Source organism: Hyperolius riggenbachi, chromosome 11 (genome assembly GCF_040937935.1).
Source record: "Hyperolius riggenbachi isolate aHypRig1 chromosome 11, aHypRig1.pri, whole genome shotgun sequence".
NCBI lineage: Eukaryota > Metazoa > Chordata > Amphibia > Anura > Hyperoliidae > Hyperolius > Hyperolius riggenbachi.
In genome coordinates this window covers 136,131,711-136,253,606 of record NC_090656.1, presented here as the reverse complement: position 1 = coordinate 136,253,606, position 121,896 = coordinate 136,131,711, and the positions used below count along the sequence as shown (strand labels likewise).

At 45.2% G+C, this 121,896-nt stretch overlaps 2 protein-coding genes across 3 annotated transcripts; both read left to right on the top strand.

The window, feature by feature from the left end:
- The first annotated feature begins 4,356 nt into the window (after nt 1-4,356).
- On the top strand, nt 4,357-77,783 carry MAJIN (membrane anchored junction protein). 2 transcript variants are annotated; one of them, XR_011024922.1, is made up of 10 exons: nt 4,357-4,455; nt 21,397-21,528; nt 40,027-40,072; nt 40,179-40,254; nt 42,134-42,247; nt 57,499-57,533; nt 68,932-68,977; nt 73,072-73,243; nt 77,057-77,392; nt 77,716-77,783. XR_011024922.1 is itself a non-coding variant. In XM_068261525.1 (9 exons), exons 1-9 carry the CDS (start codon nt 4,394-4,396, stop codon nt 77,100-77,102), a joined length of 729 nt encoding a protein of 242 aa, XP_068117626.1. In that variant the 5' UTR covers nt 4,357-4,393; the 3' UTR covers nt 77,103-77,467. The 2 variants fall into 2 exon arrangements, 1 of the variants encoding a protein (XP_068117626.1); XM_068261525.1 differs by lacking the exon at nt 77,716-77,783 and having other exon boundaries at nt 77,057-77,467.
- A 26,680-nt stretch (nt 77,784-104,463) lies between these two features.
- GPHA2 (glycoprotein hormone subunit alpha 2) lies at nt 104,464-119,018 on the top strand. Its single transcript, XM_068260251.1, has 4 exons — nt 104,464-104,508; nt 106,099-106,200; nt 108,561-108,745; nt 118,753-119,018. Exons 2-4 carry the CDS (start codon nt 106,104-106,106, stop codon nt 118,852-118,854), a joined length of 384 nt encoding a protein of 127 aa, XP_068116352.1. The 5' UTR covers nt 104,464-104,508; nt 106,099-106,103; the 3' UTR covers nt 118,855-119,018.
- The last annotated feature ends 2,878 nt before the right edge of the window (nt 119,019-121,896 follow it).

Here is a 121,896-nt window from a genome sequence, read left to right as displayed (position 1 = left end):
ATGATAAGTAGTAGCAGACTTGCATATGATTTGCATCTGAATTGAATGCGAAGTGTGCAGAAAGTCTATTTAGGTACTGCACACTGAGCTGGTGGTCATTTCGGATGCAGCCTTAGTGGTATGCGCTAGCGTTCTCCTCGCTGTTCAACAAAATCTAAGTTACACTTTTTTTTGCTTAGCTGCTCCCAAGGTTTTAAATTTAGGTTAGGTCACTTGCCCGGAGGTTTGCCTCACCGTGGCGCAAGTGTCTAGTACATTATACTTTGCATGCAAACCATATTGGAAGCTAAAGTTCCTCCTAGTTTAATAAATGTTAGCACTTGTTTTGGATGCAGGGAATGCATTTTTCAGTCTAGCAGAGGCGGTGTATGCCTGTGCGATTAACCACTCAATTGCAGCATGTGTTTAGGGATGCGCAGCCTCCCCCCCCCCCCCCCCCCACACACACACACTTTTTCTTAAATCTATTTCTCTGTTTTATCATTTTTAATTATTCTGTGTATACGTGGCCATGTCCCAGCAGCTGCATTTATTGCTGTATTATATTGCTGACGCCTACATCCTAATTATATCACAATTCACTGTGCATTGAAAAATGTGTGCTTGAAATTGTGTTCATGTACACGTTACAAGTGCAAAGGAGGCTTTAGACTGCAGGAAAGATGGGTCACACTCTGGGAAAACACGAACTGTGGAAATAACTTTGAGGCTGGCTTCTACATCTATTTTTTGCGTTGCAGTGGGGATGTGTCAGGTATATGACCTTGTGTCAGGTAGTTCATATGCATAGCGCCGCCCCTCACTCAGTGGCATACTGTAACTAAAGGTGTCAGCAAGCACAGATTTTCTGATATTTTCTGATTATTGGTGATCTGCAGTATCACCAATAATACAGATGCTATACCTGATTATATGGTGATCTGCAGAATCACCAATAATGCAAGTATTGCGTGACACAATACAATCGGGTGCAAGAAGGTGCTTGGTGCAATAGAGTATCCCTATGGGGCACAGAAATACAACCTCCAGCAAGCTGGAACAGCAGACAACAATAATATACAGTGTAATTCACAAGTCTGTGGAAAAGTCCACCACACAGTAATTCTTCAGAGGTGTGGTTACCTCTGAATGGGAACCCTGTGTGTGAGATCCTCCAAAGGACGGAGTGGAGGAGTCTCGGCCTCTAGCAGCAAGGGTTTGCTAGTGGCGATCGTCTCAAAAGAGGCAAGCCTCTGATAGAAACCTACAGTGGGAGACGTTTCACTAAAGGGAGAAAGGTCAGACAAAATGAGGTTCGGGAACAGATCAGGCGGCAACAGTACAGAAACGTGAGACAAGAGAATAGTCAGAAACCAAGCCAATAGTCGATAACGGTACAGGCTGGCGAAGTACAGAATCAGGAAGCAGAAGAATAGTCAAGACAGGCACAGAATCATACACAATAAATCAAGAAAGTATAATATGTGTATATATTGGCGATAAACCAATATATAACACAATATCAAATACAAGGCTGACTAGGTGTGACAAGAGCCGGGGTCCTGCCGGATTATCACTAGAGATGTGGCGAACGGTTCCCGAACCGTTCGCCGGCGAACATCTCTAAATTCATGGGCCTCTTACTACTTCCGGGTCGCAATGACCCGGAGTAGTACGCCTGCGCTGCCCGGCGGAGCGCGTCCTAGATCGCGCTCCCGTTGCCGGGCACTCTCTGCGCATGTGCGTGACGTCATGAGTGACGTCACGCTCATGCGCAGAGAGCGCCCGGCAACAGGAGCGCGATCTAGGACGCGCTCCGCCGGGCAGCGCAGGCGTACTACTCCGGGTCATTGCGACCCGGAAGTAGTAAGAGGCCCAGAGAGGTTCGCCAGGCGAACTGTTCGGCCCAACTCTAATTATCACACGAGAACTGACTAGGTCTGAGTGCTGACACAGGGTATCGCAAACACAGACGAAGTGCTACTGAAAAGCACTTCCTTAAATACTGCCTGGGAAAGGAGTCTCCACCCCAAGTAGCAACCAATCAGAGCAGGCTAAAAACGTCTTTCTAGGAGAACAAAGGCATGCCTGGCGTGCGCGCGCACCCCCTAGAGGCACAATGGCAGAGCCCTGGTGAGCAGCACGCTGGTGAGTTTGGCGCTGTGCGCTCAGAGGATCTTGCGCGGCGGATGCGGCCGAATTTCCGCATTCCGCATCGGAAAGTCCGCATGCCGGAACGGATTGCGACCATATTTCCGCAATCCGTCCGGCGTCATGGGATTTTCGTTACACATACTCCTTGCTGGGTAGGAAGTACGTCACTTAGATTTTCTAAGATTCCGGCTGTCTACAAATGCGCGCAGCGACGCACAGTGCTTCGTCGTTTAAACTACCCACGTTGTCCATAGACTACCATTTCCCCAAGCACCGTGTGTTAAACAGTGTTTGCGGTAATGGGCTGTTGCCCTTGCATCGGTTTGTATAGCTGTGGTCATGTCCCAGCAGTTGCATTTATTGCTGTATTGTATTTCTGACGCTTACATCCTGTGGTAATGTGCTGTTGCCCTTGTGTCGGTTTATATAAATGCATGCGTAAAAGGGGCCTGAAGGAGAATTATTACAGTGCGACATAACACACGATAATCCTGTCTCCTACATCCTTTTGTCCCTATGGTCCTCCTACCTCCTCAAATTAATTGTATTTGTTTAAATAACATCCCTACCCCCACATACAGTCATTGCTTGAAGTAACCATTAGGCTCTGTTCAGACTATGTGCGTTCCTAGCCATTTTTACAGAACGCGTACAGAAAGATTTTACGCACAGTAACGGCTACCAATGTTTTCTAATGGCCTCGTTCACATGTATGCGTATGAGACGCATACGTTTCTCATCTGCATTGTTGCACGCAGTTCTGTGCGTCACGCACAGAAACGGACGCAATGAAAGTCTATGGACGCGTATCAAAAACGCGTACTATTACATTTTAGCGTACGTTTCCCTCTGCGGTTCCCATAATTATTATTTTTTTTCCCGGGTCACGTGTGTATGCAAAACGCAATAGAAAATGCGTTTGAACGCAAGAAAAATGCATGCGTTTTTCAACTTGCGTTTCTTTGAATTTATACGCGTTCTACAAACGCTGAAAGTCTGAACAGGGCCTTAGCATTTGTGTGTCATCTGGGTGGCAGCTTTAGGTTTAGAGGAGCCTGGCTGAAATAAGAAGGACAAGAATTTATCTTCCTTACATCATGTTAGCTGTCACCATCACTCCCAGGTAAAGTTCCTACTCTTACATAATACAGAATTGGTAGACATAGTAATTACAGTGACAAATGTAGCACGATAAACTAAAAGTGTATCACAAATTTCAAGACCCATAACAGAAAAGAAAATGTTTTATCCCTCACAGCCCAGAAATGGGAGGATAATGCTGATTGGACAATATTGGACACTTTCACTTTAAGGAAGAGAGGCATGCTTTCATCTGAAAATAAGCATCAACATAGCCTAATAACAAAAGTGGGAAAGCGAGTGGAGTACTTCCCCATGCTGATCTTTCACACAACTTTATATTTGTATTCCAACGTGTGTATTGCATGCAACAAGGGGCCAAATGCAATAAACTGCGTAAAGTTGCTGCGCGCGGGGAGCGCACGGCACATTTACCGTTAATACCAGTTGTAGAGCACAGCTAGCGCCATAAGCATTACCCCATACATTACCATAGCAATGCACATGTTACCATGGTAAACCTGTGGCTCTAATGGGTTAACAAGCAGCGCTGCACAGGCGGTAGTATAGCTAACACTGCAGTGCTTTCTCTGTGCACTTCAACTTTTTGCAGTTTATTGCATCTGGTCCAAGATAACATACCATGGGTGCTTGATAAAGACATACTCAGCAGCAGTGTCATTGGTTGCTTCCTCTGAGGTTGTCCATCAACTGTGGCAGCCAGTGTCTGGAATCTGCATTTTGGGGGGACATATGCTAAGCCTACTAAAGCAAGGCAGGAATAGCAGCTCCCCTATTTCCACTCTGACCTGTTCTCTGTAAATCAGCCCAAGTGGCTCTCCGTTGTATCTCAGTTCACCAAATAATCTGAAGCCTGCCAAAGTCAGGAACATACAGCTCTTCCCTAACCTTCCTTCCAGAGGTATCTCTAGGATAATAAGGAATGGCTGATGCCAAGATGGTTGGATTCATACTGGGGGACTCTCCATTTTTCAGCTAACAACTTTGTTTTAATGTATGTGGTGCTGTACTGGGCTAATACAGGAAGAGCATGCTGGATTCATAGTGTGTGACTAGAGAGGGAGGGGAAGTTGCTGATTTGCTGCATCTGCCCCGCCCACTTCCCTACTCAGTCAGTGAACTCTGGAGAGAGGCCTGAGAGGAAGCACAGCTCCTCCTTATGAGTGACCTGAGTGCTGGGAGTGCAATGTGTAGTAAGGGAGCAGCAGGAATAGGGAAAAGGTAATACAATAATAATACAATAACATTTGTAAAGTGCTTTTCTCCCATAGGACTCAAAGCACATAGTTGTGTCTCAGATTAATACAGGGTTGCAGGCTGGGTTGTGTTACAGAGGAGATAGTCAAGGTGTGTGATTAGGACTTCAATGAGATTAATACCATAACTCAGCTCTAAGTATGTGAGTGTGTCTCTACACCTATCAAAGTCCCCAACTTTAACCTGTGTAATGTATACTGAGTCTTGTACATCCAACATTAATTTGGTTACTGTAGCAATTATATACAGCAGCATATTTTCTTAATAGGCACAGAAGTAAAGGAGACACAATTGGGGGCATAGTATTGAAAGGAGGATTACACAGGACAGGAACAATAGAGAGCAGTGCTATACTGAGCATTAATATTGAACATTATGGAGTCATATAATGGGAGTGGCTTAATGATGCAACACATTAACATATCATTACTAGAAAGCTGTGGTGTCATGAATGATGTAGTTTATGGCCACACCCCTTTCTCCCATAGCTAAAAGGTTTCTAGATGTGCCTAATTAGCTGCTGCTGCTGGACAGCAGAAGGGTAAGGGCCAGGGACGGATCTGGGGGGGGGGGGGTGCGCCTTAGACGGGTCTCTTGCCCCAGGCGCAGTTTGTTGAATTCTTAAAAAGGAGGAAATATTTGGATGGGGAATGGCAGTTTAGGCGCCAAAACTGGATGGGGAATGGCAGTTTAGGCGCCAAAACCTGACCTTGCCCCAGGCGCAACTTGGTCTAGATCCGTCCCTGGTAAGGGCCTGTCAATAGCCAGAGGCACTTACATGTCCTGGCACTCTTCAGCCTAGCGGTGCAGTATCCCCCTGATTTCCTGCATTGTCCAATCAGGAGGTGGGTGGAAAATGGAAGCCAGGAGCCACTGCACAGTTGAGATGAACGCTGGCTGGGCTGAAGAGTATTGGTACATGCAATACCAGCCAGGCTAGAAGGATAAAGAGCAGGGGGTATTTTACTGGGTTCTTTCTGTTCTTGCAGGGAAGTTTATTGCTGCAATGTGTGTAGGGTTTTGTCTGTTATTGGGGTCAGTCATGAGGGGGCTGTCTATTACTGGGGTCTGTCATGGAGTGCTGCCTGTTACAATGGAACTCTCATGGCTTACTACCTGTTACTAGGAATCTATTTTAGGGTGACCCATGCCACTGGGGGCTGTCATAATGTACTGTCTGTTACTACAGTCTTTCAGGGCCTGAGCCCACTGACGCAGTTGTGTCCGCTTTTCAGTTAAACATCAATGTTAGAGATGCTGAAAAGCGGACAGAAGCGGATACAACTGGATCAGTGGGCTCAGGCCCTCATGGAGGGCTGTATGTTACCGGGTGGTTTATATGGGTTGGTATCTGTTCCTGGGGACTGTCTGTTACCCGGGTCTGCCATTAGGTGCTGTCGGTTACAAGAGACCTGTCAGTGGGAGGAGGGCTGTCTTTGATGGGGTGCTGTCTTTTACAGAAGAGTTCCCCAAACCCTGTTCTTCAGACCCACCAACAGTATATGTTCTGCAGGAAACATCAAACATTTATTGAGGGGGGGGAGGGGGGAGCTTGAACTAGTGTCTCAGCAGATCTGATTATCTACCCCTGTGGATTTACACAAAACATTAGTATTGGGGGAGAACACTGTGTTGCAGGGTATCTGTCATGGAAACTGGCTGTTACAGGCTTTCTGTCATGGGAGCTGTCTGTCACAGGGTACCTGTCATGGGAACTATCTGTTACAGGGTGTCTGTCATTAGAGCAGTATGTTACAGGCTGTTATTGGAGCTGTCTGTTACAGGGTGTCTGTCATGGCAGCTGTCTGTTAAAGGATGTTGAGAGCCGGATTTGTACTCTTTACCGCCCAAGGCCACTGTCACCAGCTGCCCCCCTTCAGTATAGGTAGCCAGATGATGTCTCCCCCCTTCCCTCTAGTATAGGTAGCCAGATGACCCCTCCCCCCTTCCCTCCAGTATAGGTAGCCAGATGACCCCTCCCCCTTTCCCTCCAGTATAGGTAGCCAGATGACTCCCTTAATCCCTCCCCCCCCTGCCCTCCAGTATAGGTAGCCAGCTCGCCTTCACACCACAGCAGCCATCAGCATCACTCATTTCTCCACTCGTCTCCAGTGCAGAAGCTTCCTCTTCCTTTCCGTCTCCAATGCTGCCCAAGTCCATAGCCGCCGACCACAATGCAAACGTGCACAGAGAGCAAGGTGGCTGCTGCACAGGTGGCTAGCAGCAGAGTACCACAGTCAGGCGCTCACCTGACCTCCCTGCATTGCAGCATCTGCAAGCTTGCAAATGCTGCACCAGTTTTGGCTGCTGCTTGGTGCCCTTGAAACTGTGGTGCCCTAGGCCATGGCCTAGGTGGCCTTGGCCTAAATCCGGCCCTGAGGATGTTTGTTATTGGAGCTGTCTGTTACAGGGTGTCTGTTATGTGAGCTGTCTGTTACAGGGTACCTGTTACAGCAGAGTTCCCCAACCCTATCTTCAAGGCCCACCAACAGTACATGTTTTGCAGAAAACCACAAACATGCACAAGTGAGTTTAGTGTCTCAGGAGAGGTGATTATTACTGATTAATGGATTTCCATGAAGCATGCACTGTTGGTGGGCCTTGATGACAGGGTTGGGGAACACTGTGTTATAGGGTGTCTGTCATTGGAGCTTTCTGTTACCAATGGACGTTCATGGGGGACTTTCTGTTACAGGGGGTGTGTTATGGCATTCTAGTCTTTCTCTGGGACATTCTGCCTATTTTTTTTTTATTTGTGAGAAATGCATGTGTGTTATACTCTAATATGCAGTATATTTGTGAAAAAAAATGTGCAGTCACTATGTTTGTGTGTGCAGTCACTACACCTTAGTAAAATGGCTTTTAAGCCACTAGCAAGCAAGAAAGAACTTCAAATAATTTTTACAGTATTTTTTCACCTACCTTTTACTACTTTTTAAATTGCAGATAGCTGAAAAGTTTCTATAGTTAAAACAGAAGATAAAACATCTAGGAGAAAACTTAGGCAATAAAGTAAATTGCATATAGATATGGCCCATTGTGTGAATTCTGTTTCTCTAGACCAGTGGTCCTCAAACTAAGGCCCGCAGGCCGAATGCAGCCCCCTGAGGCTTTTTTACTGGCCCCCCACACACAAAATGTATTACTTAAAGATGCGGTCAGCTACAGTGGAGGAAATAATTATTTGACCCCTCACTGATTGTGGTAGGTTTATTTTAACAGTGGCAGATAGCACATCAAAAGGAAAATCGAAAAAATAACCTTAAATAAAAGATAGCAACTGATTTGCATTTCATTGAGTGAAATACGTTTTTGAACCCTCTAACAATAAAAGACTTAATACTTAGTGGAAAAACCCTTGTTTGCAAGAACAGAGGTCAAACGTTTCTTGTAATTGATGACCAAGTTTGCACACATTTTAGGAGGAATGTTGGTCCACTCCTCTTTGCAGATCATCTCTAAATCCCTAATGTTTCGAGGCTGTCTCTGTGCAACTCTGAGCTTGAGCTCCCTCCATAGGTTTTCTATTGGATTAAGGTCCGGAGACTGACTAGGCCACTCCATGACCTTAGTGTGCTTATTCTTGAGCCACTCCTTTGTTGCCTTTGCTGTATGTTTTGGGTCATTGTCGTGCTGGAACACCCATCCACGACCCATTTTCAGTTTCCTGGCAGAGGGAAGGAGGTTGTCGTTCAGGATTTCACGATACATGGCTCCGTCCATTTTCCCGTTAATGCGATTAAGTTGTCCTGTGCCCTTAGCAGAAAAACACCCCCAAAGCAAAATGTTTCCACCCCCATGCTTGACGGTGGGGACGGTGTTTTGGGGGTCATAGGCAGCATTTTTCTTCCTCCAAACACAGCGAGTTGAGTTAATGCCAAAGAGCTCTATTTTGGTCTCATCAGACCACAGCACCTTCTCCCAGTCACTCACAGAATCATTCAGGTGTTCATTGGCAAACTTCAGACGGGCCTGCACATGTGCCTTCTTGAGCAGGGGGACCTTGCGAGCCCTGCAGGATTTTAAGCCATTGCGGTGTAATGTGTTTCCAATGGTTTTCTTGGTGACTGTGGTCCCTGCTAATTTGAGGTCATTCACTAATTCCTCCCGTGTAGTTCTAGGATGCTTTTTCACCTTTCTCTGAACCATTGACACCCCACGAGGTGAGATCTTGCGTGGAGCCCCAGAGCGAGCTCGATTGATGGTCATTTTGTGCTCCTTCCATTTTCGAACAATCGCACCAACAGTTGTCACCTTCTCTCCCAGCTTCTTGCTAATGGTTTTGTAGCCCATTCCAGCCTTGTGCAGGTCTACAATTTTGTCTCTGAAATCCTTGGACAGCTCTTTGGTCTTTCCCATGTTGGAGAGTTTGGAGTCTGCTTGATTGATTGATTCTGTGGACAGGTGTCTTTTATACAGGTGACTAGTTAAGACAGGCAGGGCCGGGACAAGGTCCACCATCAACAGAGGCTGAGCTGCCCAAATGCGCCCCCCCCCTTCCGGTCATCTCCGTAAGCTTACTGTGGATGCGCGGCTCTCTGATGACTGAACTGCGTGTGTGAAGTAAGCTTATTGAGACAGCCTGAGCCATCTTGCCAGAAGCGCAGACGGGCCGCACATGCGCACTTTGCCACAACTTTAAGTGAAGTCACAGGATTTCAGGGGCTCCAGCCGAACGACTGATGGGGACATTGAGGACACTGAGGGACCTTGGAGACTATGGGGGGCTAGAGGTATGTCACAAAGTCCCCAGGTTTGTAAAAAGTATTTTTTTTTCAGTTGTGGGTCTCTTTAAATCTTTAGAAGATGGCTTAATAATACATTGTGTTTCAATCAACCTGGCAGTGTCTTGATTAAAGGATACCCGAACTGACATGTGACATGATGAGATAGACATGTGTATGTACAGTGCCTAGCACACAAATACCTATGCTGTGTTCCTTTTTTTTTCTTTCTCTGCCTGAAAGAGTTAAATATCAGGTATGTAAGTGGCTGACTCAGTCCTGACTCAGACAGGAAGTGACTACAGTGTTACCCTCACTGATGAGAAGTTCCAACTATAAAACACTTTCCTAGCAGAAAATGGCTTCTGAGAGCAAGAAAGAGGTAAAAAGGGGAATTTCTTATCAATGAGGGTCACACTGTGGTCACTTTCTGTCTGAGTCAGAACTGAGTCAGCCACTTACATACCTGATATTTAACTCTTTCAGGCAGAGAAAGGAAAAATAAGGAACACAGCATAGTGATTTGTGTGCTAGGCACTGTACATACCCATGTCTATCTTATCATGTCACATGTCAGTTCGGGTATCCTTTAAAGTAAAGTTGTCACATAATACAGCAGCAGCATTATAATCTAAATCTCCACATCCATTAAATATTTAATGGTACGCAGAATTAATTGTCATCAGTTAGGCCTCTTTTCCACAGACTGTTGAGCTGTGTGCTCAGCAAGTAGTTAGCAGGCAGTCGAGAGCCGTTACCAGGCAGCAGTGAGCAATTACCAGGCAGCAGTGAGCAGTTGGGAGAGTATGAGAGGCATTTCACTGCCAATCAACAATCTGTGGAAAAGAGGTCTTACTCTGACATCATATCAGTTTCTGTGTGCTGCTCCTGCTCCTATCCCTTGTGACTTGTCTGAGGGGACTGGAGGGCTCATCACATTCACAGACAGTCTCTCAGAGAGCCAAGTGCCCAAATTGCCAAACGCACTAACTATGGCCGAGGCCCGCAGGTGCCAATTGAGTCCACCACTCCTGCCTCACTCCTGGCTGTTCACTCACAAGACAGGAGAGGAGATGCTGAGAGGCACGTTCGTTCAGCCGCATAAGAAAGGGGGCAGGCATCACACAGACAGACTGACGTCATGTGAGATGCATGCTGGCTGGCTCTCTGCACAACAGAGAGAGGTGCTGGGCCACTTTGAAGCATACATGAACTTCCACTCTGCTCTCAAAGATAGACAACAGCATAAGAACTTTTAAAGAAAAACATTTGTTGCAGCTGAAACAAATCCTGCAATAAAGCTGCACGGTTTTTACTTCCTGCTGTCATTGAAGCAGACATATTGCTGACATCCTGTGATTTCAAATGAGCTAACATGCCTTATCTGCCATAGCAATCAGGTGGCACAGGGGAGAGATCAAATTAAAACTTGTGATTCAACACAGATGAGGGGGAATTAGACAGGCTAAACTCTCTGAATACATCCAGGGTGCATTTATCTCTGTTTTCCTTTCAACCTGTGCAAGAGTTCAGGTCCACTTTAAAAGTGAAACATTGATGGGATGCTTTTAGGGAGGGATATATTTTTGGGCTTCCTTTCACCCAGGAAGCCCAGCTCTGACCTAACACACTTCAGTTATCTAACAATGCAGCAGCTTCATATTTCCAGGAAGGAGAGAGAGAGAGCTCCTAGCTGGACACTCACTGCAGAGGGGGTGAGAGTATCCTGCACACACCTAGCAGCAGCATTAGGGAAACTGATCCAGCTGCAGAACAGGCAGTGTGTGCTGGACCTGAGCAGAATCTCTGCAAGTTCTGCTCTGACTTCTCTCTCTTCCTCACCCTCCTTTCCCAGCAGATCTACCTGTCCTGTGGAATCATCTGCTCCATTTAGATTTCCCGGGTCCAGGTCCTCTCGTCTCCAGTGCTCAGCCCCGCCCCTCAGTGTTACAGAGGAAAGAAGAGGAGGGGCGCTCTGCTCTGTGCAATGCACGCAGGGGAGACTGGGGGCAGCGCAGCAGCAGACAGCTGATTGATTACCCGATTAATAGCTGTCTGCAGCTAGCTTGGGACACCCGCCCCAGCTCTCCTGCCTCTCACCAAACTAAAGTGACCGCAGCATTAACACAGCGGGGGTGGTGGGTGGCAAGCCAGGCTCAGCACAGACCTGCTCCTTGCGCCCCTCCCACACTGCAGTGAGCTCCGCCCAGAGGCTCCAGCCTCTCGAGCCTCTGTGTTGGCACGGCCCTGAAGACAGGTGTCCTTAATGAGGGTGACTAATTGAGTAGAAGTGTCTAACCACTCTGTGGGAGCCAGAACTCTTAATGGTTGGTAGGGGTTCAAAAACTTATTTCACTCAATGAAATGCAAATCAGTTGCTATCTTTTATTTAAGGTTATTTTTTCGATTTTCCTTTTGAAGTGCTATCTGCCACTGTTAAAATAAACCTACCATTGAAATGATACTGTTCTGAGACTTTTCATTTCTTTGTCATTGGACAAACTTACAAAATCAGTGAGGGGTCAAATAATTATTTCCTCCACTGTACATCTTTAAATATTGGTGGTCCACATGTAGAATAGCAATGCTGGCACCACCCATCCACTATGGAAGCCAGAAAGCACTAATTCGCTGGTTTCTAATCAAATTCCACATCAGGTGACACTGCTGTCCAATTGGACTGCAGGTTGTCACCTGGGTATGCTTCACTGTCTGGCCTGCAAAGGCATTTCATGTATATTCCGGCCCCCCCAGCAGTCTGAAGTATGTTGACCCGGCCCTCCATCCAAAACGTTTGGGGACCCCTGCTCTAGACTTTTGAAACATAATAGGTATGTAAGTGTTTATGTAAACAGGAAATGTGTTCAAACTAAAGTAGTGACATCCTTTCCATCAAATAAATTTTCATTCTGGTTGATTCTTTCATTTTTGAGCCGACGTCTAAACAGACATTGAATTGAATACATTTAGGCAAAACAAAGACTCTTTAGTTTTCCGGCATTTAACTTTTAAGGACAACTATCTGTCACAGGAGCCCTAGTGGTCAGCCCGCGAAATGCCTTCCAAACGGTGCCAGCGCACGGATCGTGCGAACTCTGGTCGCAGTCAATGCGCAGGAACCGTTGGGAATTGGCCACAGACAAACCAGAAGGGAGCCTGTGAGGTACGGTAATTACAATTTACACACTAGTTCAGGGTATAACTGCCACCACCTCTGTTACCATGGGACAGAGGAGCCCGCTGACTGTCTAAGCCTAGATCGAAAAATAAAAACGGTTAAAACCTGCTGTATTCCAAACAGTATGTAAAGTGTGGGTGGAGGCAATGAAATTTCTGGGAGTGAATGAAATACTTTCCCCATATACCCCTTTATGGGACAATCCTAACCTATCTCACTTCACCCAGATCCCTGATCCTAGACTGTGGGTTACTGCAGGTATTAAAAACCTACAACACATTGTTCGCAATGGATCGCTGTTAACATTTAATGAACTCAAACAAACCTCCTCCATCACGAACAGGATGTTCTTTCGATACCTACAACTCCGCCACGCTTTCTCAGCGCAGTTCCCTGCTGGTGCACCAGAACTGACAGTCAATACCCTAGAGAACACACTTTTGACACAACAATTAGATAAACCCCTCTCAGTTATTTATTCAGTCTTATTAGCTAAAAATAACGAAAAACTTCTTAGATCCCAAGAAAAGTGGAACCTAGATATTCAGGGCATAGACGACACAGACTGGGAGGATATACTTGAAGACTTCATTAGAACTCCTATTCAGCCAGAGATAGACTGATCCAGGTAAAATTTTTGCATAGAACATATCTCACTCCGGTACGAATGCATAATATATGTATATCCAACAGTGTGTTATGTCAAAAATGCACAACCGAAGATGGTACATTCTTACACATGTTTTGGAGCTGTGCTAGAATTCAGACTTTTTGGACAGCCATTTTTGACACTATAAATGAAATTTTGGAATCACACTTTGACTGCACACCCAAACTAGCCCTTCTGGGTCTATTTGAAGAACAAACCTGTAGCAAATACATACAATTTTTAATCCGCATACTATGTTTCTATGGAAGAAAAGAAATTCTAAGAGTCTGGAAAGGTAATAACAATCCATCTATTAATCACTGGAAGCGTACAATCAATATCGCTCTTCCTCTATACCAAATGACATATAAGAATCGCAATTGTCCACAACGGTTCCATAAAATATGGGCACCATGGTATAATAACGTTATGACGGCTGGATCCAATCTCACACTTTAATCTTCATGTATCCAATGCCAATAACTAACTGGTTGCTGGCGCGGTCTGGGTGGTGATGGGGGTGAGCCCGGAGTCTTCCCTTCTCTTCCCTCCCTCCTTACTTACCCCTTCCCTCTGTTCGTTATCCCTACCTCTCCTTCCCTCTTCTACCTATTTCTCCTTCTATCTCCTCTCGCTCTCTTGGCGCGGTACTCCAACCACAAATGAACCTGCGTGCAGCTATTATGAGCTCCTGAAAGCAGTGGTCATATACAACGTATTCGTTACATTAAAGAGAATCTGTATTGTTAAAATCGCACAAAAGTAAACATACCAGTGCGTTAGGGGACATCTCCTATTCCCCTCTGTCACAATTTCGCCGCTCCCCGCCGCATTAAAAGTGGTTAAAAACAGTTTTAAAAAGTCTGTTTATAAACAAACAAAATGGCCACCAAAACAGGAAGTAGGTTGATGTACAGTATGTCCACACATAGAAAATACATCCATACACAAGCAGGCTGTATACAGCCTTCCTTTTGAATCTCAAGAGATCATTTGTGTGTTTCTTTCCCCCCTGAGGGGGGAGTGCATAGCAGAACCACAACACTGAAGAACTTGGCAGCCTTCCAGACACAGGCTGACAAGTCTGACAAGGGAAAGATACATTGATTTATTACAGAGACTGTGATAGTACAAAGTGCTGCAGTAAGCCAGAACATATTAGAATAGCTTTTGGAACTTGTAGGATGATAAAAAACAGGATGCAATTTTTGTTACGGAGTCTCTTTAAAGGTTTATTAAGGCAATCACTCTGCTGTTAATCTATACTTCAAGTTATGTATTGTTGCTTTGCCACCTAACTTCATTACCTGTATATCTCCTGTTGTGGGAGCACTGTGCCTTCTCCTGTAATGTCTCTTTTTTCTTGTTCAAAATAAAATTGATTTGTGAAAAAAACCCGCTGTATTCTGTCTAGTCAATAACAAACAATAGTAGCGTCTCTTCAGAGACCTGGGATCAGTTTCTGTGTATGCTGAATAATAGGGTAGCTAGAACAACAACTGACGATAGCGTCGGTTTATTGAGAGCAATATAAATAATGAATATATACAGACAATTATTAAAACCAACAATTATTGAGACATTAATAGCCAGTATGAAAAATAAAAGAAAGGGAGAAAAAATACTTAGTTCCTGGAAAGATGTCCTTTTGTGGGAAGAATCATAAAGTCCTTGGTAAAATCATTTGTTTCAGCTCAAAGTTCAGAGTTCAGACCAGGTGGATGCCAGCAGCCCAGCATATCCTCAAGCTGGCACAGATGAGATCAAGATGGAGTTTCAGGGTGGAGGACACTGAGTTTGGGTCCTCTGCCATTTTTATGCCCCTGATCCAGTAGGAGGGAGTGAGGGCGGGAGCCACACACCCCCCTTAGAAGATGAGATGAGCCCTCCCCTTGTCCTGGGGAGCAGACATCATATCTAACCATATATGGGCTCTATCTCACAGAACCGTACAGGTCAGGGCAGATTTATTAACATTTTCAGGTCTGTCTCGATTTACCCAGCGCCCTGATACCAGACATGAGGGGTGGGACCCCTGTGGTATCATCAGGGCACTTTCAAACTGCCTAACTGGCAGTCTTTACCTCTGAATGTTCTGAAACTTCCTCAGAACCAGCACCGGGTCTCATGCTACACTTTCCCCATGTTTGGCGAAGCTGCCATCTCAGGAACCCCAGAAATATGACAGATCTGGGAAGTTATGGATTATGCCATAAGACTCAGGTTATTCAGGATGTGGGCTAGCAGCTGGCTTCCCTTTGATCCTTACCAGGGAGCAAGGTGTCAAGACCTCCCGGGGATTTGTATCCTGCCTGGCTGAACCTAGGCCTCCTTATCACCCTTTGGTTAATTAACATCTACATGAGATCAGCTAGGTGTCACCTGGTTCCCAAAACAGAAAAGGGAATGAATGCCTCCATGTTATTCTGCCTTCCACAGGGAATATGTTTAAGCTAATTAATAACTCAAAAGACATCCTGCACCTAAATTAGGGGCAGAGGAGAAAAACTTTTAAAAAACCAGGAATGTCCGTTCCGATTCCTGTAATGGCTGCACAAATTTAGCCAGACAGCGATCAGAAATTGGACTGTGCGGCTCCTTCCAATTCGCCCGCATTTCTCACGGCTGTTCCGTGACAGCCCCCCCTGGGGAGAAGGCAGATAGACATGCATCAGCAAGATGTGTGTCGTTGCCGCTAACCTGCGATATCTAGTCTTGTTCCCCGTTGCAACGGGATAGCCCGTCGGCGTTCTGGTGTCGGCTGCCCGCTTCGTGTCGGCAAACCTGGCTGACGGGTCTCGAGCTGCCGGCACGGCGGGAAAACCCATTGGCGCCTGTGGCTCGGTTCCACTGGACAGGTCGCGGTCTGCTACCCTCAGGTTTGACACAACATGGACCGTTCTGGACAGGGCGTTTGCGCCACTGCGGTTGGATGTGGTGTCTGCCGGGACTGCTGACAACGGGCAGTGGTTTGGGTAGGTCAACAGCCAGCCCACGCAGGGGTTCCCTGCGAAGTGGCTGTGGACCTAAGGGAACCCTGCGGGAATCCCTGGACCTTCCCAGCTCCTGACAGACGGCACATGCTTTGCAGTAGTTTGCTACATCCCTGTTCATCCTGGGCCAATAAAACTGTCTCCGAATACAGGCAAGTGTCTTGCGGGCACCAGAGTGTCCTGTCAGGGAATTATCATGTGCGGATTTCAGCACATGTCCCCTGAACGCACTCGGGACCACAAGCCATTTGGTATTCGCATGTGATCTACCGGTAGGGGGCTGTACAGACTTGCTGTACAGTCTCCCACCTTCCCAGTACACGTTGAAAGCGGTCCGGCTGCGAGGGGCTCAGAGGCTTGCTGCCTGAGCACCTCCAGGCTTGGGTCCCTTTGTAGAGCTGCTGGGAATACGCTGTCAGTTTCAGCCACCTGGCTCATGTCACACGAGGCCAACGGCTGAAAGGACTCATCCCTATGGTCAGAGGAGGGGGAGGAGGCCGGAACCCCCTCCACCTGTTCTGAGCTCAGGTTCTAAACAGTACAGCTGTGCGGTACTGCTAGCCCAGGTATACCTTCAGAATGGCACAGACTGGCATTACTTGAATCATTGTTGCATGCATTAATGACAGTGACAGGCATAGACACATTTTCATTACAGACAGTTGGTACCTTAAACACAGGTACAGTTACATCTTCATCACAACAGGCAGTTTGTACATCAAACTCAGGTGCCTTTGACGCAGGCACTATTGAACCTGGTACCCTTGAACTGGGCACATTCAACCCACCTCCCCCTGGTGCTCAACCAAGTGTATAAAGTACCTGGTGGTGGGTGGAGAGTCCGTCTCCTTCCGTGAGCGACAAGGCGGTCGTGGCAGGTTCGTAGTAGGACACAAGCTTGCCCAAATCAGTCCCCAGCAACACAGGGATTGGGAGATCCTTCATAACCCCAACAACCCTTTCTTGGACTCCCACCCCCCAGTCGATCTTCACTCTCGCGTGGGCTATGTGAAAAAGGGTGCCCTCCACTCCAGTAAGGGCAAGGGATCGGCTGGAGCTGATGCTCTCCTTTGGCACAAGGTGTGAGTGAACTAACATGATGTCAGCTCCGGTGTCTCGGAATCCGGTGACAACTTTGCCGTTCACTCTAACAAGTTGCTGCTGGTCGGTTCGGTCGCGGATTTCCTTTCCGCAGGCAAACAGAACAAAATCTGATGATCCAGGCTGTGGTTCGCTGGCGGGTTGCCTCTGCTGTGGGTGAGGTACAGGGGATACAGGTGCTGCAGGTGCTGGTGGTGTCTGTCTCCGCTCCGGACAGTCGAATTTCATGTGTCCAGGCTGGCGGCAGTAGTGACAGATGACCTCTCCAGGGGCTGCAGGCCTGGGTGCAGTAGCTGCGCTGGGTGGCCTCTGTGGCTGACGGCTCACAGGGGCAGGAGAGTCTGCCGGGGTATTGGGCTAACCTCCTCTCCAGCTGGATGGGACAGTTCTGCGGGTATCAGACACCTGGGTAGTGGCAAAGGTCTCAGCGAGGTCTGCAGCGACAGTTGCTGACGCAGGCTTGCGCTCAAGCACAAACTGTCGTACATCAGCAGGGCAAATGTTCAGAAATTGTTCCAGGACTATCAAGTCCTCCAGGACATCCTAAGACCCTTTGGTGAGGCCTAGAGTCCACTGGCGGAGTGTGGTGAGCAAGCTGCTGACCACATCTCAATAAGAGTCAGAAGACCTTTTCTGCCAGGCCCTGAACTTTTTGCGATAGGCTTCTAGCGTCAGCTGGTATTTGGTAATGATAGCGTCTTTTATAGCGGCATAATCATTATCTTTCTCCGTAGGCAATTTTGCGAAAGCATCAAGCACTTTGTAGCACAGCAAAGGTGTCAGATGTCTGGCCCACTGGTCTTGGGACAGACGATACTGACGGCATGCTTTTTCAAAAGACAGCAGAAACAAGTCAATGTCAGTGTCTTTTTCAATATTAGCAAATTTAAATTTTGCACTTACGGGTGGTGCAGCTCCTTCAGCAGGGAGGCTGGGCGAAGAACTCCGGCTGGCCTGTTGCACTTTTGCCATGTTTAGCTCATGCTGTCATTGGCGCTCCCGTTCTCGCTCAGCGGCATCCCTCTCCGCGTGGTGTTCTTCAGCAGCAGCAGCAGCCTTGCGTTCTGCAGATTGGCGTTCCCACTCCTCTCGTGCCTCTGCAGATTGGCACTCCAACTGCGCTTGCATGTACTGCAGGTACTTGTCCAGGTCAGTCTCCATCAGCTTTCTTAATGCATGCTGCATTACCGGGTCAGCACCCATGGACAGTCCAGTACTGGCCAGTTCCGGGCGAGTACTTTCAGAAACTCTGGGATTGGGGACCATACTGACAGCCTCCTGTGTAACTGTTGCCGCATAGCCCGCAGGTTGCTCAACCTCTGTACGCTCAGGATCTTCAGTCTCTGGTTCCCCTCGACGTGAGTCAGATGGGCTGGTATCCACTTCAGCGGACACTCCCGGCTCCTGCAGTTGCTGGGTATCCCATCTGGACAAGTCTGCTATCAGGTCCCGTTTTTTTCTTGCGGAGGATGTCCATGCCCCTCGCTTTGCAAAGATTTTCCAGGTCTGCTAGGCACATGTTCTGGTAGTTCCCGGACATTTCCATGCCAAATAAAATAAAACTTTTGGGGAGGGGTACTGGCTACACAGTCTCGCTGTATATATAAAAAATATATTGCCTTCCAGCTACACCAACGAATTAGTTTGTTTCTTGATAGCGCTAGCGCTATCTTAGATACTTTCAGCACAACACAGGTCCCACCCGCTGCCAAACACTGTCACAGGAGCCCTAGTGGTCAGACCGCGAAATGCCTTCCAAACGGTGCCAGCGCACGGATCGTGCGAACTCTGGTCGCAGTCAATGCGCAGGAACCGTTGGGAATTGGCCGCAGACAAACCAGAAGGGAGCCTGTGAGGTACGGTAATTACAACTTACACACTAGTTAAGGGTATAACTGCCACCACCTCTGTTACCATGGGACAGAGGAGCCCGCTGACTGTCTGAGCCTAGATCTACAAATGAAAACGGTTAAAACCCGCTGTATTCTGTCTAGCCAACAACAAACAATAGTAGCGTCTCTTCAGAGACCTGGGATCAGTTTCTGTGTATGCTGAATAATAGGGTAGCTAGAACAACAACTGACGATAGCGTCGGTTTATTGAGAGCAATATAAATAATGAATATATACAGACAATTATTAAAATCAACAATTATTGAGACATTAATAGCCGGTATGAAAAATAAAAGAAAGGGAGAAAAAATACTTAGTTCCTGGAAAGATGTCCTTTTGTGGGAAGAATCATAAAGTCCTTGGTAAAATCATTTGTTTCAGCTCAAAGTTCAGAGTTCAGACCAGGTGGATGCCAGCATATCCTCAAGCTGGCACAGATGAGATCAAGATGGAGTTTCAGGGTGGAGGACACTGAGTTTGGGTCCTCTGCCATTCTTATTCCCCTGATCCAGTAGGAGGGAGTGAGGGCGGGAGCCACACACCCCCCTTAGAAGATGAGATGAGCCCTCCCCTTGTCCTGGGGACCAGAAATCATATCTAACCATATATGGGCTCTATCTCACAGAACCGTACAGGTCAGGGCAGATTTATTAACATTTTCAGGTCTGTCTCGATTTACCCAGCGCCCTGATACCAGACATGAGGGGTGGGACCCCTGTGGTATCATCAGGGCACTTTCAAACTGCCTAACTGGCAGTCTTTACCTCCGAATGTTCTGAAACTTCCTCAGAACCAGCACCGGGACTCATGCTACACTTTCCACACGTTTGGCGAAGCTGCCATCTCATGAACCCCAGAAATATGACAGATCTGGGAAGTTATGGATTATGCCATGAGCCTCAGGTTATTCAGGATGTGGGCTAGCAGCTGGCTTCCCTTTGATCCTTACTAGGGAGCAAGGTGTCAAGACCTCCCGGGGATTTGTATCCTGCCTGGCTGAACCTAGGCCTCCTTATCACCCTTTGGTTAATTAACATCTACATGAGATCAGCTAGGTGTCACCTGGTTCCCAGAACAGAAAAGGGAATGAATGCCTCCATGTTATTCTGCCTTCCACAGGGAATATGTCTAAGCTAATTAACAACTCAAAAGACATCCTGCACCTAAATTAGGGGCCGAGGAGAAAAACTTGTATTTTAAAAAAACAGGAATGTCCGTTCTGATTCCTGTAATGGCTGCACAAATTTAGCCAGACAGCAATCAGAAATTGGACTGCGCGGCTCCTTCCAATTCGCCCGCGTTTCTCACGGCTGTTCCGTGACACTATCGATAAACAAGTTTTTTTTTAATACTCTGTATTAGGGTTCACATTACCACTACTGCCAGGGGCACTGTATTTATTACCCCAGTTGTCTCTGTTTGCTTTAATATCATCCTTCACGCCTAATACAGCTCACAAATACTTCACCACACAGTGTGTACAGAAGCTGAGGAGGAAAGCTGATCAGAGGAGGTAACAGGGCTAGATGTGCTGTAATATTGCTGGAATATTACTAGCAACAAAGAAGATTTCAGTCAGGGCGACATGTAAACACCCCTCCTGACTGACTGTATGATGTTTCACTTCTGGCTCTTTGCAGCTTGTCACAGCTCTTACTGCTCCATGCTGGAAGAGGGGAAACCTTGATAAATATGTACTGCTAACACATTTCTGAACAGTCAGATAAGTGAAGAAAATAAACACACACATTTCTGCAAATTTAACCCCTTATCACCACCTGAATAAGATTCTTTCACACCAGAGCCCATTTTCTGCGGTGTAATGCAAAGTCTGAACTTTGCGTTTACCAAGATAAAATGAAAGTCCAAAGACTTTTATTTTACCTTTCACACCCGAAGCTGCGTTTCGATGTGTTGCAGTACGACGTACCCGGGAGCTTTTAATCGTCGGGAGCTGGTGTTTCCCGTCGGGTGAATTCATAACTACAGCTGCTGATTGCGTCGCACTGCAGCATCCTGATGACACGACGCAGGCTATTCAATGCATGCAGGAGAATAGCTCCTGCACGAGTTGTCTGATGTGAAAGAGCCCTCAGCTAGGTGATTACTAGACTCTGAGGAGTTGATAGTAACTCCCCCTGTGCAGGTACATGGTCTGTCGTGCAGAATCGACACATTTGTTTATCTGGTTGTGTCGGGATGATTTTACAGCGCAGAGGCAGAGCTGTGTGAGGAAAGAAACTGCTCCTAGTACTTGTGGTAATGTGTGCCCTAATGTACAGCATATAAAAAACATTTTTAATACATAAATTATTGGAAAAAAAGTCACATTTATCCCATGTTCATGCATTTTTTTTTTTTTTTATAGGAACAACTCTGAGCTCTGTGTTGGCATTAATATGCCCATAAAGCCTTTTTCCGTTCCTCTTCCTGAAACACGATTCTTGCACTCTTCAAAGTATGTATACAAATTCAAGATTCGATATGGGATCCACTTCAGGTAAGCTCCATATGACTACAAGGACTCTAATTCCTGTAGGAAGGAAGATGAGACCAGGTGGTAAATGTATCAGTGTTATTATTTGATGTCTGTCAAGTGGTTGTCAACATTTCTTAGGTCCAAGTTATAGACACATCAGAGGCGTCATTAGGAGTATCACAACTCATGGTGTACATAAGTGAGAAGGAGGAGGAGTCAATCGGCACTGCAGGTGCTTTATTCCATCATTAAAGATCAAACATGATACACATGCAAAGTGTCATAAAAAGTGACTCTTTAGCCTCCATGGAAGCGCATTTTTAGCGTGAAACGACCATCAGGCATCTTGTGCCCAGCACCCACCGCACCACCACACTTCACCTCAATGGTATGTGACTTTTTATGACACTTTGCATGTGTAACGTGTTTGATGATGGAATAAAGCACCTGCAGTGCCGATTGACTCCTTCTCATTTATGTACTAGTTGGTCTCCATCTGCATCAGAGCATGCAGATTGCCCCACGTCATAAGAAGTGTGTGAACCCTGTACGCACCACCCCAGTATCAACTGTCTAATGCTACAGTGCCAACTACTTCCCTCCTTGCTTTGCACACAACTCATGGTGTGATCCTCCCCCGACCTCTCCCCTCCTAGCAGTAGATAGCAACCTCCCCCCACATATATCAGTAATCGGTAGCCTTTGCTTTGTGCTCCCCATCTAAAAGTGTATGGGAGCCTTTATTCCCTCCTTTACTATAAGATGTGTGTGCACAGCAACTTCCCCCCAATAAATAACTTCTTTCCTCACTCCCCCTTTGCTCACCAAATACAATGTATTGCTTTAGAGAAGGACTCATATAGTTAATGCAATCTCAAGATCACCGGAAATTCCTTATAAAAAAGCTTTATTGACACATATACAAAACAGGTATGTCCAAAAATAGAAAATGTATAAAAATACAGTTCTTGAATATCAAACAGTGGGTCCTCATAGAGCCAAAAATAGGAACGATATCTAATTTGACTTGGAAAATGATTGTAGCTTTATGGGTATTTGTATTATTCAAGGCAACGACACACGTTCGTTTCGGGCTTTTATAACAATAAATATGCCCTTCATCAGGCCAAGATACCCAGCTCTATAAGAAAAGCAAACAACAATACATTAGAAATCACAAAATACACTTCCTCGGAGGACCATTAAGGATGGTCACAAGGAATTACAAAGGACCCACCACCAGATAAAGTTTATGGCGTATACACCAGGTTCAATCCAAGAACCTTATACACCTAAGAAATTGAAATAGAGTGTATACCCAAAGCAAGCATTATAGTGCCTAGATAGTATACCAGGATGAAAAAATAGTACAAGGAGAGAGAGTGATAAAGAACATTCTCCAGATGGACCCAATGGGGTACATACCATGAGGGCTAGTAAATATCAGTCCTCATATTGACCCATTGATCCTAGACAAGGAGTTATACCAAATTGTGCACAAGATTTTAGAGGGTGCAAAAGGAGAGTAACATGCAGATCATAAAGGAATGGCATAAGAAATCTATGCAAACCTGTATGGCTCAATCAGACGAGGAAAACCAAATAGGAATCAAATAATAACATACTGGGGGTGCCTGAACATACCAGGCGTACACAAAACCTAAAGAGAAAATACAAATAAATAACCTAATCCAATATAGAATGGCATCAAGACATGCAACACATACCCGACGGCTCCCATAAGCTAACAAAGTAATCTATGTCAGAAATGATGACTTCAAAAACCCTAATTAATGAATGCAGTAATATCAGAAAGGTATCAGATGTGTCCGTTATATAGGAAATTAAGCCCAAAAATATAGCCTCATGTATAGTAGCATGGAGGTCCAAGCACTATTACTGATGGACATATGTAAAATCCGCACTATGTATATAGGGCACCAAAGTCCACATAATATATACAAAGCATCTTAATACACAATGGGGCTGAGTGTCCCATTTGGCCAAAGTCATGCAAAATAGAAAAATACAATTGGATGAGAGTAAAAGCATCTCTGGGATTGAGCAACATAGTCCAGAGTCCATAAAATATATAGATTAATGGCTGGCACATGAAAGTCATAAAGTTTGCAACTCACCTTCCCAACTGCGAAAAAGACGCTGAAGCGTGGGAACCCAGATGAAAATGGCGACGGATATGTTTTAAATAGCCCAAACGGCCCTGCCTCCCACGAGAGTTGGCCAATCGAAGGCTGGCTAGGGCAAGGCCACATGGGAGCGCGTCATATCCAAGGACACACAGTCCGTGTAAAGGCATCTAATGGCATCTAATGGCGGAAGAACCCCATCGATGCATCACTTCCGCCAACCGGAAGTGATGACGAATCTCGAAGTGCCCATACGCATGCGCAACTCAACACTCTGAACTAGACAGGAAACGGGCAACCACGCTGGAGCGCAAACAAAGGTATGTATCTAGCGCAGACATATTTTATTAGGCAGTAATGGAATAGGGCAGAGTCCAATAGTGACAAATGTGAACAAGGGACTACTCAAGGGGGCTGATAATGACAAAATACCTCCTGCATGCGGCATAAATTCCGCACAGAGGGTATAGTCATATAAACCAATAAAGATGGCTCAGTAGGACGTCATAACGCCCCCTGCTGGGCATAAATGGTAGCACCCAAAAATTACAAAAAGTAGAAAAACATATATACAGAAAAAACATAAAAATACCCTTGGTATGGGGAAAATCTATAAACAAATTAGGAAGATACAATATTCAAAGTACTGGTGAAACACAAACAAAAAATGCGCCCGACCACCGGGAGCCCGATCTGGTGTGATATCCTCTTATTGGGTTTAGGGTGAGATAATTCTGGTGAAAATATACTCACAAGTCTGGGTTGCTCCAAAGAGGCAACCACTCATTAGCGCAGATGGGGAAATACCGTCCCCACTCGGCCTTTTCTTGCTAGGTCTCGGTCTTAACTCCAAATGAAAAAATATTCGGCCCGCTCTACAGGCGGGAACGAAAAACCCTACTAGGTAGGGTGCAGTATATAAATTGATAATACAGGAGGCGCCTAATTCGAAAATTTGTATAGGTTATATCAGAGCTTGTATCAAATGACACGTGCTCTTAATAATTGAAACCATTGATTCGTAATAAAATAGAATATCTTTTCACTTATTATATGCGAACAGCACTGTGACAACGCGTTTCTCGGCTTGAAGCCGCTTCCTCAGGTCAAATGAGTGCCTTAAAAATAAAACAAAACAAAAAGTGGCGCTCAGAACATTCAATTTCTATCAAATAAAAATTAAAATTCTATCGAATAAAATTAAAAACAAGCGAACAAAGAACATCCAATACATTTGCATATCTATGTGCAATTCTATCTATGTTACTACTCATATCCATATGATACACTATTGGTTATGATAGACATCATGTCAAATCTGCATGAAACACAAAAAAATACGTTTAAAAGCCAAACAAGGAGTACCCACATGAGGATATAAAAACACTAAAGAATTATATACATAAACAATACAAAAAATGGTTTGAGCAAAAAATGGTTTGAGCAACTCTACAAGTACATAAATATATGATCCCTATTATACAATGTATACATATAAATACCATGCTTAGATAGGAATCCTGTAATAAGATGGACCAGAGTGAATATACATATTGAGAATTGGTTAGTAGGGGAGCACAGTGGATAGTAGTGCCTAGGTCTCTATATGGTTGAGCTCTAGGTCCTAAAATAAGAGCGTGGTGGTATGAGGCTATAAACAGATATGCTGCTGCCTAGAGCAGTCTGACCGGTTAATGTAAAAAGGAAGGGAGGGAGGGTCTTACCGGCTCCGGAGCGAGCTGTGTGTGGGAGCGCCTATGTGCCGCTGCTCTGTCCGTGTTGTTTTTAAACAAGTATGTCGGCCATGGGAGGGCGGAGTGCGGGTGACGGAGGGTCTATGTGACGTAATCACATATGGGCGGGACCTCGCTGGAGGCCGGCGGGAGCCATTCGGGGCCGGGGATGGGAGGGGCGGCGGACGTAGATGGCTTGTGTAGAGTACGGGAAGGGCGGAAGTGGACAGGCGCTATGGCTTTGAGTCTGGCGGAAGAAGGCTGGCAGCCATCTTAACCTGGCCAGCACCCGGCTGGAGTGTCTGTGGAGAGGGAGGGGACGGGAGGGACGAGAGTCGCCATCTTGGGGAGGGAAGGGCGGAGCCGAAGATGGCAGTGGCCATCTTGGAGAGGGCAGGGAGGGGTATACGGATGACGTGTGCGGAGGGCGTCGGCCCTCTTCCAAAGGGCTCAAGGGATGGCAGCCATCTTACAGAGGGCAAGGGAAGGTGGAGCGGCGGCCATATTGGGATGGGAAGAGGCCCAGGCCATATGGAGGTGGGTGGTGGCAATAGAGACAGTGCAGATTAGAAGAGTGGAGATGGCCCAAGAAGACAAGCAGTTCAATTAGAATACCACTAAGCTATATGCATATACATGTTAAAGGGCACGAAGCAGATGCGCACACAGTTAATGTAAATGACATACAAGGAAGCACAGCAGGGTGCATATTAATAATAATAATAGAGTTCTACACATACACATGATAATATTACTAAAGTTCTACACACATATGCCCTAATCATATACATGTTGAAGAGCACGGTGCAAATGCGCAAATAGTTGATGTGAATGACAGACAAGGAAGCACAGCAAGGTACATGTTGATAACAATACCAACGTTCTACACATACATGCCCTAGAGAATGTGCCGGTCTTTCGAGGCGGGACAAGGTTTTAAATATTTATGGTTTTTTTGGTGCTTTTCAGATAGATCCCTCATCCTAACTGGGATTTCCGGTCGTCAAGCAAAGGTAGGGGTTAGAGTATCGGGGTGGGGACAGTGCCTGGGACCCTGAAGACTGTCTATCAGGTGAAGTGGAGCTATAAATTGTGCTCCAAACAAATATTGAGGCCCTCTGGTTGTAGTGTTCTTAACTTGAAGAACTTGACTTAACTTGAAGACCCAAAACATCTCTCTGGCCCTAAGTAGACTGAATGTATACATGTATACACCTGATAGACAGAGCACGCATTTGCACCGTGCTCTTCAACATGTATATGATTAGGGCATATGTGTGTAGAACTTTAGTAATATTATCATGTGTATGTGTAGAACTCTATTATTATTATTAATATGCACCCTGCTGTGCTTCCTTGCATGTCATTTACATTAACTGTGTGCACATCTGCTTCGTGCCCTTTAACATGTATATGCATATAGCTTTGTGGTATTCTAATTGAACTGCTTGTCTTCTTGGGCCATCTCCACTCTTCTAATCTGCCCTGTCTCTATTGCCACCACCCACCTCCATATGGCCTGGGCCTCTTCCCATCCCAATATGGCCTCCGCTCCACCTTCCCTTGCCCTCTGTAAGATGGCTGCCATCCCTTGAGCCCTTTGGAAGAGGGCCAACGCCCTCCGCACACGTCATCCGTATACCCCTCCCTGCCCTCTCCAAGATGGCCACTGCCATCTTCGGCTCCGCCCTTCCCTCCCCAAGATGGCGACTCTCGTCCCTCCCGTCCCCTCCCTCTCCACAGACACTCCAGCCGGGTGCTGGCCAGGTTAAGATGGCTGCCAGCCTTCTTCCGCCAGACTCGAAGCCATAGCGCCTGTCCACTTCCGCCCTTCCCGTACTCTACACAAGCCATCTACGTCCGCCGCCCCTCCCATCCCCGGCCCCGATTGGCTCCCGCCGGCCTCCAGCGAGGTCCCGCCCATATGTGATTACGTCACATAGACCCTCCGTCACCCGCACTCTGCCCTCCCATGGCCGACATGCTTGTTTAAAAACAACACGGACAGAGCAGCGGCACATAGGCGCTCCCACACACAGCTCGCTCCGGAGCCGGTAAGACCCTCCCTCCCTTTTTACACTAACCGGTCAGACTGCTCTAGGCAGCAGCATATCTGTTTACAGGGGCGTCGCTAGGGCTAAAGATCCGAGGCACGTGCTACGGATCTCCGCCCACTGTGCCACGAACCTCTGTTAGGTCATGCGGGGCACTTCAGTCCCCGTCTGTCGCTATGCAGCTCTCTGCTCCCCTTGCAGCATTGGCCAGCGCTGCGCTGCTTAGCACCAACCCAGCTGCTCCACCCCTTCTCCCTGCCACCTCCAAGATTGGCCACACTGAAGCTCCGCCTCCCAGCCGTTTTGAACGGAGCGCGGTCTTCCTGAAGTTCCTGGGCCTGATGGGGAGCAGCACTGCAGCAGCAAGTTTCCCTGAGAGGAGCTGATTCAGTGGGCGGCGGCACCTGCACTTCCCAGCCAACACACACTGAAGCCTGAGGAGGATCGTGCAAACTGAAGACTGTCAGGGGAGAAGGACACAGAGCTGAGAGCCAGCCAGGGACACGGGGCATACAGCAGCTAATCAGCACGTCGGGGGAGGTAATATACTCTGTCTCTGGCTGGCTTTCAATCTGGCTTGTTTCCTTTCTAGTGTCTCTCTCCCCTCTGCCCTCCCCCTTCCTTCTGTATGTGTGTTGTGCTGAGAGAGAGTGTGTGTGTGTGTGTGTGTAGTATGGAAACTTTGCATGTGTGCTGTGTGCCATCTGTCCCCGTGTGTGTGTGTGTGTGTGTGTGTGTGTGTGTGTTTCTCTCTCTGTCTGTCTCTGTCTCTCTCTCTCTCTCTCTGTCTCTCTCTCTGTCTGTCTCTCTCTCTCTCTGCTCTCGCTCTCTCTCTGTCTCTCTCTCTGTCTCTCTGCCCCTCTCTGTCTCTGTCTCTCTTCCCCTCTCTCTCTCTGTCTCTCTCTCTGTCTCTCTGCCCCTCTCTCTATGTCTCTCTGCCCCTCTCTCTCTGTCTCTCTGCCCCTCTCTCTCTGCCTCTCTCTCTCTGTCTCTCTGCCTCTCTCTCTGTCTCTCTGCCTCTCTCTCTGTCTCTCTGCCCCTCTCTCTCTGTCTCTCTGCCCCTCTCTCTGCCTCTGTCTCTCTCTCTCTGCCTCTGTCTCTCTCTCTCTGTCTGTCTGTCTCTCTCTGTGTGTGTGTGTGTGTGTGTGTGTGTGTGTGTATAGATAGATAGATAGATAGAGATATTTTGTGTGTGTGTGTGTACATCTCTGTCTCTCTCTGTGCCCTGTCCTCCGCACTGACATCTCCTGCAGCACTTAGTAGAGTAGTCATGCCGCTCATTGTCCTCAGAGGAGCCCCAATATATTATCCCTACCATAGCCATAATCTAATGTCCTTCCATATTATTATGTATTTATATAGCACTGACATTTTCTACAGCACTTTACAGAGCACATAGTCATGTCACTGACTGTCCTCAGGAGAGCTCACAATCTAATCCCTACCACAGTCATAGTCTAATGACCTACCATATTATTATTATGTATTTATATAGCACTGACCTCTTCTGCAGCACATTACAGAGTACATCCTCAGAGGAGCTCACACTCTAATCCTACCATAGTCAGTCTAATGTCCTACCATATTATTATTATGTATTATATAGCACTGACATTCTGCAGCGCATTACAGAGTACATAGTCATGTCACTCACTGTCCTCAGAGGAGCTCACAATCTAATCCTACCATAGTCATAGGCTAATGTCATCCCATATTATAATTATGTATTTATATAACACTGACATCTTCTGCAGCACTGTACAGAGTACATAGTCATGTCACTGACTGTCCTCAGAAGAGCTCACAATCTGATCCTACCATAGAGTAATGTACTACCATATTATTATTATGTATTTATATAACACTGACATCTCCTGCAGCACATTACAGAGTACATAGTCATGTCACTGACTGTCCTCAGAAGAGCTCACAATCTAATCCTGTCATAGTCTAATATCCTACCATATTATTATTATGTATTTATAAAGCACTGAGCCTGTACTGATAGTAAGCTCTTTGAAATGTGGGCTGATCTCTGCTACCGTCAGTATGTACAGCGTATGTACAGTATAAGCTGTTACTCTGTGCCTGTACATATAGTAAACTAGCTGCAGTGTGTGCTGATCTCTGCTACCTACAGTATACGCTGTTACTCTGTGCCTGTACTGAGTGTGGACTCACCAAAGTGTGGGCTGATCCCTGCAACCTTCAGTATGTAAAGTGTAAGCTTTTACTCTGTAAAGTGTAAGCTTTTACTCTGATCACTGCTCCCTCCAGTATGTGTAGTGTATGCTGTTACTCTGTTCCTGTACTGATAGTAAACTAGCTGCAGTGTGTGCTAATCTCTGCTACCTCTAGTATGTACAGTATAAGCTGTTACTCTGTGCCTATAGTGATAGTAAACTAGCTGCAGTGTGTGCTGATCTCTGCTACCTCCAGTATGTACAGTATAAGCTGTTACTCTGTTCCTGTACTTATAGTAAACTAGCTGCAGTGTGAGTCAGTCGCTGCTACCTCCAGTATGTACAGTATAATCTGTTACTCTGTGCCTGTATTGATAGTAAACTAGCTGCAGAGTGTGCTGATCTCTGCCAGCTCCTGTATGTACAGTATAAGCTGTTACTGTGCCTGTATTGATAGTAAACTAGCTGCAGTATGTGCTGATCTTTGCTACCTCCAGTATATACTGTATAAGCTGTTACTCTGTGCCTGTACTGATAGTAAACTAGCTGCAGTGTGTGTGCTGATCCCTGCTACTTTCAGTATGTACAGTATTAGCTGTAAAGCCTGGTACACACATACAATTTTGATTAGCTAATTTTAGCTCTGTTCATCAAATTCATTGTCTGTTGGCTTACTGCACTTACTGCATGGGAGTGGTAAAATTGTGATCGACCAATCAAAATTGTATGTGCGTATACATCTTTGATCTGATCTATGCCTATACTGATTGTAAATTATCTAAATAAAGGACATGGGGCACCAATATTTTGATGGGCAGGCCCGTTATCTGTAGCTTACACCGCTGCTAAGTTCATGTAAATTTGGCTCCACCCATGGCAACGCCCACTCACTGTATGACCACGCCCATTTTTGCCGCTACGCGCGCCGCATACCCCCCTCACAAAAAGGATGCAGTAGATAAGACCGCTCAACCTCTATTACCTAAGGCAAGGTGCTGGAAGCCAATGCGGCAAATCAGGATACAGGAAAGATGAACTCCGCACACCCGCAGGTAAAGTCCAAGGGTTTTTATTGATTCCAACTCACAAAAGCAGTAAAATGGCTGACATGTTTCGGATCATATCCTTACTCATAGCCTAAACATACTGACATCTTGGTGGGTCATATATACTCCCACAGCCCCGCCCCTAAGGGTGTACACTCCTGGGACCAAAGGGACTTAAAGGTGCAGGACTGAAAACCTGCTGGGGTGTATATATGGAAAGAACCACCATTACAATTACAATATTCCTATGTACAAAATAACACAGAGTATAATAGCTAAAATACAAAAATACAAAACTGCAAAGTACAAAAATATTATCAAAGGTTAAAACGATATCAATATATAAAAATTAATATCCCACCTAGCATTTAAACCATTAGGTTCCCTGGTGCCCATCTGTAAAATCCAATATGCCTCCCGTGTTCTCAATTTCTTATATAGGTCACCCCGTCTAGGAGAAGCAGTGACCCTCTCGATCCCCTGAAATACAAAACCACCCATGTCGCCATCATGTTTCTCCCTGTAGTGCCTCGCCACATTGCTAATATTGTCTGTCTTCCAGGAGGCCCCATTAAAATGCTCAGAGATCCTTTGTCTCAAGCAACGTGTAGTGCAGCCCACATATTGTAAGCTGCAGATTGTACATGTGACCACATAGACGACAGATTTTGTGTTACAATTAATGAATTGTCGTATAGGAAAAGTTTTTTGGTTAGCAACCGAGGAGACACCACGCGAGGAACGATGGTGGATGCAATAATTACAGGAGGAAACTCCACATCTATGCGACCCCACAAAGGACAACCATGTAGAACGCTGGGGTGCAATGGTGGACCGGAACAAACTGGGAGAGAGAGTAGATGACAGGGATGGAGCCCTTTTATAGGCAAACCTACATCCCGACTCAAGTACTTGTTGTAACTTGTCATCTGCATACAACACAGGGATATATTTCTTAACTATCCCTATAACCTGATTATATTGTTGGCTATAGGTGGTTATAAAGTTTAAAGGGACAGCATTGGAGTTCTGTGTCAATGCAGTATCCGGGGTGTTTTTTAGGAGCTTATCCCTGTCCCTGGAAACGGCAATTCTCTGGGCCCTATCCAAATCAGAGTCGGAGTAACCCCTGGACCTAAAGCGTGATCTGAGGACAGAAAATTCCTGTAAAGTAGATTCATCCGTGGAACAGTTCCTCCTAGCCCTAATATACTCCCCAACGGGAACCCCTCTAAGAGTGTGTCTCGGGTGGCAGGAGGTAGCTTGCAATAAAGAGTTCCCAGCGCAAGGCTTCCTATAGGTCCTAGTCTCAATCCTACCGAATTCCCCAGAGCCAAGAAGGGTGATATCGAGAAAATCTATTTGTGTGTCATTAGACGTGCATGTGAAAGAAAGATTGAAGTTGTTGGAATTGAGATATAACAGAAACTGTCGCAGACTTTCCTCAGTACCTTGCCATATTAGGAGAAGGTCGTCAATGAAACGACCATACCAGATAATAGAGTTCAAGAAGGGGTTCGACTCTCCAAAAATGCGGAGCTCCTCCCACCACCCCATATAGAGGTTCGCGAGAGAGGGCGAAAACTTCGCCCCCATAGAAGCTCCGCACTTCTGGAGGTAGAACCCCCCATCAAAAGAAAAATAATTATGTGAAAGGAGGAACTCCGTTACTACCAAAATATAAGCCTGGAGTGGGGCTGGAAAGGAACTAAATCTGGACAGATGGAACTCAAGGGCCACTCCTGCTAAATCATGTGGAATAGAGGAGTACAACGCCCTTACATCAAGGGTCACCCATCTATAATGTGATCTCCATTGCACATCCTCAAGACTAGCTAGGACATGCTTCGTGTCTTTAATGAGGCCGGGTAATCTCAAGACCAAAGGCTGTAAATGGGAATCAAGCCATTCGCCCTTAAGCAATATGTGGCGGAGGGGATTATACCACGGGGTCTTAGGATAAAAAAAATCCCTACCAATGTATATTGTGATAGATTTCTGATAGAATGGAATGAGATTTTATCCGACTGTTCATTAAGATTGATGAAACTTATAGTAGTGTATGAGGAGCGTAGACTTGTCGACCTCAATCTTGAAATTTCGCGTACGCGGACCGAGATCGACAAGTTCTACGATACAGATTTGTACGATGATTTGAATAATAAATTAAAAGAGAATGTGGCTAAATTGGAAGCCACTATTATGAATCTGAAAAGGTCTAAATATTTGAGAGATGTGGGAGACTACCAAGATGGCCTTGTCTATGAATGGGGTAGGTGGAATTCTTCAGGGAGTGGACGTCCAATTGGACCTCGCAACCCTAAGCCTATCCTGAAACCTTCCCCCAGAACCCCTACCAAGCGTGTTAGTTTTAGTTCCCCGGATAATTCAGATGACCAGTCAGACTTGCCTGATGTGTCGGGACATACAGGTTCCAGTCAGGACGAGCTTTCTAGGTCACACCCAAACCTATCCCCTTTGGACCAGAACTCCCTTCCCAGACAGTCCAAGAAGTCCAAACGGAGGTGGCACAGGTTTCAGCAGACCCCAGGGGGAGGACAGGGAGGAAGACGCGGAGAGGGGGGCGGAAACATAGGAAAAAGATGGTGATTCAGCCTATGAATGTTATCAACATCTCTGATGCTACTTTATCACAGGAGGAGATTTCACTTCTTTCCAGGGGCCTCAATTTTGTCCCCGCCTGTAAATTTAATCTTTTTGACACTCTTAAGGATGTCAATGGATTTATTAGATCACTTTTACTCAAAAAACATTTTCTCACACAAACCACTTCCAATGTGTTGTCTCATCGCACTCCTGTTCCATTACCCCCTATATCTTTGTTCCAAGACACATGCACTTTTGCCGCGGCACAACAGTTAGCATCGGAGAATGTTGGTCTCATTAATATTGAAGATGTAACTCTACCAGTCCCCCTGAACCGTGACTACTACCCAGTTTACTGCAGATCCTCACCAGTAGAAATTTTCCAGGACCTGGTAGAAAAAGATCTGAAACTTTTAGCAGAAACTAGTAGAATTAGACACAACCTAACCCCCCTGGAACGACAAGCATTAGAGAATCTTAAGTCAAGATCTGACATCGTTATTAGAAATGCTGATAAGGGGGGGGGGGGGGGGCGGTTGTCGTGCTCAATACTATTGATTATAAGAATGAAGCTCTGCACCAGCTCCAGGACCTAAATACTTACATACATCTTCCTGGGGACCCCACTTTGGATTACAAGCTAGAATTTGATCAGCTGATTTCTATAGGGGAATCCATGGGGTTACTAAAAAAGAATATGGCTGAGTTCCTTAGGGTTCGGAGTCCTGTCATCCCCATCTTCCATCATCTCCCCAAGGTGCACAAGCCCGTCACCCCACCGGAGCGTAGGCCCATTGTTTCTGGGATTGGGTCCCTTGGGGAGAGATTAGGGGAATGGCTTGATTCCCATTTACAGCCTTTGGTCTTGAGATTACCCGGCCTCATTAAAGACACGAAGCATGTCCTAGCTAGTCTTGAGGATGTGCAATGGAGATCACATTATAGATGGGTGACCCTTGATGTAAGGGCGTTGTACTCCTCTATTCCACATGATTTAGCAGGAGTGGCCCTTGAGTTCCATCTGTCCAGATATAGTTCCTTTCCAGCCCCACTCCAGGCTTATATTTTGGTAGTAACGGAGTTCCTCCTTTCACATAATTATTTTTCTTTTGATGGGGGGTTCTACCTCCAGAAGTGCGGAGCTTCTATGGGGGCGAAGTTTTCGCCCTCTCTCGCGAACCTCTATATGGGGTGGTGGGAGGAGCTCCGCATTTTTGGAGAGTCGAACCCCTTCTTGAACTCTATTATCTGGTATGGTCGTTTCATTGACGACCTTCTCCTAATATGGCAAGGTACTGAGGAAAGTCTGCGACAGTTTCTGTTATATCTCAATTCCAACAACTTCAATCTTTCTTTTACATGCACGTCTAATGACACACAAATAGATTTTCTCGATATCACCCTTCTTGGCTCTGGGGAATTCGGTAGGATTGAGACTAGGACCTATAGGAAGCCTTGCGCTGGGAACTCTTTATTGCAAGCCACCTCCTGCCACCCGAGACACACTCTTAGAGGGGTTCCCGTTGGGGAGTATATTAGGGCTAGGAGGAACTGTTCCACGGATGAATCTACTTTACAGGAATTTTCTGTCCTCAGATCACGCTTTAGGTCCAGGGGTTACTCCGACTCTGATTTGGATAGGGCCCAGAGAATTGCCGTTTCCAGGGACAGGGATAAGCTCCTAAAAAACACCCCGGATACTGCATTGACACAGAACTCCAATGCTGTCCCTTTAAACTTTATAACCACCTATAGCCAACAATATAATCAGGTTATAGGGATAGTTAAGAAATATATCCCTGTGTTGTATGCAGATGACAAGTTACAACAAGTACTTGAGTCGGGATGTAGGTTTGCCTATAAAAGGGCTCCATCCCTGTCATCTACTCTCTCTCCCAGTTTGTTCCGGTCCACCATTGCACCCCAGCGTTCTACATGGTTGTCCTTTGTGGGGTCGCATAGATGTGGAGTTTCCTCCTGTAATTATTGCATCCACCATCGTTCCTCGCGTGGTGTCTCCTCGGTTGCTAACCAAAAAACTTTTCCTATACGACAATTCATTAATTGTAACACAAAATCTGTCGTCTATGTGGTCACATGTACAATCTGCAGCTTACAATATGTGGGCTGCACTACACGTTGCTTGAGACAAAGGATCTCTGAGCATTTTAATGGGGCCTCCTGGAAGACAGACAATATTAGCAATGTGGCGAGGCACTACAGGGAGAAACATGATGGCGACATGGGTGGTTTTGTATTTCAGGGGATCGAGAGGGTCACTGCTTCTCCTAGACGGGGTGACCTATATAAGAAATTGAGAACACGGGAGGCATATTGGATTTTACAGATGGGCACCAGGGAACCTAATGGTTTAAATGCTAGGTGGGATATTAATTTTATATATTGATATCGTTTTAACCTTTGATAATATTTTTGTACTTTGCAGTTTTGTATTTTTGTATTTTAGCTATTATACTCTGTGTTATTTTGTACATAGGAATATTGTAATTGTAATGGTGGTTCTTTCCATATATACACCCCAGCAGGTTTTCAGTCCTGCACCTTTAAGTCCCTTTGGTCCCAGGAGTGTACACCCTTAGGGGCGGGGCTGTGGGAGTATATATGACCCACCAAGATGTCAGTATGTTTAGGCTATGAGTAAGGATATGATCCGAAACATGTCAGCCATTTTACTGCTTTTGTGAGTTGGAATCAATAAAAACCCTTGGACTTTACCTGCGGGTGTGCGGAGTTCATCTTTCCTATACCCCCCTCACCTTGTGCCCACAGGTGCCACCAATCTCCAAGGACCCTAGGAACGCCCCTGTCTGTTTATAGCCTCATACCACCACGTTCTTATTTTAGGACCTAGAGCTCAACCATATAGAGACCTGGGCACTACTATCCACTGTACTCCCCTACTAACCAATTCTCAATATGTATATTCACTCTGGTCCATCTTATTACAGGATTCCTATCTAAGCATGGTATTTATATGTATACATTGTATAATAGGGATCATATATTTATGTACTTGTAGAGTTGCTCAAACCATTTTTTGCTCAAACCATTTTTTGTATTGTTTATGTATATAATTCTTTAGTGTTTTTATATCCTCATGTGGGTACTCCTTGTTTGGCTTTTAAACGTATTTTTTTGTGTTTCATGCAGATTTGACATGATGTCTATCATAACCAATAGTGTATCATATGGATATGAGTAGTAACATAGATAGAATTGCACATAGATATGCAAATGTATTGGATGTTCTTTGTTCGCTTGTTTTTAATTTTATTCGATAGAATTTTAATTTTTATTTGATAGAAATTGAATGTTCTGAGCGCCACTTTTTGTTTTTTTTTATTTTTAAGGCACTCATTTGACCTGAGGAAGCGGCTTCAAGCCGAGAAACGCGTTGTCACAGTGCTGTTCGCATATAATAAATGAAAAGATAATTCTATTTTATTACGAGTCAATGGTTTCAATTATTAAGAGCACGTGTCATTTGATACAAGCTCTGATAAGTACATAGGAGCCATCAGGTATGTATAATATCATATGTCCAGATACGGGATACCAAAGATTCCCACTTTTCCTAGAACCGATATGAGCCACAGAGGAACAAAGATGTCGGCCATCCCAAATAGAACTTCCAAAGACATTCATAAGGGGAACTACGAAGAAGAAAAAAAGGGAGACAAAGCATTAGATACTCGAATAGACAATTCTCCTATTGTGGTCTATATTCAATATTGAGACCGGCTGGAATCAGAGTTTGTAAAAATCTGATCCAGCGGGCCTCTTTGTGTAACAAGATAAGTTCCCTATCACCACCCCTTCTCGGGGGAGGGACAATATCTAACACACAAAATCTCAGCTGATGAGCTGAGTGACCTGCCATGATAAAATGTTGGGCAACCGGGGAGTCTACCTGGGATGGATCTAATCCACGCCTCAGGGCCACATTGATTTTAGACCTATGCTCAATAATGCATTCCTTAACGGCTCTAGTGGTTTCACCTACATACATTTTGCCCCAAGGACACTTGATGCCATAGACTACATATTCAGTATCACATGTAGCATAGTGAAGAAATTTAACTGGAAACCCCCTCATGGGGTGGTCAATACTTTTCCCCTTTAAAACTAGTTGGCAACATGAACAATGTAAACAGGGAAACGTGCCTCTGCGTGCCGGAGCCAGATATCTCTGGACTACAGTTTTACAAGGGCCTATATCCGCCCTGATCAAGTGATCTCGTATCGACTGTGCCCTTTAAAAAGCAACCATAGGCACCTGCTTGAATGCAGGTATCTCTGAGCTAATGGAGCGCAGGATTATACACCTCAATTTCTTAGGTGTATAAGGTTCTTGGATTGAACCTGGTGTATACGCCATAAACTTTGTCTGGTGGTGGGTCCTTTGTAATTCCTTGCGACCATCCTTAATGGTCCTCTGAGGAAGTGTATTTTGCGATTTCTAATGTATTGTTGTTTGCTTTTCTTATAGAGCTGGGTATCTTGGCCTGATGAAGGGCATATTTATTGTTATAAAAGCCCGAAACGAACGTGTGTCGTTGCCTTGAATAATACAAATACCCATAAAGCTACAATCATTTTCCAAGTCAAATTAGATATCGTTCCTATTTTTGGCTCTATGAGGACCCACTGTTTGATATTCAAGAACTGTATTTTTATACATTTTCTATTTTTGGATATACCTGTTTTGTATATGTGTCAATAAAGCTTTTTTATAAGGAATTTCCGGTGATCTTGAGATTGCATTAACTATATGAGTCCTTCTCTAAAGCAATACATTAGTCATGGTGGGTAAGGTGGACTGCCCTTAAAAAGGACTGTGTTTTGATCCTTTACGATATAAAGGACCTTACCCAATAATATCTTTTCAACTCACCAAATACAAGGCAGAGATTAGTGCCACAAACATACTAGATTCTCATTATCTCCGTGTTACCCGAGTCCAAAAAGCCCTAGACTCCGGCCCCCTGTTCTTTATCGTCTGCTTCTACTGTATGTCGTGTGACGTGATGTGCAGTAGAAGCAGACGGTAGGTAGTGAGTGACTGCAGTGGGGGATGGTTGGATGGTTGTGACTCGAACAAAGACAGCTAGCCTCTGCCGATAGGGGAGCAGGGGAGGGGGGGCTTGGAGTGGAAGGGAGGATATAAAACTGTCCCCCTTCCCCACATTCCGCTTATGTTTTTTTGAAAATTACTGCAGATGTACTTCCATGCATCCCAGAATCTTATTTGCTTCAGCTAATGCTGCTTGTCATTGAATACAGCTGCTTAAAGTATTACCAACCAGTATTGCCTAGTGCTTCTCCAAGTCTGATGTTTTCAGCTGTATCCCATTAAGTTTATATTTGCCATTTGCCTGCCAATGTAGCCATGCTGTCAAGTTATTTCTGTAACATGTCAGAATCCTGTGTTAAAAATCCTACCTAATTTTGTATCAGTTGTAAAGATGGCAGCATTACATTTTATTTATAAACACTGTACAGGTAGTCCCCGACTTACGAATGTCCGACTTACGAACTACCTGACGATACGAACGACATTCAAAGAAAAAATGGCTTTTAAACTTCTATAACCAGGTATAAGTCGGAGGGCAATTGTGAGACAGAGGGGGACACTGGAGGTACAGAGAAGGTACAGGGGACAGAGATGGTACAGTGTTCCAACTTAAGAACAGATTCAGGTTAAGAACGAACCTACAGTCCCTAGCTCATTCATTAACCGGGGACTACCTGTACATACAATAGAATCTCTGTTATCTGGCATCCATTATCCACACAGATTGGTGTACTTGTCTCCTGAGTATAAACAAATACAGCATCTTCTGATGGAAACCCCACATGTAATAGCTCCAAAGGCCTCCAGAATAGCGGTAATACCATGCATGCTTTGGTGCTTACTAGACTGTCTGGGTCTACTGGCTGGAAAAGATGTGAGTTTAAAGCAGTATCTATGCGGACATGACTTATCTAAGATCCAGTTGTATGGTCCTGCTGTTTGCTCTGCTTTTCAAACAGTTGTGCCTGTTTTTCTCAGGCTTTATCCGGATGCACATACTTTGAATTTGTAATCTCACCAATAAACCAATGCAGCATGGTGCACGTGTGGTACAGCCACTACTCTGGAGGAATTTGGGAGACCTTTATGAAGATCACATTTCTGGATCTGGCCAGCCAATATGTGATATGGCCAATATGCAAACCTACTTTATCACACTTTGGCCAACCAAAATGCCCAGCCAGTACAACATAATGCAACACCAGAAGATAGAGCTGCAGATCCATTGGCCTGTACATTACACTCCAAGAGCCGGACGTCGGAAGCAAACAGGAATGAAGGTCTGGAGGTGCAGAACAGGAGAAGGAGGGTGTGGACGGTGCTATAAATCAGTTTAGTTGAGGGGGCAGAGTAATGCTGCTGAACTCTTTAGGGACATTTTCATTGGAATTTGGCCAGCCTGATTCAGTCATTTTGTGTTTTGGCTGGCCAATAAAGGAAGAATTCTTTGTTTACTGGCTGCATAAAGGAAGAAATCTACATGTACTGGCCACATCAGTCAGACACTTTGCAAATTCGCCGGCAGATCCCGAAGTGGCAAAGTATAAATACATATTTGGGTACATATTTACTTTCACAGCGTGTACAGAACAACCACTTCTGTATGAGAACTAATATCCATTTTTTTTTTTTTTTTTTTTTTTTTTTTTTACAGTTTAGAGCATTTAGAGAATAATGACGAGACTGCAAAAGAATTAATAGTGAGTATTTTGGTTATATGGCTATTCCACTTGCCTCACGTACTTTTCTGTGTTTCTGGTATTACAGAACTGTATTACAGTCTCTGATTAAACATTTGTTCGACAGGATTCCATTCGAGTCATAATTGCCAGCCACAATAATTTACATCCATTTTCTACCAGGCATTTCATCATTTTCCCTTGTATCCTTTTAATCATTATTTATATTTGAACTTATATTGTGCCTAAATATTGTGCAGAACTTTACACGGTGTGTGGAACTCTGTGCATCAGTGGTGGTTCCAAAGGAGTTAAAACAAACCTCAGTGAAAATAAATAGAATTGCTAAACACATATTTATTGTTCGAATCCTAAATAGGACTTTCCAGGAATCTCATTGATCTATATTGTATTTAAAGGATACAATGTATGTTTAATGCTTTGACTGTCTTGACTCAGGTATATCAGGGTAGTTTTTTTAATGTTAGTCATCTCCCATACAGACAAACCTTGAACTACAGTATTTAACTTGTTTTATGTTCCCTGCACACAGGAGTTTTATAACCTCTAATTAGTTACCATTTGCAGTGACATTACAGTTTGACTGCAGTTCCACTGTCTTTTAGAGGCCGGGGCCCATATGCAATTAACTTTTTCTCCTGAGTTTTCTTCTAGGAGATAATTTTTCATCTTGTATTTAAAATAACTTTTCAGCATTTCGGAATTGAAAAAGTACCAAAAATTAGTTGAAAAACTACTATCAAAATTATAGAAAAACTGAGATAAGGGAGCTCAGAACTAATGACATATGTTAACGTTTCTTGACATATACACCAAGACATATGAACCATATGTCTTGGTGTACAGTATATGTCAATAAAGGTTAACATATGTTCCTAGTAGTTTGGGTCACCCTGAGCTGCTTGGTTACTCCATTAGCTCTGTGCTCCCTTATCTCAGTTGTTCTATATTGATATGTATTTAAGGTGAGACAAGCATAATTATTAGAGGTTGATATCCCATATACATTTAATCTGTTTCAGCATACTATCAAAATTATTTTGAGTATTTTCTTCCTTGCCAGTGATTAAAAAGGCATTTTATTTATGAGTTATGAAAATATAACCTAGGAGAAAACTTAGGTAATAAGAATGAATTGCATATGGGCCATGGATTTTACCCCTTCCCTATAGTAAGAATAAAAGAAATACAGCCTAGTTCTGAGTCAGATCGGAACTGTAAAGACACAGGTATCTACATCACATTGCATGTCATACCAGAGACCGTTTAGGTTGTTTATACACTATATTATCTGAATGTTGAATCTCTGTACAGTCTTATCAATATGTATTTTATATGAGGACCAACAACCTGGATGGAATTTGGATAGACCCTTATATAACACAAATCTGGTAATTTTGGATAACGATTTTACAGTTAGATTGTACAGTATATAGGCAGCCAGCCATATCATCTCTGTAACAAACTCATACTGTGTGTGTTTATGCTCATCCAGAATATTGTACACCCAGAAGCTAATATGGGCAGATTGCATTTCATCTACCAGTGCATTACTGTTTTTAGGATGAAAGTTAACCACATGGTGAGAGAGACTACCGTATTTATTTATTTAAAGTATTTATATAGCGCTGACTTATTACGCAGCACTGTTCAGAGTATATTGTCTCGTAAGTAACTGTCCCTCAGAAGGGCTCACAATCTAGTCCCTACCATAGTCATATGTCTATGTATGTATCATGTAGTGTATGTATTGTAGTCTAGGGCCAATTTAGGGGTAAGCCAATTAACTTATCTGTATGCTTTTGGGATGTGGGAGGAAACCGGAGTGCCCAGAGAAAACGCACGTAGTCACGGGGACAACATACAAACTCCTTGCAGATGTTGACCTGGCTGGGATTCGAACGGGGACCCAGCGTTGCAAGACAAGAGCCACCGTGCTGCATTTTCTCTGGTGGAAAGTAAACTTAGTACTCCAGCTCCACAAAGCAGGAATGGTGATGCGTAAATATTAGTGTATAGTGTTCTGCAAAAGTTGTCTTACTAAGACTTGACTGTTTTTAGATAAGAGCAAATGGGACAGTGCTTCCTGCCTGAGATTCAGACATAGGCAGAGTTCTCTTCTTCCATTTCCTTTTGTGTTCACAATGTATGTAGAGCCATATTCTTTATTCAAAGGTAAGTGCTGTATTTATTAAGAAGGTTTAGAAGAAGTAGGTATACTTTTCTGTCCGTGCAATATTCTTTTCAGTGTATTTATTTATTCATCTTCAAGTTGACTTTTAATTCATCAAATAGAGTAGTAAAGATGCACAATTAGGGCTGTTTTACACTAGCAGCCTTTTGCGTTCCAATTCCAATCACACGTGGATTGTAAAACGCAAGGACACAAAGTATAAAATGTAAAGAGCCAGGTTAGTTTTCCATTACTGCAATGCAATTTTCTGATCGCAAACACTCTGTCTGAGTATCGTGCTTCTGTCCCTAGCATATATTGAAAAGCGCAACAAAATCGCACTGCGTTTAGGTTTTCAGATTTGTGGTGGAAAACAGCCTGTTACGGAATAAACAAGTACTGTACAGAAGACAACAGGTTTCAGAACACTGACACTGAAACAGGAATTAAAGTGTGCAAAAGGTGTTTATTATAAACCAAAAAATGCAAATAAGATGCAACCATATGCAAACAATGTATACAGTGAATCTCCCACAAACCAAACAAACAGTGTAGGAGATTTATACAAATATCTACAAAGCAAATATATACAATAGCGCTGTATCACAGGGAGCAGACAAAGACTAGAGTGGGGCCGAACCTCCGATTTTTCGGTTCGCGAACCGGGTTCGCGAACTTCCGTGGAAGGTTCGGTTCGCGTAAAAGTTCGCGAACCGCAATAGACTTCAATGGGGATGCGAACTTTGAAAAAAAAAAAATATGCTGGCCACAAAAGAGATGGAAAAGATGTTTCAAGGGGTCTAACACCTGGACCCCCAGGTGGAGGAGTGGGATACATGCCAAAAGTCCCCGGGAAAAATCTGGATTTGACGCAAAGCAGCGTTTTAAGGGCAGAAATCGCATTGAATGCTAAATGACAGGCCTAAAGTGCTTTAAAACATCTTGCATGTGTATACATCAATCAGGTAGTGTAATTAAGGTACTGCTTCACACTGACACACCAAACTCACCGTGTAACGCATCGCAAACAGCTGTTTGTGTAGTGACGGCCGTGCTGGACTGGTGCGCACCATGGCGAGAGTGCAGGTTTTGGTGGCTTTACAGCCCATATGGTCGCCTGGCTGATGTAGGTGAATGACAGAACAGTGACTGTCCAGCTGATCAAATTTGGTCTGACCACAATGAGGCAACGACCTTATTATCGTGGGTGTGCCCCCCGAGACACTCATCTAGGCGCCGGTCATTGCTTCATTGTGATACGCAAGCCCCTTCACCACGGCAAAGTAATGATCACGAAGGGGAATGGGCGCATGTACATGCCTTTTCTTTTGTTGTTGCAGCTGCCCGCAGTGCAGCCAGAAAAATTAGGCAGTCATGTACACGCACCAGAAAAAATATTACAGCGGCCGCTGCTAGCAGCGGCCTAAAAAATTCAGCAATCCGCCTGGAGTCCCGGACCCTGTTGGTGGTGGCGGAGAAGGTAGTCAAGCGGCCTGCAGGCAGACATGCTGTGTGGAGGGACTGGGAGCGACTTAGTCTTCTTGGGGCAGGCCGGGCAGCCAGTCACACGGCGTGCAGGCAGAGATGCTGTGTGTGCGGGGACTGACTTAGTCTTGGGGCGGGCAGCAGCCCTCCGGGATCCATGCCTCATTCATTTTGATAAAGGTGAGGTACTTAACAGTTTTGTGACTTAGGCGACTTCTCTTCTCAGTGACAATGCCTCCAGCTGCGCTGAAGGTCCTTTCTGACAGGACGCATGCGGCAGGGCAGGAGAGAAGTTGGATGGCAAATTGGGACAGATCTGGCCACAGGTCAAGCCTGCGCACCCAGTAGTTCAAGGGTTCCTCATCGCTGTTCACAGCAGTGTCTACATCCACACTTAAGGCCAGGTAGTCGGCTACCTGCCGTTCCAGGCGTTGGTGGAGGGTGGATCCGGAAGGGCTACGGCGAGGCGTTGGACTAAAGAACGTCCGCATGTCCGACATCACCATGAGATCGCTGGAGCGTCCTGTCTTTGACTGCGTGGACACGGGAGGAGGATTAGTGGCAGTGGTACCTTGCTGGCGTTGTGCTGTCACATCACCCTTAAAGGCATTGTAAAGCATAGTTGACAGCTTGTTCTGCATGTGCTGCATCCTTTCCACCTTCAGGTGAGTTGGTAACAGGTCCGCCACTTTGTGCCTGTACCGAGGGTCTAGTAGTGTGGCCACCCAGTACAGCTCATTCCCCTTGAGGTTTTTTATACGGGGGTCCCTCAACAGGCAGGACAGCATAAAAGACGACATCTGCACAAAGTCGGATCCAGATGTACCATGCATCTCCTCTTGCTCTTCCTCAGTGACGTCACATAAGTCAACCTCCTCCCCCCAGCCACGAACAATACCACGGGAAGGTTGAGCAGCACAAGCCCCCTGCGACGCCTGCTGCGGTTGTTCTCCTGCCGCCGTCCCCTCCTCCTCCTCCCCCAAAGAAACACCTTGCTCATCATCCTCTGAGTCTGACTCGTCTTCTGCACACGACTTCTCTTCTTCCTCCTCCTCCCCCTCTGTGCTGCCGCAGGTGTTGAGGAAACAGCTGGGTCTGATGAAAATTGGTCCCATGCCTGTTCCTTCCGTAACTGTTCCTGGTCACGCTCATTCGCAGCTTCATCCGCCACTCTACGCACAGCACACTCCAAGAAGTAAGCGTAGGGAATCAAGTCGCTGATGGTGCCTTCACTGCGGCTCACCAGGTTGGTCACCTCCTCAAACGGCCGCATGAGCCTGCATGCATTTCTCATCAGTGTCCAGTTGTCGGGCCAGAACATCCCCATCTTCCCAGACTGTTTCATTCTACTGTAGTTGTAGAGGTACTGGGTGACGGCTTTCTTCTGTTCTAGCAGGCGGGAGAACATGAGCAGGGTCGAATTCCAGCGAGTCGGGCTATCGCAAATCAGGCGTCTCACTGGCAAGTTTTTTTTCCGCTGAATTTCCGCAAAGCGTGCCATGGCTGTGTAAGACCGCCTCAAATGCCCACAGAACTTCCTGGCCTGCTTCAGGACATCCGCTAAGCCAGGGTACTTTGACACAAATCTTTGAACAACTAGATTCATGACATGTGCCATGCAGGGTATGTATGTCAGCTTCCCCATATGTTGTCGCACACCACGTTGCCTATCTCCAGGTGGTGCGGGGTCAGCCACTCATCCACCTGTTTCTTAAGAGCAGCCAGGAGAGCTGCTCCAGTGTGACTCTCCGCTTTGAGGCAAGACATGTCTAAGATGGCGTGACACCGTCGTACCTGACATGCAGCATAGGCCCTTCGGAGCTGGGGCTGTGTAGCTGGAGAGGAGAACTGCCACTCAGCCAAGGAGGAGGAGGACAGCGAAGAGCATGTAGCAGGAGGAGAGGAGGTGGCAGGAGGCCTGCCTGCAAGCCGTGGAGGTGTCACAAGTTGACCCAATGGGCTGTGTACGTAATGTAGCGGCCCTGCCCGTGCTTGGCAGACCAGGCATCCGTGGTCAGGTGTACCCTTGATCCAACGCTCTTCGCAAGAGATGACACCACTTGCCTCTCAACTTCACGGTGCAGTTGGGGTATGGCCTTTCTAGAAAAATAAGTGCGGCCTGGCATCTTCCACTGCGGTGTCCCGATGGCCACAAATTTACGGAAGGCCTCAGAGTCCACCAGCCGGTATGGTAACAGCTGGCGAGCTAACAGTTCCACCACGCCAGCTGTCAGACGCCGGGCAAGGGGGTGACTGGCCGAAATTGGCTTCTTCCGCTCAAACATTTCCTTCACATACACCTGACTGCTGCTGTGGGCAGAGGAGCAGGAAGCGCTCAAGGGCAGAGGCGGAGTGGAGGAGGGTGCAAGGGAGAAAGCGGCAGAAGCAGATGATGCACCTGAAGGAGGAAGAGGAGAAGGAGGGTGACTTTTCTTTTGTGTGCTGCTTTTGCTCAGGTGGCCATCCCATTGCTGTTTGTGCCTTTTCTCCAGGTGCCTTCGTAAGGCACTTGTCCCTACGTGAGTGTTGGCCTTTCCACGGCTCAATTTTTGTTGGCAGAGCGAACAGATGGCTTTGCTCCGATCTGAGGCACACACATTAAAAAATTTCCACACCGCTAAGCCACCCTGGGATGTGGGCACTATGGGGGCCTCAGCAGCTGATGCTGAAGGGCAAGTTGGCTGGCTGTACATTGGTGGCGATACATGGTGCCGGACACTGCCACCAGCTGTTTCTGACGAAGAGCTGCCCCAGCTTCTTTCAGCAACTTCTCTCCTCCTACTACTCTCTGACTCCCCCTCTGAACTGTCCCCCTCTTCATCTCCTCTATTGGGAACATACAGAGGATCCGTATCATCGTCATCATCGTAATCATCCTGCCCAGCTTCGCTTGCCTCAGAAAAATCCAAACATGCACCATCAGTAGGTCCTTCATCCTCCTTACACGTTACATCCATAGTGTTGCTGCGTAACTCAGACATATGAGCTGGTGAAAATTCATCTGGCTGTAACAACAATGGCTGTGCATCAGTGATTTCACCACTAAATAATTCTTGCGAAGTGTCAAATGCAGCGGAAGTGGTGCTAGTAGTAGCGCTGGTGGCTGAGCAAGATGAGGTGTTCTGTGTCGCTAAATACTCAACCACGTCCTGACAATCTTGGGAGGTGATGGGACGTGCCTTCTTCCAAGCACTGTACTGTGGGCCAGGTCCACACGAAATTACATTTACACGACCTCGCACAGACCTGCCGGGTGGCCTTCCTCTGGCTCTGGCACTACCTCTTCCTCTACCTGTTTTGTCCATATCGGGTATGCACGGAGTGGTATATCACACTGCGTGCACTCACGTAGGTAGGTGGGTTCACTTAACTGCACAGGTATGCGCACTGATGCGGTGGGTTCACTGAACAGAACAGGTATGCAGTGGCGGGTTCACTGAACAGAACAGGTATGCAGTGGCGGGTTCACTGAACAGGTATGCAGTGGCGGGTTCACTGAACACAACAGGTATGCAGTGGCGGGTTGACTGAACAGGTATACAGTGGCGGGTTCACTGAACAGAACAGGTATGCAGTGGCGGGTTCACTGAACAGAACAGGTATGCAGTGGCGGGTTCACTGAACAGAACAGGTATGCAGTGGCGGGTTCACTGAACACAACAGGTATGCAGTGGTGGGTTCACTGAACACAACAGGTATGCAGTGGCGGGTTAACTGAACAGGTATACAGTGGCGGGTTCACTGAACAGAACAGGTATGCAGTGGCGGGTTCACTGAACAGAACAGGTATGCAGTGGCGGGTTCACTGAACAGAACAGGTATGCAGTGGTGGGTTCACTGAACACAACAGGTATGCAGTGGCGGGTTAACTGAACAGGTATACAGTGGCGGGTTCACTGAACAGAACAGGTATGCAGTGGCGGGTTCACTGAACACAACAGGTATGCAGTGGCGGGTTCATGGAACAGAACAGGTATGCAGTGGTGGGTTCACTGAACACAACAGGTATGCAGTGGCGGGTTAACTGAACAGGTATACAGTGGCGGGTTCACTGAACAGAACAGGTATACAGTGGCAGGTTCACTGAACAGAACAGGTATGCAGTGGCGGGTTCACTGAACAGAACAGGTATACAGTGGCAGGTTCACTGAACAGAACAGGTATACAGTGGCGGGTTCACTGAACACAACAGGTATGCAGTGGCGGGTTAACTGAACAGGTATACAGTGGCAGGTTCACTGAACAGAACAGGTATACAGTGGCGGGTTCACTGAACACAACAGGTATGCAGTGGCGGGTTAACTGAACAGGTATACAGTGGCGGGTTCACTGAACAGAACAGGTATACAGTGGCAGGTTCACTGAACAGAACAGGTATGCAGTGGCGGGTTCACTGAACAGGTATGCAGTGGCGGGTTCACTGAACACAACAGGTATGCAGTGGCGGGTTCACAGTACAGGTATGCAGTGGCGGGTTCACTGAACAGTACAGGTATGCAGTGGAGGGTTCACTGAACAGAACAGGTATACAGTGGCGGGTTCACTGAACACAACAGGTATGCAGTGGCGGGTTAACTGAACAGGTATACAGTGGCGGGTTCACTGAACAGAACAGGTATGCAGTGGCGGGTTCACTGAACACAACAGGTATGCAGTGGCGGGTTCACTGAACACAACAGGTATGCAGTGGCGGGTTCACTGAACACAACAGGTATGCAGTGGTGGGTTCACTGAACACAACAGGTATGCAGTGGCGGGTTAACTGAACAGGTATACAGTGGCGGGTTCACTGAACAGAACAGGTATACAGTGGCGGGTTCACTGAACAGAACAGGTATGCAGTGGCGGGTTCACTGAACAGAACAGGTATGCAGTGGTGGGTTCACTGAACACAACAGGTATGCAGTGGCGGGTTAACTGAACAGGTATACAGTGGCGGGTTCACTGAACAGAACAGGTATACAGTGGCAGGTTCACTGAACAGTACAGGTATGCAGTGGCGGGTTCACTGAACAGAACAGGTATACAGTGGCAGGTTCACTGAACACAACAGGTATGCAGTGGCGGGTTAACTGAACAGGTATACAGTGGCGGGTTCACTGAACAGAACAAGTTTGCAGTGGCGGGTTCACTGAACACAACAGGTATGCAGTGGCGGGTTCATGGAACAGAACAGGTATGCAGTGGTGGGTTCACTGAACACAACAGGTATGCAGTGGCGGGTTCATGGAACAGAACAGGTATGCAGTGGTGGGTTCACTGAACACAACAGGTATGCAGTGGCGGGTTAACTGAACAGAACAGGTATACAGTGGCAGGTTCACTGAACACAACAGGTATGCAGTGGCGGGTTAACTGAACAGGTATACAGTGGCGGGTTCACTGAACAGAACAGGTTTGCAGTGGCGGGTTCACTGAACACAACAGGTATGCAGTGGCGGGTTAACTGAACAGGTATACAGTGGCGGGTTCACTGAACAGAACAGGTATACAGTGGCAGGTTCACTGAACAGAACAGGTATGCAGTGGCGGGTTCACTGAACAGGTATGCAGTGGCGGGTTCACTGAACACAACAGGTATGCAGTGGCGGGTTCACAGTACAGGTATGCAGTGGCGGGTTCACTGAACAGTACAGGTATGCAGTGGAGGGTTCACTGAACAGAACAGGTATACAGTGGCGGGTTCACTGAACACAACAGGTATGCAGTGGCGGGTTAACTGAACAGGTATACAGTGGCGGGTTCACTGAACAGAACAGGTATGCAGTGGCGGGTTCACTGAACACAACAGGTATGCAGTGGCGGGTTCACTGAACACAACAGGTATGCAGTGGCGGGTTCACTGAACACAACAGGTATGCAGTGGTGGGTTCACTGAACACAACAGGTATGCAGTGGCGGGTTAACTGAACAGGTATACAGTGGCGGGTTCACTGAACAGAACAGGTATACAGTGGCGGGTTCACTGAACAGAACAGGTATGCAGTGGCGGGTTCACTGAACAGAACAGGTATGCAGTGGTGGGTTCACTGAACACAACAGGTATGCAGTGGCGGGTTAACTGAACAGGTATACAGTGGCGGGTTCACTGAACAGAACAGGTATACAGTGGCAGGTTCACTGAACAGTACAGGTATGCAGTGGCGGGTTCACTGAACAGAACAGGTATACAGTGGCAGGTTCACTGAACACAACAGGTATGCAGTGGCGGGTTAACTGAACAGGTATACAGTGGCGGGTTCACTGAACAGAACAAGTTTGCAGTGGCGGGTTCACTGAACACAACAGGTATGCAGTGGCGGGTTCATGGAACAGAACAGGTATGCAGTGGTGGGTTCACTGAACACAACAGGTATGCAGTGGCGGGTTCATGGAACAGAACAGGTATGCAGTGGTGGGTTCACTGAACACAACAGGTATGCAGTGGCGGGTTAACTGAACAGGTATACAGTGGCGGGTTCACTGAACAGAACAGGTATGCAGTGGCGGGTTCACTGAACAGAACAGGTATGCAGTGGCGGGTTCACTGAACACAACAGGTATGCAGTGGCGGGTTCACTGAACACAACAGGTATGCAGTGGTGGGTTCACTGAACACAACAGGTATGCAGTGGCGGGTTAACTGAACAGGTATACAGTGGCGGGTTCACTGAACAGAACAGGTATACAGTGGCGGGTTCACTGAACAGAACAGGTATGCAGTGGCGGGTTCACTGAACAGAACAGGTATGCAGTGGTGGGTTCACTGAACACAACAGGTATGCAGTGGCGGGTTAACTGAACAGGTATACAGTGGCGGGTTCACTGAACAGAACAGGTATACAGTGGCAGGTTCACTGAACAGTACAGGTATGCAGTGGCGGGTTCACTGAACAGAACAGGTATACAGTGGCAGGTTCACTGAACACAACAGGTATGCAGTGGCGGGTTAACTGAACAGGTATACAGTGGCGGGTTCACTGAACAGAACAGGTTTGCAGTGGCGGGTTCACTGAACACAACAGGTATGCAGTGGCGGGTTCATGGAACAGAACAGGTATGCAGTGGTGGGTTCACTGAACACAACAGGTATGCAGTGGCGGGTTAACTGAACAGGTATACAGTGGCGGGTTCACTGAACAGAACAGGTATACAGTGGCAGGTTCACTGAACAGAACAGGTATGCAGTGGCGGGTTCACTGAACAGAACAGGTATACAGTGGCACGTTCACTGAACAGGTATACAGTGGCAGGTTCACTGAACAGGTATACAGTGGCGGGTTCACTGAACAGAACAGGTATGCAGTGGCAGGTTCACTGAACAGGTATACAGTGGCGGGTTCACTGAACAGTACAGGTATACAGTGGCAGGTTCACTGAACACAACAGGTATGCAGTGGCGGGTTAACTGAACAGGTATACAGTGGCGGGTTCACTGAACAGAACAGGTATACAGTGGCAGGTTCACTGAACAGAACAGGTATGCAGTGGTGGGTTCACTGAACAGAACAGGTATACAGTGGCAGGTTCACTGAACAGAACAGGTATACAGTCGCGGGTTCACTGAACACAACAGGTATGCAGTGGCGGGTTAACTGAACAGGTATACAGTGGCGGGTTCACTGAACAGAACAGGTATACAGTGGCACGTTCACTGAACAGAACAGGTATACAGTGGCAGGTTTACTGAACAGGTATACAGTGGCGGGTTCACTGAACAGAACAGGTATGCAGTGGCAGGTTCACTGAACAGGTATACAGTGGCGGGTTCACTGAACAGAACAGGTATACAGTGGCGGGTTCACTGAACAGAACAGGTATGCAGTGGCGGGTTCACTGAACAGTACAGGTATGCAGTGGCGGGTTCACTGAACAGAACAGGTATGCAGTGGTGGGTTCACTGAACACAACAGGTATGCAGTGGCGGGTTAACTGAACAGGTATACAGTGGCGGGTTCACTGAACAGAACAGGTATACAGTGGCAGGTTCACTGAACAGTACAGGTATGCAGTGGCGGGTTCACTGAACAGAACAGGTATACAGTGGCAGGTTCACTGAACACAACAGGTATGCAGTGGCGGGTTAACTGAACAGGTATACAGTGGCGGGTTCACTGAACAGAACAGGTTTGCAGTGGCGGGTTCACTGAACACAACAGGTATGCAGTGGCGGGTTCATGGAACAGAACAGGTATGCAGTGGTGGGTTCACTGAACACAACAGGTATGCAGTGGCGGGTTCATGGAACAGAACAGGTATGCAGTGGTGGGTTCACTGAACACAACAGGTATGCAGTGGCGGGTTAACTGAACAGGTATACAGTGGCGGGTTCACTGAACAGAACAGGTATGCAGTGGCGGGTTCACTGAACACAACAGGTATGCAGTGGCGGGTTCACTGAACACAACAGGTATGCAGTGGTGGGTTCACTGAACACAACAGGTATGCAGTGGCGGGTTAACTGAACAGGTATACAGTGGCGGGTTCACTGAACAGAACAGGTATACAGTGGCGGGTTCACTGAACAGAACAGGTATGCAGTGGCGGGTTCACTGAACAGAACAGGTATGCAGTGGTGGGTTCACTGAACACAACAGGTATGCAGTGGCGGGTTAACTGAACAGGTATACAGTGGCGGGTTCACTGAACAGAACAGGTATACAGTGGCAGGTTCACTGAACAGTACAGGTATGCAGTGGCGGGTTCACTGAACAGAACAGGTATACAGTGGCAGGTTCACTGAACACAACAGGTATGCAGTGGCGGGTTAACTGAACAGGTATACAGTGGCGGGTTCACTGAACAGAACAGGTTTGCAGTGGCGGGTTCACTGAACACAACAGGTATGCAGTGGCGGGTTCATGGAACAGAACAGGTATGCAGTGGTGGGTTCACTGAACACAACAGGTATGCAGTGGCGGGTTAACTGAACAGGTATACAGTGGCGGGTTCACTGAACAGAACAGGTATACAGTGGCAGGTTCACTGAACAGAACAGGTATGCAGTGGCGGGTTCACTGAACAGAACAGGTATACAGTGGCACGTTCACTGAACAGAACAGGTATACAGTGGCAGGTTCACTGAACAGGTATACAGTGGCGGGTTCACTGAACAGAACAGGTATGCAGTGGCAGGTTCACTGAACAGGTATACAGTGGCGGGTTCACTGAACAGTACAGGTATACAGTGGCAGGTTCACTGAACACAACAGGTATGCAGTGGCGGGTTAACTGAACAGGTATACAGTGGCGGGTTCACTGAACAGAACAGGTATACAGTGGCAGGTTCACTGAACAGAACAGGTATGCAGTGGTGGGTTCACTGAACAGAACAGGTATACAGTGGCAGGTTCACTGAACAGAACAGGTATACAGTCGCGGGTTCACTGAACACAACAGGTATGCAGTGGCGGGTTAACTGAACAGGTATACAGTGGCGGGTTCACTGAACAGAACAGGTATACAGTGGCACGTTCACTGAACAGAACAGGTATACAGTGGCAGGTTTACTGAACAGGTATACAGTGGCGGGTTCACTGAACAGAACAGGTATGCAGTGGCAGGTTCACTGAACAGGTATACAGTGGCGGGTTCACTGAACAGAACAGGTATACAGTGGCGGGTTCACTGAACAGAACAGGTATGCAGTGGCGGGTTCACTGAACAGTACAGGTATGCAGTGGTGGGTTCACTGAACAGGTATGCAGTGGTGGGTTCACTGAACAGGTATGCAGTGGTGGGTTCACTGAACAGGTATGCAGTGGCAGGTTCACTGAACAGGTATGCAGTGGTGGGTTCACTGAACAGGTATGCAGTGGTGGGTTCACTGAACAGGTATGCAGTGGTGGGTCCACAGAACAGGTATGCAGTGGTGGGTCCACAGAACAGGTATGCAGTGGTGGGTCTACAGAACAGGTATGCAGTGGTGGGTTCACAGAACAGGTATGCAGTGGTGGGTTCACTGAACAGGTATGCAGTGGTGGGTTCACAGAACAGGTATGCAGCCAGGAACAAGCTAAGCCTAACTAATCTTTCCCTATGAGAGACAGTCTGCAGCAGCTCGCCCTACTCTCACTAACGCAGGCACACGAGTGAGCTTAATGGCTGCCGCTGCCTGCCTTTTATTAGGGGGGTAGTGGCTCCAGGGGCTAGTGTAGCCTAATTGGCTACACTGGGCCTGCTGACTGTGATGTAGAGGGTCAAAGTTGACCCTCATGGTGCACTATGGGGCGAACCGAACTTCCGCAAAACTTCGCCTGCGGGACGCGAATGCGAACCACTGAAGTTCGCATGGAACCGTTCGCAGGCGAACCTTTCGGCCCAACTCTAACAAAGACAGGTCAAGACGGAATATCAGTCAGCAGCGGTAAATCAAATACAAGCAAGGCACAGAGGGATGAACAGAAGCAGAGTCAGGACAAGCAAAGGTTCAACAACAGGTAATTAGATCAAAGAACAAGGTACAGGGTACAAGGAATCAGGTATCAGGTAATCAGAGGTGTCCAGAGACTCAGACCTACAATGAACGGTTCTGGCAATTGTTTTGAGGAAGAGGCAGTCTTATATAGTTAATGTAACAGGAAGCAGCTGTTAAGGGATCAGAGTTCTATTAGAGGCCTCTGCAGGCTAGACAAAGAACTGCAAGTGCTTGAATGCAGTGATAAGCCACCTGCTGGTGGATAGTGGAAGTCCAAGGCAGTCCAACTCAATACCACCACCAGCAGGCAGAAGATAACATAACAAGATACTTAACACAGCCCTTACATCCATATTATTATGAAATAAAAGTGTTGCTTTTTAAATTATGAAAAAACCCTCACTTTTCCATACCCTCCATACATACAACAGGCAGTCAGGTGGTTTTCTAAAATTCTTCCTTCATATAAAATCACGTGCTACTTAAATAAGTTAATGGGCTAGGGGTTACCTGTAATGTATATGTTAAATGACACTTAGCCAGATATCAAATGATATAACTAATGATTTAACATAAGTATAGGGGGGTCTTTTCTTAAGCAGTTACCAAGATAATTCACCCTAATAATCTGTTCCCCACATCTCTTAACCCCTACTTACACCCTATTTTTACTTTTTTTCAGTATTATTATGGAAAGGTATTATTATTATTATTTATTGTATTTATAAAGCGCCAACATATATTACGCAGCGCTGCACAATAGACAAAAGGGTTAACATACGAGGTAGGACATAAAAGTAGCTCACAACAAATCAAGATCATGAAAATGTCTTTGATAACAGTAGTTCAGTGTCATTGGTCAAATAGAGACAGTTCTAGTCCACAAGAGGGGTGACAGACAGTGAGATTGCATAATCAGGCTGGAAACACTAGGGAGGAGGGCCCTGCCAGAGGCTTACAATCTAAAATCTAAAATTACAAAAAAAAGATCAGGAAATCAGGTATTGCTGGGGATGTTGATGTTAGAATTTGGAATATTGAATTTGGAAACTCGAATTATCCCAAACACACCTCAGCACCTGAGTAAGTGGACGAGTGGACAGAGTCATGGGGAGTTCACCTACTTGTGCTTCATGATGCACGTGACGCCAAAGCTTCCAAACCAAAAGTGGAAGCATCGGAGTCATGAGAAGCGCACTGTGAAATGCAAGCAATTGAACTACCCGTGACCCTGTCCACTTCCTCGGTTGCAGATATGCTGTGTTCGGTTAACTCGGGTTTCCAAATTCAATATTCTGAATTCAAACATCAACACTAATTACTAGCATTTATTAGATATACATGTCACTGTCCCAATTTTCCTTTAATCTTTTCTGTTTTAGCCTCTTAGTCACCAGTATTGCTGTGTACAATGCTGGTTCAACTAATGTGGAACAAAAGGTATATCAGATTCATGTGACTTGTCTGCACAAAGTGGTTGGAAGGTCTCTGTCCCTTTATTTATGTTTCCTGCTTCCATGCCATGCACTCTCATGAGCAGATGACAGGACAAAGAATAGGCTATTTGCAGGCTATAGATGACAGTAATGTCTCCTCCTTTCAAAGGAGGAATGTCTTCAGGGTGAAGAGGGAAGGTGATGCTCCCCCTATTGGTTGAAAGCCTTGATTCAACTTGTTTCTGCTATGGGCTTTCCAGCCTGTGAAATTTTCCCTGCTATCCTTGCTATTATTTAGACCTGACACCTATGCAGCAACTTCCATGAAATATCTGGGGGATGAAATAACGCTGTCTCTTGGAAAATGAACCCAGAGACAAAGGGAGCCCAAATGGTGCCCAAGGTCTCCTACTGAATTGGCGCTGGTTTACTGAACAGGAAGAGCTGAGATTTGAACCAAGGTCTCCTGTGTCAGAAGCAGAGCCCTTAGCCAATACACTATCCAACCAAATTAGGCAGGTGGAGATTATAAACCCGTCTCCACTTAGGTGATCACAGGATGTTCTTGGATTGGTCGCTCGCTTATAAACAATATAGACACAAGCTAAACAAGTTGGGTCTGGAGGCCACACCCTCTCAACAACAAAAACAATACAAATGGGTAATAGAGGCACCCAAGTTGCTATAAAACTAGGTTAAAACCAATAAAACATAAAATGAAGAGGTGGCTTGCCTCAAAAGATGACACTAATTGTGGTATACAAAACAAAAGTATGCCATCTCTTTATTTTTGTATTTTATTGGTTTAAACCTAGCTTTATATCAACTTGGGCACCTTTTTTCCCTATTCATAACTCCATGAAATTGTCCAAAGTATACCTAGGAGAGTCTAGGATGGGGAGGAAAAGGATAGCATAAACCATTATTAGATCACCTCTGCTTTGAACCATTATGAAATACTGCATAAATATTGCGTCATCTTCACACTAAATTTGTTGCTTCCAGTGAGGCTTCCGATCAGCTGTTGCCACTAGTAGTAGGTGTGGATTCTGCTAGAACGCAGGATCTATGTCACATAGACATAGTAGTCACTACTGGTATTCCTCGGATCATCCCTCAATGGTCTGCTATCCCTAGTGGGCAATGGTCTACTTTGCAAGTAGTCGACTGGTTGCAGCTCCTTAGATTGCCCCAGTAGTAACAGGGAGCACAGGTGATGCTGCACTGTAGTGTGGAGAGGGCAGGTAGACTTCCGAGATTGACTAAGGTCAGGGCAGTCATTAGGGACAGAAAAAAGTAAAGTCCCAATCTCAGGTCGGGACAGGCAGCAGGCAGAACATAGGTCATAAGCTGAGATCTGAGAAGTCAAGATCAGGGCAGACACCTGGCAGAACATAGCCAAGTCATAAACTGAAGGCAGGACAGGCAGAAGACAAATTGGGAAAAGTTTGACAGACCTGGGTCAAAATGGAGAGACTAGGCAGCAGCTGACTAGGAAACAAATGAACTAAGCTAATAGGCTGATAATCACTACAGGTCTCTGGGACACTGAGGCTTTTAGGGTACCACATGGCATTACAGCAGTTTCCTGTGCCTGCTCCAGAATTTGCATATTTGCACATACCCCTTTAAGAGCCTGACTTAGGACCACAATTCAAATGGGGGCACACACATTAAACTGGTCACACAGCACTGGACCAGAGGGAAATGAGCAATCAGGATGACATTTCCATAGTAAACTCGTATCTACGGACATGTCTTGTAAAAGGGGTATTTATAGAGACTGTCCCAGCAACACTCTTCACTTGTTAGCCCTCCAATATTTAACACTCAGTAACTTATACTGAATGATTAGAATGTCCCATATTGTATTACTATTGAGTATACATAAAGGGGATGTATAGTTATGTTTATATATTTTCCTGTGTTTCCACAGAGCATAGTTCTACGAGAGAGGAACAAAAGAGTGAGGTATGTCCAACAGAAATGCATTCATTCATCTTCTACTCTGCCATACTTATTTACTTACTCTGCCATACTTATTTATCTGCGTTGCCGAAATGTGCATGGAAACGCATGTAATGTGAATGAGTCCTAATAGCTGGATATGAAGAGACGCTGCTGCAGAGTTATCTGCTGGATACTATCTTTGTGAGTTCTGTGCTGAGGTTGTCCAGGAATCCCCACAGCCATTTCCTATCAACCTACCTCTCCTCCTGCTGCAGAGTGTATCTTGTCTTTTCATAGCCCTTATAAGGCTTCTGAGCTTTTTACTGTCTTCTCATCCTCTCTGCCGTTCTTGATATTGCTATTTTAAAGACTTATAAAGTTTATTTTGTCATCGACATTAAACAGCACATTTTGTTTATATTTTTTTTACACCAAATTGCACAGGGTTAATTTTTCAAATAAAGAAATAGTGTTAAAGGGATACTGTAGGGGGGTCTGGGGAAAATGAGTTGAACTTACCTGGGACTTCTAACAGTCCCCCGCAGACATCCTGTGCCCGCGCAGCCACTCACCGATGCTCTGGCCCCGCCTCCGGTTTACTTCTGGAATTTCAGACTTTAAAGTCTGAAAACCACTGCGCCTGCGTTGCAATGTCCTCAATCCCGCTGATGTCACCAGGACCATACTGTGCAGACACAGACCATACTGAGCCTGTGCAGTATGCTCCTGGTGACATCAGCGGGATTGAGGACATGGCAACGCAGGAGCAGTGGTTTTCAGACTTTAAAGTCTGAAATTCCAGAAGTGAACCGGAGGCGGAGCCGGAACATCGGTGAGTGGCTGCGCGGGCACAGGATGTCTGTGGGGGACCATTAGAAGCCCCGAGTAAGTTCAACTCATTTTCCCCCGACCCCTACAGTGTCCCTTTAAACCCCACATACGCATGCAAGATAGCACTTGACTTTTTTCTTCATAGTTGTTGGAGTCTATGATTCCTCTATAAAGCCTTGTACACATGGCAGATATTACTGGTGGTCATTCAGGGTGGGTGGTTTTGGCTGAGATTGTAGCCTGTATAGAGGTGTCCCACAAGGTTGCCTAAAGATCCGGCATGCTGATCCAGCATGAGCGAGGGCATCATTCCAATCCTCACCCTGCTTGCTAGAAACCACTCCGTCACATGCCCCGCTACTGTCCCTCCTAATCCTCTTTCCATGGAAACACTACATTCCACTGCTCAGGTATACCTGCACGACATGTCTGTACAGCGCACCTAGCCTGCAGTGTCACCCTCAGGAGTCCATTAGAGGTAATGCTTATTGAAGGGGGGCCTTGAAGGAAAGATAAAGGAGTAAAAAAAAGTTCCACTTACCCGGGGCTTCCTCTAGCCCCTGGCAGCTGATATGTCCCTCACTGCAGCCCCGGGTAAGTAGAACTTCATTTTTTTCCTCAGATCTTCCCTTTAAGGGCTCGTTCACATGGACGCTTGGTGGCGTTGGGGCGGCCAGGAAGCCGCGACGTCCTGTGACATCTCATTCGGGGACGGCGGTACGGCAATCATCGGCTTCCTGACGCAATCAGCCTTTTTCATCCCCACAAGGGGACATGTAGCCGCCGCGGCTAGCCGACCTTGGACGTTGCATGTGGCTTCTAGGGTCGGCCAAAACAATATGTTAAATCGGGATTGGAACGCCGCGTTTGCGTAATTGACAGTAATCGCCGGTAACCGTGCGATGCTTAACGCTCTCATTCACTTGAATGGGAGCGTTTATCCGACGAGTCCTGAACGCTTAGCGGTAAACGCCACCAAGCGTCCGTGTGAATACACCCTTACATAGTTTCGGCACTGTTAATGTAAAAAGATGTATAGTTACTTGACATAACCTTCCTTTCCTCCAATCTACAATACAGTACCTGAAAAACAAGCGCAAATAATCTACTACATCTACTAAATGTCACATAACAGCAATCAGGTCTACTAAGGAAAATTTGCCTTAGCTGGATAAAGGTACCATTATTGAATGTCTAGGGAATGTGATTGTGGAACCCCTAAAGTAAATCACATGCTGCAAATGTTGCCTTTAATTACGTCTCGTGCACTTGACATCATAACGCAACACAATGCAATGCACCACTGTGAAACTAGCCTAAATGTAAATGGGAATCAAAAAAAATAAAAAATCAACCAGATACTTAACTAGGGAGAGCGAAGGTTCTGGCTCCTATAGAGCCTTCCCATTCTCCTCTCATGGTCCCAGCATTCCAGCGTTGGCTCCTACTTTAGCAGTATTCAACCAATTGATCAAATACTGCTTTCTGCTGCTGAAAGAAGGCTTCGGAAGTCTTCAGGAGCCTGAGTGGTCCCAAAGACTGGCAGCTCCATACTGCACCTGCACTAGCACGCTCTCTCGCACGCTCACACATGCGCAGTATGGAGCCGCCCTTCTTCACGAGCATTCAGGCTCCCAAAGACTTCCGAAGCCTCCAGCGGCGGGGCATTGAAACAGGGAAGCTGGCGCTTAAACGAGGGGACCGTGTGAGAGGAAGGAAGCCCTTCCCTCTCCTTAGGTAAGTATCTGGTTGTTTGTTCCCCCCCCCCCCCCCCCCTCCGCTGATTCCCAACGTGAATTGACATAAAGTTCAGATCCAGAGCCTCCTTTCTCCATAGGTATCTAACTTTTTTTTTGCAGGTCACTTCACTTTTACTTCAAAATCCATATACAGTTATTAACGACCAATTGACAGCAAAACTGTAATGATCGCTGCTGCAGCAGGTGTTGCTGGAAGTAGTAGTGCTGCAGCTCAGGCAGTTCTGATGTCTTTCCATGCAAGCTGCATAGCTTTGTCTGTCTTTCCCTGCTGTCAGCTTGTGACTGATTATCATTCACCTGTGTGGGAATCTGCATGTCTGCTCCCATTGGATGACCTCAGTATAAAGATCTGCTTCCTGCAGGGTTTCCTTGGGTTTTCATAGCTTCAGTTTAAGCCTGTCTTGCTGTCGCTTCAGCCCTCGATCGTGTTTCTTGTTCTAAAGATACTTTGCTGGTCTTTGCATCATATATTGGTTCATTGCCAATATATATGCATACCAGCACGTTTATTATTTTCCTTGTATTTGTGTTACATTGATACATCAGTGTCGCTGATGTATACGTACACGAACTGTTTATATCCTGTGTGCAGTTAGTCAGCTTTCCAGCACGTTTTGGTAGGTTGCGCGTACCGTGACCACCCGTGCTGAGGTAGTTACCCTGCTCCTGGTTCTGTTTGTGGATTGCGTTCATCTCTGCGAAGAGATAACGAATCCTTCTGAATCCTGTTCTGTTACCGTTTGTGGATTGCGTTCATCTCTGCGAGGAGATAACGAATCCTTCTGAATCCTGTCCTGTTACCGTTTGTGGATTGCGTTCATCTCTGCGAAGAGATAACAAATCCTTCTGAATCCTGTTCTGTTACTGTTTGTGGATTGCGTTCATCTCTGCGAAGAGATAACGAATCCTTCTGAATCCTGTTCTGTTACCGTTTGTGGATTGCGTTCATCTCTGCGAAGAGATAGCGAATCCTTCTGAGTCATGTTCCCTGTATTACTCCAGTCCTAGTCAGCGTTCCTGCTTATGTCATATATCGGTTCATTGCCGATATATACATATGTTAGTCAGACGTTACAAATAGTTTCATTGATAGCTGTAATTGTAATACGCTAGGAAAACATACTTATTGTATATTTGTCTGTGTTACGTTCATCTATCTTGATCCTGCTATTTCCTGACTATCCTGTCCTGTCTTTGTGAGGCACGCCATCGCTGCAATCGCATTGGCTGCCTCATTCCAGTCTGTCTTGTTTTGGACGCTTGCTGTCGCTAAGTAGCCGCTAGCTAGCAAGCGTTCATTCTGTCTACCTGTCCTGATCTCCTCAGTTCTGGTTTATGCGCTCAGCGCTACTTTGCGCTGAGACGTTATAACGAAAGCATTGTTTGTGGCTGTCAGATCTGCACCGGCTCTGTGCGCCACAATCTCCTATTGGAGTCAGTCCTCCCCTCCACTATACTAGGGATAGCCTGTTTCCTTGTGCTGGTGTGTGTACCTCCTCCACGCCAGCTCATGCGTTGCATGCTGACTGTGGAGAATACACCACCAAGCCTTACATTATGAAAACCCCATTACCAATCCCCATTGTGGGGGGGATTCCCAGAAAGTATGACACTGTTAATTATGGTTCCTGTTCCTTTAAGAAATTTGAAGAACTTAGCTCTGAAACAGAAAATGAGTTTTTCTCTGAATGTGCCAGGTTCCTGGCCAATCCTGATCTCCAAGCGACTCCTGTTTCAACCTGGGCACTCCAACTAAGTTATATTTTGTTTAAAGGGGAATTATTCCAGTGGGCATTTGATGTTCTCAATCATTCCGATTTGAAAGAGAGACCGCTGGAATTTCTAGCGTTTGTGATCCATAACTGGTTGCGCATAGATCCATTGCCTTTTCCTCTTAATGAACTCCTGGCAGCAGGCCAATCAGCTACTCCTTCAATTGCTTGCAAAAATGTTCAGCAAGCAGAAAGTGTTACTGATAATTTTCCTGCAGCCTTGAATAAATCACCAAAAACAGCAGGGTCTAAGGCAAAACGCAAACGTTCTAAGAAACGTGTCCGATCTGCAGAGTCGTTATCCTTAGCGACTGAGACCTATAATGAGATTCTGCCATTAACAGATAATGAAATGCAATTGTCTTTCAGGGGAGTTAAATGGACTTATGAAACTACTAATGAACTTTCCTCCCTGACTAGGGAAAATAAAGATTTTTGTTTAAAAGAATTATCTGAGTATGATTATGAGGAGATATTACAGAGTATTGAACAAATCAACTTATTTGTGAAGCAAGGAAAGTTTGCATACACTACAGTTCAGCACTAGCTACAGGTATTGGAGATTCTTAGGAATAAGGAATCTGCCAATCACCTGCTAATTAACCCAATATATGTCCCTGCTACAATCATATCTGCAAACCATGATCTGCCTGTTAAGTATGCTTGGAATCCTCCATTTGAGAAAGGAGAGATGGAAGCTCTGGTCAATGAATGGAAGAATGATTCAAGTTCATTTTGTCAATTTTACAGTGCAAAAAGTGAATTAGTATTGAATGCATGCATTAAGTCTGCCTATAACCTAATAAAAACTGGTGTGTGTGGGTATGACTTTGTGGCTCCATTGATTGATGTGTGGGAACTGATTTTGGATGATTTTTATGTGACTCCGAATTCGCAAATTTGGCGTTCTGACCCGCCTGCTTCAGCACCTTTGGCTGATTCTGCAGGTGATTCGGAGCTCTTTTTGTGTGAAATTGAAGTTCCTGCAATTCCACCCTGTACCATGGATAACTCAGTGTTACTTACCAGTAAAACAGAAGCCACTGATACATTCTTAACCTTGCCCTGCGCAAATTTCTCAGCAGAGAATCCAGAGGTCCTGCTGACTTCCGAGTCCAGCCTAGCCAGTACTCATGACTCTTTGTTCAGTGAAACAGACACCAGAAAAATCTTGCCTGCCTCTGCAAACACTTCTGCAGAAATTACCTGTGTTAATAAAGTTCAACTCCTGTCTGATCCAGCAGATGCCAATAGATGCACTACATCAGTTTCCGAGTCCCAGCAATCCTGTCTAGAAACCTCAGAACCCCAGCATCTGAATTTTCCAATTTTACAAATGAATGGTGATTCAGATGCGCAAACATTGTGTCTTGATCTTCCTGTTTCTACACCTCGCTCTAGTTTCGTGAATAGCTCAGAGCATCTGCTATGTGAACCTGAAATCGCAGAATTATTACCTTGTTCAGAAAATGTTCCAGTAAATTTGCCCTGTACCATGAATTGTGCAGTAGATCTCTCAAATGAAACTCAGGTCACAGAATCATTATGCTGTCCAGCAGGTGCTTCCATGGTTTTGCCCTGCAATATGGACTGTTCAGTGATCCTGTCCAGTGAAGCTGTGGTCGCAGAGTCTTATGCTTCACCCAGTACTTTGGATACTTCAAACCCTCTAGCAGAGGAGTCTGAGGCACTGCTTACCTCAGTTGGTGTTGCAGTAATATTCACTTGTCTAGCAGCTGTTTTGGAATTACAGTCTGCTCTAATAAAACTTGATGAATTTCTGCCCAGCAAAGCAGAAGCCATTGAAATACTGTCCTCGTCAGCAAGTGTGTTAGATACCTTGCCCTGTATACAGTCTGATTTAACCAATGTTGTTGAGTCCCTCTCCAGTGTTGTAACAGCCGAGGAACTCCAGCCCTGTCCTCTGAATGTTTCAGAAGTCTTGCCCTGTAACATGGATAATTCTGATTCTCTGGTCAAAATAATAGAAATCTCAGAATTTCAGTCCGGTCTGATGAGTGTTCCTGAAACCCAGCCCTGTATCCTGAAAGATTCTGGTTCTCTGGCCGCTGTGGCAGAGGTTCCAGAGTCCCCTTCCTGTCCAGGGAATTCCTCAGTTTTGCCTAGTCCAGTGGGGGCTGCTGCAATACTGACTTGTTCTGCAGCGCCTCATGAGCTCCAATCCAGTGTATTAGATGAGTCTCTGTCCAGTCCAGAGGTAGTTGTGGAGTCCCTATCTGGTTCAGTGCATACATCAGAAGATTTGTCCTGTCTTGTTAGTGCCCCTGAATCTGATTTGTTACTGACTTTGCTGGAATCAGCGACATCTAAGTCTGATCCTGCATTCTCGTGTAAAAGTCCAGTAGTTGCGAAGTCTAGTCATGATGATTTTTTTTTGGCCAGTCCTGGTTTTGGTCCTGTCTTGGCTGACCCTGAGGCTCACAGTTCCTTGACATGCCCAGAGGTTTCTCTTGTGCCAGTGTGCCCAGATGTTCTTTGTGTGCCAGAATGCCCAAGTGTGTCTAAGGTGTTAGCGTGCTCTGATGCTTCCTTAGTGGGAACATGTTCTGATGTTGCCAGTCTGCCTGCATGCCCAGAGATGGTTCTGGTCCCTGAAAGCCCTGATCTTGATGTTTGTCCTTGTGGCCCTGACTCGGGAATTGCCCTAGGTTCCATAGGGGTTCTTGATAGTTCTCCATGTGAGCCTAAGGGGCGTTCTGACCTATGGGGATCTCTTTGGAGCTTCAAGGTGTTCTGGGAGGTCTCTGAGAAAACTTGTCCTGGTGCCTTGGACTGGTTCAACAGTGGGTTTTGTGTTGGTAAAGACAGTCCCGGTGGGCATTGCAAAGGCTTTGGCGTTTCTGAACGGTTCCTGGAAGGCAGTGGGTATCGCTCAGGGAGTTTCGAAGGGCTTTCTTCTGGAAATCATGGTTCTGATGGGTGTCACACTGGGGCTTGTAGTACTGATGGGCATGGTTCTGTATGTTCTGGTTCTGATGGGTCCAGTCTTGTGGGGACTGATTCTGGAATTCGGTCTTGCCGGGCTGTCCCGGTCAGCATGAATTATCAGTCAGACTGTTTTGTTGGGAATTTCAGTTTTGAAAAGCGTCTGGAATCCGCTTTTAAGGGCGGGGGTACTGTAATGATCGCTGCTGCAGCAGGTGTTGCTGGAAGTAGTAGTGCTGCAGCTCAGGCAGTTCTGATGTCTTTCCATGCAAGCTGCATAGCTTTGTCTGTCTTTCCCTGCTGTCAGCTTGTGACTGATTATCATTCACCTGTGTGGGAATCTGCATGTCTGCTCCCATTGGATGACCTCAGTATAAAGATCTGCTTCCTGCAGGGTTTCCTTGGGTTTTCATAGCTTCAGTTTAAGCCTGTCTTGCTGTCACTTCAGCCCTCGATCGTGTTTCTTGTTCTAAAGATACTTTGCTGGTCTTTGCATCATATATTGGTTCATTGCCAATATATATGCATACCAGCACGTTTATTATTTTCCTTGTATTTGTGTTACGTTGATACATCAGTGTCGCTGATGTATACGTACACGAACTGTTTATATCCTGTGTGCAGTTAGTCAGCTTTCCAGCACCTTTTGGTAGGTTGCGCGTACCGTGACCACCCGTGCTGAGGTAGTTACCCTGCTCCTGGTTCTGTTTGTGGATTGCGTTCATCTCTCCGAAGAGATAACGAATCCTTCTGAATCCTGTTCTGTTACCGTTTGTGGATTGCGTTCATCTCTGCGAGGAGATAACGAATCCTTCTGAATCCTGTCCTGTTACCGTTTGTGGATTGCGTTCATCTCTGCGAAGAGATAACGAATCCTTCTGAATCCTGTTCTGTTACTGTTTGTGGATTGCGTTCATCTCTGCGAAGAGATAGCGAATTCTTCTGAGTCATGTTCCCTGTATTACTCCAGTCCTAGTCAGCGTTCCTGCTTATGTCATATATCGGTTCATTGCCGATATATACATATGTTAGTCAGACGTTACAAATAGTTTCATTGATAGCTGTAATTGTAATACGCTAGGAAAACATACTTATTGTATATTTGTCTGTATTACGTTCATCTATCTTGATCCTGCTATTTCCTGACTATCCTGTCCTGTCTTTGTGAGGCACGCCATCGCTGCAATCGCATTGGCTGCCTCATTCCAGTCTGTCTTGTTTTGGACGCTTGCTGTCGCTAAGTAGCCGCTAGCTAGCAAGCGTTCATTCTGTCTACCTGTCCTGATCTCCTCAGTTCTGGTTTATGCGCTCAGCGCTACTTTGCGCTGAGACGTTATAACGAAAGCATTGTTTGTAGCTGTCAGATCTGCACCGGCTCTGTGCGCCACAATCTCCTATTGGAGTCAGTCCTCCCCTCCACTATACTAGGGATAGCCTGTTTCCTTGTGCTGGTGTGTGTACCTCCTCCACGCCAGCTCATGCGTTGCATGCTGACTGTGGAGAATACACCACCAAGCCTTACAAAAACTAGTCCTTTGTGTTTAGCCCGGTCCTGCCTGTCTTACTTCCTACAATAGCTATTTTCAGCAGCACAGTGGGTTTGTGCAGCCTTATACCTTCCCCGGTGCTTGCTTGCAGCTGCTCTGGCTTTACATCTGCTGCTGGATCTTCCGTAGGCAGTGGCGGCTCCAGGAATTTTTTTGGGGGGTGCTATGCAGGTGTTGGAAAGGGTGTGATCAACAAAAGAGGGGTGTGGTAAAGTGCTGGAGTATATTCCAGTGCTATATAAATACATAATGATATGGTAGGATATAAGCATATGGTCGGATTAGATTGGGAGCTCCTGAGAACCTGACTATGTACTCTGTAAAGTGCTTGATAAGATGGTACTGCTATATAAATATAGTATGGACATTACACTCACAGGATTAGAGTGTGAGCCAGCCTAGCCCGCCGGCCCAGGTAGCGCTGGCAGGCAATGATGATGACGCAGCAAAAGGGGCCCTAAACTCCGTCCCCCCCCAGCCCGATGCCCGCGCTGAACTGGGCCTCACTCACACAATGGGACTGGCTCCAGTCCAGGCTCTGACTGACGGTCTCTCTCTCGCTGCTCGGCTCTCGTCTCCGCGATCCGGGCTCCCTCTCTCCTCACGCCCACGGCTCCATCCTCACCGCGCCAACACCACGCGGTGTGCGCAGTTTTATGCTGCCTGGCCGAGTGACGTCACGCTTTGTACAGATAGACAGTGATCAGGGGAACAGGCTACCGACCCTTTACACTGTATAAAAATTTGTTGTGGGAGTGTGAGAAAACGCGGAAAAGCCGCCGCATGTACTGACAGCAAGGTGGCTGATTCCGCGTCCAACGCGGCGGTCTGCAGGCGGAAGCGTGCATCTAGTGACATGGCAGAACGCGGAAAATCTGCCGCATGTAGCGACAGTAAGGCGGCTGGTTCCGCGTCCAGCGCGGCGGTTTGCACGCAGCAGCGTGCAGCTAGTGTGGCTGAGCCTGTTAGTTCACACAGGTTTAGGAATACGCGTGCGCACTGAAAGGCAGAACTTTTATGATGGTCAAGGAGGGATCAGCTGACCAGGCCGGTCAGCTGACCTCAGAGCTGGTAGCCATTGGTTAATCACTTCAGGGTGGCGCCAGAGAGCAATGCACTATATATGGTTACTGCTGGCCACTCTCAAGTTGTCTGCCATTGCGATCACTACGTGGAAGCACTCAGACCTTAGTCAGATCCAACAGTGTGTTTGAACCAGGAGGACCTGGGAATTCACACTGAGCCAGATTACTTGTGTTATTATTCTGTTATACTTCAGACTAGTTCCAGGGTGTAGAGACCACGGACCTCACACCCAAGACTAGGGAACTTGTGTTATCATTCTGTTATACTTCAGACTAGTTCCAGGGTGTAGAGACCACGGACTTCACACCCAAGACTAGGGAACTTGTGTTATCATTCTGTTATACTTCAGACTAGTTCCAGGGTGTAGAGACCACGGACCTCACACCCAAGACTAGGGAACTTGTTTTATCGTTCTGTTATACATCAGACTAGTTCCAGGGTGTAGAGACCACGGACATCACACCCAAGACTAGGCATTGTTTGTTATTTGTTATGACCTGTTGCTTTCCTGACTATCCCTCTGTTTTCTGATTTGGTACCATGCATATCTGATATCTCGTTGCCAATCCCTGCCTGACTTGGATACCGAATCAGCCTTCTGTCTTTGTACTTCATCTGTCTGTGTGTTGCCGACCTGGCTTGCCCGACCTCCAGAGCTATCTCTCTCCACTTAAGAGATAGTCTCCAAGATCAGTCAGTGACCTCCACCTTCAGGTGTCACTCACTATCTTGCCCTTCCTACATTCAGCCTGACTCCACCCCTTGGAGAGTCTCAGGCTGCTTTAAGGTTTCTGTACCCTCCATAGCAGTCTCTTCTGTACTGCTTAGGGTCACCTGTTCATCAGGTGGGTTGCGCAAAGTCATACTGTTACACCAAACACTCACCATATATATATATCTAGAGGTGTCCAGAGGTTAGCGCTATATCTGTATTATTGGTGATTCTGCAGATCATCCATAATCAGGTATAGATCTGTATCCTTGGTGATACTGCAGATCACCAATAATCCAGATTCTCTCTGTGTGTTGACACCGATCGTTACAGGGAGGTAACACATTTAGGGCAGTACCTTAGCTCTAGCCCTGCTCACACTTTTTTTTATTTTTTGCTACAGAAGGGCTTTACATTTTCATCATCTGAGTAAAAGATGAAATAGAGCTATAAAGATATTAAGAGTCAGTTTGTTTAACTCCAATCAGCCACGCAAATTTAGCATTGTGCATGCATGAAATCACAGGCATCAGCTGCAGCACGTACACAATTTACATAGGTAACCACTGTTATTTGTTTTATAAAGGAAATAACGAGACAGCATATATCTTGTGCAGATGCAGTCTTCTGTGTATTATTGAAGTGTCTGCCTGTAACAAGACAAGAAGTATTCTTTGTTGAGATTAGATAGAAAGGTACTGTTCTTATTCAGAGTGATTAACTGATTGCTCACATTAAATGTTGTGCTTCTTTTGCCCCACAAAGCATGAAGATGAAGTCAGAGAAGATAATGAAAATTGCATTAATATTGGTGAGAATTTCCTTTGCCTGCTATAATGTGAATACAGGACAGGTATATACAGTACAAATGTTATGTTTGCATCTTAGAGATACATGAAGTAGAGATCAACAAGAAGATGTCATGTAATGGACTGAAAGGAATCTAAACCCTGCTAACAAAAATACAAAATTGCCTAATCTAAACATAATTATTTAATTGCAGCTTATCATTTATCTATTTCAATACATGTAAAAATCAAGAAAACTAAAGGACAGAGGGCAGAACCATGCAAATAATAATTTTATGTTCTTGTAGGACAAGCATGCATCCAGAATTCTGCACAGTGATGAAGATCAAATAGCTTGAAACAACTGTGTGAAACAATTTGTTAATAACAGTGAAATTACTGTCATATGTAGGGCCATAAACATGAATGCTTGGCCTACAAGAGCATGAGAGAATAGTTTGCCTGGCTCTGCCCACAATTTTGAAGTGCTGAGCTATGATCTTGCTTACTTGACTCTGGAAGTGATGCGCCTTCTGAGTTTTAAGGTTTGCTGTAGCTTGCAGAACTTTGTAGTGAAGTACTTTTTACTTTTCTTTTGGCCCTCTACAAAAAATCTCAGTGTTTCTCCACAACCTGACTGGCTACTCAGTGTAAACAGTGGGAAATTGCACTCCTAAGTGACTTCGTTTAGATTCTTATAGATTACTTATAGGTTTCCTAGCAAGTAAATAATGTGCACGCGTGGCCTGATTTGAGGAAAGGTGAAAAAGGACATGGCCTGGGACACTAGGAAAGCAAGGGGCAAGCTGTGGGCAGCAGTATCGCAGCAGCAGGTAACCTGATGAACATTTGAAGCAGTCGCGAGAGCGGCCGATCGGGCTATTCCTGATGCTGGCTGTGCTGCACTCTGCACACATTAGCAGCCAGTGCTGGCCCACGGTCATCCTGCTTCACAGATTTTTCACACAGGGTTGGGTGGCTACCCACAGCCAGATCTGGCACTCAGGAGATGAAGGGGCCGTGAACAGGCACTTACAGTGATCTCTGAGCTGCCTGTCACTCACTGAATGTGCTGCTCGCCCAGGAGCTTACAATCTAAGCCCTGCCATCATGTCATTTACTGTCCTCAGAGGAGCTTATAATGTAATCCCTGCCGTCATGTCACTAACTGTCCTCAGAGGAGCTTACAATCTAATACCTGCTGTATTGTGGGGAAGTTTAGGATGCTGTCGGTCCGGGGGCAGCTGGTGATAGTGGGCCTTGGGCAGTAAAAAGTCATAAAGGTAACAACAGACCTTGGATGAGAAAAACAGGCGATAGCCGGCCAGTCGGCAGTAAAAAGTACAAATACAGCCCTGTGTGCATGGTAGGCAGTAGTGGCCAGGCTGTGACTACAGAACTCTAGTCTTCCATGCAGGGGACATGCTGCTGGAGACTGGTGGTCTGTTCAAGTCTTTTGTCCATTCCCTGCCAGCATGTGTCTAAAAATGGCATTGATTACATTACTATCCAAGGTGCTAATCTCAGGACTAGCTGTTGTAGCTGGGGGGGGGTGTAGGGTAGGGAGGGAGTTATAAGTTTCACAAAGATGACATTTCTTTAGTTCGAAGTAGGATCACTGTATAGAAATTGAGATATGAGAGACAGGGTTTCAGATGTATTTTATGGCAGACTGTAGTGCCATTTTAAGATCAGGGCTGTGAACAGAGCTAGGACAAGGTTCTCCAGCACCCAAGGCTGAGACACCAAAGTGCGCCCCTCCATTGCTCCCATCCCAGACATCACACACTGATTGCTGTTAGGCTAAGACTTCCTACACTGCACCCTGAGGCTGGAGCCTCTCTCGCCTCTGCTTCGGCCCGGTCCTGGATGTGGAGTCGGTACAAAAATCTTCCGACTCCAACTCCGACTCCTCAGTTTTTTAAACCACAGACTCCGACTCCAGGTCCACTTAAGCCAGAAAAAAAAATGAGTTTTACTCACCTGGGGCTTCTACCAGCCACCTGCAGCAGTCCTGTGCCCTCGCAGCCACTCACTAATCCCCTGGTCCCCCGCTGCCAGCTAGTTTAGTTTTCGCCGACAGGCCCGTCAGGACTGGCCACGCGTAGCTTTTTCCGCATTCCCGACTGTAATTAGCGCTGTTGCGCATTACGAACGCATAGATATGCAGCAACGCGTATTTTTGTATGCTTTGCAGCCCGCAATAGCGCTAATTGCAGTAGAAGCCCCAGGTGAGTAAAACTCATTTTTTTTTCTGACTTAAGGTTTACTTTAAGATCCTATCTCATAAAAGATCCTATCTCATACTTTAAGATCCTATCTCATAAAAGCAAGCTACCCCAGGTTTCTGTCTGCCAGACAAGCCTGTCTGGTAATTTTTCTAGGGGACAGGACACCATGTGCAGATAACATGGGAGCTACTTAGTTTCAGTGTCGGACTGGGAGGTGGAAAAGCTGAGGAAATCCACTTGCTGGCCAAGCAGCAGTACTCAGGTGTTGCTGCTCACAGCGAGGACTTGCTGCAGGTTTCTATTGGGAGTGATAACACAGGGTTACTGCTGCTTGGCCAGCAGGTGGATTTCCTCAGTTTTTCCACCTCCCAGTCTGACACTGCTTAGTTTTCAAATGAAAATTCCCCTTCTGTAAATTAGACCAAGGATATCAACTTTGCCAAATGGACATTCGTGTTCCTTAGTTTTTTTTTACTGAGAATGCCTGTGAAGTGTCCAAATACTGTAATTCAGTAACAATATGGTGCTTAGATAATCTCTGACTAGAGCTCTAAGAGGCTGCCTCACTTTATGTAGAGCAGTGGAGAGATCTAATTCCACATGACCTTATGTGCTAAGTCGTGCCATCACTGCAATGTTTTGATATGCCACAACCTTCGGGAATCCGTTTGCACACATGTAATCCATGCCATGCACTGATGAGGATCAACCAATCGGAAACAGTCTGCATGCATGTTGAATTATTATGGCTCTGTACAAATTGACAGGCTGACACATCATTGCATTTCAGCTGATCTGGAGGTTTGTTTAGCTTCTAAGGGCACAATGGTTAATTTGCATATATTCAGCAGTGGTGCCTGGGAGACATCTCGGAGCTCACTCCAACCTGAATTATCACAAATTCTTTCTGTTTTTAAGAAAGCAAACTTTTGTTTTCCATAGCATTTTAGTATGGGGGCTTTTAGGACCATTGTAGCCCCTTACACACTCCAGTGCGTTCTGGTTCACCATGAGCCTGCTGGTTAGTCTGTACCACACATGTAGGGATCCTTTACTGTGAACTAGAGATGCGAAGTTCGGATCTTTTCAATGATCCGGATGATTCGAATCGGATCATTGAAAAGATCTGGATCTTTGATCCGAATCTCGGATCATTTTACAAGGGAAGCATTCGGGGGTGAAATGACTAGCAGGACAGGAGAAGGTGAGGGGGGTGGACACACAGAGAAGAGGAGAAGATGGACAGAGGGCAGGGAGTGGACAGAGATTGGAGGAGGGACGAGCAGAGAGCATAAAGGTTTGTTTGCACACAATACCCACATGCTGCAATCATATGCTTTACATCTATTTCACCTATATGTTCATCTGTATACTTTGAATGCAAACGTCGCACAGTGAAAGAAAGCATTCCCCAAAGCATTCCCAGAAGATAAGTGCAGCTATTTAGAGCGAGTGCAGGAGGAACATATTGCGCTGCAATCACAGTGCCTGCAAAGTTACTGAGCTGTGCTGAGCTGTGCCAAAAGTTTCCCATGTGTTCACTGTGCACAACTACGGAACAGACAGCCTATAATGAGCAGCACATTGCAGCCAGTATGTGTGCTCTACACATATCTGGCAGTGGCACCCATGTCCCCTCTCTCTCATCTACCTGTCCCTGCAAGGGTGGCTCCCTTCCAACAGAGCGATCCATCTCAGCTCTGCTTCCAGGACCCCGCTGCCCGCTGAGAGGGGGCGTGTCGCTCCTGGCCCCGCCCCTTTTGCGATCCGAATCACTCATTTTGATGATTCGACTCACAAAATAGATTCGGATCAAAGATCCGACTCGTTCATGATCCGGACAACACTACTGTGAACTTCTTTTAAATTATTTCATTTTATTGCAGATAATACAACCAGCCAGTTGCTGAATGGCAAAGGTGAACAGGACAAGATGTCATACCCACCCGCAGATGACACACCCACAAATGACCCATCCACAGATGACACACCCACAGATGACACATCCACAGATGACAGTGCTCACAAGGCTTATGGTTTTCTGGGATACTTAATGAGGTATCTATCTTTGCATTATAAAAGGATTGACTCACACACCAACAAAAAGTAGATGCAAAGGTTTGTATTGAAATTCAATTAGTATAAGCAAAGTAAAACACGTAAAGTAACATAACTCCCAACTGTCCCTTTTTTAGAGGGACAGTCCCTCTTTGGGAGCCCTGTCCCTCTGTCCCTCTTTTTTCCTCATTTGTCCCTCTTTCAGGACTGATGGTATAGTTCTATGTGAATATATGTGTTTTTCTACTAAAGATGTTTTTCATTTACTCTAAACTTTGTTCCCATCTTTCAAAATGATATATTTCTTATTTTCAAGTGTTAATATAAAGGAAAATGAACCAAAATAGAAAATATCAGCGTGGTTTGAATTATAAAACAACCTAATTTTCCTATGAAATATTTATAGTATGCGTAACTAGGGGTGTGCCAAGGCCATTATTAGGGGTGTGGCAGGGGTGGGACTTAACAAAAAGTTGGGAGGTATGAAGTAATGGATCAAATATTAGCATACACAGCAATTACATCGGGTCAGGATACAAATATGGGTCACTACAGCCATATGGAAATAAATAAATCCAATGATGCACTCAGAGGCAGCGTGACCCCATGACAGATATATACCATGGCCGCGGATTCGGTAGCCACGGAATCAATGTATCGGGCTATGGTGCCCGATCACTGATTCCTCTCCCCTCGGATCCCTCTTCTCTCGGAAGCTGTGCTTTTTCTCGCTGTTCCCCCCCCCCCCCCCCCGATGCGTCACTCTAAGCGCGTGTTACGCTTAGAGTGACGTCATGTAAACAAACTCATGGCCGCCATCTTGTGGCCAAAAAGTAATACTACAACTGAATGTAAAAAAAAATAAAAAAATTAACACACATTTACATTATAAATCTATTGTTTACCTCCCACCCTCCCAAAACTACCTAAATAAAATGTTTACTATAAAAAAAAAAAACCATTACAATAAAAAAAAAAAAACATGTAACTATTTACCTAAGGGTCTAAACTTTTTAAATATCAATGTAAAGATGAAATATTTCTATATTTTTTTTATTTTAAACTTGTTAATAGTGATAGATGCAAAATGGAAAAAATTCACCTTTATTTCCAAATAAAATATTGCCGCCATACATTGTGATAGGGACATAATTTTAACGGTGTAATAACTGGGACATATGGGCAAATACAATACGTGAGTTTTAATTATGGAGGCATGTATTATTTTAAAACTATAATGGCTGAAAACTGAGAAATAATGAATTTTTCCATTTTTTTTCTTATTCTTCCTGTTAAAATGCATTTACAGTAAAGTGGCTCTTAGCAAAATGTACCCCCCAAAGAAAGCTTAATTGGTGGCGGAAAAAACAAGATATAGATCAGTTCATTGTGATAAGTAGTGATAAAGTTATAGGCTAATGAATGGGAGGTGAACATTTCTCACGTGAAAACGACAGAACGCGAATGGGTTAAGAAAGAGAGAGAGGTTTTTTTTTACTGACTTCACAAATTTTTTCATTGACTTTACTGACAGCCCAGATTTGTTGACTTTTTTACTGACATCAGTACATTTACTGACGGTTGGCAACACTGGCCTGTTGTATCCTGATCTGATGTCATTGCTGTGTATGCTATTATGGGATCCATTATTTTACATGTTTAACTTTGCTCATACTAGTTGGTTTTCAATACAAACCTTTGCATCTACTTTTTGCTGGTTTGCAAGTCAATCCTTTTGTAATGTACTTGTAGGGCTTATTACAGCCGATTTATAGACTGAGCACCTATTTAGTTCACTTGCTTCTGTGGTCTTTTTATTCAAGGTGTGCAAACCCTTCTATTTAATTGTATCTAAATTTGCATTCAGATGGTAGAATCTTTTGTTGAGGCCATGTTCACAGCGGTGGGTTGCGGTGTGGTGTAACGGGCGCTTTGTACCATGGCTTCCCACACTGCAGTGCGACAGGAGCGTTGCGGTATAACGGGTTGCAGCATCATAATGCACTGCATGCAGTACGTTGCTGCTAAACGCACGGATTAACAGTATTGGTGAAGTATACTTTTTATTGAATGAATGCTTCATTGTACCCGATGCAACACGGGGCATAGCATGCAGCACCGCTGTCTCAATCTGTTGTGTTGTTTCCTGCTGTCACATGGAATACCAGGGGTGTTGCTAGGATCCTAAGAGATCAGGGGCACTTTTGGGCACTCCAGCTGGAAAATGGGTGTGGCCATGCACCAGAATGTGGCTGTGGTCATGGGTGGAGCCAAATTTACATGAAGGTAACAGCGGTCTTAGTAGGCCTGCCCAGAAAAATGTTGGCTAAAGCCCCTCTCTCTATTAATACTATTTTTTTTAAAAGCGACATACTGTATCATGTAAATAGGCATTGGCCTCAATTCACTAACCTTAAATCCTGTCTTTAATAACTCTTCTGAGCTGTTTTACAGTTATCACAATTACATCACCATGGTGATAACTGTAAAACAGCTCAGAAGAGTTATTAAAGACAGGAGTTAAGGTTAGTGAATTGAGGCCAATGTCACTTAAACATAACTAGGCAGAGTTACCTGGCTTCTGTGCTGGCTGGTCTAGCTTTCTGTAGGGCTGGCTGGCCTGCTGCCAGGTTATTTGGCAGCTCCCACATAGCATTCCCTGACCTTCTAGTGGACCCACTCCCATGCTCCCATGGGCCCCACATTAAGGCATCACAGCGCCCAGCATGGCACTGCAGCACCCAGTATGTCCCCATAGAAGCACCACAGCACCCAGCATACACCCGGGTTTAATGCACCACAGCTCCCAGCATGCCCCCCATTGAGGAAGACTCTGTCTGGGGGACATCCGGGGCACCCCAGAATAGATTGGAGGCACGTGCCACTGATCTTTGGGGCTAGCAGTGCTCCTGTGGAACACAACGCAATGGCCACTGTGAACAAAGCCTTAATCTTTTAAGTATCCAAAGACCGTCTGCGCACCACTTTAACAGGAACTTCTTTTTGCTCCATCACCGCATGCACACAATCCATCGTAATCACAGTACTAATTGTACCTTGACAAAGGGGACCCTGTGTGGCCCCCAACAATTGTCAGTTTTACGATCCATTGTGCATATATGGTGATGGAGCAATAAAACGTTCCTGTTGAAGAGGTGTGTGGACCGTCTTTGGATACTTGTATGGACTTTGGCTACTTGGTACTGCACCCTCCACCACTGCTGGATGTTGGTGTGCGATCTCTGGGATTCCTATGTAGCTTTAATATTTTCTAGTTTTGAACGTCTTCTGATACAGCGTTTACATACTAGCTTCTAATATCTCTTAGGGCCCGTTTCCACTATCGCAAATCTGCATGCGTTTTCTGCACACAGATTCACACAACCAATACAACTTAATTAGCCTGTTTTCACTTGTCAGGAAAACAGAGCGTTTTTCTGTGCAGGAAAAATCTGCACAGCAGAGCCATCAGAATTTGCACACACTGCAAGGTGGTGTGGGATTCGCATACAATGTAATTAATAGGAAATTCGCATGCGTTTTCCATGCGAATTCGCGTACGTTTTTTGCCTAAAATCAATGTAAAAGCACACAGGCACTGACATGGTTAAATTCGCATACTTACAAAAACCGTGAAAATGTACGCGAATTTGCGTTAAAATTAACATACGCATGCAAATTCGTTTTCGCGTTTTCCGCAACGAATTCACACCGCACAAGTGTTTTTAAATATTGTCCTTTGGATGAAAAGGATACATTTTCCAGTTGTGTAATCATTCATTATGTTTTGTACTTTGTTTTTTTTTATATCAGCTTTGCTCCATTTAGGTTCGTGTTTGGCAGAAGTCATCCCGCATAAACATTAACCATCATGTCCCTGTGGGAAAAGGTTACTGCGTTTGATATCACAGTGAGGCTTCAAGGATGGCATTTCACGTTTTTCATGTATTACTTCATTCCTGTTAATTATTCAGTTTTAAAATCAGACTGGGTGTTCAGTTTCTTTGAATTTCTTTGATGTAACAAAATGTCTCTCTGACTGAGACAAAGGGCTTACCGTATATACTCGCAAGCAAGCCGAATTTTTGACCCCCCAAAAGTGGGCCAAAAGTTGGGGGGTCGGCTTGCTTGCGAGTCATGGGTGGATAGGTGCTGTCCCTCCCCGCTCCCCCCGCGGCTGCCGCTGCTATTACCTTAAGCGGCGCCGCTTCCTCTATCCCCGTCCTCCTCCGGTAAGTAACTCATTCACAGCAGCGCACCCCCGCTGCTGTGATGACGCAGGAAACCATAGAGAGCGGTTCCCATAGTAACGGCATCGCCGCTACAGGAAGCCGCTCTCTATGGTTTCCTCGTCATCACAGCAGCGAGAGGCGCGCTGCTGTGAATGAGTTACCGGAGGAGGACGGGGATAGAGGAAGCGGCGCCGCCTAAGGTAATAGCAGCGGCAGCCGCGGGGGAGCGGGGAGGGACAGCACCTACCCACCCACCTACCCACCCATACTGGGGCACTATGCTAGCTATAATGGGGCACTATGCTAGCTATAATGGGGCACTATACTAGCTATAATGGGGCACTATACTAGCTATAATGGGGCACTATACTAGCTATAATGGGGCACTATACTAGCTATAATGGGGCACTATACTAGCTAAACTGGGGCACTTCACTAGCTATACTGAGCACTATACTAGCTATACTGAGCACTATACTGGCTATACTGAGCACTATACTGGCTATACTGAGCACTATACTGGCTATACTGAGCACTATACTGGCTATACTGAGCACTATACTGGCTATACTGAGCACTATACTAGCTATACTGAGCACTATACTAGCTATAATGAGCACTATACTAGCTATAATGAGCACTATACTAGCTATACTGAGCACTATACTAGCTATACTGAGCACTATACTAGCTATACTGGGGCATTTTACTAGCTATACTGAGCACTACCTACCTATACTGGGCACTATACTAGCTATACTGGGACATACTGGGGGGATCACGCGGCCAGCGTTTCCTACCCCCGGCTTACATGAGGGTCAATCATTTTTTCCCTTTTTTTGGGGTAAAAGTGGGGGGGTCGGCTTACATGCGGGTCGGCTTGCTTGCGAGTATATACGGTATTTGTTTTTATCATATTTTTATTGCTGGTTTTTAATTCCAGGGCAGGAAGCAAAGTTAATTTAAATAATTGGGACACAGACTGTAAAAAAACAGTCAAATAGCATCTATAAAAGAAGGTGTTTTTATGATTTTATAGGTCCCCAAAAATCATCTCTTGTTTGAGTAATATGGAGAATATCTCCAGTAGGAATATAAACAGCAATAAAAACTTCACCGATTTTTAACCCTAACTGTGCTAAAGAATTGTTGTTGCTGTTAATGTTCCTGTTCAAAAGCTTTTCCCTCACTATCTCCCTGGGTGACAGATTTTCCCTGTTGGGGCCCTTTCCCCATCCCAAAAATTTTTTTTAACTGGTTTGTTAGTTGAACAAACTGCAGATAGTCTCTCTTCGTTACCTTAGTTTGTGAGAAAATAAAGCAAAATACTAGGGTCTACAAATAAAAATGGCGGTTTCTTTGGGAGTCCCAGTTTTCTCCTATGGAAAGACTTTTAAAGTGTTAAATAAAAACTTGTTTACCTCACACCAGATGCATTCTTCTGTGTACATGGCAATCCAAGATTGGATCTTTATGTACACTGTTGCTTGCTTGATTTAGGATCGGTACCCAAATATTAAAAACAGTTTGGTAATATTTTTAAGCATCGCTCAGTGCAGGAAGTGGAACCTAATGTTAAAAATAGTATCCACTTCCACTTGTTAACGTAAAGAGATCAGTTTTCCGCATCGCAGTTATCGGAACGTAGAGTCCAAACTTGCTGCAGTTTTCCAGAATGGCTGGGTAAATGCACGCAATTAAATCCTATGAGAATTGACAGTGTCCATTCTCACTAGTCTGGTAGACATGTCTGCTTCTATCGCTGCTGTCAGACAAACACTCATGTGTCCCTTGGTTCGGCCACTGTTGACTCTTCCACTCGGTCCCAGGAAACAGATTGGTGGCTGGCAGAAGCATGAAGATCTCCATTGGGTTGCAAAAGACGAATAGGAATCCTCAGCAACAGAAAGGATTCCAACTGGTTCATGGTGGACCAATAAAAATTCCCCTGTTGGTATAGAGAATTGGTCTATTGTCTCCTGTGGGGATCCCCATGCCCCTGCCAGTCTCCATTATGTGTACCGACTTTGGGGGAGATCGTGTAGAGCAGTCAGCAGCAGTGCATCCGAGGGATACGTGAGTATCAGCGATTGAGATCGAAGTGAGCATCTCTCACGACTGATTAGCTGAGTGCAGAGATTAACACCTCATTGTTTTTGAAGTCAAGGTGCATTATTCATTAAGGAAACCTGCCTTTATTACTTTTACGATGGTTTTTAAGCACTGATACAACATTTTTCTCCATTTTGAATATGCCTGGGTATAAAACTAGGTCCCATAGGCAAGGAATACAATACTGTGGGTGACCGTGTATTCAAATAACCAGGAGATGTCATCAGTGTGGATATCAGAGGTTCAGTGGGCAGCCAGTGGCAGTAAATAGTATATAGCTAGTTATAATCTGCATTTTTTACATTTTCAGTTGCAAGAATTCTTATTTTTTCATATTTTTATTATCTTATTCTACTTATTATTCTTCTTTATTTATTATTTTCTTTGTATTCTTATCCCTCTGAGATTGGTTGCTTTGCTGTCATCACATGGTTATCAATGAGAACTGCATGAACACATGATGTACAGTCACATGACTGATCTCTTACCATCTCATAATGGCGCCACTTCATGTGAAATCATTGGGGATACATTTCTTTTCAACCCCCCCCCCCCCCCCCCATAGACTTGCTCTTTGAGGATATGTTATTTTCTGTTTAGGTATAATTCTTGGAGATTTATATCTTAATATCCACTCAACAATTTCCTGTAGCATCACATAAGGAGTGATTTTATCTTAAAGATATTTTCACAATCTCCAAAATTACCCATGTTGGCCAGGCCTAAGTGAGTGTTTGTAATTTTTTGGCAGACCTTCCTCTTTTTCCATACATTTTCATGTTATTTGTATAAACGTAATTATTATTGAAGTCCGGGACTAGACTAACATTTTGTTAACGTTGTTGTCTGATTTGGTTACTGCTGTATGTTTTTTTATTTAAAGCCAAGTTTTGAATGTATGTTCTTATTCAATAAATATAATGTATAACAATACCATAGTGTTGTGGAATACTTGAAACATTCAATGCATTAGAAACAGAAATAACGCTGACGTTTGGTTTGCCTCAACACAGGAAAAAAAAGATATGTAGCAATAAGTATGGACAGGTCTACCTGGATGAAATTTCTGCAGACGTGCTTTGCGCCTAAACATTGTACCCCTTACATCATCTATTTTCCAAAGACATATATTCCTGAAATGGCCATACGGCATATCGTGACGTAAGTGCGGCACAGCATTCTTTGGAATGAGCCCTCAGGGTTTGATAGTCCTTCAAGGATTTGTAAAGAATTTAATATCATCATTCAGAAGCTACAAATAGATGAGTAACTTCCCTTCTGTTATGACTCAAGGACCAACTCTGATCAAAAGATTTACACACAATGACACTCGCCATACCTCTTAAGACGTAAACATTGCCTTGTGATGCTTTCGCGTTGCTACAACATTCCTTGAAGTCCCTTTAGACATTACGTATTGCATCTTGTTCACAGAATGTAGCACGTCAACTTATAATCGTCAGCTTTAAAAAAAAATTTGAAACAGCATTACTGTGTAACGATCGGTGTCAGCACACAGAGAGAATCTGATTATTGGTGATCTGCACAATCACCAAGAATACAGATATGACTAACCTCTGGACACCTATATAGTGTGAGTGTCTGGTGCAACAGTAATGACTTTGAGTAGGACCACCCGAGGAGCAGGCGGCCCTTGGCAGTATGAGGAATACCTCCATCTGGGAAGTATGAAGACCTTCCAGCAGCCTGAGACTTCCAAGGGGATGGAGCCCCAGGCTGAATAACAGGAAGGCCTTGTGGCTAACTAACCCCTGAAAGGTAGCACTAAAGGTAGCACTAAAGGCTAATCTCTCTAGAGAGAGTGATAGCTCGCGAGGTTGGGCAGGCTAGGTCGGCAACACACGGGCAGATAAAGTACAGAGACAGTAGACTGATTCAGTAACCGGGGACAGGCAGAGTTTGGCAACAGGAAGGCAGATATGCTGAGGTACCGAATCAGAAAGCAAGAGCGAGGTCAACAGAGCAAATGGTCATAACAGGTAACAAATAGATTCCTAGTCTGGGGTGTGAGGTCCGTAGTCTCAACACCCAGGAACTAGTCTAAGGTATAACACAGTATTGACACAGAGTTCCTAAGCTGGGGTGTGAGGTCCGTGGTCTCAACACCCTGGAACTGATCTAAAGTATAACACAGTAATGACACAGTAATCCTAAGCTGGGGTGTGAGGTCCGTGGTCTCGGCACCCTGGAACTAGTCTAAAGTATAACACAGTAATGACACAGTAATCCTAAGCTGGGGTGTGAGGTCTGTGGTCTCAACACCCTGGAACTAGTCTAAAGTATAACACAGCAAATAACACAGTAGTAATCTGGCTTAGTGTGAATCCCCAGGTCCTCCTGGTTCTAACACACTGTGGGATCTGACTATGGTCTGAGTGCTTCCACGTAAGTGTTCGCAATGGCAGAAAACTTGAGACTGACTGCACTAACTATATATAGAGCGGCGCTCCCTGGCGCCACCCAGCGCTGATCAACCAATAGCCGCCCGCTCTGAGATCAGCTGACCAACCTGGTCAGCTGATCCCTCTCCGTTTGTCATAAAGGTTCCGCCTCTCAGCACGCGCGCGTGTATTCCTCAATCTGTGTGCACTAGAAGGCCCAGCCACCTCAGACGCATGCCGCCGCGTGTAAACCGCTGAGCTGGATGCAGAACCATCCGCCTCGCTGCCAGTCCGCGCGGCGGCTTTTCTGCAATCTATTACAGTACCCCCCCCCTGAGGAGTGGACTCCGGACACTTCCCACCAGGCTTCCCAGGATGTGAGTCATGAAACTCCTTCTTTAATTCCTCTGCGTGCATGCGACAATCTGGCACCCAAGTTCTCTCCTCTATGCCATATCCCTTCCAGTGAACCAGATATTGCACGGAGTTCTGCACTAGCCGGGAGTCCAGAACCTTTTCTATCTCATACTCAGGTTGGTCATCAATCAACACGGGGGGGGGGAGCGGAATCCACGTGTACTGCCGGCTTAAGCAAAGACACATGGAATGATCTTACACCTCGCATGCTGGTAGGGAGATCAATAGCATAAGTGACATTATTAATTTTTCTGGTCACTGGAAAAGGACCTATGAATCTAGGGCCCAGTTTGGGTGATAGTTGTTTCAGAGCCAAATGTCGTGTGGACACCCGGACCAAATCCCCTGGAGAGAATTCCCACTCTATGGATCGTCTCTTGTCAGCCTGTTTCTTCTGGTTCTGAAAAGCCTACCCCAAATTTCTCTTAACCATTCCCCAAATTGGTTTCAAGGCCCTCTGCCAATCCTCCAAGGCTGGAAATGGAGTAGACGCTACTGGCAATGGGGCAAACTTGGGTGACCTTCCCGACACCACCTGAAATGGGGAAAATCCTGACGAGGAACTTTTCAGATTGTTGTGTGCAAATTCTGCAAACGGCAAAAACTTACCCAGTCGGTTTGTGCATCTGCAACATAACATCTAAGAAACTGTTCCAGGGACTGGTTGACTCTTTCGGTCTGGCCATTGGTCTGTGGGTGGTAGCCTGATGAAAAAGAAAGATCCATGTCCAACTGATGGCAAAATGCCCTCCAAAACTTAGATACGAATTGGACTTCCCGATCTGACACTACATTTTCCGGAATGCCATGCAGCCGGAAAATGTGCTGGATGAAGAGATCAGCCAATTCCTGGGCCGAGGGGAGTCCTTTCAGGGGGACAAAATGAGCCATATTACTGAATCTATCTACTACCACCCAAATGACCGTCATGCCCTCAGACCTGGGGAGTTCTCCCACAAAATCCATGGACAAATGGGTCCAAGGTTCACTCGGAACTGGTAAAGGCTGCAACGTTCCAGCAGGTGCCTGACGGGAGGGTTTGCTCCTAGCACACACTGCACACTCTCTCACAAACTCCTTACAGTCTGTTGCCAAAGATGGGCCACCAAGCACATCTAGCAAGCAGGTCCTGAGTTCTGGTGGCCCCAGGATGACCAGCATTCTTGTGGGAATGAAACAGCTGCAACAGTTGTAGGCGAAAAGGCAATGGCACAAAGAGAACCCCCTCAGGCTTCCCCTCTGGAACATCCTGTTGGTATGGGCTCAGAGTGACAGTCTAGTCTTTCCAGGTCTCAGTGGCTGCCAAGACCACCTTCTTAGGTAGAATGGTCTCAGGGGCTGAGGGCTGTGCTGTCTCGGGCTCGAAACACCTGGATAAGGCCTTGATGTTCTTACTACCAGGGGTATACGTAATTACAAATCTGAATCTTGAAAAGAACAACGACCACCGGGCCTGTCGAGGGCTAAGTCTCTTAGCGCCCTCTATGTACTCTACATTTTTGTGGTTTGTGTAAACTGTGATGGTATGTTCTACCCCGTCTAGCCAATGTCGCCATTCCTCAAAGGCCAACTTGATGGCTAAAAGTTCCCGGTTGCCGATATCGTAGTTTGTCTCTGCGGGTGAAAACCTACGAGAGAAGTAGGCACATGGGTGGAGTTTTCCCTGCAAACCAGAACGCTGAGACAATACAGCCCCCACCCCCACCTCTGAGGCATCAACCTCCACGATAAAGGGGAAGGTGACATCTACATGTCTCAATATGGGTGCAGAACAGAACAGTTTTTTTAGAGTGGAAAAAGCAGCATGGGCTTCTGCGGACCTGTGGTGAGTATCTGCCCCTTTCTTGGTGAGACTGGTGAGAGGCGAGACCACCGTAGAATACCCCTTTATGAACCTTCTGTAGTAGTTGGCGAACCCCAGAAATCTCTGGAGTGCCTTCAGTCCCACAGGCTGAGGCCACTCCAAGACAGCGCAAACCTTTCCAGGGTCCATAGAGAGGCCAGAGGTCGAGATAATGTACCCCAAAAAGGCGACAGAGGTCACTTCGAAAATGCATTTTTCCAATTTGGCATACAGCAGATTCTGTCTCAATTTCCGCAGCACAAACTTAACATGTTTCCTATGCTCTGAGAGGTTGGATGAAAAAATCAGTATATCGTCTAGATACACTAAGACGAATTTGCCCAACACCTCCCTGAACACCTCATTAATCAGCTCCTGGAAGATGGCCGGGGCGTTACACAACCCGAAGGGCATCACCACAGGTACTCGTAATGCCCGTCGGGTGTGTTAAAGGCAGTCTTTCATTCATGACCGTCCCTGATACGTACTAGGTTGTATGCACCCCTCAAATCCAGTTTCGAGAAAATTTTTGCGTTGGTGACCTGAGTGAACAAATCGTCAATTAAAGGCAAAGGATAGCGATTTTTCACTGTAATCTTATTTAAGCCCTGATAATCAATGCAGGGACGGAGGCCTCCATCCTTCTTTTTCACGAAAAAGAATCCTGCCCCTGCTGGTGACCGAGAGGGACGAATAAAACCTTTAGCCAAATTTTCTCTGATGTACTCCTGCATAGCTAATTTCTCTGGCCCAGACAAATTATAGAGATGACCTCTAGGGAGCATACAACCAGACCTGAGCTCGATGGGACAATCAAAGGAACGGTGGGGAGGAAGTTTATCCGCTGATTTGGGACAAAACACGTCAGCAAATTCTGAGTACTGGCTTGGCAAACCTTCCACCTGAATCTTGGTGTTACCCATGGTTACCTTCGCTAAACAATGATGATGGCAATGGGTAGACCAGCTCGTTAGCTGACCTGAACCCCAATCAATCTGAGGGGAGTGAAGTTGTAGCCACGGCATGCCAAGAATGATCATGGAAGTTGTCATCCACAAAACCAGAAATTGTAGACTCTCTCTATGTAACACCCCCACCGTGACCCTTAACTCTGGGGTCTGAGACAGAGGGTATATACTCTGCAGAGGAGAGTCATCTACTGCAGTGACCAGAATCTGTTGTTTCAACGGGAAAATAGGAATCCCCAATTTTTTTGCAAATTCGTAATCCATAAAGTTGGCTGCTGAGCCAGAGTCTATGAAAGCTTAAATAGCAACTGTTTGATCCTCCCATGAAATAGAACAAGGAAGAAGCAAACGTTCATCGTTTAGAGGTAAAGACTGCGCGCCTAGGGTATTACCTCTGACTACACCTAGGCTGCAGTGTTTCCCGACTTTTTGGGACAATTCTGCACTCTGTGATCCTCCACTGCACAGTATAAACAGAGCTGTTCTGTCTTTCTGCGAATCTGCTCCACCCGGGACAATGCTGACCGACCAATCTGCATTGGCTCAGGCAGAGGTGAAGCGGGTGGAGGAGAGGTGTAGGAGACATATCTCACATTGTTCCTACTCCGAGTCTGCTTCTGGTAGCGTATACGACGATCAACCCTGACTGCTAATGAAATGGCCTCATCAACAGACTTCGGCTCAGGATGTCCCAACATTAGATCAGAGACTGCAACCCTGACAAAAAACAGTCCAGAAGTGCAAATGACCCCCATCTAGCTGATACTGCCCATTTCCTGAATTCAGCTGCGTAAATTTCAACCGGATCCTTGCCTTGCCGCAAAGTCTTGAGCTTCCGCTCAGCGGTGGAAGCAATGTCCGGATAATCATAAATTATAGCCATAGCTTTAAAAAATTCCTCAACTGATGTTAGGGCCTCATGCCCTGTCTGGAGACTATATGCCCAAGTCTGGGAATCCCCTGACAACAGAGTCTTAATAAAAGTAATTCTCTGTGTCTCGGTTCCTGATGAATTAGGCCTTAACTAAAATTATGACAACACTCGATTTTTAAAATTCTGAAAGTCAGATCTGTGACCAGAAAACCTTTCGGGCACAGGCATACGCAAGTCTGTACCTGGAGGAGATCGCACTGTATTCACAGCCGTCTGAAGGACTTGTAAGAACCCAGAAGCGTTGATCTGGGTCTGATGACTGTCCAGCACTCGGATGTAATTCTCCACCGAGGTGGTGAGTGCATCAAGACGGCTGTTAAGTGCGTCCATTTTGTTTTTATGGTCTGCCATTCTGTAAAGATCGGTGTCAGCACACAGAGAGAATCTGATTATTGGTGATCTGCAGAATCACCAAGAATACAGACGTATACCTGATTATTGATGATCTTCAGAATCACCAATAATACAGATATGACTAACCTCTGGACACCTATATAGTGTGAGTGTTTGGTGCAACAGTAAAGACAGTAATGACTTTGAGTAGGATCACCCGAGGAGCAGGCGGCCCTTGGCAGTATGAGGAATACCTCCCTCTGGGAAGTATGAAGACCTTCCAGCAGCCTGAGACTTCCAAGGGGATGGAGCCCCAGGCTGAATAGCAGGAAGGCCTTGTGGCTAACTGACCCCTGGAAGGTGGGCGTCCCAGGTAGCACTGAAGGCTAATCTCTTTAGAGAGAGTGATATCTCGCGAGGTCGGGCAGGCTAGGTCGGCAACACACGGGCAGATAAAGTACAGAGACAGTAGACTGATTCAGTAACCGGGGACAGGCAGAGTTTGGCAACAGGAAGGCAGATATGCTGAGGTACCAAATCAGAAAGCAAGAGCGAGGTCAACAGAGCAAATGGTCATAACAGGTAACAAATAGATTTCTAGTCTGGGGTGTGAGGTCCGTAGTCTCAACACCCAGGAACTAGTCTAAGGTATAACACAGTATTGACACAGAGTTCCTAAGCTGGGGTGTGAGGTCCGTGGTCTCAACACCCTGGAACTGATCTAAAGTATAACACAGTAATGACACAGTAATCCTAAGCTGGGGTGTGAGGTCCGTGGTCTCAACACCCTGGAACTAGTCTAAAGTATAACACAGGAAATAACACAGTAGTAATCTGGCTCAGTGTGAATCCCCAGGTCCTCCTGGTTCTAACACACTGTGGGATCTGACTATGGTCTGAGTGCTTTCACGTAAGTGTTCGCAACGGCAGACAACTTGAGACTGACCAGCAATAACTATATATAGAGCGGCGCTCCCTGGCGCCACCCAGCGCTGATCAACCAATAGCCGTCCGCTCTGAGATCAGCTAACCAACCTGGTCAGCTGAAACCTCTCCGTTTGTCATAAAGGTTCCGCCTCTCAGCGCGCGCGCGCGTATTTCTCAATCTGTGTGCACTAGAAGGCCCAGCCACCTCAGACGCATGCCGCCGCGAGTAAACCGCTGAGCTGGATGCGGAACCAGCCGCCTCGCTGCCAGTCCGCGCGGCGGCTTTTCCGCAATCTATTACATACTGTTTATGTTTTAGTGTTATGAGGTACTTTATCAGCAGAATACTTTCAGGATGTTTGGCCCAGTGTTGTTTTTGGTTCTCCCTTGCTGGGTTTCTTGTTACACCATTTTCACAAGCCCGATCCATCACAATTGACATGCATAACTGACAGGTTGCCCTGGTTGTGGTCCTGAACGTACAGATCATCCCACCTGTGTGCAGCACAACCCACGAAGCCTGATACAAGCAGTACAGTGAACGCCAAACTGTAAAGTTGGCATTCTAATTCGGCATATCAAATTCAGCATATTGAATCCAGAACACCTGAATACTGCTGAATAAAAAGGAATTAGATATGAAAAGGTTCCTAAAAGGTTTAGGAAATGTCTCCAGCAGCAAGCAGAAGGTGAAGAGAGAGTGAGAGCAGGTGAGACTGGTATTAGGAAGGTGTAGGAGTTTGCTTGGACATAAGGAATGAGGGGGGCAATTATTTTAAAATTAGCAACATTTTAGGAGAATGTATAAAGTTAGACTATACGAGATTGTGAAATATGAGTGCACTTACCAAGGGTAGATGGCTGGAGTTCATGGTCAGATAAGTAGGAAAGTAGAACAAAGGTAAGAAAGAATAAAGTCTAGTTTAAAGCAAATATGAAAGGAAGAAAAACTTATAAGATGATGATTTGCATGTACCTTACAAAAAGTAAGCACAACATTTCTGCCATTTCATAGTTTTAATTTTTAATGTGGCAATCTGGTGTACAATCTGCTTAGTTTATCTGCAAAATAAAAGAATTACGGTAATCGTTGTTTGAACTTTTCAGCTCTGTCTTGTTTTCAGCAGTGTTTCCTCAGCCAAATAGAAGTGTGTTGGCTTCTGTTTACTTTTTTAGGCAAGCCCAGGCTGAATTTGTTTATGAATTATCTGTACAACTAAATTTATTAAGTTATCAGACTGTTCTAATCTTCAAAACTAGCTTGAGCACTCAGCAGTCTGTTTTTTGTATTTGCAGACTTAAAAACACCCTCCACGTATCTTATTAATCTGAATTAATATTTATAATAGTCATATTAGTTTTCTGTGAAAAAAATCTGTCTGCGACTAAAAATCATGTCTTGAAACCCTAAAGGACATCCGATGTGAAAATTAACTGATGAGAAAAACAATTGTATCTATCCTCCTTCTCCTTAAAATGACTTTTTTAAGATATCCCACAGTTTATTTTATATTTAAATCTAGTTTTTAAGTTTTTATTGTTTCATTGTCTCTGCTCAATAACACCTTCATTGAAGTATGCTAGAGCTCAAATCTATGAATTATTGACCCTCTTATTGATTTCCTGATCCAGGAAGCCATTGATTGACAGAAAAGTATTGTATGGCTGTAATTACTTATTAGGGAGCCTTATGCTATAGTCTGACCCAGTCCGACCTAGTCCCGACCCAGATAGATACTGCCACTTGCATACCTGATGTTTAACTTTTTCAGGCAGAGAAAGAAAAAAAGGAACACAGCCTAATTATTTGTGTGCTTGGCACTATACATACACATGTCTATATCATAATGTCACATCACATCAGTTGTTCTTTAAAGAGAACCCGAGGTGTGTTTAAAGAATGTTATCTGCATACAGAGGCTGGATCTACCTATACAGCCCAGCCTCTGTTGCTATCCCAAACCCCACTAAGGTCCCCCTGCACTCTGCAATCCCTTATAAATCACAGCCATGCTGTGAGGCTGTGTTTACATCTGTAGTGTCAGTCTCAACTGCTCCCCCGCCTCCTGCATAGCTCCGGTCCCTGCCCCCATCCCTTCCCTCCAATCAGCAGGGAGGGAAGGGATGTAGGCGGGGACTGGAGTTCTGCAGGAGGCGGGGAGAGCAGCAGACTGACACTATAGAGATAAACACAGCCAGCTCTGACAAGCTGTATGTCAGCAGCGTGGCTGTGATTTATGAGGGATTGCAGAGTGCAGGGGGACCTTAGGGGGGTTTGGGATAGCAACAGAGGCTGGGCTGTATAGGCAGATCCAGCCTCTGTATGCAGATAATATTCTTCAAACCCACCTCGGGTTCTCTTTAAGCAACAGGGCCAGAAGCTACTGTGTTAGAGGGTTAGAATTCAGTCTATGATAGTGTGTGGCTGTTCTTGGTGTCTGGATTATATCATCTCCACTTTTCAGACTGGAAGTGGGCTGACACAGTCTGAGTCTGTGTGAGAACACTGCAGCATACAGCTCAGACAGGCAGTGGTGCATAAAGTGGCCAGTTTCTGTGCTCCTTACCAGATATTTTACAAGTTATTTGGCATGAGCTAATCAAGGATCTTCTGCATGGATATACGCTTTACAGCTGAGTACCTACATATATCTACAAATGCATTTGTGCCCTACCTGGGGCCCTAAAGAGTAACTGTTAGGCATAAAATCCAAAATCAATCCACCTTTAGTAGCTGTTATATAAGTACAAATGATACTATCCAGACAATTTAAAAGTTTAAAATCAATCTCACTTTTTCCTCAATCTTTCCCAATGCCCTCAGGCTCTTGTTTCGTACGGCGGCTGCAGGAGGGAAGTTGCAGTTCATGCTAACTCAGCCTGATTGGCCGAAACCTCTATCCCTCTCGTTTTCTCCTCCCACACCTCTGTTCTCCTCTCTGATTAGCCGCCTAGTCTTCACCACTAATGGTGGTCACAGCGATCTTCTAGGGCGAAGGGAGGGGGGCCAACACCTGTCCTCTGTCATTGTCCTCTGCCCCCTCCTGTAGTGTACCATGTCTGCCACCTCTCCTCAATCCAGCAGCATCTGCCTCGTCCGTATCCCCCCTGGGTATCTCCTCTCCTTCCCGCACTATTACAGAGCATAGCGAGGAGGAATAAGGGCAGCGCTCAAAGACTCACCTACTAATGGACCCAGGCGCTGGAGTTCCGTCTATACTCTGCACTACCCCCGGCCTTAGTGCAGAGATTATAGACGGGAACTCCAGCGCCTGGAACCATTAGTAGGTAAGTTTGTGTGTGCTGCATTTATTCATACCCGCTGTGCTCGGTAATAGTGCGGGGAGGAGCGGAGATGCCGAGGGGGGAATGTTTCAGCCTGTGAAACCCAAGATGGCCCTTGCCAGGAACAGAATTCTCCTCATCCTACCTAATAAAGTATAAGTATCCCTGCGCCCCATGTCCGTGTGTCAGAGCTTTTGCTCTACTGCACATGTCCTGCACTGACACAGCCGTTGGTGGGTGTGTGTTTGTAAAGGGCGGCAGCAAGTTCGCGCGCGCGTCAACAGACCTAGAGCCTGTTTTTAAACGGGCTTAGGTCACTAGTTTACTTTATAAAGTTCTCTGAAATCAAAACGTGGACACTACAATACATCTGTTATGTAAATAGAGCAAGTAATTATCTACTTGCATATGTGTTTGTTTTTTTTCAGGCACTGCTCTTTAATGATAAATCATCAGTAGTAATTTTTTGGCTTCTCCAAGGACTCTCTTATCTCTTACAGTGTTCTGCTCCAAACAGTTATATATCCAAATTCTGCTCAGGAGTATTGTGCCTTTCATCCGATGGAAAAATTCTCAAATTTTGAGTGGTTCCACTTTGCTCACAGTTTCTCCTCCAGGGTCATTTAGGCAAAAAAAAAAAATTTCAATGCAATTTTCAGAAAGTTTTTTGAAGAAATTAGATATTTTAGAGATATGTTAGCAGCGGCAGCAGTGGTGGTTTCTGCCCGAGATCGTCTACTGTGTAGCAGAACTCCAGTTAGCAGCAGTAGCTTGGCGGGAGTTACAGTTAACAGCGGAGGATCAGCATAGTGGCGATGGATATAAGTGGTAGCTAGGGGGGTAGGTTAGTGTTACGGGTAGTGATAGACGGTGGGTGGGGAGTTCATGTTAGGCATACCTGGGAGGGTTAATGTGAGAGTTAGGCTAGGATATGCAATATCAGAATTTCGGTTACATTACTTGGCTGTTTTTCTACGTTACTTGGTAACATTTCTTGGCTACTTCAGTCAACTAAAAAGCAAGCTTTGAAAATCTTTTCGATTCCTACAGAAACTAGTAAGCTAGTAAGCTTTTTCTAGTAAGCTTTTTCTTTTTAAAGAGACTCCGTAACAAAAATTGCATCCTGTTTTTTATCATCCTACAAGTTCCAAAAGCTATTCTAATGTGTTCTGGCTTACTGCAGCACTTTCTGCTATCACAGTCTCTGTAATAAATCAATGTATCTTTCCCCTGTCAGACTTGTCGGTCTGTGTCTGGAAGGCTGCCAAGTTCTTCAGTGTTGTGGTTCTGCTATGAACTCCCCCTTCCAGGCCCCTCTATGCACACTGCCTGTGTATTATTTAGATTAGGGCAGCTTCTCTCTTCTCTCTTATCTTTTACAAGCTGAATAAATCGTCCTCTGAGCTGGCTGGGCTTTCACATACTGAGGAATTACAGACAAGGGCAAAGCTGTTTGCAGGAAGAAAAGAGCAGCCTGAAACTTCAGTGCATGAGAACTGCAGGGGGAAAGAAACACACAAATGATCTCTTGAGATTCAAAAGGAATGCTGTATACAGCCTGCTTGTGTATGGATGTATTTTCTATGTGTGGACATACTGTACATCAACCTACTTCCTGTTTTGGTGGCCATTTTGTTTGTTTATAAACCAACTTTTTAAAACTGTTTTTAACCACTTTTAATGCGGCGAGGAGCGGCGAAATTGTGACAGAGGGTAATAGGAGATGTCCCCTAACGCACTGGTATGTTTACTTTTGTGCGATTTTAACAATACAGATTCTCTTTAAGGCTTTTGAGTTGACCAATAAATGCTATACTTTTTTCTCTAAAGTTATTGCTTTGACTTACGGCCAACACAGTACAATAAGCCATTAATAGTAATAATGATAATATTAACACCACACATCAAAATGTGAGTTTAGTCCTAGAAAGCAATGCTAATTATGGTCTGTACTTCCGATGACAGAAATAGGATGATGCATTCGGATGGGCATTGTTCTGAAGAGGAAGACGTTTCCCGGCGACACAGGCAGCTGGGATTTGTTGCTCATCATATATTATGCCAAAACAAGTACAGTCCTCGCCCCGGATTGCAAGAGACCATTTGTTTATACTGAACAGAAGAATTTTCCTACAGTGATAGCAAATGTACTCAAATAAATGAGAACAACAAGAAGTGGAAAATGTGATGCTGTCACTAATGCAGTTGGATTAACAGACTATTGATCTGCTCTTTTGTTCATGAAAGTCATGATCTCTTTCACTGTTTTAAATATTTTGTGCATCATTAACAGGTAATCATGCTTGTGTTTTGTAGATGATCAGCGCATCATTTTATCATGTGAATACACCTTGCTTTTTAGAAAGTAGTTATCCTAATAAATTTACAATGCATTTGCTAAAATAATAAGTTCAACGCAAAGCAATAATGTTTATATTCCAAAACCTTTCTAACAAATGTTATTGTCAATGTGATTTGATAACTTGATTTGCCCCAGGGTGGGTTCACGTTCAGTTAAGTCTGTCATGTGTTAAAGTGAACCTAAACCAAGTAAATTATTTATAACAAACACACAATGTACCTGCAAATGAATATTACATACTTACCTTGCCAACCGTTTCTTTCAGAAGCTCACCATTTTTTCTAACAATGATTCCTTCCAGTTCTGACAAGATGTTGTCAGAACTGAAAAATACAGTGGCTTGCAAAAGTATTCGGCCCCCTTGAAGTTTTCCACATTTTGTCACATTACTACCACAAACATGCATCAATTTTATTGGAATTCCACGTGAAAGACCAATACAAAGTGGTGTACATGTGAGAAGTGGATAGAAAATCATACATCATTCCAAACATTTTTTTTACAAATAAATAACTGCAAAGTGGGGTGTGCGTAATTATTCAGCCCCCCTGAGTCAATACTTTGTAGAACCACCTTTTGCTGCAATTACAGCTGCCAGTCTTTTAGGGTATGTCTCTACCAGCTTTGCACATCTAGAGAAAGAAATCCTTGCCCATTCTTGTTTGCAAAACAGCTCCAGCTCAGTCAGATTAGATGGACAGCATTTGTGAACAGCAGTTTTCAGATCTTGCCACAGATTCTCGATTGAATTTAGATCTGGACATTGATTGGGCCATTCTAACACATAGATATGTTTTGTTTTAAACCATTCCATTATTGCCCTGGCTTTATGTTTAGGGTCATTGTCCTGCTGGAAGGTGAACCTCCGCCCCAGTCTCAACACTTTTGCAGTCTCCAAGAGGTTTTCTTCCAAGTTTGCCCTGTATTTGGCGCCATCCATCTTCCCATCAACTCTGACCAGCTTCCCTGTCCCTGCTGAAGAGATGCACTCCCGGAGCATGATGCTGCCACCACCATATTTGACAGTTCCCATTCATTGATCTAAGTCACCGTTAGAAAGACTGACGGCTTCTATGACAAGCCGCGATCATTCTAAGTTGTATGTCCCCTCTTCACTTCCTGTAAGTGTATATGTTACACTTACAGGATGCATAAAAAAATAGTAAATTACATCTACATACATTTTTTTCAATAAACAGACACACAATTTCATTGACAATTAAATGTTTACCTCCTACAGAAAATACCCAAATAAAATTTTTGATTTAAAAAAATTACAATAAAAAAAAAACATAAATAGTTACCTAAAGGTCTGAACCAAATAAAATATTGGCGCCATTCATTGTAATAGGGACATAATTTAAATGGTGTAATAACTGGTACAAATGGGCAAATAAAATATGTGGGTTTTAATTATGGTAGCATGTATTATTTTAAAGCTATAATGGCCGAAAACTGAGAAAAAATTATTTTTTTCCATTTTTTTCTTAATATTCCCATTAAAATGCATTTAGAAATAAAAATAATTCTTAGCAAAATGTACCACCCAAAGAAAGCCTTAAGCTGGCCATACACTAGGCCGATTCCAGCCAGATCGACAGCAGATTTGATCACTGGGATCGAATCTGCTGTCACATCGTTCCCGCAACACGCCGAATTTCGATCCATTTTGTCCGATCCCATCGATCGCTCCGTGCGGAAAATTACCGCAGATCGCCCACGGGTAGGGAGCGCGTCGCTAGCGGTGTTCGAGTACCCGACGACCGACGCAATAGAGCCCGCATACATTACCTGCTCCCCCGGTCACCGCTGCTCCGTCTCCGCGCTGGTCTGGTCTCCGGGTCCGGCATGCTTCACTTCTTCTAGCCCAGCAGGAAGTTTAAACAGTAGAGGGCGCTCTACTGTTTAAACTACTTGCCGGGCAGGAAGAAGTAAAGCATGCCGGACCTGGAGACCAGAGCGGAGACGGAGCAGCGGTGACCGGGGGCAGTCGCGCCGGCGGAGCAGGTAATGTATGCGACGGGGGGGTGGGGGGGAGCGGCGGCAGCAGCACCACCACCACAACAGATTGTGAACGGTTTCAGGCTGAAATCGGTTCACAATCTGTTTGCAGTAAAGGTAGCCATACCTGATAGATCAGAGAGGGATCTATCTGTTGGTCGAATCTGTTGGCAAATCGACCAGTGTATGGCTACCTTAATTGGTGGTGGAAAAATCAAGATCTAGATAATTTCATTGTGATAAGCAGTGATAACGTTATTGACAAATGAAGGGGAGGTGAAAATTCCTTGGATGCAAAAGGTTAAATAAGATTTTTCAGCAAAAATAAGGACAAGAGATCAGCACTACAGTAAATGTCTGCGTGATGAAGGAGTATGGCAGGATACACACCTCCAAATACTCTGGCACAGCCAGCATGCTCTGACATCAAGTATTCAGTATACCAGCAAGGAAGGAAGGGAGAGGAGAGTCAGCACTGCTAAAACAGTCTTTAATCCAAAGTGTAGCAAAATATATTCCAACATATAAGGGTACAATGTGACATACCGTTGCTTTGGAGGTGGTGAAGTGGTATTGGGTGCTGGGCACAGGTAGCCTTACAGCCGTTTCACGCTAAGATGCGCTTCTATGGAGGCTGTACCTTTTTTCTTTTTCTATTGCAATACATAGGCAAATTTCAATAGGGATATACGCCACCTTGTGGCCAAAAACTATATGACAGCGCCAAATGCAAAAAGTGTCATTACAAATGGAACAATAATTTGTTCATAGGTGCATTAATAGGTGTAGCTATGTTTTAATAAACTATCCAGTCTAATTAATAAATTATGAAAAAAAAGGGGTCAGGGATAGTCTTTACCCTTGCATACAGGGCCAACAGTTCCATAGAGGATGCCATAAATGTCAGCCTGACGAACATTATAGAGCATCTTGACAGGCCTGGCTCCTATGCCAGGATCCTATTCCTGGACTTCAGCTCGGCCTTCAACACGATCTGCCCAGACACCCTGGTCGATAACCTGGCGCAGCTCAACGTCGACCCCACACTTCGCACATGGCTCAGGAGCTTCCTCACAGGCAGAACGCAACAGGTTAAGCTGGATAACTGCTCCTCAGGCGTGAGAACTACCAACACAGGGGCACCCCAAGGGTGTGTACTGTCCCCGCTCCTGTTCTCCATGTACACCAACAACTGCACCTCTGCCTCGGACTCCGTCAAGGTTATCAAATTTGCAGATGACACAACAATCATCGGTCTCATTGGCGGTAACAGAGAGCGAGACTACCGCAGTGAGATAGAGAGAATCTGCAACTGGTGCAAGAATAACAACCTTGTCCTCAATGCTGCAAAGACTATTGAGCTGACTGTTGATTTCAGGAGGAACCCTCCCACTCTCCCACCAGTCTACATAGGCGACACCGAAGTCTCCAGAATAGCATTAGTCCGGTTCCTTGGCACAACCCTATCCACCGACCTAAGATGGGGGCAGAACACCACCAAAATTCAGAAGAAGGCACAACAAAGGCTATTTTTCCTGCGACAACTTAAAAAATTTGGAATGCCTCGGGAGCTGCTGACCAGTTTCTACACCGCCACCACGGAGTCTGTACTTTGCTCTTCAATAATCGTCTGGTATGCCGGCGCAACGGCCAGCAACAGACATAGACTGCAAAGAGTCATTAGTGAGGCAGAGAGGATCATTGGATCGCCCCTACCACCTCTGGATCTCCTCCACATGGCTAGGATGAGGAAGAGGGCCACCAGGATCTCCTGCGACCCCTCCCACCCTGGCAGCCGCTTCTTTGAGCCTCTCCCATCTGGCCGGCGCTTCCTAACCATCCAATCTAAGACCATCAGGCGCAGGAACTCCTTCTTCCCCAGGCTGTTCTACTGCTCAAAAACTGACGCCTGACTATTCCCTCCTAGCCCGCAATCAGCATGCTTGCCCCAGGTGCTGCTCTCCGCCTTAATATCTGCACCCAACTCTCACTAGCACAATGATCCATGATGTCATCGTACCTGTTAAGGCTGCTTGGACTCCGTCAAGGTTATCTTACTAACGCAGCAGCATGCATAATGGTAGAAATTGCAGACGTAAAATGTAAAATGTACTGTTAATCCTTTTAATTTAGTCTGTGTACTCGTATCTGTACTTGTAGCCATATATGTAAGATAGACAACTGTTGACGTGTATTTTGCCTTTGCCATGTATACCACAAGCAATTCCGAGTACGGTACGCCCGCACTTGGCGAATAAATCTATCTTGTATCTTGTATCTCATAAAGGGAAATTATACTACATATTCCGTTTGGCATGTGAAAAATGTATTCACATTTCCTCGTAATGGCCCTAACTTAAGGTTGGTACCGGCATTCATTTGACTACACGACACACAATGGCCGCATTTGTGGTTCCCATGGGGTTTATATTGTTCCAACCAATTGCCTTAAGACGGGGTCGCAAATTCACTCCTGCTAATACCTGAGCCTATGGTGGGGGCTCATTTAAAGGAAAAAAGAGGGCCCTCTGCCACTAGAGGCCTCAGGATAGGGTCTCTCAATAAAATGTCCCAACTCTTGATTACGGTAGCTTTGACTGTAAAGTCAAAGGAAAAAGGTACTTTTTTCGATACTGTGGATACTTCCTTTTTAATATTCGTAAGAAGGGATCTTCTATTATGCAAGTTTGCCTTTTTGAAGGACTTTTGTATTAATTCTGGTTTGTATCTTCTTGCTATTAACCTCCTACCCAACTCCTCAGACTGTGGATGGAAGTCGCTATCGAGCGCGTTGTTGCGTCGGAGGAATTGAGCATAAGGCAATGTACGGGTGACATGCTCAGGATGAAAGCTAGTGTTGTGTAATAGGGCATTGGATGCTGTTGCCTTGCAAAAGCCCACTGGGATTAGTTTGTTCCCCTGTATAACTAGCTCCAGATCTAGAAAAGCTATTCTATCTTGTGCTACGCTGGCTGTAAACGCCATATTTTCTGTATTAGAATTAATATAATGCATAAAGTCATCGAAGGTAGCACGAGTCCCAGACCAAAAAACTAGGACGTCCTCCACATACCAGGACCACGCCCCGAGTTGGCCCATAAATGGATTTTGAGGGGAATGTACAGTATATATTCCTCCTCCCACCATGCAAGAAACAAATTAGCGTAGGTACAGGAGACTGCTGTCCCCATGGCTGTACCAGAAGTTTGCCAGTACCATTTCCCGTCAAAGACAAAGGAGTTGTGCATCAGCATAAACTCCAAACTCTCACAAATTAAATTTTTGAACTTCTCATTTTTGTCGGTGCGATCTAGAAATCTTCTGATCTCTTGCAGACCTAGATTGTGGGGAATCCGACTCTACAAGCCGTCCATGTCGATGGCCGCTACAAGGTCGCCTGTGTGCCACGGGTATTCCTCCACTCCTCTTAGGACATCCATGGTGTTAACTAAGTGGGAGGGGACCTAGTCAAGCAGTGGCCTCAGGAATTGGTCCAGATATCTGGACAAACTCTCCGTGATCGACCCCATCTTCGAAACAATGGGGCGACCCCGAGGGTTGGTCTGGGACTAGTGCACCTTAGGTATATGGTACCAAATGGTTTTGATTGATAAATCAGGTAGCAAATCATTGGCTAATTTAGATGTGATAGATGTGATAACTCCCTGTTCTGCCCCTCTTCTCAGTAGGGACCTAAGTCAATTCTGGTAATGCAATGTCAGATCCGAACAAGCGCATCTTAGCGTGAAACGGCCATAAGGCTACCTGTGCCCAGCACCCACCACCACTTCACCGCCTCCACAGCAACAGTATGTCACATTGTATCCTTATATGTTTTAATAGGTTTTGCTACACTTTGGATTAAAGACAGCGTTTTTGCAGTGCTGACTCTCCTCTCCCTTCCTTCCTTGCTGGTAAAAGGTGAAATAACACTGAAGGCTGAAGTGGCTGAATACCACTGTCAATAACACGCACGTGGGCTGTAGTGTTCTGTGCAGTTCTCCAGCCCATGTGCAAGTGATTGACAGCGGCACTCGCGCAGGCGCAGTAGAGGATGACCTCGCAAGGTCGGCCTCTGCACCAGGCCAGCGGTTGGGAGCGGAGCTGTGTCACGGGACATATCGGCTGCAAGGGGCTGGAGGAAGCCCCAGGTGCCTGTAAGGCTTGGTGGTGTATTCTCCACATTCAGCATGCAACGCATGAGCTGACGTGGAGGAGGTACACACACTAGCACAAAGAAACAGGCTATCCCTAGTATAGTGGAGGGGAGGACTGACTCCAATAGGAGATTGTGGCGCACAGAGCCGGTGCAGATCTGACAGCCACAAACAATGCTTCCGTTATAACGTCTCAGCGTAAAGTAGCGCTGAGCGCATAAACCAGAACTGAGGAGATCAGGACAGGTAGACAGAATGAACGCTTGCTAGCTAGCGGCTACCTAGCGACAGCAAGCGTCCAAAACCAGACAGACTGGAATGAGGCAGCCAATGCGATGCAGCGATGGCGTGCCTCACAAAGACAGGACAGGATAGTCAGAAAATAGCAGGATTAAGATAGATGAACGTAACACAGATAAATATACAATAAGTATGTTTTCCTAGCGTATTACAATTACAGCTATCAATGAAACTATTTGAAACGTCTGACTAACATATGTATATATCGGCAATGAACCGATATATGACATAAGCAGGAACGCTGACTGGGACTGGAGTAATACAGGGAACAGGACTCAGAAGGATTCGCTATCTCTTCGCAGAGATGAACGCAATCCACAAACTGTAACAGAACAGGATTCAGAAGGATTCGTTATCTCTTCGCAGAGATGAACGCAATCCACAAACAGGACCAGGAACAGGATAACTAGCTCAGCACGGGTGCTCACGGTACGCGCAAACTACCAAAACGTGCTGGAAGGCTGACTAACTGAACACAGGAAATAAACAGTTCGTGTACGTATATATCAGCGACACTGATGTATCAACGTAACACAAATACAAGGAAAATAATAAACGTGCTGGTATGCATATATATTGGCAATGAACCAATATATGATGCAAAAACCAGCAAAGTATCTTTAGAACAAGAAACACGATCGGGGGCTGAAGCGACAGCAAGACATGCTTAACTGAAGCTATGAAAACCCAAGGAAACCCTGCAGGAAGCAGATCTTTATACTGAGGTCATCCAATGGGAGCAGACATGCAGATTCCCACACAGGTGAATGATAATCAGTCACAAGCTGACAGCAGGGAAAGACAGACAAAGCTATGCAGCTTGCATGGAAATAGATCAGAACTGCCTGAGCTGCAGCACTACTACTTCCAGCAACAGCTGCTGCAGCAGCGATCATCACAGTACCCCCGCCCTTAAAAGCGGATTCCAGACGCTTTTCAAAACTGAAATTCCCAACAAAACAGTCCGACTGATAATTCATGATGACCGGGACAGCCCGGCAAGACCGAATTCCAGAATCAGTCCCCACAAGACTGGACCCATCAGAACCAGAACCTACAGAACCATGCCCATCAATACTACAAGCCCCAATGTGACACCCATCAGAACCATGATTTCCAGAAGAAAGCCCTCCGAAATTCCCTGAGCGATACCCACCGCCTTCCAGGAACCGTTCAGAAACCCCAAAGCCTTTGCAATGCCCACCGGTACTGTCTTTACCAACACAAAACCCACTGTTGAACCAGTCCAAGGCACCAGGACAAGTTTTCTCAGAGACCTCCCAGAACACCTTGAAGCTCCAAAGAGATCCCCATAGATCAGAATGCCCCTTAGGCTCACATGGAGAACTATCAAGAACCCCTATGGAACCTAGGGCAATTCCCGAGTCAGGGCCACAAGGACAAACATCAATATCAGGGCTTTCAGGGACCAGAACCATCTCTGGGCATGCAGGCAGACTGGCAACATCAGAACGTGTTCCCATTAAGGAAGCATCAGAGCACGCTAACACCTTAGACACACTTGGGCATTCTGGCACACAAAGAACATCTGGGCACACCGGCACAAGAGAAACCTCTGGGCATGTCAAGGAACTGTGAGCCTCAGGGTCAGCCAAGACAGGACCAAAACCAGGACTGGCCAAAAAAAAATCATCATGACTAAACTTCGCAACTACTGGACTTTTACACGAAAATGCTGGATCAGACTTAGATGTCGCTGATTCCAGCAAAGTCAGTAACAAATCAGATTCAGGGGCACTAACAAGACAGGACAAATCTTCTGATGTATGCACTGAACCAGATAGGGACTCCACAACTACCTCTGGACTGGACAGAGACTCATTTAATACACTGGATTGGAGCTCATGAGGCGCTGCAGAACAAGTCAGTATTGCAGCAGCCCCCACTGGACTAGGCAAAACTGAGGAATTCCCTGGACAGGAAGGGGACTCTGGAACCTCTGCCACAGCGGCCAGAGAACCAGAATCTTTCAGGATACAGGGCTGGGTTTCAGGAACACTCATCAGACCGGACTGAAATTCTGAGATTTCTATTATTTTGACCAGAGAATCAGAATTATCCATGTTACAGGGCAAGACTTCTGAAACATTCAGAGGACAGGGTTGGAGTTCCTCGGCTGTTACAACACTGGAGAGGGACTCAACATTGGTTAAATCAGACTGTGTACAGGGCAAGGTATCTAACACAATTGCTGACGAGGACAATATTTCAATGGCTTCTGCTTTGCTGGGCAGAAATTCACCAAGTTTTATTAGAGCAGACTGTAATTCCAAAACAACTGCTAGACAAGTGAATATTACTGCAACACCAACTGAGGTAAGCAGTGCCTCAGACCCTTCTATTTTTGGTGATTTATTCAAGGCTGCAGGAAAATTATCAGTTACACTTTCTGCTTGCTGAACATTTTTGCAAGCAATTGAAGGAGAAGCTGATTGGCCTGCTGCCAGGAGTTCATTAAGAGGAAAAGGCAATGGATCTATGCGCAACCAGTTATGGATCACAAACGCTAGAAATTCCAGCGGTCTCTCTTTCAAATCGGAATGATTGAGAACATCAAATGCCCACTGGAATAATTCCCCTTTAAACAAAATATAACTTAGTTGGAGTGCCCAGGTTGAAACAGGAGTCGCTTGGAGATCGGGATTGGCCAGGAACCTGGCACATTCAGAGAAAAACTCATTTTGTGTTTCAGAGCTAAGTTCAAATTTCTTAAAGGAACAGGAACCATAATTAACCGTGTCATACTTTCTGGGAATCCCCCCCACAATAGGGATTGGTAATGGGGTTTTCATAATGTAAGGCTTGGTGGTGTATTCTCCACAGTCAGCATGCAACGCATGAGCTGACGTGGAGGAGGTACACACACTAGCACAAAGAAACAGGCTATCCCTAGTATAGTGGAGGGGAGGACTGACTCCAATATGAGATTGTGGCGCACAGAGCCGGTGCAGATCTGACAGCCACAAACAATGCTTCCGTTATAACGTCTCAGCGTAAAGTAGCGCTGAGCGCATAAACCAGAACTGAGGAGATCAGGACAGGTAGACAGAATGAACACTTGCTAGCTAGCGGCTACCTAGCGACAGCAAGCGTCCAAAACCAGACAGACTGGAATGAGGCAGCCAATGCGATGCGGCGATGGCGTGCCTCACAAAGACAGGACAGGATAGTCAGAAAATAGCAGGATTAAGATAGATGAACGTAACACAGATAAATATACAATAAGTATGTTTTCCTAGCGTATTACAATTACAGCTATCAATGAAACTATTTGAAACGTCTGACTAACATATGTATATATCGGCAATGAACCGATATATGACATAAGCAGGAACGCTGACTGGGACTGGAGTAATACAGGGAACAGGACTCAGAAGGATTCGCTATCTCTTCGCAGAGATGAACGCAATCCACAAACGGTAACAGAACAGGATTCAGAAGGATTCGTTATCTCTTCGCAGAGATGAACGCAATCCACAAACAGGACCAGGAACAGGATAACTAGCTCAGCACGGGTGCTCACGGTACGCGCAAACTACCAAAACGTGCTGGAAGGCTGACTAACTGAACACAGGAAATAAACAGTTCGTGTACGTATATATCAGCGACACTGATGTATCAACGTAACACGAATACAAGGAAAATAATAAACGTGCTGGTATGCATATATATTGGCAATGAACCAATATATGATGCAAAAACCAGCAAAGTATCTTTAGAACAAGAAACACGATCGGGGGCTGAAGCGACAGCAAGACATGCTTAACTGAAGCTATGAAAACCCAAGGAAACCCTGCAGGAAGCAGATCTTTATACTGAGGTCATCCAATGGGAGCAGACATGCAGATTCCCACACAGGTGAATGATAATCAGTCACAAGCTGACAGCAGGGAAAGACAGACAAAGCTATGCAGCTTGCATGGAAATAGATCAGTACTGCCTGAGCTGCAGCACTACTACTTCCAGCAACAGCTGCTGCAGCAGCGATCATCACAGTGCCTAGCTTAAATTGCTTGACATTTCCTCTATACAGCAAAGAAACAGTAAGAGGCAGCTTCAGATAAGGTTTTACTGCAGGGGAGTTCAAAAGTTCATTAGCTCTGCTTTGTTTCATAGTTTAAAATACAGAGTGTGGTTTGTATGACAGAATGATGCAATGTTATTAAAAAAAATGAGACTTTTTTGCTACTAAATGCTCTCTTAATTGTCCGTACTACACTTACAAGTCATCATAAGTTATTTTTTCTTTTTCTTTTTTTTTGCTTCAGTATCACTGAAGCAAAATGTAGACACTGAGTAAGTAGTTGCTAAACAGCAGTATAGAAGGTGTGGGACAATTCTTTCATCAGGTGTTATCATAGTTGTGTCCTGTGAGTCTGCAGAGTTAGCAAATATACAGAAAATGTAACATCTGCTTAAGCATAAATAAGTACCAAATAAGCATCTAGCTCTCACTTTTTTAACTAAGACTTAGACTAAGAACATAAAAAAATATATATATTCTCATAAATGTTCACTTTTTCTCAAATACAGATGAAATCTTAATTGATCCTGTGTGTGTATTCTATATAGCCCAATTATATAATTATATTTAGCTTAAAAAGCTCAAAAGCAACCTGTGAGCAATTAACAAAATGTGATGTTTATAGTCAGAATAGCTTCTCTGGAGACACCTGTTGTTAGTTGTGACAGTAGAGCTAGTCATAGAACATTATACATTGTAAACGTACAGATTACAGAATAATATTTTCCAATATAGTGGTAATGATTGAATACAATGCCTTTCACTATTCTGGATCATTGTGAGAGCCCGAAGGAAGGGATGGGCATGAGAGGTGGGTGGTATTATGGAGAATCAGGTGTGGATGGGTGTGTCTATAAACAGAGTATATAGCTCTGTATCCCCCCATAGTCAATGAAACTCAATGACAGGGAGGAAATTACAGAATAACTGCACTCAGCATTATACAGGTAAGATGCTACAGAAAGCACTTCATACTTTTTACTTTACGTAATAATATTAACATTTTTATAGAAAAACCGAACCAGGAAATCTCCAGCCTTAATTCAAGAAGAAGCTGAAAATATATTTTCTGTAATGAATTCCGTATACAATATTTATCAACTGTTTGATCAAGGGGATTTATGCACAAAATATACCTAATTAATGATCTCTCTTTATGTATTTCTTACCTTATCTAAAAAAGTGAAATTTCCAAGCAAAAATTTCTCAAAATAATTAGTCTTTCATTAACTTCAGGTGCATACATACATCATTTAAATTAGCCAATAAGGGAGTGAACCACTAGTTTACCAGGACAAGCTATAACAAAAAGAGCTAGTACTTTAAAAATACCAGCCACGTTTATTTTAAAATTATAGTAGGTGAAAACTGAGGAACTGTGTAATTTTTCATTTTTTTTCTTCTTTCTCTTTAAAACACTTAGGAAATAAAATAATGCACGAGGAAAAAAGCATCCAATGAAAATCTAGTTTCTTACTTTCGGAAAAAAACCAAAAAAACTGTCTATTTTACTAAGGTGTCATAAGTAGTAAAAATAGTTCAATGGGATGTAAATAATTTCTGATTGCATACAAAATTCATGTAAATTATGTGCAACTTGATTTTGGACCAATCAGAATAACTTCCTGTCAAGGTTTAATGGTCCAAGTTCAAGAATTTACATCAAATTTGAATTAAGTTATGATAAAGGTAATGCTGATTAAATAGAGGCATAGCTAAAATGTCAAAACTACTCTTGTCCATAAGGGGAAAACTGGTCTTGATGCAAAGTGGTTAAAAGCTCTCATTCAGATTCTAAGAAAACGCTGATCGCATTTCAGGATTGGACATCCATCTGAACGTAGCTTTTGGGGCTCTCTCCAATAGGAATATCATAAGTGTCTTGTACTTTTTTTTGTAGTTTCCTTTTATGTGCCTTTGCCTGGGTCCTATTCGAACATAGCGAGGGAAAAGTGAGTACATTAGCAGTTATGTGATTTCAGCCTCACACTGGTGCCTACAGTGAAATCATTTAAAAAAAACAACAACAAAAAAAACCTCTAGTTTTTCTATATTTAATAAATAAATTGCATGTAGTTGCTGCATGCAACTGCGACAACAGAACCACAAATTCAAAGACACCCTGGCATCCCTGACCCTGACTATGATCTAATATGACCCAGGTAAAAGTAGGAAATTCTAGCCATTCTGTGTCACATACATTTTAATTTAATCCATTTCAAGTTTTCCGGGTCATTTATTATACACAGTAGAATCCCTTTATAATAATCTCCAAATGGACCTGGCCCAGTAGTTTATTTACTATATCAGCAGTTTATTATATCTGGATTGGTCATAGCTCATACATTCATACAGGCACATGTTCGGGGCCTGGGGACTAAGTTTAATACAGCCAGAGGTTTATAATATCAGTATACTATAACGAGATTCTACCATACTCACTGAAGAAGCCTGGAGATCCTCAGATATAGTAAATCAGGCTCTCAGTAGGACTTCTATGAACAGTTGGTAAAACTGTATTTTCTCTTCTCCTTCAGGCATCATGTACCTGACACTTGCCTCACTCCTCCTCATGCTTGTTGTACTCATACCAAAGACCCAGAGTCACGGTTCAGCAACCCCCGGATGCCACATTCATCGTAAGTGAGCAGTACTGCAATCTATTATTATTACAATTATTATTTATATATTATAATATTATTCAACATTCTGCATTATAACGCCTCCCTCCTATATGTGATGGTAGTTTGGTGGATTACTAGAATGTAAAGAGTTATATGTAGCTGTCCAAAATGGATCTAAGAAAAAAATGTGGCCAAAAGTATTATAAACATTATAGTTAGATTAGTACATTTATATACTTATAGTGTATATAGTGTCTTCTCTGGGCGGCTTGTGACCGTGCACGCCCGTGTGATTACATACCCGGCGCACACAAAAGACACCATGCGCATGCGCAGCACAGTATTTACGGAGCAAAAGTCGCTAACCACTGCGAACAGGAAGAGGAAAATGGGAGGCAATGCGTGCGAACAGAAGCAGACGCCTGGCCACAGGAGGTGCGATCAGCCTATGCGCACCTCCCCCCACACACACACACAGGACATCACATTATTTTTAGATTTTATTAAGGACTAATATAACCTTTAAATAAAAGGATATTTAAAGAAGCCAATAACCCTACTGGGTTCTGTCAGTTCCCTTTATTTTGGTCCTGAGATGAAACTTTTCTTCACCTCTTCTCTAAAAAACACAGTTGATACACTTGATCGTGTGTGTGTGTGTGTGTGTGTGTGTGTGTGTGTGTGTGTGTGTCTGTGTGTGTGTGGCGTGTGTGTCTGTGTGTGTGTCTGTGTGGCATGTGTGTCTGTATGTGTGTGTGTGTGTGTGTGTGTGTGTGTCTGTGTGTGTGTGGCGTGTGTGTCTGTGTGTGTGTGGCGTGTGTGTCTGTGTGGCATGTGTGTCTGTATGTGTGTGTGTGTGTGGCGTGTGTGTGTGTGTGTGTGTGTCTGTGTGTGTCTGTGTGTGTGTGGCGTGTGTGTCTGTGTGTGTGTGGCGTGTGTGTCTGTGTGGCATGTGTGTCTGTACGTGTGTGTGTGTGGCGTGTGTGTGTGGCGCGTGTGTGTGTGTGTGTGTGTGTGGCGTGTGTGTGTGTGTGGCGTGTGTGTGTGTGGCGCGTGTGTGTGTGTGTGTGTGTGTGTGTGTGTGTGTGTGTGTGTGTGTGTGTGTGTGTGTGTGTGTGTGGCGTGTGTGTGTGTGGCGTGTGTGTCTGTGTGGCATGTGTGTCTGTGTGGCGTGTGTCTGTATGTGTGTGTGTGTGTGTGTGTGTGTGTGTGTGTGTGTGGCGTGTGTGTGTGTGTGTGCGTGTGTGTCTGTGTGTGTGTGGCGTGTGTGTGTGTGTGTGGCGTGTGTGTCTGTGTGTGTGTGTCTGTGTGGCGTGTGTCTGTATGTGTGTGTGTGTGTGTGTGTGTGTGTGTGTGGCGTGTGTGTCTGTGTGTGTGTGTGTCTGTGTGGCGTGTGTGTGTGGCGTGTGTGTCTGTATGTGTGTGTGTGTGGCGTGTGTGTGTCTGTGTGGCGTGTGTGTCTGTGTGTGTGTGTGTGTGGCGTGTGTGTCTGTGTGGCGTGTGTGTGTGTGTGTGTGTGGCGTGTGTGTGTGTGTGTGTGTGTGTGTGTGTGTGTGTGTGGCGTGTGTGTGTGTGTGTGGCGTGTGTGTCTGTGTGTGTGTGGCGTGTGTGTCTGTGTGGCGTGTGTCTGTATGTGTGTGTGTGTGTGTGTGTGTGTGTGTGTGGCGTGTGTGTGTGTGTGGCGTGTGTGTCTGTGTGTGTGTGTGTCTGTGTGGCGTGTGTGTGTGGCGTGTGTGTCTGTATGTGTGTGTGTGTGGCGTGTGTGTCTGTGTGGCGTGTGTGTGTGTGTGTGGCGTGTGTGTCTGTGTGGCGTGTGTCTGTATGTGTGTGTGTGTGTGTGTGTGTGGCGTGTGTGTGTGTGTGGCGTGTGGCGTGTGTGTGTGTGTGTGGCGTGTGTGTGTGTGTGTGGCGTGTGTGTGTGTCTGTGTGTGTGTGTGTGTGTGTAGTGTGTTTGTGTGTGTGTGTGTGTGTCTGTATGTGTGTGTGTGTGTGTGTGTGTGTGTGTGTGTGTGTGTGTGTGTCTGTGTGTGTGTGTGTGTGTGTGTGTGTAGTGTGTGTGTGTGTGTGTGTGTGTGTGTGTGTGTGTGTGGCGTGTGTGTGTGTGGCGTGTGTGTGTGTGGCGTGTGTGTGTGTGTGGCGTGTGTGTGTGTGTGTGGCGTGTGTGTGTGTGTGTGGCGTGTGTGTGTGTGTGTGGCGTGTGTGTGTGTGTGGCGTGTGTGTGTGGCGTGTGTGTGTGTGGCGTGTGTGTGTGTGTGTGTGGCGTGTGTGTGTAAAGTAGCCATGTGTATAGTACAGTAATCAATTTTAATAATAGATTTTCACTGATGTTAAATTTGACTAGTTATTAAATAAAACTGTATTTGTTTAACTTGCAGCATTTAATGTTACAATAAGAAGTGACCGAAAAGGAACATGTAGAGGAACACAGATTATCAATGCCTGTGTGGGTCATTGTGAATCCAGTGCGTTCCCATCTAAGTATTCAGTGTTGGCTGCCAGTGGATTTAAGCACAATATAACATCCGTGTCACAGTGCTGTACAATCAGCAAAATGAAAAAGGTGGGTGTCAGTAATGATGTATGTCAAAACGCAGAAATGTGGAGATTAAATAGTAAGAGAAGCCCTGATTCAGTTCATTTTTCACTGATTACGCAGAGAGCTCATGGTGACCCAAAGTCTTCTTACCAAAAAAAGCGATACGTTTTCCCTTTTAAAGTGGACCTGAACTCAGAACTTCCTCTCTGCTCTAAAAGATACACAACAGCATAATAACCTTTAAACAAAAAACATTTCTTTGTTACAGCTGATCAAGCTTAAAGTGGACCTGAACTCTTGCACAGGACAGAAGGAAAACATAGAGGAATGCTGTGTAGAGAGTGTAGCCTGTTTAGTTCCCCCTCATTTGTGTCTAATCAGAAGTTGTAATATGATCGATACCCTGTGTCACATGACTGCCACGGCAGAGATGGCAGATAAGCTCATCTGAAAGCACAGGCTGTTAACAGGAAGGAGTCAGGAAGTAGAAACACTGCAGGTATATTTTAGGATTTGTATCAGCCGTAACAAAGAAATGTTTTTCTTTAAAAAGACTCTGTAACAAAATTTTCAGCCTTATTTCTTCTATCCTATAAGTTCCTATACCTGTTCTACTGTGGTCTGGATTACTGCAGCCTTTTCTAGTTGCACTGTCTCTGTAATAGATCAATTCATCTTTTCTTGTCAAGCCTTGTCGAGACAAAGAGGAATGCACTGTCTCTGCTGTGAAATGGAGAAGTTATGCACGCCCCCTGCATGCTCACCTGTGCGTGAGTCACAGGCAATGTCTCTGCTCACAGCCAGAGTCTCTGCAAGGCCGGTGGAGCTGAGACATTTCAAACAGCTGTGAGTGCAGAGAGATCAATGCAGAGCTCAGACAAGCAGCTAAGGCAACACATGGGAGTAACATTCCAGCAATCAAGTCACATTTGAGAGGAGCCTCTGCAAACAGGCACCTGCTCTGATGATGTATTTCCTGTTTGGCAGCCATCTTCATTGTTTACAAAAACAATGAATAAAACAGTGATTTTATCACCAGGAAAGCAGCAGGAGCGGCAAAAATGTCACAGAGAGGGCTAGGAGAAGACGACAAACAGGCTGGTACGTTTATTTATGTAAGATTTTCACAGTACAGATTCTCTTTAAAGGGTATTATGCTATTGTGTATCTTTTAGAGCAGAGAGGATGTGCTAAGTTCAGGTCCGCTTTAAATCAAACTGTAAGCTCTGTGCTGCTCGATGCAGGGCACAGCTATGGGCCATCAATCTCCCACCTCTTCTGTTCTGCCCCCATCCCACAGAGATTTTCTAATATGTCCAAATCAGACTTTTGATCAATAAACAGCACAATATAGATTGAAAATCAATCAGCTGGATATGTATGACCAATAGAATACTGGCAGATCCATTTAAAGTGATCAAAGTCGAGGTGGGTATGGCCAGCTTTAAATATTATTGCCTAACTCGAGTGATAAAATTAAGACTAATAAGTTTAGCAATGACAGGAATCAATTGTGAACGCAACAAACAAAACGCAAAGGCTATTGATCAGAGCAGATTGTCAAAATGATGGTGTAATCATGGCAGAATGGTTAACTACAGTTGTACCTGGCTGGCAGGCTTCAATCCTTCCTTGCCAGCAAGCTGCTCCTGTGTGGACAGGTCACAGACTAGTCAGTTTAGCCTCCAGTCCCTCTGATGGCTCTAAAAGCTGAGCTATAAAGAGAGGGAGGAGGGAGAGAACTATGGGCCAGATTTATCAAAGCATTACCGACAGTTTTTTCTTCTAAAACTGTTCTAACCAGCAGAAGAACTGTTCTGCATGATAGTAAGAAACTTCCCAAAGCCTATGTAATAGCGGCAGTTTAGCGTGGATTTCTAGAGCTACACTGCAGTTAAGAAAAGTGCAAATCCATTCCTTAACTGCTGCAGATAAGAAGTGCTCATTAGCAGTTCTAAAGACAGTGCAGGCTAGATGTGATTTGTGAAGGGCTTCTCCCCCCTCACTCAGAGCTTGCTGACAGCAGGTGTGTTGGTTACCTCAGCAACAGCAATTCCCGTCACACACTGCACTGCCTAATGCTGAATACACATGATGCGTTTTTGCGTTCGTTTTTGGGGTCGATTCGCGTCGATTCGATTATTTCCAACATGCTCAATTCGGATTTCGATCGTTTTTGCCGTCAATTTGGCATCTTTAACATGCAATCGACGGCAAAAACGATCGAAATCCGAATCGAGCATGTTGGAAATAATCGAATCGATGCGAATCGAATGCAAAAACGAACGCAAAAACGCAACGTGTGTATTCAGCATAAGAGACCTTCCTAGCTCCTTCTAGTCCTTACAGTTTAAGAATGAATCTGCACTATCTAGTGATTTCTTAGGATGTCTGAGACAGTTCTGAACGGATTTCTAAAAACCTCCTAATATTTTGTCTCAGACACTCTTGATAAATCTGGCCCACAGTGTGTGTGCCTGTGTACTTATCTCTGTAGCAGAACATTGCTGCAGAGAGCTTTTTTAAAGAGTTGCTGTGGTGCAGCTCATAACTTTTCCTGTGGAGGAGATGGTGAATGACGGCAGCAAATAAGACTGTTTACAAAGAAGAGAGAGCCTGGCTCTTACCTGGCCTTGTCTTAGAACTGTGAGAGCTGCACATCAACCATTATAGTTTGTCTTTGAAGTGCACCTGTTATGACAAAAGTGGGGAAGCTGCCATTGCTGACTTAAGGTCCACATGGGCAGGGGCAATAAATCTTTATGTAACCCCTTGAACTCCACTGGGCCCCAATCAATTGCTTGGGTTGCTGGTCGGTAATTCTGCCCTGCCAGGGTCACTCGGGCATCAAACTTGCTCCTGTACACATGCTAAATTCTCACTATATTGTCACCTAAAGCTATGTATACACTCATGTCTACAGTTGGCTGAAGCAGCCAATAACAACCACCTCAGCCAATAGTTAGGCGTGTGCACAGTAGCCCCTGACTGCTGCCCAGCAAACAATCTGACTGGCGGATCAACTTGAATGAGTGGCAGCCAACTTTATTGTGCATGCTGCTCCCCCCCCATGACGTGACATCACATAAGTACAGCTCTGTTGTCCCTTCAACCCCCCGCATAGCAACAGAGCGTGTAGTCAGCTGTATAGCTGACTGTGCTTCTGTTCATCCTGGCTCACTGATGTCGCCCGAGGGGATACGGTCCCAATCCCCAACAGGCAACATCAGTCAAAAGCAGGGGTGTTTCTAGCCACTTTGTCACTCCAGGCAAGAAAACCTGTACATGTGTGTCTCCCTCCGAGTCCTGCCCACTGTGTCCAGACCCACACAGCAGCAGGCATGATGCTATATGCCCCTATCCATTCCCAGGCCAGAAGCCACATGGGCGAGCGGGGGGGGGGGGGGGGACGGAATCAGGGCCATCCAGGATGCATATATAAAAAATTATCAAGAGAGAGCAGCAGTCAGATCTGTAGAGATGGCACTCACTGTGAGTGAGGTGTGTGTGTCGTCTCTGCTAGTTTGTGCGCACTGCACACACTGCTCAGTCAGGTCAGCCAGGTGTCAGCCGGCGCCGCGGTAGCACTGGTCCCTCCGTCCTGCCTGCGCCACACACGGTGCCTCAAGCACGTGTGACAGGCGGGGGCGGAGTTAGGGGCGGCGCCGGCGCGGCGTGTAAACAAGCTAGCGTGCGGCAGCCGCACGCTGTACACAGCGAGAGGGAGAAAGGGCGGACCAATAGTTGGCGGCATCGCACTCGCACATAAACTAATGTGCGTGCGTGCGTGCGGTGCTGCTGCTGCTCGCTCGGAGAGGAGGAGAGGAAGGGGCGAACCAGTAGGCGGCGCCGGGCACAGGCTGAGATGCCTGTCACAGCCGGCGCCGACCTGGCTGAAAAAAAAATAAAAAAAATAAACACGCACAGAGCGGCTACTTGCCGAGAGGGCGCCCACTTCCACCCACGGCGCCATAGGCAAAAATTTAGAGTTGCCTAGTGACTCAGACGCCCCTGGTCAAAAGTGTGCACACACCTTAATCAGCTGCCCAGGCCGAGTTTAATCTAGTGTGTGTACATAGCTTTAGGTCCTGCTAGAAGTATATCTGGATTCAGATTTGTTAATGCAGTTGACTCCCAGCTTTCAACACATCCCAAAATGACAAACTATCCAGAAGCCCAAGCATTAAAGGCCCTCATTAACCAAACCGTCATCCATACTGAAATGAATGGTCATATTTACAAAAGAAAATAAAGTATATCACATTTTAAAAGCTCTTAAAGTAGCAGCCTTTTGACTGTGATGCTCCTTGTTCTGTGGTCTTGGACTACGTTGTGTATATTTGTTTCCATATAGACGTGATTGCGTGTATGTAATTTCATTGTTTACATAACGTAATTATCAAGCAATATACTTATTTATTAACAATCATTAGAACCAGTGGAGAGCGGATAGCTGTAGATAAACTGGAAATATACATAATAATTCTAGAAAATACTATTTCTGACCTTGTTCCAAAAGAAGTCTAATTCCATGGACATCATGCTGAGCTCCCGTCTTCAGTAGTTTTAGTCACAGACTTGCAACAATCATGCAGCTATTCTAGGCACAGGGCTCACTGCGAAGTGAGAGCATTTCATCTGTAGACTCATTTTGGGTTAGCGAATCAGAACGAATTAGAAACTAAGGACCAGGACACAACCATGTAGGCAGCAACTCTTAGATCAAGACCACCAATGTTAGATATAAGAATATATCATTATAGGAGTGCTGGAATGAGTTTCAAGCTGTTCCTTGCTTAGTCATAAAGGACTTCAATCGCCAACTTCGCCTTACATGTATCATTATCACAGTTTGCACTGTTTGAATTTAGCATTTAAGATAAAGGTCAAGAGGTTGAGCGTTTAGCAATGTTAGACCCTCTACAACATGACTTGTGCCTTTTTAATGACATCATTCCTACTGGTATAGATAGATGGTGGTGATATTGTTTGTCTTTTAATATTTGTATGGAGCTTACATGGCAAAAGTGCATAGAAGATTGTGCCATTCAGGAATTAGTCACTGTAAGTCTATGTAGGAGCAGGTAGGTGGGCAATACGTTTGTAACTTATTTCCATGTTAGATGAAGTATAGTGGATAAGAGCTGCTGCTGGCTTCTTATGAATTTTGGTGACTCCATTTGCCAATAAGTGCTGAGGCACACTGGCCAGTGTTTTTCACAGCGTTTGTTTTGAAAAAACGCTTTCTCATTCACTTGAACCAGAATTGTGGCAAAACTGTGATTCTCCATCAAGTGAATGAGAAAATGTTTTTCAAAATGCAAACACTGTGCAAAACACTGGCCAGTGTGCCTCGGCCCTAACACAACTCACTGTGTCAAGTGAGACACAAAATAAATGACACACCCCCTGTATAAATGGATGGATTGTGTGATTAACCACTCTAGGACCGTGTCACGCTGATGGGCGTTGCCGCGGTGGTAGCCCCAGGACCGCCTAATGGTGAGCAGCATAAAGTCCTGGGGCTGGCTTTTGCAGGAGATCCCGCACACGCTGCGCGCATCTCCTGTTTGGGAGTCTCCCAGCGGAGTGGGACAGCGCTGCGTACAGTGCCGCGATCTAAGGTAGCGCTGTACAGGGGACAGCCGTGTCACTTGGCTGTCCCCTCCAGAGGGACAAAAATGATCCGCCGTGATAGGCTGAAGCCTATCACAGCCGATCGTGCTGATTGGCTGGTAGAGGGAGGGAGATAGAGGGAGGGAGGGAGGGGGGGAGAGGGAAAAAAATGGTAAAAAATATTACAAAAATAAATAAATAAATATTGACAAAAAAACAAACAAACATTGGGGGAGTGATCAGACCCCACCAACAGAGAGCTCTGTTGGTAAGCAGAAAAGAGGGGGGGGGGGGAAATCACTTGTGTGCTGAGTTGTGCGGCCCTGCAGCGAGCCCTTAAAGCTGCAGTGGCCATTTTTGTGGAAAATAGCCTGGTCTTTAGGGAGGGGTAAAGCTTGTGGTCCTGAAGAGGTTAAATACATACATATGTTGTAATGAAAGGCAAAGCAAACATTGTTAAATATGGAAGTTTAACTGTCTGCCTGTTTTAAAATTGTAAGGATGCTGTAGAATAAACTCTAGAACACACAGCAAACAATAGTTACAGTAATCTACAACATGGCTATACTGTGCATCTGCCTGCCTGGGATTACCGCGGACTGCACAGAAGTGCAGTTTGCTTACTGCAATGGATCCTGCAAATCCATTGCAGCGTGACAAGTGTGCACGGCTCCTATGTATAAAATAGGAGCCATTCACTGTCCATTTAGATATCAGCAGAGAACGGACAAAAAACATCCGTCCTCCGCTCTAGTGGGAACAGAGACTTACACTTAAACAACTTCATTTATTTATTTACTCGGCTTTCTGATAACCTGGTTTTCCTTTTGTCTGAGGCCACTCACTTTTTTGGGGAGGACCCCTCCAATGGCCTGTTACCATTCTTTTAGATCCATACCAAAGGGCAAAAGTGGGTGACTGAACCCCACCATACAAGAGGGATGACAAAATGCATCACTACTACATGCATCACTTGGAGGACATGCTTTGAAAGTGCTTGCTGATATTGATACAGAGGTGTTGAAAACTTTCTTCAGGTAGCAAATGGGAGGCCCACACACAGGACAAACTCACAGGCATGACCTATCCAAGATAGTCAAAGAGAATTTAAGCTCAAACTCTGATGCCAACAAGCTCTCAAGTAAAGAAATACCCCATAGTCAGCTAGGCATAGCCTTCTTTCAATTTGCCTTCTTATTCCCCCCCTCCCCTCCATTTTAAAAGCAAACCCAATGAATAAAACAAAGATAAAGAAGACCATTAATATTAAATATTTAATATTAAATAAAATGGAACGGCTCAATTTTTTTTTAAAACTGACATTTACATTTTTTAAAACATTTTATTTTTCTCCACTGCCAAGAATGAAAGACTATAGCATGGCTATAAAGTCTACTAAATTGATAATAGAAGAGGCTTACACCTGGATCCGTTTCTTTGAATGTGCCAGTGTGAGCCGGCCCTAGTGTTATTTTGACTGCATAAAATGACTTTTTTTAAATAAATAGCACTGTGTTTATTTTGTGCCTCCCATTCTATTCAGGTGGATTTGGCTGCACTAGCTAATGGAATAAAACAGAAAATGATAATTGTTCCCCTCTTTAATGACGTTTCTACATATTACCTTCTGAGTGTTGACCATTTTGACTTAAACTTCCATTCCCATATTGTCTATTACAGCCTGCAGTTTGGGAATTTCTTGCTTCCATATTTTATGAATGGCACACTGTCCTTTAGTATTTAAACATTTCATCCTAAAATGTGTGTGTGTGTGTGTGGGGGGGGGGGGGGGGGGGGGATACAAAGCAAAAGCTCCTCTTCAGTGACACATGCTGCTGCTGGCTCCCCCTTCCAGCAGGCAATCAATATCATCTCCTCATAGAAGATGTAGGCACCACAATGGCACAACCTACTCTGTCTACTGGTCCTTTGTCTCACTTATATCATGGCTGCCTCTAGTAGGGAGACATTGCTTTGGCGTAGTAGTTGAGTCTGTGCCCCCAGAACAAGGGTTTGTCACTGTGAACCTTACATGACCCATACAGTTGTGGTTCCAGTTGCCTGAAGTCATAAGTTCTGCCTTGGTACTGGCTGTCTGGTTCTTGTTATGTTTCTATCCCTGGCAGAACACATGCATAGTTTTTGATTGCCCTTAGAGATAAATGAAGCTGATGATTGGCTATGGAAAGCCTGACTCATTGCACAGAGTGCAGAACAATACCATACTATATGTTTGAAAGAAGGTTACAGCACATAATTTTGTTGTATTAAAACCACTTTTATACTTTTGTCTGTTTGTTGTAATGGAAGCTTTTAAATCATAATAGCCAGACCTCTACAATCATTGTTTTGCATCAGATTATTGAAAGCAGCACTTATAGCAAATCACTGTTATATATAGTAAAGTCACAATATTGTGGAGAAGGTTGCAGGCATTGCTGAAATAACCTATCATTTCTAAATTCCTGCTACCATTGTGGAGTGACTTTTCATGTATTTCTATGAGAGCTGCGGCTGGAAGCTGCAGAGAGTCTGATCACTAAACCCAATTCCACTACTGAGAATTTGCTGTGTTTCCCCTATGCAAATTCGAACTGGGAAATGCAGTCAATTGAAATCACTAGGCTGCCATCCGATTTACATGAGGGGAAAATAATTGGAGGGCATCTGAATCCCTGTAGCACACATGGCTTGGCGCAGCTAGAGGGATTTGGATGTGTCTGGCATTACAGCTGTGCTGGCATTGCTTCTCACAAGTCGCATGCCGAGCACAGTGGAAATGGGCCCTAAGGCCCCGTTCACACTGCACGCGTTACTGTCCGGATTTTGGCAACGCGTGCAGGAGGCAGACGCGCACAACATCATAAAGTACATAGACTGCACTGTCTGATGTTCACACTGCATGCGTTCTGGACCTGTGCGGTTTGCGAACGCATGCTGCACGCATTTTTTAACAAAACACGCGCCTGGCCCATTCACTTTCACTGAATGGGATCAGCTATGCAACGCATACAAACGCAGATGGCGTGCGTTCGTATGTGTTGCGTTCCGAACGCACGGCCATTCGCATTTGATGATGTGAGTGTTCCCTGTCTGGATGCTGCATCAGGCCCCATGTCACTTCAAGACAAGACAAGACAAATAACATTTATATCAAGCTTATCTCCTGGTGGACTCAAAGCGCCAGAGCTGCAACCACTAGGGCACACTCTATAGGCAGTAGCATTGTTAGGGTGACTTGCCTAAGGTCTCCTACTGAATAGGTGCTGGCTTACTGAACAGGCAGAGCCGAGATTTAAACCCTGGTCTCCTGTGTCAGAGGCAGAGCCCTTAACCATTACACCATCCAGCCACCACTTCAGGTACCATGACATGAGTATGTCTTTAGGTGCATTTTACAGAAATTAGTTTTTAGAGGCCTAAAGTAACATGGATGATCTATGCGTAACATGTAATAAAGGCGCCTATTAAAAAGGGTGCTCCATAGACCTCAATGTTAAACTGTTTTCGTTTGGCGATAATACCTGTATAAAAAGAGGGCCGAGTTAATTTAACACAATTATTTTGTTTGTAAAATCATTTGCCTAAATATAAATAGCTTGTTGTCTTTACCTTTCATATCCAGTGCTGCTGCCGCTGTGCACGTGCATGCTCCCGCGCGTTCCCGTGCGCGTGCACCAGGGACGGATCAAGACCAAGTTGCGCCTGGGGCAAGGTTAGGTTTTGGCGCCTAAAGGTCAAGTTTTGGCGCCTAAACTGCCATTCATTTTGCTGCCTTTTTAAGAATTCAACAAACTGCGCCTGGGGCAAGATACCCGCCTGCCCCCCCCCCCCTAGATCCGTCCCTGGTGTGCACGTGCATTCCAATGCGCGTGCACGTGAGATTAGTGAGGGGGAAAAAACATAGAAAAAATACATCTTTATTTCCAAGTAATGTATTGTCACCATACTTTGTACTAGGGACATAATTAAAGTATTGTGATAACCAGGACAAATAGGCAGATAAAATGTGTGGGTTTTATGTACAGTGGCAGAGTTTATATTAAAACTAGAGGGGATGAAATTGGAGAAATAGTGTACTTTTTCATTTTTTCCTTGTTTTTCCCTTTAAAATGCCTAGAAAATAAAGTAATTACTGAAAACAATTATCAACCCCAAAAAGCCTAATTGGTGAAAAAAACAAGATATAGATCATTCCATTGTGATTAGTAGTGATTAAGCTATTGGCAAATGAATGGGATGAGCACTGAAAGGTGAAAATTTGGGGTGAAGTGATTAAATAACGTTTATATCTGGCGCCCTTTTTAGCTGTGGCCCTTATTATATGCACATGGTCTATGTATTCTGACAAGTGAGTTTGTCAGTGCTGTACAGAGGAATAGCATTAAGTAAATAAACTTCCTTTTGTTTTCCAGGAGAAGGTTCGTCTTTTCTGTGGGGCATCTCGCTGGGAGGAAATAGAAATCGGCTCGGCAGAAGCATGCAAATGTGACATGTGCCGTCTGTCTCGCTATTGAGTGCTCACACTGCTGTGCTGCTAGCGCTGTCACACAAACACACCCAGAGGCTCTCACATTTCAAGATGTTTATGTATTGTGACACCATGTAGAGGATGCAGTAATCACCCACTTCAGCCAATGTACAGCTTTTTACACCAGATCCACTATGTGGGGGGGGGGGGGGGGGGGGCAATTCTGTAAAATCTATGCAAAAGGAAAAGGGTGAAACCTTTCAATACTTAAAGAGTCGCCCCTGATATATTTATTCGTTTCTGGTAGGATGAATTGTTAAACTACCTATTACATCTCTAGTGGGGAAAAATCTCAGTTAAGATGTTTAAAACCTTTAGTAATTCAATTTCTTTAGCTACTAGAAAGCAGGTATCTGATCATGTGCAAAGTTACAAATTCAGTTGTTTTATATGACTGTGTTTTCTATAAACTATTCCTGGTGTAGCCCCCACAGTGTTTTATTCCTTAATTTATAAGGTCTTGTTATATTTATAAGAATAAATATGTGTAAATTTTAATTCTGTGCAGGTTTGAAATTCAAGCACTGCGCTATAGAACATGTATTTAATATTTATAATGAATTGTGTATGGTTCAGTGTTTCCTTTCCAATAAATGTGTAAAACTTTACTGCCTCCACTGGTGTGTTGCTTCTCAAACTGTTTCCAAGTGATTTTTATGTTACTGGGTGCATTAAGTCTGCACACTCTGTGGTAATCAGATAATTAGGGATGGCCAATGAGATCTATGCAACTTCAAAATGGACTAATCAGATTTCATCTCTGCAGGATTTGCTTGATCCATTTTATGTGGAATACATTTGCATTTAAATTTGTATTATCTTGCATCAATTTGGAAATATTAGCATCTAATTGACCATCCCTACAGATTATCATCACCCAGTCCTGCTAGCTTCAACTGGATCAAGCTGAACTTGGAAAAAGGGTTACCACTGTGCATACCTTACTGTACTTTAAGAGAATTTCATGCAAAGACTCCTGGTCCTGTGAAAATTATCTTTAGCAAATGATTACAAAATATTCTCAACAAAAATAGCAAAAACAAACAGTGTAAAGAAAATGCCCAGCTGCACTAATCTTAAATATCTTACTATCCAAAGACTTTCAATGACAGACACCTATCCTCAATTTGCGGCATCGATATTCCACAGAGTCAATCATAATGATCAAATGATCGAAGCTGCATCATGGCTGCCCGATTGTTATTTTGATTGACTTCCACACAAAAGCGATTTTAATAATCAATCAGACGTGCTGGAAAAAGCTTACTAAAAAGCACTTAGTCGTGTGCATGACGGTAGCAGAGTTCAATATCCAGATGAATGTGTACCACCTGGACCAGAATTGAGTGTAGCAGTGTAGATTTGGCTCACCTATCTCTTGGCAAGCTCCTCCTATGGAAATAAAGGTTACCAATTGCTTATTGGGGTATGCTACAGGCCACCACATATTCATGAAGCTGCAGAACTACAATTACTACAGCAGATTGAAAAAGCTGCAAGTAAAAATGAGGTCATAGTTATGGGTGACTTGAACTTTCCAGACAATGGCCTCAATTCACTAAGCTTATCTCCTGTCTTTAATAACTCTTCTAGAGTTGTTACCATGGTGTTAAGGCATGTAGTATTCAGGAAACATTTTACCTCAGGCAAACCTAAAGTTAACTCTTCTGTCTTTAAGTTAACTCTTCAATCCTTAAAATAACTCCAGAGTTAAAGGGAAGGTTCAGGGAGGGTGCCTAAAAAATAAAAATCAATTTCCACTTACCTGGGGCTTCCTCCAGCCCGTGGCAGGCAGGAGGTGCCCTCGCTGCCGCTCCGCAGGCTCCCGGTGGTCTCCGGTGGCCGACCCGACCTGGCCAGGCCGGCTGCCAGGTCGGGCTCTTCTGCGCTCCGAGGCCCGGCACTTCTGCGTCCCACGCCGGCGCGCTGACGTCATCGGACGTCCGCCGGGCTGTACTGCGCAGGCGCAGAACTACTGCACCTGCGCAGTACAGCCCAGCGGACATCCGATGACGTCAGCGCGCCGGCGTGGGACGCAGAAGTGCCGGGCCTTGGAGCGCAGAAGAGCCCGACCTGGCAGCCGGCCTGGCCAGGTCGGGTCGGCCACCGGAGACCACCGGGAGCCTGCGGAGCGGCGGCGAGGGCACCTCCTGCCTGCCACGGGCTGGAGGAAGCCCCAGGTAAGTGGAAATTGATTTTTATTTTTTAGGCACCCTCCCTGAACCTTCCCTTTAAAGACAGGCTGTTTATTAACTGCATGTGAAAATAACTACAGAGGAGGTAAATTAACTACAGAGGAGGTAAATTAACTACAGAGGAGGTAAATTAACTACAGAGGAGCTAACTTAAGGAATGAAGAGATAAGATAACTCTCTCTTATGTGGAGGTAAGTTTTCTCTTGCCTTATTATCTCCAGCATGATCTTAGTGAATTGAGGCCATTGACTGGAGTATTGAGACTACCGATTCTGGTAAAAGCGGCAGATTTCTGGCAACACTACAGGACAGTTACCTTACTCAAATGGTAACGGAACCAACAACGGGGAATGCGTTACTGGATTTGATCATTTCAAATAGACCAGATAATGTATCAAATGTGCAGGTTCAAGAACATTTGGGAAATAGTGATCACAACATGCTAACGTTTGATCTGATGACTGATAGGCCGCGGGGCAGTGGGACCACTAAAACTATGAATTTTAGAAAAGCAAAGTTTTCATCGTCAGCATGGGTTTACTAAAGACAGGTCCTTTTGACTAACATGTTCAGCTTTTATGAGGTAGTGAACGCTAACATGGATATTGGGAATGCTGTAGATGTGATATACTTGGACTTTGCAAAAGCCTTCGACACTGTTCCCCACAAAAGTCTGGTGCAAAAGTTGAGGATGCAAGTACTGGGGAAGAGTCTGTGTGCATGGATAGGGAACTGGCTAATGGACAGAAAACAAAGAGTTGTGGTCAATGGATCATACTCAAAATGGGTGGCTGTTAGCAGTGGGGCCCCACAGGAGTCAGCACTGGGCCGAG

Excerpts from the sequence above, each read along its gene's own strand:
- MAJIN (XM_068261525.1), top strand. The coding sequence starts at position 4,394 with ATGAGTGACCTGAGTGCTGGGAGTGCAATGTGTAGTAAGGGAGCAGCA. Across the intron at positions 40,073-40,178 it reads AGACTGCAAAAGAATTAATA|GATTCCATTCGAGTCATAAT; the intron begins GTGAGTATTTTG and ends TTTGTTCGACAG. Across the intron at positions 42,248-57,498 it reads GCCATATTCTTTATTCAAAG|AGCATAGTTCTACGAGAGAG; the intron begins GTAAGTGCTGTA and ends GTGTTTCCACAG.
- GPHA2 (XM_068260251.1), top strand. The coding sequence starts at position 106,104 with ATGTACCTGACACTTGCCTCACTCCTCCTCATGCTTGTTGTACTCATA. Across the intron at positions 106,201-108,560 it reads CCCCGGATGCCACATTCATC|CATTTAATGTTACAATAAGA; the intron begins GTAAGTGAGCAG and ends TTTAACTTGCAG. Across the intron at positions 108,746-118,752 it reads CAATCAGCAAAATGAAAAAG|GAGAAGGTTCGTCTTTTCTG; the intron begins GTGGGTGTCAGT and ends TTTGTTTTCCAG.